This window comes from Strix aluco, chromosome 4 (assembly GCF_031877795.1).
Source record: "Strix aluco isolate bStrAlu1 chromosome 4, bStrAlu1.hap1, whole genome shotgun sequence".
Taxonomy (NCBI): Eukaryota; Metazoa; Chordata; class Aves; order Strigiformes; family Strigidae; genus Strix; species Strix aluco.
This window is the reverse complement of record NC_133934.1, coordinates 114,371,620-114,504,135: the sequence shown is the minus strand read 5'-3', so window position 1 is coordinate 114,504,135 and position 132,516 is coordinate 114,371,620. Positions and strand designations below refer to the sequence as shown.

General features: G+C 41.8%; 5 protein-coding genes across 14 annotated transcripts in view; 3 read left to right on the top strand and 2 right to left on the bottom strand.

Annotated features, from left to right (window-relative positions):
* Positions 1–10,930: 10,930 nt before the first annotated feature.
* BTBD7 (BTB domain containing 7) lies at positions 10,931–61,934 on the top strand. Of its 5 annotated transcripts, none has more exons than XM_074824992.1 (13): positions 10,931–10,973; positions 27,310–27,542; positions 29,697–29,882; positions 34,976–36,055; positions 47,521–47,729; positions 49,048–49,123; positions 51,352–51,512; positions 51,810–51,953; positions 52,189–52,302; positions 53,820–54,009; positions 58,009–58,187; positions 58,875–59,303; positions 60,758–61,934. In XM_074824992.1, the coding sequence occupies exons 3-13, from the start codon at positions 29,801–29,803 to the stop codon at positions 61,571–61,573; spliced, it is 3,480 nt and encodes a 1,159-aa protein (XP_074681093.1). In that variant the 5' UTR covers positions 10,931–10,973; positions 27,310–27,542; positions 29,697–29,800; the 3' UTR covers positions 61,574–61,934. The 5 variants fall into 5 exon arrangements, 4 of the variants coding, with proteins under 4 accessions (XP_074681093.1, XP_074681095.1, XP_074681096.1 ...); XM_074824993.1 differs by lacking the exon at positions 10,931–10,973 and adding an exon at positions 22,706–22,866; XM_074824994.1 differs by lacking the exon at positions 27,310–27,542.
* A 5,134-nt stretch (positions 61,935–67,068) lies between these two features.
* UBR7 (ubiquitin protein ligase E3 component n-recognin 7) lies at positions 67,069–78,572 on the bottom strand. Its single transcript, XM_074824989.1, has 11 exons — positions 78,329–78,572; positions 78,078–78,211; positions 77,197–77,257; positions 75,536–75,631; positions 74,369–74,422; positions 73,096–73,201; positions 71,466–71,650; positions 70,778–70,909; positions 70,213–70,375; positions 69,274–69,335; positions 67,069–68,473 (listed from the first exon to the last, which is right to left on the bottom strand). Exons 1-11 carry the CDS (start codon positions 78,494–78,496, stop codon positions 68,381–68,383), a joined length of 1,254 nt encoding a protein of 417 aa, XP_074681090.1. The 5' UTR covers positions 78,497–78,572; the 3' UTR covers positions 67,069–68,380.
* Positions 78,573–78,609: 37 nt separating this feature from the next.
* GON7 (GON7 subunit of KEOPS complex) lies at positions 78,610–79,507 on the top strand. The gene is made up of 2 exons (XM_074824990.1): positions 78,610–78,882; positions 79,005–79,507. Exons 1-2 carry the CDS (start codon positions 78,684–78,686, stop codon positions 79,118–79,120), a joined length of 315 nt encoding a protein of 104 aa, XP_074681091.1. The 5' UTR covers positions 78,610–78,683; the 3' UTR covers positions 79,121–79,507.
* A 6,012-nt stretch (positions 79,508–85,519) lies between these two features.
* On the bottom strand, positions 85,520–94,037 carry LYSET (lysosomal enzyme trafficking factor). 4 transcript variants are annotated; one of them, XM_074824988.1, is made up of 2 exons: positions 93,936–94,037; positions 85,520–87,662 (listed from the first exon to the last, which is right to left on the bottom strand). In XM_074824988.1, exon 2 carries the CDS (start codon positions 87,644–87,646, stop codon positions 87,251–87,253), a length of 396 nt encoding a protein of 131 aa, XP_074681089.1. In that variant the 5' UTR covers positions 87,647–87,662; positions 93,936–94,037; the 3' UTR covers positions 85,520–87,250. The 4 variants fall into 4 exon arrangements, with proteins under 4 accessions (XP_074681089.1, XP_074681087.1, XP_074681088.1 ...); XM_074824986.1 differs by lacking the exon at positions 93,936–94,037 and adding an exon at positions 89,732–93,929; XM_074824987.1 differs by lacking the exon at positions 93,936–94,037 and adding an exon at positions 88,868–89,723.
* A 16,571-nt stretch (positions 94,038–110,608) lies between these two features.
* ITPK1 (inositol-tetrakisphosphate 1-kinase) overlaps positions 110,609–132,516 on the top strand; it is a 158,229-nt gene continuing 136,321 nt past the window's right edge. Inside the window, exons 1-2 of one of the 3 annotated variants that reach the window (XM_074824980.1) lie at positions 110,609–110,753; positions 111,095–111,295. In XM_074824980.1, coding sequence (XP_074681081.1) covers positions 111,201–111,295 — 95 coding nt within the window. In that variant the 5' untranslated portion in view covers positions 110,609–110,753; positions 111,095–111,200. Of the gene's footprint in view, positions 110,807–111,094; positions 111,296–132,516 lie in introns of those variants that run through there. The other 2 variants (XM_074824981.1, XM_074824984.1) reach the window with 2 other exon arrangements.

Here is a 132,516-nt window from a genome sequence, read left to right as displayed (position 1 = left end):
AGTAAAACATCAGTCAGTCTCAGCTGTGATACAGCCAACGCTGGTCTCTCACGCATTTCTCAGTCAGAGGCCTTCTAAGGCAAAAAACCCTCAGTCAATGCTTCATAGCTTTCTCCTTTCCAGGACTTGGGTCTTCATGCGTAGTCTGAGAGTACCTCAGGACAGGAGCTTCTAATTAACTTATTTTGCTTCTCAAACCCTTTATTAAGGTCAGCATGCACAGAAGGAAAGCTGGCCAGCCAGAGTACTCTACAGAGGCATGAGCCACTAGGGGTGAATAAGCTGCTCTTCCAAGAAGTCAGCTGCTTTTGAAGTCAAAGAACCAGGGTCCAGGCAGCAAGCAAGGATCTAGCACTGAGGGTAAAGGGAGGAAAGCAACATGCCCCAAAAGACCTAAGACACATAACCTCCATGGAGGAAACAAAAAGTGACATCAACTTCTCCTGAACTGGGAAGGCCTCTACAATAATCTGTCCTGCTGTTCCAAGAAAAGTGCAAACTCCTGGAAAGAGATGAGGAAGCCCCGCCAGTTCACTGATTATTTCCTCATGCTCTTCATACATGTAAGTGCCAAGAATACTCCTAGGAGAGAGCCTGAAGGGATCAGAAGCAACTGCAAGGTGCAAAGAGCAAGGGTGAGGCAGCAGGGGATTCAGTTTGTACTCTTTTTTCTTCTTCCAGTTATGAATTAAGGGCAAGAAAGTGAGAGACACATCTTGGAAATGAGCATTTGTTTGCATAAATGGTAGCAGCAGAAGGACCTGGGTTCTCTGACACACTGTTCAACAAATTATTGGGTAGGTGTTCAGTCCACCTTGTCAAGAAGAGGGGATGGTATTGAAACAAAGAAATTCACTCAACAGTCAGAATCCAATATAACTGTTAAGCAGGTATTCTTTATTAGCAGCGCTGCGGTCACCCTGGGGATTCTCCACCATAAGGGCTCCCAAGAACTAGCAAGGGACAGCAGTTTACATACACACAAATCATACATATTCATTAGATTTCCTGGAAAGGGGTGTCTTATGATAATGAGTTCCCAGAATTCACTTACATAGTCCGAGCACGCATAGTAGAAATAGGGTGAGGGTCTTCGGTGGTCGAGGGAAGAAGTACATGGTCTTCTTCACAGTGTCCGCTCTTTCCAGGGCATGCGCTGTGAAGTAAAGTCCAGGTGTCTTCTTCCTAAACCGGCAAGATCATCCTCCCTAGATTGTATGTCTGTGACCTTTTGTTCGAGTCCACTGAGGGCTTTGAGTCTTCTATCAGTGAGTTATATAGGGAGCATTTTACTTTTGTCTAGACAGACAAAGAGGCCTAGGGAAAACAGCTGAGGAGTCATTGGGAAACAAACACAAGCAAAACTTTCATGCATAACAGTTTAGCCTTAATCAGAAACTCATTGGTTTGAGCCCTTTCAGTATCTTTGCTTTGTGTTCATAAGGGTCGTCGTGAAGGACAGTGAGTCCATTCCCTGAACATCTATATATTAATGCAAGAAGCACAGGAAATAAACAAGAAATGGTGGGAAACTTAAATACAGTAACCAGTTACAACTGTATTTGCACAACCGAGAATGGGATAATCCCTGTTACCATAATATTAACATATGGATAATGATAAAGAAGGAAATGCACAAGGGTGATGTCACAGGGACACTAAACAGTGCAGATCATGCAGCCCAGGCTTTTGGAGAGCTGCTAGCAGAACCAGCCAAAGCTCCGGATTTGGAAATAATGGAGACTTCGCTATCTGCACATATATTAGGCAAAAAAAGATCCAGAACAGATTGTCCAGCAAACTCTTGGAAGGCGTTGGTGATGTGTTTATTCAGAATAGAGGTAGAAAGGAGTTCACTTTTCATTTGATTGCAAGCAGTAGAGAGGAACTGGTTGAGACTGTAAAGAGGAAAGGTAGCTTAAACTATGAAATAATAGTGTTGTTCATTTTCGTGAAGGGAGTGAGGAAGAACAGTAAACTAAAGATCATGAACTCTGTTTTCTATGAAATTCAGTAAACTCACAGATCCTAAGGAAAATAGGCCCAAGGGGAAAAGGAGTCTCAGAAAATTGGTACTTCTATAGAAAAACATGAATGGCACAGCTGCAGGGCAACCCAAAGTGAAGAAAGAACAGGAGATGTGTGCAACAAGAAGCCAGTTTGTCTCAGTCACAGGCAATTCTGCATAAATGAGGAGAAATTTAGACAAATAACAAAGGACGGAATATTCTGCACCCAGGATAACCAATAGCACAGAAGACAAGAAGATAAAAAATTGGCTTACTCAATCACTTTGCAGAATGTATGCCAGAGGTGCACTAAATGATAAACTAAACCTGGGTCAGCATTAGACTGCTGAAGAAGAAGGTGCTTGTATCGGGGGATACACATAAAAGTATTTGAAGCAGTCCCCTACAGCACATGCTATTGGTAAAACCTGTGCTGCAGTTTGGCTTCCAGTTTGGGACCTGTACTTCAAGAAAGATGTGAACTAATCACAAAGACAACAAAGAATTGTGAGGAGAATGATCAAGAACTACAAAACACATCCACAAGGAAACACTGAAGAAATCGGAATTGTTTCATCTAAAAAGAGAAGTGGAGGAGGTGACTGTCTTCCAGACTTGTTCTATAAAAGTAGTTGCAAACACCAAGAGAATAATCTCTTCCCTGTGTCTGCTGTTGACAGGACAAAAAATAGTGAAATTTGCAGTAAGGGAGATTTAGATTTGAGAGTAGGAAAATTTTGCTGATTGAGAGCAGTGCTCAACTCTCTTTAGGGAGGTTAGGAGATCTCCATCACATTGACTGCTTCTTTCCAGGTTGCCTCTCCCTCTGACCGCTGGCTACTCTGCCTGTTGGACTCACTTGGCAGTCCAAAATCTTCCAGCATCTGAAGGTGTTGTTAGCATTGTTCTTTCACTGACAAGGATTGATTGCCTCAATTTGTTTCTAATCCTACCTCTTTCAGAAACCAGACTCTCAGTCTTGTCCAGATACTACTCACCTTGACAACAGCTTCATCATCCAGGTTTCTTTACTAAGGCAGTAGAGCAAGTACCAGTAATAACTTTGCAAGATTCATCCACCATTGATCAAGTAACATCTCAGGAGGATTACCAGTTCAGCAACTTGAATACAAAGAACAGGCTTTATATGCCTATATGTTCTTGTATCATGTATTCTCCCACTGATCATCTACTATCATCTTTCCAGCATGAACTTCCTAATCAGTTAGTTTATCAATACATTAAGCAAATAGACAAATTCCAGTCAGTGCTAAAAATTCAGCTGATGCTATGTAACTCCAAAAGCTGTATCTAGGTTCCAATGGATAACTATTTTTAACATCAGTAACTGGACTTTACGACATCCAGATCCAATTGGGTCATAGCAGGGTCAAACCAGGCAGATGACTTATAGGATAGACCTTTTCTGGGTATAAATCTGGGATGTACGTTAAAAAAAAAAAGATGTTGTCCATATGTTGACCTTTGCTCAGCATGCTGCAGAACTTGGAAGGTGCAGATGGCATGAGGCAAGAAATTCCAGGAAGAGAAAGGACTGTCTCATAGCTAAGTGCTGTCCTGGGAATTAAACCCTGCCTCTGCCAAAGAATTACAATGTAATAATCAGCTGATCACTTAAACTTTTCCTAAGTTGTGGTTAGCTGTTTGCTCTTCATGTTCTGACTGCCTGACTTGAAATCTTGGTGCCAGATTTGCAAAAGGGCAGACTCGCAGCTGCAACTGAACTGAATGGTAAACATGCACTGAACGCAGCAAGTGCTGGTAAGTACAGTACTGGCAAGTACCCATAAGAGCCCGTGTACCTTAACTGAGCCTCCACAACAAGCCGATTCTCCACCTGAATAATTCTGTGCCTCACATTGGAATCTACAAGGTGGATATAACAACAGGATTTTGAAAATTCATTAGTGTTTGTGAAGCATTCAGATGCCACAGAAAGGGCATTAGGAAGTTAATAACTCTTCATTTAAAGCAGAGGTTGAAGTCTGCAGCAAAGTGGTCATAATGTAATCCTGAACTGTGAGGAGAGATCAATATATTGAGTAACTGCTCATTCGGCAACCATCTTACATTGTGCACATTTCTCACAGAAATGGGACAAAAAGGACCATTTCATAAAGTTCTAAGTGGTAGGAAAAGACCAGCAGTGCACGTATCCACAGCCAAAGCAAGCAATCCATCATCAGCAGTGGTTTGGTTTTGGCATCTTTCTCTACACTGACAAATTACAAAGAGCAGTTACCAAGGAATGCAGCCACAGGGTGGGTGATTATACCCTCACCAAAAGCATCACTGACACAGTTTCATCAGTAACAACAAACAAACTGTACACATAACAAAATCCTTTTAAGAACCCAACTAAAGATTAATCCAAGTGACATGTGATTTACACAGAGGTAATACTTCTTTTAGGATATGCCTTGGTGATCAGAGTGAGAGATTTCCCTGTGCACAGGCATAAGTTAGCTACCTAGAGGTCCCACAGGCGAAACAATTAATTTTCTGTGCTTAAATTTGAGATCTCAATTGTGTCTCCCAATGTAAGTTTGTCTAAATGTAGTGGCCATGGGCTGCCCAGAGATGTCAGCCTTCACAGACAGTTCATTTCATAAGGTTTAACCTCCTGGCAAGATCACAACCAATTTTGTCTTGATTTCTTGAGGTGCCAGGCTGTCCCACAAACAGATGTTTGTCCCCAGGCATCCCCACCTTAAACACAGGAGTCTACTGTCACTTCTTTTCCTTGGGCTTCTTCAAAGGCCCCTGATGTATGTGTATTTTCTGCTACCTGCCCTGGGCAGGCCATGTTTAACACCTCCAAGGTAATACTTTGCACTTTGTTTCTGCTGGATGCAACTATTTCACAGAATCACAGAATCAATCATCTAGGTTGGTAAAGACCTTGAAGATCATCTAGTCCAACCATTAACCTCACACTGACTGTTCTCATTCATCAAACTCACCAGGCCTCCCAGAAGTGCAGAGTGTGACCCTTAGCTTTCTCCCACACATGCTGATGGGAAATTTGTTTCATCACAGAACGGGCAGAGATCCCATAGCAGCTAGTTACATGGCAGTCCCCATCACAGCTGCCCCAGGGCAGCCTCCTTCTGTCCTGCTAGCAGCAAACAAAATCCTCTACCCTCACCTTCTTTTCTCTGCTCTCTTGCCAGAACACAGGGCTTCCCTCGTCTCTGTGTGAAGATCTGGTGACTCAAGGAGTGAGCAAAACCAGGGTGGAAAGAGCATGTTGCTGTCATTGCTGTGCTTCCATGCCACATATTTCACACAAGGAAGCACATCTCTTGCTCAGCCATCACTGATTATAGAAATCCAATTATTGTGGCTTGCATATCAACTTCAGTCTATTCTTTGAGGGACTGTCAGATGGTATATAACAAGCAATGTGTATATGAGTATGGCAAATACCTTTCTTCTATGAAATTTTAAAGTAGATTTAGGTAACAAGAAAGCTCAGATAGTAAGAAAGGCAACAGACAAGGAATAAAATTAAAGAGTTAGTAGTGGTCCAGATCTATATGTTTGCAGAATCTCATAATTATCACTGATAAAAATGAAGTCTGTTTAGCATAATAAGTGTCTCAATTCAGCCCTTGAGGATTCAGTTATTGTGGATTATTTACCAATAAACAGTTAATACTTTAAAGTACTGTAGGCTTTTTTTAAGTCATGATTTACTGCCCTGAGTGCCATCAAATTGAACTGACATACACACATTAAAAAAAGTCAGGATAAATTGGATTTTAAGGATTTCATCTGTAATGCTGGAAAGTCACACTTCAGATGGTCATGAATAAAAAGGTGTTGCTTACAGCAAAACAGAATCACATTGTCTAAGACAGACAGCTGACATTATTTCTGTAGTAGGCACTCAGATGTACCTTCTGCAACATGTGGTGTGACCCCCGCTCTCACTGAAAATTATGCACATCCAGTTTTCTCACTGGTTTGCAGGAGGCTTTCTGTACGCTGCATGATCACACCTTCCAGTTAATCTGTAAATTCTCTAGAGCATGTATTGTAGCCTGAGTTTGGTATACCATCCAGCACAGCGGGACCCTAGTTTTGATTAGGGCCTCCACACAACACAGCAATACAAATACATGATTAATAATAATAATAACCAGTACACGTTTGGAATGAAACATCCAAAAGTCTAAGAAATGAATCATGGACAAAAAATGAATCGATGGAAGTGAACTGTGGGTTTTTTTTCCCAAGTGTATTTTCTCTTCAATAAACTCTGATAAATATCTAGAGGGCAATTCAAAGTTTGAGCTTCCTAGTGCAGATGAAGGGTAAACAACCTACAATAGACATTTATATCGGTTTTATTTTTAATAAGTGGTGGTACATAATCAGTTTTTCCTACTAACACTCTTGAATTTGGAGATAAAATGCAATGTGTATGTATGGTGATTATCATCAGTAAGTATTTCACAGAAGTCCCTGCAAAAACAATAAAGCATTATATCATTCTGTATGAGCAGAGGTACTGAGAACCATTGGGTGGCTCAGACAGTATCTCATTCTGCGCATTGTTTGTTCTAAAGAGGAGATGACACTTTACAATATTTAAGGCATATGTAAGATTTTGCTCACTAGGACTTCAACAGATTTTTTTAAAATCAATCAAACCAAACATATCTCAATCCTGCTAAAAATGGAAGATCAATTTATTTCTGAGAGAGTGGTGTGAGGATTATAATTAGGTGATCGGAGAAGTAGTGTGTGTGCACATGCTCTGGGGGTGTTTGGCAGATGGTGTGAACCTCCTATCCTCTCATCTCAGAAAACATATTCACCTGCATGTAAATGCAATTAGCTTCTATTTCCCTCTCCTCCACAGCAAGGTTTGTAACTCAGTGTTTCATAACCTGTCTCCTGCACCAGGGTCCCATGTGGCAGAAGGTGCTGGTCAGCTTACTTTTGGTGCACTTCCCCGCTATCTAGCCCATGAGACTGCATAGTCCTCGGGGATAATGACACTGCACTGCAGTCAGGGGGTGATATCTATGCTTTAAAAAGTCTGAAGCAAAAGCACATGGTAGCCTTCCTCACTTCCAATGTGCCAGATGTCTCCCCAAGTTGTTACCCAACACACCGTTTGTCTCTGAGTCATAAGAAAGGTTTATTTTAGCTACTAAAAGGATGATTATTGTAGAGCAAGATCTTAGCACTTCGATCTAACCATCCATTTTGACTACATTCCAGTTTATGATATTAGAATATAAAAATACCACTAATGAAGCAAACATTCAGCCTGCAAGACTTCTTTTCCTTCCCTTCTTGTTTCCAGTACCTGTAAGATTAGGAGCCAGGCTTCCTGGAGGGAAGAATGGATTTTTTTCACCTACTTACAGAATTTTGGCAACAAATTTGTAACTAGTTCCTGTCACCTGAAAACCAAGCTGGCATACTATTTCCCCTCATTCTAAACACTCTGTGACCTGAATCTTAGTTATTTAACTTCAACTGGTTCTTATTTCTAAGCTGGTCTCAGCAAGCCACTGCTAAAACTGTAACAATAATATTATAAATCATGAACGACATATGAAGGCAGGGGTTGTCTCACATTGTTGATATTTAAGCACATCGGCTGCAACAGTTTCTCCTAACAGATATATCAAAATTAACAATTCCATGTGCATTAAAACTACTGCAGTTTAGTTTCCTATAGGTTTGTGTCTGTTGTTTGCTTGACTTTGATGGCTAAGACAAATGAAGCCTTTCCTGTAGTTGCAGTGTCTATAAGGACCCAAATGAGAAATGGATCAATGAGTTAAAAAATTTTTAGCACAGAAGTCATAGACCTAAAACCATGTATGCACAGGCAGGCAACATGATCATATATACCACATTTCTACAGAAAACCAGGGTAAAATAGAACTAAGCTGAACACTGTGTATGTAGTGTTCCATGATCATGTTTCCTAATAGCAGGGAATGGAAAGCGGGTTAGGGCAGGCGGAAGAGACAGAAATAGAAGATGGGAAGGCTCTAGCAGGCAATAACTCAAAGAGGCTGAGCTCTGCCTGCCAGTCAGTTTTATTAGCTCTCCTGACAACAGCAACAACAGCTTGCAAAGACATAATATTTACAGAGCGTAGTCTCTCTTGAACAGATACAAGCAGAACTCTGACAGTGTGAACTTTATCTATTAAACTACAATTATAAAAATTCCCTCATCTCACTCTGGTACTGTGCAGATATGGAAGTCAAAGACTGTGGGTTTCTTGGATACTACAATATTGGAGACCATATAAATAACTAAGATGGTTAAACCCCCAAGGAGTACAAGATACCATCCATCAGCCTAACTAAGTCTGTTTCTCCTCCATTTTTAGGCTGAAACCAGTAAAAAAACGGTCTACAGCATGGACAAATATGTAAGAGGTGTTTTTTTCCTAGCTTCTTGGTAAACTGCTCAGCATTATGGGAGGTTACACCAAGTGGTAGTTAGGGAGGTCTGCTGCATTCAGGCAAGTTAATTACAGAGATGGTTGGAGGACAGGGCAATTCCAGGTGGGAGGAAGGTTTCCCTCCAGAAATGGACTGTCAGCAAAGTCAGGAGGGGATATAATCAGTCATAGTTTGCCTTTATCAACTAAGAATGATCACAGATGTGGGTTTCAGCTTGCTGAATATTTTCTGCCATGTGAATTCATCAGATTTTTGGCCTGTGAATGAAACTCTTTTCTCATATATAGACACATCATGCTTAGTTCTTTTAGAGAGCACAAGTAGTTTGGTTGACTTAAGTGGTTTTACTGTTCTAATAAAACTTTGACATGTATTTTTGGTCACTTTCTCTGATTTAGAAAACAATGATCTTACAGACATGGTGGCCGATACGTTCTGATTCTGACTCTGTCTACATGCATCTTTCTTTGAAGAAAATGTAGCAGGAGTGGTACCGGCAATGGCAGGAAAAGCTACGAGCATTTTTACTGCTGGCACTTACTTTCACCTAAATGTGTGAAATACTAATTTCTGATGCTGAGAGCGGTTATCAGAAATGGGGAAGGTGGTGGGAGTTTATTTCCAGGTGAACAGTATATATTCCTAGCCTGAACAATAAAACTGTAATCTGATTGTGGCAACTGTAACAAGCTCACAGCAGTTTGGCAAAGCAAGGAGCTAAACGTATACTTAATATAAGCAGCTTAAGGAACTCTCAAGGACAAAGAACATGTGCTGACACACCACTTATATTGCAGACACGGCTGTACCTGGGTATAACAAGCTTGTGAGCTCTGTCACACAAAGCAGGCAAAACACGCAGGTGTGGGAAGGGGGCTGGTGGCAGGGGCACACCTGGCCTGCTGTCTCTCCAAGGCCCGGCCTCAGCTCTCCCTCACCACACCAGGCCTGCGGGCCAGCGCCTCTCCAGGCTGGGGCAGCCCCATAGCGCCCTGCCCGTCCATTCATGCCCACCCTCCAATGTGCTGGTTGGCGGGCGAGGCTCCCGATGCCCAGGCTGACCGAACCCAGGGCTCGGTTTTGGGACCACTCCTGTTTAACATCTTTATTGATGACCTAGACGAGGGGATCGAGTGCACCCTCAGTAAATTTGCAGATGACACCAAGTTGAGTGGGAGTGTTGATCTGCTCGAGGGTAGGGAGGCTCTGCAGAGAGACCTGGACAGGCTGGAGCGATGGGCCAAGGCCAACTGTAGGAGTTTCAATAAGGCCAAATGCCGGGTGCTGCACTTGGGCCACAACAACCCCCAGCAGCGCTACAGGCTTGGGGAGGAGTGGCTGGAGAGCTGCCAGTCAGAGAGGGACCTGGGGGTGTTGATTGACAGCCGGCTGAACATGAGCCAGCAGTGTGCCCAGGTGGCCAAGAAGGCCAATGGTATCCTGGCCTGTATCAGAAATAGCGTGGCCAGCAGGGACAGGGAAGGGATCTTACCCCTGTACTCGGCACTGGTGAGGCCGCACCTCGATGACTGTGTTCAGTTTTGGGCCCCTCACTACAAAAAGGACATTGAATTACTCGAGCGTGTCCAGAGAAGGGCAACGAAGCTGGTGCAGGGTCTGGAGCACATGTCGTATGAGGAGCGGCTGAGGGAACTGGGGTTGTTTAGTCTGGAGAAGAGGAGGCTGAGGGGAGACCTCATCGCCCTCTACAACTACCTGAAAGGAGGGTGCAGAGAGATGAGGATGAGTCTCTTTAATCAAGTAATAAGTGATAGGACAAGAGGGAATGGCCTCAAGTTGCGCCAGGGAAGGTTTAGACTGGATATTAGGAAGCATTTCTTTACAGAACGGGTTGTTAGGTGTTGGAATGGGCTGCCCAGGGAGGTGGTGGAGTCCCCATCCCTGGAGGTGTTTAAGAGTAGGGTCGACATAGCGCTGAGGGATGTGGTGTAGTTGAGGACTGTCAGTCCTAGGTTAATGGTTGGACTAGATGATCTTCAAGGTCCTTTCCAACCTTGATGATTCTGTGATTCTGTGATTCTGTGAAACCGGGAAGGCTAAGTAACGCCTTCTGGTCGCTCTGCCGAGGGCCCCCCACCCCGAGTCGTGAGCTCCTCTTTGGCACGGGTGCCATCACACGCCGCCGCCCCTCTTCCCTCCTCCCACGCCACGGCTGTGACAGAGGAAGGTACCGAAGGGCGGCGGGGCCACCCAGACCCACCACCCGCCACAGGGGACCCCACGCCCACCCCCCATGTCGGCCGCCCCCTCGGGCGCAGCCCGCCCCGCCCCCTGGGGGCGGGACCCCCGCGCCCCGCCCCGCCCCTCCCCGCGGACCACGTGGCCCGGGCGCCGCAGCGCCTCTGCGCAGGCGCGTGCCCGCTCCCCCTGCCCGGCCGAGGCTGGGGCTCTGGATCAAAATGGCGGCGGCGGGAGCGGGGCCGGGAGGGAGGGGGTTGTGCTGAGCGGGGAGGATGGCGGCGGTGAGCGGCTGCCGGAGGTGAGGCCTCGCGGGGAGACGCGCGGGGAGCGCGGGCTGGGGGAGGGGGGCCGGGTTCGGTGTTACGGCGGCGAGTGGGAGGGGGCGAGACCGCCGACGCCCCCGCGGCGGGTTTCCCTGAGCTGGGGCCGGGTGTGCGCCCCGCCGGGCCGGCAGTGCCCCGCGCCGGCTGCGGGCAGGCTCCTCCCGCGCCCGCCTCGTCGCTCCCAGCCCGCGGCTCCGCTGCTGGCTCCGCTGCTCCGGCGGGGCTGGGGTGCAGGCCCCCGCCGCCCCACAAGGCCTCCCGCCGCGGGGAGCGGCCCTTCTCCTCGGGCCGCTCCCGGGGGCGGCCGGGCCCAGCCCGCAGGAGTCCCCGGTCCGGAGCACCGGCAGCGGCCTCGCCTCTGCCTCTTCTCGCCGTTGGGTCCTGCCTTGACGCCCCCTCCCCGGGGCGGTGTGGCCCTCCGGCGTCGCTCCCCGCGGAGCCCTCCGGGGCTTGTTGGAGTCGCCTCACGCAGGAGCCGGTGCGGGGCTTGTGTTCCCGCTGCTGCGGTGCATCCCTTGGGTCTGGCCGGTGCGAGAGCGACTGGGCTGGGCTGCGGGGCTCCCGCTTGAGCGCTCGGCCGTTCAGCCCGTCCCTGGGGCCGTGAGTTTGCTGCCGCCCTGGGATGCGGGGTTTCGGCTTGCAGCTCTCCATGTAGGTGTTACTGTGGTGTTCCTGGAGAAACTTGGAGAGCTTTGTAGATGATGTGTGTGCTTGTGCCTCTGGAATATTCCTGCTGCTGGTGGGATAGTGCTTTGCTGTTGGTTTGTGCTTCTACTTGCTCTCCCCTGCCATCCCATTTGAGGCCGTTGGTTGAAAGATGTCACACATGTCAAGTGCTAGCATAAAATATGATAGTAAGATAATAAAATACGTGTTGATACAATGATACTTTTTTCCGCTGAGAATTTAGCTTAGGGAATGTAGCATCGTTTGAGGCTTTGCTCCAAACCAGTGTAACATAATACACAAATTTACAGTGTTTGGCAGATACACCACTGGGATGTGGTCACCTCAGGTTTTGCCACATATTGCATGCTCTGTTTTCATTTAGAAATGGAGGAGATGAAAATAGAAACTCAGATGCAAAATTTTTAGTGCTCATAGCTTTTTTTTTTAGGCACTGAGAAGCCCTCTTTGTCTACAAGATGTTAAAGAGGTTTAGTCTTCTAATTCTCCTTTATTGTATCAAATGTAAACCGTGGACCACTTTCATCCTAGTTGTATTAGTATGCTTCTTTACACAGGGAGGTGCAGGAAAGGGAATACCTTTTTAGATCCAATGAATTTAGATCCCTCTCTATTTGAACCTTTTGCTTAAGAAATCAAGGAAAATATTTCTTCCTTCTTTCTCCCCTCCTCCCATTGTCAACTAAGAGTCTGCTGCCAGCATAACAAAATTAATTCTGTAGAGATTATTTTTGAGGATGTGGAACAAGTGTGCTTTAGTAATGTACAGACTCTGTGGACTGTGGTGTTTAAAAGGCAAGGTCTGAGTGCTTATTTTGTAGAATATCTCGATGAAGATAGTGTATTGGAAAGGTATGGCTTGTGATGTTTTCTCCCTTGTTGGAGTAATTTAATTCTAACTACTCTTAGTTGATGAACCAAAGCATAATTGAGCCATTGGAGTACTTGCTACTTTGCTGTGTCAAATAATGTTGTGTAAACATTACTATCTGTTCATGCTTGTATGTAAACCTCTGATGACTCTCTTAGTGAATAAAGCTTGTATCTTAAGTTACAACATAAAGCTGCAGATTGCTCTCTGTTTTTTGTTCAGATTTGAAGTTAGACTTGCGTAGTTGGACTACATACAGGTAATCTTGTAAATTGAATTCAGTGTTTTGTGTAGAATATACAGCCAGTGTTTGTTTCTTCTTTGGAGATAAAAAAGGTATTGAATCCTTTGTATTTTGGCTCAGCTGCACTAAGCATTGTTTTACTTGCTTTCAAACTTTAGCCAATATATAAGTTGGTTTGACATTCTAATTTAATTTTGTATGTTTAAACATACAAGGAGCACAGGTGTGAGTCGTCTTGGATCATTTTCTGTGGCATTGTTGTAATTGCTGGCTTTTTTTTAAAACCTTGCCTCTTACGAATGTAAGTGAGTATTCTTCATATGTCCAGATTCCCTTGCTGAGTCATAGATACAGTAGTGGTGTAATGCTTATAGCTGGCATTGACTGATTTGCAAAGAGTCATACATGAAAGAACAGAATTATTTTTATAAGCTTTCTCGGAAGACTTGCATGGACTTGTCATAGTGATTTTTTTTTTTTTAAAGATTTTCTTCTCCCCTCTTGGTTTTCAAGCTTGTCTAAGTTGTGAAGGTATGTTGCTCATTCTTAAATTATAGTAGAATATGCTGTCTTTGCAGCCAGCTATTTGAATTTAGTTCAGAGAGGCTAACAGAGCTTGATGAATAGACTAACAAAATATTGAGTCTTCATTTTGAAAGTAGCCTTTCAAATTACTGCATACATGATGTCAAGTTTACAGCTGTCACTGGTGACAATTAATTTAGAGGCTTGTAGAGGATGAATTCTAGGCTTTGACGATGCCTTCTTCTGTCCCGCTTTGCAGGCTGCAGTGGCGTTGTGGTATCTTGTGGTCCTGCACCTGACCATAGGAGGAGGTGTGACACTAGCCCTGCCCCTCCTCTGACCCTGATGCTAGTTTGGTTTTGATATACCAGAGCATGTACAAGGAAAGGGAAGTGTATTCCAATGTCTTGGCTGCACAGTGATGACCAAGATAGTTGTGGCTGGCTGCCTTTCAGAGACAAAAAACAGGATGAATCAAAACATCCTGTGGACATCTGGCATGGACTTCATGTAGCTAAATTGTGAGATTGCTCTTAAGAAGAAATAACTATGTTCTTAATAACACTAATGAGAATCTGACTGCTCCTACAATAAATTTTTATATAAAACTGCGAGTTTCAGTCTTAATGCTAAATGTTTTGGGTTTTTCTGAACTTATTTACGTGAGTTTTGATTTCTGTCAACAGATCAATGGCTTGTACTGTTTTTTCATGCAAATCTGGGAAACTGATGCACAAACTTTATGGTGCATATAGTGGAGACTGGGAATCCTAGTTCATGTGTGTGTTAGATGAGCTTCCAGTGAGTCATGTAGTTACTGATCTGTCTCATTACCCAGGTTCTTTGAAGAATAAGGCTTGTCAGTGTATCTTTAAATCTTTGGACAGAAGCTATTGTGGATTTTTAGAATGCTCTTTTGTATGTTGGCTTACTGGTATGCCTGAGCTATAACAAGAAGGGACTGTAGATGTAAAGTTTGATGCTAGTCTTGCGTTTTGTGCCTATCCAGTCTTTCCTGCATGTCTCCCGAGAAGGATGCCAATTGTAATGATACCTTCTGTATAATGAATGGATGCTAGGAGATCTGAAATCCTTGTGTGTTTTAGGTAGAAACAGTGAAAATTGTGTGTTGGGAAGAGAAGAAATGGCCAAGAGGAAAAACGGTTAGGAAGGAGTTGAATATCAGTGATGGTGTATGCACCACTTATTTCATACCTTGCTGCCTGAAGTTCTGTAAAGTTTTAGCATTTTGTTCTCATCTTACTCTGTCTGTGGTGCTTTAGTTTCCAGTGTTCAAGCAAAGACATCAGATGATGTCAGATGTTCACCTGAAACTAAAGGAGATCTGAAGTCTCATTTCTCTGTCCTTGGGACTATAGCAGATAGCTTTCTTGCTCTGTAACGATGCCCATGAGGTTCTTGATAGATGCTTAGTGACAAAATTGCCTTGAACACTTGGGAGTCCACAGCTGCTTTCTCCTGCTTCCTGCACAGTCTCTTCAGCTGCATTGGTAGAGCTGTTTACATGGTTTCACTCTGAAACATTGCAGGAAACTGATCTGTCTGAAAAATAAACTACTAAAACACAAAATAACTTCAGATCAGGTCCCTGATCTGGGTCATCACATTGCCGTGGAAAGTTTGTTTGCTGGCACAGTATAGGAGCAAGGTCAGGTAGGTAATGAGGATTTGGAGGTGGGACTGTGTTGCTCAAAGGGTGGGGTTGAAGTACATACATAACTATATACTTCGTTAAATTTAAATCTGATTTGATTGCTCTACTGGGTGTAAGTGTTGTGCAAGGTTACACCAAACACTACTGAATGTGTACTTTAACAACTGATGGGCTTGCAGACATGTGTTCAGCCTGTTGGGGATTTTCTGTCATCAGTGGGTTAAATTATTTCTCTAAATGTAAAATAGGAATTACCGTGTTATACCAGAGTGATAAGACACGCAAAAAAAAATTAACAGCAGTCAAAACTGATTAAGAAACAACTTGCAGTAAGGTGTGAGGTGTAACATTTGAGGGTAACACCTTCCTGAATCAGGTTCTAAGTTTCAGAAGTATCTTCTAGAGAAGTTGCTTTGTTTTTCAAACTTGACATTCTAACACTAGCTGTTCTCTGTATAAATGTCTGATAATTTTGTAAATCCTATTTGTTCTTTGTCCTCAAATCTTGTCTGAATTCAGTGGTCATACTGTGTGTTCTGTATGACACTCAAACTTTGTTATATGATCAGTTCTTCCTGTATTGGAAAGACTGAATTTATTTTCTGTCCATCTTTGCTTCTCTTAGCTATCATATCCTGTTTTTAGTGCACTATAGTAAATTGTAAAGGGTAGAATTTATTTTTTTAGAAACTCTTTTTAGTGCTGCTGTTACTACCATTCCCTATCTTCTTAAAGAACCTTTTTATTTCTACTCTGCCCTCTTTGATACAGGATTATTTCAGTATGCTAACTTGCAGCTTTTAAGATGAATCTCTTCTTCCTGGTATTCTTCATCACTTCAAATCTTCAGTGTTACCTAGTGGGAAGTGCTTTAGAGATAGATCAAGCTAGCTAATGGTGTGCAAGGTCCCTCTCTAATTTGGAAGCCTTGTCCAAGATCTATTAAAACTCTTGTTTCAGGATAACTGTCAAGCCATTCTACACTTCTACTGATGGTAACAATGGCTAAACTCAAAGGAGCTTACTGAAACAGCGATTTAATAAATGACTGCTGCTTAGTGTTCTAGTTTGGCATGTTATTTTGTGACCCAGTACTTGCAGAAGCTCTGTGTGATCAGTAGAACTATAAAATGTATCTCTGTGTGTTTTACACTTTAGCTTGGGTCAGAGAATACTGTTCGTTCTTATGAGATTTGAATCAAGGTTTAGAATACAAAGAGCAAGAATACCAAAGTCCTGTGAAGTCATCAAACCTTAGTAAAATTATACCTGCTTATAGGCAGATTAAAGTATTTTTTGAGTGACCAGGTAGATCACATTGCGTTAGTGAGAAACTGGAATGCTGCTTTGCTTATCGTCTGCTACCCCAGATCTCTGTACTGCAGTGAAGTATGTAAAACACCTCTGTGATGGGTAGGTTATTCTAATTACTTTAAAAATAATCAGTATGAGTGACAAAAGCTCCTTTTCATAATCTCTCTCCTGATCGCGGTGCTGGAAGTACTGCTTAAGAGCTGACTAAAAAGCCTTCTAAAATAACAAATCCAATCAGAATGCAATGAGACAATATTTTTCTGGACTGATGCTGCCATACACTTTCAGCATATTTGATTTTCTCTCGCTTTAGCTTTGTTCTCATTATAACTCTTAAAGGTTGGGGGGAGGTGGTTCCTTGAGTACTGGAACTGGGTTTGCTATGCATTTGGTGATCTTTGACTTCATCTAGGAAGATGCAAGTCCTGTTTAAAGCCTTTCTGCTTCTGTGATAATTATAGTGCTCATCCATGTAAATTCTGTAGTGTTTAATATGAGGTTGTGCTGAAGTACTTTGTACAAGGGGAATGATTTAGAGGTTTTCTGTCATGTACCCAGATGTCTGCTTCTTAAAATACATACGCAAAATGCATATCTAAAGTAATTTTGTTACTGAGTAGTTCCTCAGTTGATTATTGGCTCAAAATTGGGCAGTTTGGATTAACAGATTTGTGCTGATCTAGATATTTCCCCACCACCGTCTTAGGGATCTACTTTCCTTTCTCCTTCTTCCCTTCTCCCCTCATTCTGTTTTTAGCTACCAACTTGTTTTTCTGGAGAATTAAATTAGAAAATGTAATTTTTTGTGACTGGGTTTTACCTGCATCAAGGCTAAATAGCATTAAATGCTATCGATCTTCAACAGTAACGAGAGTGCTTATTTAAACATCTTGTGAATCTGAGTTTCGTCATTGTTTTAAATTTGGAAGGAAATGGAACTTGCCTTTTTTTTTTTTTCCACATACACAAGATTAACTTGTTTCCTTTAAAATAAACTTTTAATTTTTGATAATTTGAAAACTGATCCAGTTAAAAACTCTTCTTGTTTGTTGAATATGAATGTGAAAGTAGAGAAAGGACAGTTGAGTGGGAATGATCAACTGGGTAGAGAGAAGTGGTGCCAGTGTTGACTTTCTACCAAATATTGATGAACCTCAAATAATGGAGGAATGAAAGAAGGTTTGGTAAATATAGCACGCACTGGCAAAGGCTTCCCTTTCTGCATTTTGCCCTTGCTTTGAATGTGAAAGAGTAGTAGTATCAAGGACAGTTGTGGCTAAGAGAGAAAGCAGAACAAAACTTGGTCTAAAATGAGATTAGGAGCAATGGGTTGCTTTAATGGATTATCTTCTCTAATTAGTACAATCCCACAGACATTTGCTTTCCTTCTAACAATTGTATTTGAATTCTTCAAAAAATATTTTTTCGGATGTTCTGGGACAGCTAAAAAGCTTCAACTCTTGTAGGGAAGGAAGAGTTAAGGCGTATCATCAGTCTGCTCAAAGGGCGGATTTGCTTTAGCAAATAGTTAAACAAAAAAACACCCCACAAGCTCTCATAACTCTGCAATTTTAAACAGTCTGCGTACATGAGGTATGTGTAGATATTGCTGAATTAAATTGAATGTGTAAATGACTGCCTCCATTTTTAGGAAGAACATGTTATGTCAATATGTGTGATGCTGCTTTGACTGTTCTGTAAAACTTGTGTGTTCATGTTACAGGACAAAAAATAAATGCTTTAGAAATGCGAAGAGAGCTTGTTGCAGGAAATCTGGAAGACATAACTTCCTTCTCTTGCCAAGGGGAAAAATGTAAACAAAGCTCTAACTTAATTGTAGACTAACTACTAGACTGGTTTTCTGACTAAGCCTTTCCTTCCTTAATTGATTGCTTTTATCATTGAGAAAGTGTATTTTTTTTGTATAATTTTAAATTGATTTCTGTATTTTTGGGGAGGACACACCTCAAAGTTTGTGAGCATTTAGTTCTCACTACACTTGCATGGAATCTAAATGTAGGTATTACTGAAGGTAACTGCTGAAGCCAAAGTTCCTGGTGTAACTTTTGAGGGTTCTGATAGTTTGTGGAAGTATGTGAAATTTGCTTGTGAGGGGAAGCATTGCAATACTAGTGTATTTTGCTACTCTACATGCTCTCATGTGCATGTACTAAAATATCTATCTTCAAAATGGCTGAAATCTTTGAAGTGTATGGTATAGAAAGATTTCTTGGCATCAGGTGTTATGATATAAATGTGACTTGTTGAAGTCAGTATGGCTCTTAAAATTTTCTGCTGAAGTTAATAATTCAAACTGACTGTACAGAAGAGCCCAACCAAAGAAGAAATCTTTTAAATGTGCAAGCTTTTAAATAACTGTTAAAAATCTTGGTATATATGGTGATAACTGATTTATACAAACAGGTGTAAGATCACCATGTTAGTTGTGTTTTTGTACATTAAAAGCATCTGAATAAAAGGAAGACAGCCTGTGGCATTGACCAGGAATTTCAGACTTGCTCAGGGTGGCAGCAGTCCATAACCAGTTTACAAGGTCTGGAATGAGTCAGTTGTTGTATAAATACCACGCACGATGAATTTCCCAGTTTGTTTTTTATTTTGCTGCCTGCTTCAGTGAGCAGAGTAGACCTGGGAGTGACTGTGGATATTAGGAGGCAAGGGGAATAGGTAGTGTCAACGCCGAAACCTGAGCCTCAGAAACAGCAGCTGCAGAGGAGGACTCTGCCTGTGTGTGTGTCTGGGCCCAGGCTAGAGTAATTTGTTGAGGCTGAGCCTGAGCTCAGAGAACAAAAAGGATGACTATGAGGGTATAGTTTTGTGGAGTCGTGAGGCAGTTTAATAGCAATAGTCTGCTCCCTTCATATCAACAGCTGTGGGTTCCTGTTCCAGTTGTAGCTGACTGTCAGACCAACCTCCAAGAATTCCCTTTTTCCTGTCTGTCACCTGTCACCACCTCCAGCAGTGGGGTGATGGATCAGCCATCTGAAATTACCTGTTGTGTGATTATATCATCTCTGTATGTAGTGTGAGGGGAAACAGGAAAACCCCGTGGCTGGAGCAGCAGAGTGAGGGGAGGGTACAGCTCCCTGTTTGGTTGACTTCAGTGATAGTGTCAGATCACCCTGATGGACCTGTGAAGAGCTGACAGGCAGGGAGTCCTGCATACACAGATAGCTTCCCCCCATTGGTGGAGGAATTTGCTGGATTGAGGGGAACATATTAAAATAAACATAGGCTTGGCTTTGTATTTTTTTCCCCATATAACTAATACCTAGATGCATATATTCTGTCACTTTGAATTTAAAATCTTCCAAGCCTTCAAAAAAGCAACAACCACCATGAACCTCTTTAGTAGTAATGGCTGTATCCGAAGGCCTGGTTGAAGGGAGGAACAAACTGTGCAAATACAGAGCAAAAGAAGTACAGGCCAAAGAAGAAACAGCAGTTCAGCTAGCTGGTACAGTGAGCACTGCTGTGGTGAATCCTAGCGGTAGTTACTGCTGTATAAATTGCCTGTTTCTGCTATGACTGCCCTTGCTTTGCAGACAATTTGAACGTTTCATACTGGTAACTTTTAAGAGCTCTGCAGGAAAAATAGCATATTGCAAGAGGGATCTTCTAGCTACCCACTTACATTAAGATGTTTATGTTGAAAGTGGTAGTTGACTGAATGAAGATAGAGGCGATGCTGTACTTAAGGGCAGTGGCTCTTGCAGCCACACCAGGTGATCAGCTGAAAACAAACATGGTCCAGTCGGGTCCCTGATAGGACTTGGGTGGCTTCCCATATGTCTGCTAGAATGAAAGAGGACAGCTCTGCTGTAGGAATGAGTGCATGGGACTGGGAATATTTATGCTGTGTCAACTGAATATTAGACTGCATGTCGTGTTTGACTGTGGGGAGCAAGCAGCCTTTTCTTGCTGTTCTTCCCTTCTCTGTTGACATTCCTTGGGTCATTTGGTAAACTGGTGCAGGGAGTTAATTACAGTGGCAAGGAAAATCGTGCAGAAAAGAATACCCTCATTTGGTTGCTGACACGATGGAGGGGCTTTGGAAAGATGGTAGCAGTAGCTGCGGTGAGCACTGCTGATGAAATGTGTGTGGAACCACAGTGTTGGTGAACAGCTTGTTTTTGCATATACCGAATAATGCACTTTGAATCCGTATTGAAACTGTGTTTTGATTGGATCTAAGACTTGTCATGGCTTGTGACTATTATTTTTATTAGCTATTTAAACTGCAGCTGAAATGTGTCAGTTTTATGGCTGTGACTTAATGCTTTCTTGAATGAGGAAAATCAGTGTTTCTTTTATAAAATTCCTGATATGTCTCATGAAACGGACTGGAGTCCATTTACCATCGACTACTTTTTGAGTTCTTTACCACGCCTTTCTGTGTTCTACCTTTCAGTTTTTCTGTTGTAAATAGATTAATCCATTATTCTTAAACATGTAAGAGATGATGCTAGCAATTGATACTTCAAACTTTTGTTATATCGAAGAGAAAAGGCTGCATGGGTGAAATGTGCTGTTGTGTGATGACAGACGTATCCATGGAGAGGATGGTATGTGGAACAAAAAGAATGGTGGTATATTAAGGAGGGGGATGTAGAGAAAATTGTTTTGAATATATGGCAATATTGGTAATAACTTTTTTTCGCTACAGGCAGAGGTTTTCATTGGAAGTAGATGAGATGTGTATTGTTCTGTCACCAAACACTTCAGAAGCTCGTGCAGAAAGGAAGAGGATTTTGCAGAAACATTGTAGCCATGAGGAATGATGTCGGTAATGATTCCAAGCAACAGAAATACCACAAGATGATACTGTTATTGATACAATGTCTGTCTGGCGGGATGAGGAATTGACTGCAGCCAAAATAAGATGATAGATGTAAATAATGAACTGAACAGAGTTCACCCGGATGGGAAGGCTGATCAGTACAGGGGTCCAAGATTTTTAGTCTGCTTCAACATTGGGATACTGGAGCTATTGTTGGGAAAACCCTAAGCAGTGTCATCACCAGAGACTACTTATGGCTGTGGAAGTTAATAAGGGAACTAAAACTGTGTGAGCAAAAGGATGCTTTTTTGAAGGTGAATTGAAAATAGCAAGTCATGAGAGAGGATGGGTGCTGCTTGCTTAGTGTAGGTACAGAGCATAGTGTCTGGGTTTGCCTTTTCAGTTTAATATACTCTCAGAGGAAACATGTTCTGAGAGGAAGTGTGGTGAATGTAGTTGTGCAGTAAATTTAGAAGCACTATTGTGTACAGAAAGCTCCCAGATCCTCATTCAGAGTAAATGGCTTTCTGTGAAATAATTGAGCCTGGAGAAAAGGGAAAATGTCTCCAGTACAAGGAGACTGTAGGGTATACCCCTCTGACATGGTACTTGATGTGAGAAGGCAGCAGCACTAAAATCCAGAGACAGATCTTCCATATGGTTGGGGTTTGAGCCAAGATTTCCCTGTCTTAGTAGACTTGCTAATTGAAAACAGCATCTTGTGTTGTGGTTGGGTCACAGCTCGAGCAAGAGGAGGAGTTCCCTTTCTTAATGAAACGGGGATCTTTGGGGGGCACTCTCAAAGAAAATAGAATAAAATCATATGAATTATGAAAACTACAGAGAGGAAAGACTACCTGCCCTGCTCCACAAAAAGCAACAATCCTGTTGACAGATAAGGGGTACCTGAATAGGAAGCCTATTAAGTACACTGTATAAAGGTAGGACACCTTCATGTGGAGAATTCTTACTTTTGCTCTACTCCTGCCTTTTCCATGGAGGAAGAAAGGAGCAGATCACTGAGGATACTGCTGCAATAAAGGACAGGCAGCATCTGGAGACAGAGGAGCACAGTGGTCTTACCAGACTGGTGTTTGCTCCCAGTATCTGAAGCTGAATTTAGCTGAAATTTGACTGAGTTAAGTCACTGCCTGACAAGACAACTGTGTGTTGGCCAGAACTTTGGTAGGAAAAAAAGCAGATTGCCTTAAAAAAAACTTCTGGTCCTTTTTTGGAGGTACTTCACATGTAATTTGGAGGTTCATTTTTCTGTCTTACTCAACTGATGTGTTCACATACTTATTATACCAAAGAGGATTTGTCTTTTTTAAAAAACAAAAGCATGCTTTTGTTTGCTTGGAAGAGGCCTTCTGAAAAACATTTAGACTCCTCAAAATGTATCACAATATCTCAGAATATCTTGCAGTTATTCTAGATTGGCTAAAATGAATTATCCTTATTTTCCCTGTAAATGGATATGTTCATACCTAATCACTCTGTTCAGTGGTATTGTTAAAGATTTGGTGGTAGGATTTCTCTGATTTTCTTACAGAATAGATTTAATGATGTTTTGTGTCTGAATCAGATAATGTTCCTTTCAAGTGAACTTCTAAAAAATGGAAAGTCATTGAAGAATACAGGCTGTCATTTCACTTCAGGAGAGTCCTAGAGGGCAACAAATTAGTTCTTGCTGATTTTGCTAGAAGAAATGTTTTGAATTCAACTTCAGGAACATTAGTTAAGTCTTTCATGTGAGTATCATCAATCAGAATAGACTTTTAGTAAGTTAGTGGGTGCTTGTAACCAGTTGGAGGGATCAGTGATGTACAGAGATCAAGATTCAATTGCTAGTATATGAAAACACTTCAGTTGCTTGGGAGGAACTTTGTATTCTGTGTAGGATTGTACTGATGTAATTCATTAGTCTGCATGTGCTTTGTGTGTTTGGTTTTTTTAGGTGCTGGAACTTTTTTGTATTTAGGGGAATATAAATATGTTGATGTCCATGCCTCCACAGTGTTGTCAGTGACTTGACCTGTTGCTCCCTGCTGATGACATCACTTAATTGCTTCTGGGATGTGACACATTCATATCATACCCTGAATTGCTTTGCTGATCATCAAAAAGCCTACTTCGAACACTATTTGCAAAGACAGCATTGAAAAGAGGGGGTTTTCCTATACGTTCTGTGTCTTTGCAACTGCCAGAATGCTTCTCAGTGTTTTCACTTTCTGAAGTGTACATATCTTCAAGACTATACACCTTTGTATTCTATTTAAATACAGAGGACATGTTGAAAACTGGTACAAGATTTTTTAAATTATTTTAAATTTTAAATTATCCTAAAACTCAATCCTATGATTCTCAACAGATGTAGAAATAAAAAGCCAGGACTACTGTGGTGTTTTTGCCACCTCAGTTTTAAAAACTTCTTAATGGAGAAGTGTACTACTTCATGAAAAAGAAAATGCTGTAAAATTCGTGCTTAACTTTCAGAAAGGGTTCTTTGTGATAGCTGGAACACATGATTCTCAGCAAAGCACTAAGCAATGCAGTCACTTTCGTAATCTAGTTATATCTGATTTTTCTTGCCCTCTTGTGCCTGTAACTGCTCATGTGGCTTAAGTTCTGGTATTTTGCTTATTGGATTTTCTTTTTCCAATGCAGTAAATTGTGAAATAACACAGATTCATAAACCCAAATCATGAAGAACGTTATCTGTTCCTCATTTTTGTAGCTGATACAGCTGAAAGATTCTGGTTTGGATTAGTACTGTACATCTTACTATTCTATCATCCAGGTAATTTTGAATAATGATAAAGTCTGATTGCTTGACTGGATTTTAAAAAAGAGTGAAAATAGGCTTTGTGTGCATTTGCATGTATGTCAGGCTATATAATCAGCTGGTCCTTCAAAATTTCATTTGTTTCCTTTGAACAGATAATTACTTACCAATTACACAATTTCTTCAAGATATGCTGTCCCATAGGTATTGAGTCTTTTAGAAGTCTCCATCAGAGATTGGAGACTTATAGCCTCAGCAAAATCTGTGTGTGTGCCAGTACCTCTCTTGAGTGCCTCATCCATGGAGTAAGAGGAGGGTCAGGACAGGTAATACCCAGTTCCTGTCAGCTCCTCTTCCTTGGAGAATCCCCCTCAGTATGATAGTAAGAAGATGAGATAGATGGTGAATGCACATCTGAACAAACAGTTGGAACTCCAACTGCAAGCAACTTTCTCTTAATTTTTAAGTGTTTGTTCCTTTGGATGTCACTAGCTGGTAATTCCAGTAGTGATGCTGCGTAACAACTGGTATGGCCAGGGCTGACTTTGGAGAGACTCCCCAGTGGATGGGAGCTGTAGAATCATTCTGCTGAATACGGGATTGTTCCTGAATACCTTTGTGATGGCTCAGAGCTCTGTTTTGGTCACCAGACCACTGCTCTGCTGGAGGCAGGTTCAGATTGTTAGGGCAAGCTGGGGACAATGGCAGGGGCCCGTTCTCACAAGTTCTTTTCTTTTTTATGTATTTAGCTACCTAATCTCTATGAAAACAGGTTTGTCCTTGCTAAAATTTAGTTAGAGTATTTCCTTACTGGTGTTATTAAAGCTGATTTTATTCCCTGCCCCCCTGCTTCCCCTCCACAAGTGTACCAGTTTACTGCTGGATGTTGTCATCTCATCTTGCATTACAGTTCCACTTCCTTGTTACTTGAAAGGAACTGTTGGGGCAAAATAGCATAGCACTTTGGGTCTAGATAAAAATCTAAGCAAATATGAATAAGGTATGCTTGTGATACTTGTGTTGTCATTTACTCATGGTAAATTTAAAATGTGTTGAGTAAAATGTAAAACATGAAAGATCATGTCGGTACGAGTATGTGCATGTACTTGATATGATTTCCTACTTTGATCTTAGTATTATGTTATTTAATAATCCTATGGCAGCAACTCCAGAAGAAACACAAAAAGCTCTTCAAATTTCAGAGGGGAAAAAGTCAAATGTTTTTGCTTGTAAAACATGATGTAACACTCCCCACCTTGCCCTTTCTATTAATTGGATCCTAGTGGACTACAAAAAATTTTATGAAACCTTTGTATTGAGTAATGACTACAAACAAAGTGTCACTGTTACCCGAAGTCCATTCTGTACACAGACTTTTTGTTAAACCGAAATTCCCAATCCAGGGATTTCTGGCTGTCAGCCCAGACACCTCAGATGCAAGTTGTCTTAGGTTCTTAAGATTTTTAGGTTCAGTGTGACAAGTATTGAGAAGACTGAGAAACTTATTTCAGGTACTGAAACTTTTAACTAGATTTGTGTTTATTTTAAATTTTATTCTGCTCTGAGTATCGGTATCATCTGAAAGTCACTTCTGTGCTTTTTTGTAGCGTTTGGGATGGTAATTTTGGCTTCTAAAGCTTCCTGGTTTCATATAACACACTTCACATACTATTTCTGCAGTGCAGGCTTTTTTTAAACAAGCTTTGACATAGTTTAACTTTTTTTCTGTGTACATGTATACATGCATAATGCACATCTCTGTGTGTGTCACTGTTCTCAACAAGAGATCCTGTTTCAGTAGGTCAGCAGATGGTTGAATTTAGTTTCCTTTTGATAATGCTTACGTGAATGCATATAAAGTCTTAACAGGAAGGCAAGAAAAAGTTCACCTGATGGTAGTTTTTTAAAACAAAAAAATTCCATGACTGCATTCTGAGGCTAAAATTAGATTAAAAAAAACCTCTTCAGCTAAGCCAAAATAGGGAAGCTTTTGGTATGCAGGATAACTTCTGCAAGGAAAGATGAAATCTTTCCTTTTGCAGATAAAGATCTGATTGCTTGTGGTTTGGAGTTGGTTCTTCATTTTATGTTCATCTCCTTCTACAGCTGTCTTTCACCATGGGAAACAGCATTCTTGATTTGTCATTTTATGTGGTAACTGAGACATAAATACATTTGTACTAGACTCAGCAGGTTACGAGCAAGACTGATTTCTATGCAGGTAGGCTAGGTTTAGTGTAGATGCTGAAGTGGACACTAGCAAAACAAAGCAAAGCACTTAAATCCATGAGTGGTTCAAGTACACCTTGCTGTCAAAAGATGCAATCCTGGCTCTAGCAGTTTGTTTCCACATTCCTCTTTCTTCTTCCGCCTGTGCTGGCGTGAGTATTCATGTGATGCCATAACAAACCATTTGGATAACTGATACTGTTTAAACTTTTTGTCTAGGTTGGTTTTAATGTGGGTCAGTTTATCCGGTTCATGGAATATCTGGGCCAGAACAAACGAGGTAGGGAAAGTGGATATAAGAATGACAAGAGAAAGGCAGGGCTTCCTCCAGGGCAGAGTTCATCACTGCTGCCAGCTTAAATTGTTTGGGAAATACAAGATGGGTTATACAAAATTATTTTGTAAAACTTAGTGATGTAATAAAAAAATACAAAGACTGTACTTTCAGTCCATAAGGTTAAGGACAGTAGTGGGACTAAAGCTATGATCAGTTTTGAGCTGTGGGGCACAATACACTTTGTTATGAACTACGTGTTTGAATTCAAGCTGCAAAATTCTCTCAAGAAGTCAGCCAGCATACGGATGACCAAGCAGTGCATGGTTAAATTTGAAAGGAGGCACAGGAAGTTTTGGCATTTGTAAAATGGCTGACCACAGTGCCTACTCTGCCCTGAATTCTTCCTTCGCTGAAACCTGGCATGTTTGAGTTTGCTTATGTACATTTTTATAATGTATAGTTTATATACATTAATGTATGTATGTATACAGCTTTATTATGACACTGTTCTTACACTGTCCTATATTACTTAAGTTACATATTTTAAATTCAGTGAGTGAATTCATTCTGCATGATACTCACTTGGGCTTAATGTATAACAGTGTTCTTGTGGTAAGCCTCTGAATAAAATTACTTTAGATATTGGATATTTTAGGAACTTTTTATTGTGTTTACATTTTTTGGTTAATTTAAATCCTGTTTTGCAAATTCAAGCATTGAATGCTAATGGTATTGAACAGTTGTATATATTCCTTGATCACATTCCTTCCATCTTCTGGGGCATGCTTGAGGCCAAGTGGAAGGAGGTGGAAGGTATTAACTTCAAACCTGAGACTCGGTTATGTATATTTAGTGCTTCCTAGCAAAAAAACCTACCCACTTTTTTTTCCCTCTTTTACTTAGCTCCTGGACTCTTTCCCGTGTCAGGATGAACTGAAAAGTGTTAGTAGACATCTAATAGACAAGTTATCGCACCACCGCTGAATGCAGAAGAGGAAAGTGGATTACCAGTGGCATTCTTCCAGCACTGTCCAAATGAACAAAGTCCAGTTTTAGCTGAGAAAAGGGAAGTTGTTGGGATATGTACTCAGGATGCTGGCCTTTGTTTGTGAGAGAGTTGGCATTCAAACTGAAAGGTGATTCTTACCTCTGCAAAGCTTGTACTGAATGTAACTAATTCCATCTGGAAATGGATGGCACATTTAAGCAACACATTCTGTGTGGGTACACAAATCACTTGGCGTGTCACTGTTTTAATGAAATTATTTTCTAAGTGTTTTCTCTTAAATCAGTGGAGCTTTTCGTGTATGGAGAAGAGATCTGCATCCATATGAATTTGGTTATCTTACAATAGCTAGCTTATTTGTGCACAAGGAGGAAAATGAGCACATGCATTGGCTAAGACTGAACTGATCCAACAGCTTGTGTTTGCTGAGGTGGTTTACTGGTGTGGTGTTGCCTGTTTTCCGTGTGCTCTGTTTCTAACTTCATCCAGAGCAGGCTCACTATTCATGTGGGAAGGCATTTTGTTTTTCTGCTTCCTGATGTGTAGCAAGCTGAATCTGTGTAGAGACAAGTTCAAGAAAAGCATCAGGTTATATGCTAGGTTATACCTAGCTAGGGAAGGCAGGCATGGGAGCTTCCTCTTTCTGCATTTGTAAGCCTGTAGATTGGCTCAAGTTGGCTTGTATAATACCAGGAAAGCTGCTGTGTTGTTCTGGCTGTGTCTCCTGTGTTAAGCAGAATTCAACTAGTGATCAGCAGTCTGCAGCTGTGTGAGGCAGACCTGGGCTACGTGCTCTCTAGGGCAGCAATTCCACCTGTACGTCATACCTAGTGTGGGTGTTGTGGTTCCTTTTTGAAAAAAAACCTGATGTCATAGACCACAAATGTCAAAAGGCCTGATTTTTAGAAACCTTGTTCTAAGGCATCAGATGGTTGGAAATCATGCGCTCTGTCATGCTTCCACAATGTTTCAGTCCCATGCCTGTGTCTCACCTTTTCGCATACCCACATCTATAAGCCAGGTTTCCAAACCCTCCCAACTTTTCCTTCTCATGCAGCCAGCGCTTGAATCTTGAGGCACTTGTTACCCCTCACCCCTGTGCCTACAGCAGTTTGCAGCCTTCTCCTTCTGGGCCTGTCCCTCGCTTTCTGCTCCCCAGGATTTGCTTTGCATACTGCATTTATGACTAAAAGGCCAGGTGTGCCTCTCCACTTAGAATCATATCCTCCCCAGTGTCACAGTAACTCCCTCTTCTGCACTCCTCATGCCGGAAATAAACAGGTTGTCAAAGGAGGAGAGAAGAGACTGGAACAGTGCTGCAGCTTCCTTGAAGCACACGCTCTTGCATGGCGCTTACTTGTCCAATTTAACATGCCAGAAGTGTGCTGAGAAAGAAGATAAAAGTTGGGAGCATATAGCAAATATAGGTACACCTGTGACAACACAGAAGAATTTAGCTACGTTTTCACAATATTGAATGGAGTCTAAAAAACTCTAGTATAGACTTTACCTTTGACTCTTTTACCTGTGCATTTGTTTTGGATGGGGGAACACATGTTCAGTTGACAATAGGCAGTTCTTTGTTGTGGTAACTTTCATTTTGTAGTATTAATATTTTAACACTGCTAATATAGGAATAAATTACAATGTTCTTGTTGTACACTTAGCAATGGATCCTTGTTCAAATTTGCTCAGATCTGACTTCCTGAAACATTTTCAAATGCTTAATAAAACAGTAGATGAATGCTAAAACACCTTTTACTACTTCTAGGTACTAGTTTAAACTTGAAAAGTAGGATTGAATGAGAACTACGTAAATTGTATGAAATCAAAATGCAGTTGAAAGCAGTGATGATGGTATAACCTCCAATGGGACTGGCTTATTCTGCCTTCTCAGCCAGTATAATTCAATTTGGGATTTTTACAACAATGCGTAAACAAATCAGCAGGTATGAGAAGTCTTTCTTGGTGTAGTTAAAGGAGCAGATCTAGTCTAGACCAACTCCTACTTGGAAGTTTTCTTAGCTAAAAGTTTGATAGCCATCCTGTTCCTTGTTGCAATTTATCATACTGATTTGTGAATGATTTGGAAAATTACAAATTATTTTGGAAAAAGAAACGTATTTTTGATCTTGATTTAATCCTTCAAATAAAAAGCTATCTTGGAAATGTTTGAGGTTTCAATTTATGAAAATACTATGTGCTGGAGTTTGAGTTTATTTTATCTAAATCACATAATACCTACTGAAAAATCAAGTAACATATTGCTGTTTTTGTTCTTCAGAAATGGAGGAACAGAATGCTGGACCTGGGATTGAAGATTTATAAGAGATTATGGGATTATACATTGAAGAGCCAGCAGGCGGAATGCCTGAGTGACTGAAGAAAATGGGTGCTAATGCATCTAACTACCCTCACTCGTGTTCCCCAAGGGTAGGGGGAAATTCACAGGCACAACAGACATTCATAGGTAACTCTTCGATTACGTTGTCACTTCCATAAACGACTTGCTGGGTTGTGTATGCGCTGGATTTGGTTTGCTTGCAGTAATGTTATGCAGAGCTTTTATTTTCTAGGTCACCAGTTTGAATCCATTCAAGCTCAGTCGTGCATGAAATTTGGTACTGTCCAGTATCTGTTTGGCCTACGTATGCAATGAGTTGATCTGCCATTTGCTAGTAAACAGATGCCAGGTTATTTAAATAAAGTGGAGGTTTTTTTATAATTAAACTGTGCATGCTAGTTTTACCAGTTCAAAAGCAGTTGCTATCTGTTAAAACTATCTATCATTTTCTACTCTTCTTCCTCAGATTTTCTCTGAAACTATTAGGGCATATAAAATTCTTGATCATCAGTATTCATTGTGGTGTTTGCATTGTGTCTAATATAAGTGAATTACTTCCTTATTGCTGGAAGGGATATCTCTGATAATAAGCCTGTTAAAGTAACATACAGTCTTGAAGACAACTTTTTCTCCTCTCCTTTTCCTGTTCTTGTAAATGGGGAATGGGGGTACTTGCCCGAACAGTATTATTTACAAGCAAGGACCTTGATTAACTGGAAACGTGAGTTGAAGTGCCCTTATGAAATTATTTTCTTATCCCAGTCATAACTGGGGTATTACCTGTATGTGCTTTTCAGTCTAGTGCAAAAAGACCTCAGTGTAGATCTAAGCGGTGTCACACTATAAATAATAAATAGTTATGTGATGAATCTAAAAGAAGGCAGTTTTTGAAAAGATAAGTCTTGCTTAAAAAAAAAACCCTAATCCTGACAGTCTGAAGAACAATCTTAGCAGTAAACAACATAAATACTTTATAAACACTTTTCTCCTTCATGCATTGGCTTGCAACACTGAATAAGTAGTTACTGATATTCAGTGTTGCTTCTTTTCTTAATCACTACTGAAAGCACAGTGATATCCTTAGCAGAGGATTTGTGGTTTTTCTTTTGTCTCAGCTTTTGTGATACTCCTGACTTTTGGGGATCTGAGTAGAGGACAGCCTGCAAACTCTTACATGTAAAGACCTGTGCTCTGGGCTAAAAATTCTGCATGTGCTGCCATAGCATGTCAAGGAAGAACTTTTACAGCATGGATATCCAAGATGTTAGTACTAAAAGTCCCCATTGAGGTTTTATATATTTTTCAGTGCTTTATAACTAACAGTAGTAAAAGGTTTCTAAAAATCGCAGCCAAAATGTTATTACGTGTCTTGGTTTTTATCTGCCTCTATATTGAATGAAGGGAAACCCTTACAGACCTGAAAACAGGCAGATTTGAAGAGGGGAGAGTTCCAGAGTCTTCATTAAATTTCCCAGAAACTTTCTACTTGGTATGTGGAAGGTTTTGTTGATGCTCTTCATTACTAAGTTCAAAATAGAAACCCATTATATAGTATGTCATGATAAATTTACTGATCCTTGTTATCTATTGAAAATTGTGGTTGAGACTTTTTGAGGAATGTCTAAAAGTGTGTGGCTGTCTCATCTTAGGCAAGGCAAATAAGTCTTCTGGTTAAAATTCTTGCTGAAATCTTCTGATACTATGGTGGCATTACATGAGCATGTGCTATCTACATTGCAGGCGTACATCTCTTCTTCCTGCTTTGTGGAGTTTGGCGTGCTCTCATCTTGATTCTTGTTTGGATGATTGGTTTGTGTAGCTGTCTCAGTAGAAAACAGATGTATCCTAAAATCATCATTTGTCAGAATAATGATGTTTTAATGTTAAATCAACTTTTACAGGTGTGTTTTGGTTTTTGGTTTTGATTTTACTGTAGAAGGCATTAGATCTATTCACTGCCCTAAAGTAGAACTGGAAATATGGCGACTAGAGTTATAATAGCTGCATAATATATATTAGTTGCCTTATTCCTGGAAACTGGATTCAGGCCTATGGGTTTGTTTTAGACATGCTGCTTTACCACTAAAGTGCTGCACCATATTACGCTGTAAATGTCTGATGAATATTAAAAGCTGAGAACTCGTCTGGCAAAGCACAGTAGTTTTCAAAGAATGAGCTCCCATTGTTGGTTGACTTAATGCTGAGTTTGGGTACAGTTTATGAAGAGGAGATAAATCAGTAAAGATAATGCAGTGCTCTTACTGTAAAAAATACTTTTGTTTTAGCAAAGGCATAACTAGTCATCTCCTTGCTGTTTTGTCTACAGCATTCAAGAGGAGGATTTCACACCATTTTCTAGGGTGGTACATCTGTTCAAGATGTTTATTTTTAAATAGAGCTCTATAATTAGATTTCAAAATGTGTGGGCATGCAGAGGACTAGACAAGATCCCATCACTGTCAAGTGCCCAAGTAGTTTCTCTTGGCAGTCATCTGTTTCCTGTAAATATTTTATCTGTTCATAGATATGGTCTAGGGGCATGAAGTAACTATTGCTTTTTGACAGCATTTAGTAGATCGGTGCCTTTTAGTATAGAAGTGGGGAATAAATTTCTGTTTCCTACTTCTAATGCTGCTGTCTTATGAAGGCATACAGGCAGGTCAAAAAGGAGCTCTTCAAAATTCTTTCTTTGAGGGATATGGAGCCACCAGCTGTTGTGAACCTAATGGAGCTATGCTGGTGCATCTCTGCTTCTGCCTCTGTCAAAAAGCAGTTGTGTGGTGGCACTTCTATAGCAATGTTTTATCTATTTGTAAGGGTTAATAGCACTGTTTGCAGTACTTCTGAAGTTAAATCTTGTAAGTAGCTCGGGGTACCCAAAGGTTTGAATGCTGTTTCAGTATCTCGTGGTGATTCAGTGCACGTAATACCTCATGGCAGCCTTCAGGGAAGAAAGAAATTGAGACTTGTGGTGTCCTAGTTTTTCTTGAGCAGAATGTAAGAGGGTATTCTGCATACTCAAATCTGCCATTAGAATCCAAAATCCTTCAAATAGAAATTAGCTGGCATATTCTCTTGGAGCAGAATCTATCATTATAGAGTGACCAAAGTGTAGTTATACTTTTATTGTGAAATGTGATCGATACTCTTTAAATGGAGCAGGAATTCTAGGCTTGCCTCTATCAGCAGGAGACTGAATCTCTACTTTTCCATTGTAATGCCTAGTATTGTATGTGGAAGGAATTTTTATGGTGAATTTTACAGCACAACCTCTTTGTTGAAGTTGTCTTGAGTTGCTGCTGTTCTCTTCGTTTAAATTGATATTTTTTTACTGCCTTAAAATTTCAATATGATTAATAACATGTTGCCTGATTAATGTAGCATGGATGAAATGGCTAGAGGGCTTTCGTCAAAGCAAAGTTCCTTCCCAAAGTTTTTACTAATAGAGGGATCATAAAACCATTGTATTGCACGATTTGGGGGAGTTTTAATTAGCTTGGCATAAAAGCCAGCATATAAGTTTACTTAGAATTATTGAGATTTAAATAATAAAGCAATTTACAGAAATCTGATTGCTACAGTTGCTGTGCTCTCAAATACAACTTTGAATTGCTCTTACGTCTTTCAAAGTTCAAGAAACACTTACCTGAAATAACGTGGTAACTAAAAGCACTGTGTGTTGACAGACTGGCCCATAACTTCACTGTCAAAATAGTATCACATCAAATCTACCTGAAACAAATGGAACTGTGAGAGACCAATGATAGAACAAGTTATAAAAGGCCCCAAAAACTCTGGTGGTTGGATGTGCTTTGATCTTAAAGATCAAAAAACCACAACAAGCAGTGAAGCTACACAAGTGTACTAATGGAAACATGTTAACTATTCCTAACAGAAAATGGACAAATACTATTTCAGATGAAGCTGTGATTGTTATTAATTTGTATACCATTTGCAAGTGTGTTTTTCTGGTTTATTCTTTTGTCTGGAAGCACTAGTTGGGTTTGTGTACCTCTTTTTTCCCTTTTCCTGTCATGTCTGAGGTTTTTCATCTGGCTTAGAGTGGAAATTCTGTAAGTAAACTTAAATTAGAAAATAACCCTTTAACATGATAATCATGCTTCTGTTTAAACTATAGTTTTTAGCTACTTCTTTATTAAAAACATTACTTCAGTTTTCCATTCCTTCTAGAAATGTAGACTCTAATTCTTCTTTTTCTTACTAAATTGCTATCAGTGTTACTGTATATGCACCTAGATTCAAACTGACAGCAAAGGTTCACTTAGAACAGGTCAGGTAATGTTGACAGACACTGTCACAACAGTGACAGATAATGTTGAGGGGAATCCATTTTTCATTTCGTGACATGTTTGGTTCATAACATAACTTCCTTATAAATGACTTTTGAGGGGAAAAATGATTATATGTGTATTGTATAATGCCCTGTTCAAAGGACATCTTTAATAATACAGTAAAACTTACATTCCCCATAATCTTTTAAATTGTACATACAAATTAGCATCTATAGTTCTGTGGAAAAGAGATCATTTTATGTGTTTTGCTTTTGGCATTACTTGGTTATCACACAGAGGATTTTTACTTTATTGTTAAATTTGCATTGAAAATTAATTCATCGTCCTCAATTTCCTTGAATGTTTTGGTACTGTGTTCTCTTTTTTCCTTTTTTTTTTTCCTTGTGACTATGATAACTGTCTGATGACAGGTGTCCTTTTCTTGTTGAAATGACACTTAATGCTAGAAGAATAGAATTTGAAAAACACTTAAAGGGGGAGGGGGAAGGTGCTACTATTTCACTGAGGTCATAGAAATTTTTTAAAAAGCTGTATTTTTCGCTTCCTATAGTTAATACAATGACACTTGTAATGTTATGACCACAGTGTTTTCTTCCTGCTTAGATAAGTTTGCAATGTGCTACATTAACGGGCACGGCTTGGTTCTTAAAATTGAATACATTTTATAGTTTTTTTTCTCCCCCCCCCCCCCCCCCCCCCCCCCAACTTTGTAGATGCAAAAAAAAAAAAAAATTTTGTTAATGGCCAGAAAGGACTTCAGTCAGGTGTCTAACTTGCTGAATTATCTCATCTAAGGAGAAGGAAAAACTGTGTAACTTAAAGACACTGATGGAATGTTTAGGTGTTATGGACCTTCCTTTTAAATTTAAAGAATAAATGTGTTCTTTTTTTTTTTTTTGCCTTCAGGGACATCATCCTACTCTCATCAAGGTTATGGCTGTGAATCAAAGCTGTATAGCCTTGACCATGGCCATGAGAAACCTCAAGACAAGAAAAAGAAAACCTCTGGCCTTGCCACCCTCAAAAAGAAATTCATTAAGCGTCGGAAATCTAGCCGATCTGCTGATCATGCCAAGCAGATGCGCGAACTTCTCTCAGGCTGGGATGTCAGAGATGTTAATGCATTAGTAGAAGAATATGAAGGGACATCAGCCTTAAAGGAACTTTATCTACAAGCTAACTTGGCAAGACCGGAAGCAAGGACACTACAAAAAGACATGGCTGAACTTTATCAGTACAAATATTGTACTGATGTAGACTTAATATTTCAGGAAACTTGTTTTCCTGTGCATCGTGCGATATTGGCAGCAAGATGTCCATTTTTTAAGACACTGCTTTCTTCCTCACCAGAGTACGGTGCAGAAATAATAATGGATATTAACACAGCTGGCATAGATATGCCTATGTTTTCTGCTTTGTTACACTACCTTTATACGGGCGAGTTTGGGATGGAGGATTCAAGATTCCAAAATGTTGATATCCTTGTGCAGCTTAGTGAAGAATTTGGAACACCAAATTCCTTAGATGTTGACATGCGCGCCCTGTTTGATTACATGTGCTACTACGATGTGGTTCTTAGCTTTTCATCCAACTCTGAATTAGTTGAAACTTTTGGTGGAAGTCAGAACTGTCTAGATGAAGAGCTCAGAGCTCACAAAGCTGTTATTTCGTCACGATCTCCGTTTTTTCGTCACTTGCTGCAGAGGAGGATACGAACTGGTGAAGAAATCACAGACCGAACTCTACGAACTCCAACTCGAATTATATTGGATGAATCTATCATACCAAAAAAATATGCTAAGGTCATTTTGAACTGTATGTATACAGATGTGGTGGACCTCTCAGTTTTGCACTCTAGCCCTTCAGTGGGCAGTTTAAGTGAAGTTCAGGCTCTCGTAGCAGGAAAACTAAACATGACTAGGGCTGAAGAAGCTATGGAGCTTTATCACATAGCACTGTTTTTGGAGTTTAACATGCTTGCACAAGGTATGTAATACTGTCCTTGCTGTAGAATATATGACCTTATTAGAACTTTTTTTAGCTGTTTTGCAGTGTAAGTATGCCTATTGAGTCTTGCTATCAGTGGCTGACAACCCCTTTAAGAAAGGGAATTTATTTTCCATCTATAAGTTGTATATAATGCATCTGTGTTTCCTAGGGGCAGAAGAAAAGCCATATGAGAGCTTTTAACTGTATTGACCATCATTATTGAAGCATGCTGTTTATGTCAAATATGTATAACTGGTCTTGATATTTCTAATCTTTATCTACTTTTATCTATAATCCATTTTTTGGGTGTGACAGGGAGGATACAAGAGATCCTTGTTGAGAGGTGGAAATATTTAGACTTATTCTGAAGTATCCCTGTATGTTGACAAGGCTGTAAACTTGAATGATTATTTCTGTAGTTTGTCAAAGGGAGTACACCAAGCCTGCAATCTTGCTGTTTGAAGGTAAATTTAATGGCTTAATTGCACCAGTCCTAGGTCTTTAATATCTACTTCTTGATGTACAGAACTGAAGGCAGAGGCAGGCAGTATTTTCAGACTTAGTATAGAAAGTTTCACTTCTGTCCATTATTCCTGAAGATCACTCAAATCTTGTTAACATACTTCCTTCACATGGAGGCTGACCAGAGTTATTGCAGTCTCTGGCGAGGTGATCAGTGAACTAATAATACCTCTTGTGGTGGCAGGAGCTTGTTTGCTGTTTCATCTGTTGGTGTTTGAACTATTTAGTGGCCATATTACACATAATAGGATATGATAATTGCCATAATTACCTTGCTGGTGAGTGATGAGAATTTTACTTTTGAGCTAAGGAATGGAGAATGGAATTCATTGAGAACACCAATATAATTTGTTTAAGCTAGTTTAATTTTTTTAAGAAAATAACTTTTTACAGTAGATCTGTATATCCATAACTTCTGGCTATCAAATGAAATTGACAAGATTGAAATCTTTTATATTATAAACTATCAAGTAGACTTCAGTAAAATAGGAAACTTAAGGAGTGGGCAGGAAAAAGCAGGTATAAGCACTGCAGGAAGAGATCATACTTATAATGGGTTCTCCTAATAGTTATATCAAACTGAGTGATGAAGATATGGGAAACTAATCAGAACTATTGTATCTTCTGTAGAGGTTGGTATTAGGAAACTAATTTTCAGATGATGCTGAAAGTTGAAATAATCCTACTGCAATAAAACTGGCAGAAAACAAAGATGATGAGTTTTTTGAGATATGCCACTACAGGAATGTGAATGAGATGTTCATAGCCTCAGGATTACTGAATTGTAGAGCAGCCCAGGTTGGAAGGGGCCTTGAGAGATCATCTGGCCCAAGCTTTTGTTGGAAAGGGAGCCTAGATGAGATTATCTAGTGCCCTGTCCAATCACATCTTGAAAACCTCGAGTGATGGGGACTATACCATGTTCCTGGGGAGGTTGTTCCAGTGATTGTTGTCACTGTAAAAGATGTCTTACATCAAGATGTCTTCTGGTGCAATTTGTACCTGTTGCCCCTTGTTCTCTCCATGTGGCTCCCTGTGAAGAGGGAGCCTCCATCCTCTTTGTAGCTGCCCTTTAGCTACTGAAATACTGTGATGAGGTCCCCCCAAGCCTTCGCTTCTGAAGGAGTTAGATCTTTTCTCCCTGGCTAGCTTCTTCAGCCCTTTGATCATCTTCGTGGCACTCCTTTGGACCCTCTTCAGTTTGTCTGCATCTTTCTTGATTTTGTTGCTGTTCCCCTCTAAGTACACCTAAGAACTTAATGTTGAATGGAATGCAGAAGTGGCAAAATTTTTACTGTAGTTAACTACATTGTTACATTCATTCCTATACAATATTTGCAAGTTTCAGTACTTGAGAACGGGACAGCTTGGTAAATCAGCTGAAAGCAAGAAAGGAAAATAAATTGAAATTAAAACCAGTGATATAAGTATATAGTTTCTCACTTTTGGTGCATGTACATATACAAGTGCTAAAAGGATTTAGTGTGCTCAGGGAATACTAGTGAGGGAATTAAACTGTGGATGAAGCCCTCAGTAAGACACTGAATAATTATGTCTTTTTTTCATAAATGAACAGGGTGTAATTCTTTCCCTCAGATTGGAAACCTAGACTGGAACAACTATGATCTGGAGGTGCTCTGATGAAGCAGTGTAAGTTGTATCAAAGCAGATAAGGAAGGATAGAAGACTTCAAAGGGAAACTTAAGCAGATTTATAGATAGGAAAATGGCTTTTTTTTTTAGGTGCTAGTAAATGCTGAAAACCAGAACTGTTTTATTTGATGCTGAATTTCATTATTTCTGCTCACTCTAAGTTGAGCATGCTTGGATCAGTGTGTCCTAAACCAGCAGTCTTTTCAGTAATGCACTACAGACCAGTTCTGCAGATATTCTTTGAGTCTCAGTGGTAACAAGATCTTAACTTTTCCCAACAGTACCTCTAGGGGAGGGAAAAGAAAGGCAGCAGCAGGAGCTGCACTGGGCTTGCAGCACCTTGGCAGCATGGGGTGGCTGGAACCAGTGAGTGCAGCAGTGTGGGCTCGGTCTTGATGGCCCTCTGGATGAACCAGAGCTGTAGCGTTTTGAGGGGTGGTCTTTGGGAGGAGGTAGAGGGATGCAGTGGCCTTCAGAGGTCTTTTCTTTCCCTGGTAAATCTGTGTCTGACCACGAAAGTGGTGAGCTGTGGGGTGGGGAGGTTGTTCTACACAGGGGAGAAATACAGTAAAATCAGGCAAGGGTTGAAATTTATTATATTAACCAATACTAGCAAATGTAGATTTGGCATCCCTTCAGATACTGAAATTCTAGATGTTAACTTGAACTAATTAGGATTTTATAAATCGGTTCTGTGTTCCCTAGCTACAGGAGAGAGCAGTAAGCAGTCTGTAGAAAATCTGTATATGCCAGTGAAGTCAATATCTAATAGCTTCATGCTCAATTTGCTGAGTTCATGTTTAGGTCATTGGTACTGTGCTGACACTGAAGAATTGTTCTGGTATAATCTTATAATCAAAATTGAAAGGAAGCTTATTTGATCAGGGAAAACTATATGCCTGCACTTGACTAACAGATCACTTAACGATGTATGTGTTTTAGTAGTGACGACTGTTCTTGTTTCGGCACTTAACAGTAACACCATGTCCTCCCTTGTTGTAATACTTAACATGAGGTAGATGAGAGATCTTTGTTTCAGCAGTGTCCCTCCCATTCCCTGATTCGTAGCTAGCATGCTTCTGTGCTGGACACTGTCACTCAAATATCTGACTTCTAGATGTTATGCAGAGCAATGCTAGAAGAGACAGGATTGCATAGGTTGGTGACCACTGAGCAAGCAGTTCTCATGAAATCTTTTAGCTTGGTCCTCTGATAGCACTTTTCTACCCTGTTGTGCTGCAGGTGTCCAGTTTTGCCCAAGTTCTGACCAATCCTGTCAGTTGGCTTTCACAGTAGCTAATGTTTCAAGTTTCTTCTCTAGATTTCCACACCCCCTGGCTCAAGTTTTTTGATTCAGTTCACTCATGCTAGCCAATTGCAAACTTACTAAAGCTTGTCTCCGTGGTTTCCTGGAAAATATTTTGGGCTCATTATATGTAAGTCTGGATACTCTTTCCAACTCATTTTGCTCATTTTTACTCAGTTCTGGCTGGGTATTTGTAACGAAGTGTCAAGTGAAATTGATGTATTTTAAAGCCTTCTGATCAACTGTTTTTATTTTCAACAGATTTTAGTTTGATTTGTCTTCAGGGACCTTTCTAAGTATCCAGATGTTGTAATTTTTCTTCAGTTTCAGCAGATGATTCAGCTTTGACTCTTTCCATGGAAATCTTTCCATTCCTAACACAGCGATACTCCTTTTTCTGACTGTTGTATTTTAATAGATGGTTTCCCTATGATGAAGTCAGTGATAGTATGGGTATATGCTATGAATCTTTACTGTCCAAGTTAACCAAGACTACTTTATTTAGAATTTACTCTGCCTTTAACTTGATTTGTTTCAGCTGGTGGATGTCACTTACCTTCTGAGAGAAACTGAATTGGATCTTTGAATGAACTAATTTGAATAATGAACTAATCAGCAAGCATCTCATCTATAGAGCTGATCTTACTGAAACCTGTTTGTACCTAACAGGACGAAGGCTACTATTAGGGCTGCTGCAGTATTTGTTAACTATCAAAAAGTGAAGTGCTTTCACAGAGGCTGTGAGGATTAGAGCTCTCTCCAGGAGGTTCAAGCACATCCCTTAGTGGCACGTTTCTATGCTCTGCCTGCTTATTTCTACACTCTGCTCCTGCTTTTGTGTCTTCATGCTACCTTGCAGCTCTCTGTCAGCGTTACTGATGCGATTGTTTTAACACATTAACTCACAAGGATGAGATTTAAAATCACTTATCCCTTCCTCTTCTGTAACACAGTTATTAAAACCAGATCAGTTCCCTAGTCCTGTTCATCACGTGTTGTTAAAATAATCCTCCCTTCCGGTCTTACTGTGCTGCCACATCCACTGCTGTTGCAGTGTGACTTCAGGTATCTTAATTTTATTAGATAGCTATATTAAATATATGAATCCTCCTGTGCATCTTGGCCCGTTGCTCACTGTCATGAATAGTTTCACTGAGGTGGTGGTACAATATGTTTTTCTGTTACAGGTTTTTGGATACTGGGACCCTATTAAATAGTTTTGCCTGGGAATCTTTTCTGCCTGCTGATTCCAAAAAGTTTTCTGAAGTAAAATTGACAAAAAAAACCCCTTAATTTCAGACTTTTTGCTTTCCTTTTATTTTTAGGTGTTGACTTTACCCTTGACAAGAATAAGAACTGAGAAACTGTATTTCAAAGCCATATTCAGTAGTGCAGCCTTTGATCTAAAGGCAGATATTGCCTGACATCAAAAGTACCCTTGATCTCAGCAGGACTGAAATGCCAGGAAGCCCACAGTAGCAGTATTAAATACACACAAACGTATTGTGGGAAGATTAGAGCAAGTGTGTCAGTTATAAATTGGTGCAGTAGGAATGCTCAAAGGAGCTAGTCTGGCACTTATAACTCTAAAATAAATGATTAAGTAAATATTAACATAAATCTGACCTATTATCTCCTTATAATCCTTCTCACTTGTACTCAAACCTGAAATTACTGCTTAGGTTTTATATTAGGAAGATGAAGACTGGAGAAAAAAGGAAGTGGAAAAAGATCCTCCTTAGAGCAGTTGCATTCCATGGTTATATGCAAGGATAAAGAATTTGACTGAGTTGTGCAACTGGGCACATAAAATTTGTTTGCACTGTCATAGTTTGCGGAGAAACAGATCTGATTAGTGTTTTCAGGTTTTTCTTTCAGCCACCTGTGTTCTAGGAAGTATACGGCTTAAATACTGAACAGTGATGGCTGGTGACGGTCCCTCTAAACATCAGCTCTTCCTCCCTCAGCCCTTCATTGTTCTCATGTTAAGTTCTTCCCTCTGGTTTGTTATGGTTGAGTTGGCAGCTTTTTGTTTCTGACCACGATTGTGTTCTGTTTAAGCTGGATTAGCTATGCTGCCTGCTGCTGCTGAACGTACTTGGTAAGGCATGCTGAAGCCCAGGCAAGGGCCATTATCAACTGATAGCTGCAAGAAGCCAAAGACGTAGGTGCAGATTTCAGACTTCCTAAATGAATGCGTTTTGCATGTGGCAGGAACAGAAGAGTAAATTAATTTGCATTGTTTGGGAGAGAAAAAATTAAAGAGCTTTTGCCACAAATACCGAATGCTTTAAACATGTAACAATTAGCTTATGTTTCTGGCTAAACTTACAACTTCAGAAATCCAGCTGTTAATATCTTAGAATGTTTAACAGCTTTATAACTGCCATACTGTAAATTAAAATATTTTTAAATAACTCAAGTTGCATTGTTTTTGTCTGCTCCCTAAGTTAATATTTCAAATGGCTGGCTAATATGCTGTATTGGATTCGATGTAACTTACGAGTTTTCACTGTGGAAGGATGGTTAGCATAACACAAAATGCTGCCTGGCCTAACCTTCAGATCATATTTTATTTTTGCTTTAACAGTTAATCTGAAGTGCTATAAAGTCATCAGCTTTGTATTTGAATAAAACAAAAAACACTACATACTTTAACAGTGCCATAATATGCGTACTCTGAATTCAGCCTTTCAAGGATGGGAGTACATGAATGTTTTAAATTTTTGTGCTTAGAACAATCAGGAAGGGATTAAAAATAGCTCAAAAGAGGTACTGAGCTTAGCAATAGACTTCAGCAGTGTTGACCGCTAATGCCTGTTGAGCCCTTTATCTCCAGTGCTATGTAGATCTTTTCTGCAAAACGTTCTCATAGTTTTGTACCTTCACATAACCAAAACTTGTGTGCTTCAGTGTTTTAAAATGTGGAAAATAATGCACCTGCAAGTTACAGGCTTGGCATCAGTTAATAGTTAACTTAATCTCCCTTTAAAGACTTTTTTTTTTTAAACAATTTAGGGAGGAGATGGAGAAGAAAAGCACTTCAAGACAGTAGAAATCTGTAGCAATCCTTTAAGACAGAGAATACGGTGCTTCCAGGAGGCAATAAATGTTAATAAACTTGGAAAGACAGCCTACATCCAGAAGATGGATGTTGAATGAGATCACTTGTTCACAATACAGTTATAGGAAAGTAGGGGATGTTGCAGTTACTGCTTATGTGATAACCAGTTAGAAAGATGTAGTCTGGTTTGTGTGATGTAAGTCTTCAGACTTGCTCTTACTGTATTTGTAACTGATATTTTGCCTACAGCTGTGGAGAACCTAAATTTCTATTGCCATGTCTCAAGTTGTATGAGAAACTTGAATCTGACACAGATATTTGACTGTCAGAAGTGTAGTGCTGCCCTGCCTCTTGCATTAGTCTCCTTTGTTTCTGTTCTCTGTGCTAGCAGTAGGGTTTGTGCTATTGGGGATCTAATGTTGCTGGAAGCAGGATTGACAGAAATTAGTTGACTAAGTCATTGGAGGGCTACCCAAGCACCAGTGTGACAGAAGATCAGGAGATGTTTAGTGTAGGAAGGTAACAATCTGGTTTAACACCACTATACAAGGGGGTTAGCTTCCTTGACTGCTCCCACAGCCTGTGAGTGTGGGCTGCCTCCTAAAGAATCCTTAGCAAGTACAGGACATGTTTGCAGCTTTGGGTCTGTAAGACGTGGGAAAGAGGCTGAACAAATGTTGTCTTCCTTTCTTCCTTTCTCTTCCTGTCAGAAGCTTGGTTAGAGCAGCAAGGGTGCTCATGGATGGGTGAGACAAGTATCTTTGGAACTTCCAAACATGTTGCAGTCCAGACTAGCTACAGGTCATGCCTCTGAACTGTCCTCTACATGCCACTACATTCAAAAAGTATGGTTCCTGATTGCCAGCATGGTCTCCCCTAACGTGACAAATTTAAGAAAACACAGCTTCTAGACTCCAGTTCAGTGTCAAGATGAATTCTTGCTCTTTTTTTTTCTTGGTTCCACTGGTTTGCATAAGTTTAAGGGAAAGGTTTCTACCATAGAATGAGTTAAATCAAGCTAACAATTTTGTAGTAAAAACTCTGATTAATTCCACTTTTGCTAACTGTTGAAGGCGCTTAATTTGTCTTTAGTAGGTCTGTCAACTGTCTTGATAAGATCCCAAGCTACTAGCTAGCATGCCAAACATGGCCTTAAGCTATTTCTGTTTGGAAGGACTGTGAAACTGCGTTTGAGAGAGAACTGGGGAAGCAGAAAGGACATGTTTGTAGGCAGGACCTGTTGGTATCCAGCAAAAGGAGTGCATGGAATAGCCTCATTTGTCCAAAATGTGATAGTCATCTCACTTCTTTAGACTCTTAAGTTGAATCTCTGAAAGATACCAGTGGTCACAGAAGCTTGTGGTAGAGCACTTTGGGGCACTGCAAACGGATCTAGGAAAGGCACTTGCTGCCTGAATATTGTAAAATAGTATTTGTAGGAGAAAAATGCTCTATTTCACTGTGAAGAACAATATTGTGGCTATTAGGTGACTGCATTTTTTTTTTGTCAAGTGGCTGATTGTTAAAGCAAAAAAAAAAGACTTGTGCCAAAGAAGAAAAGAAATAGGATTCCTTCCACAGCTAGAATTGGGTTGCCCCAATTTATTTAGATGCTCAGAAAACACTTTAATTATTACCTTATGCTTACTTTGGAAGAAATACTTTTAATAATCCTGCAGTTCTGACACATTGCTAAAACTAGTTGGGAAAAGTACTGTTTCATTTGCTAGGCATCCTAAATGAGTAGTTGTGCAATATTTGGACTTGACAAAAGAACTGGGTCTGAGCTGATGCTCTCTTTCTATAAATCAGTGTTGCTTGGATCTTTGGAACTGCATTTCCTACAGAAATGTAGTTTTCTGTCTTTGTAGGGCAGGTATCCTTATTGTTTAAAAAATAAATGTTAGATGAAATACTGTGAACGTCATTCACTTTGCAATAAGTCTCTGCTCCTACAGTTTGAGTTTCCTTGTGACTGATTTCAGTGAGTGGGTTTACATACTGCCTTTGAAATGGAGCAGTCCTTATGTGTAATCTTGAGACTTCAGGGGGATGTAATCATCTGCTGAAGTCAGCTTGCATGCAAACAGAATAATTGCATGCACAAAGTTGTGTTGGGATTTAGCAGGGCAAGACTTAGTGCAACACAACAGATGACCCTAAAGAACTGTTTGGAACAGGGAACCCAGGGAAGCAAACTCCTCTTTTAAGCATACTGCAGCTAGTCATGGTTAGCTTTCATTTGCCGTACCAGGTTTGCTGCTAACTTAACATTCTCCTTTTTTGAGCCCCAAAAGGGAAGATAAGAGGGATTCATACAGCAAAGTTAAATACAGTATCAGCTGTTAACTATGTCGGTAAAAATGGATCCTGAAGTGGAAAGCTTCAGACTTCATTTACTCATATTTCTAAGATCCGGTGAAGTATTTTGAGCTTTTTTTAAGGTAGGGTTTGAGTTTTTTAAACACTTTTTCAGATTCTTAACTAGAATTCTTTTAAGACTTTAGAGTGAGGTTTATCCTTCAGGCTTCTGGGAATTCCTCCATCTAGAGGGGGCAGTTTCTCTAACCTGTACCAAAAGCCAAGGAGTGTGTTTCAGAGCAGTTCTCATCCTCTGCTCTGATCTGTACCAGCAGTGATCAGGCTGATGTTCCAAGAGCCTCCAACCAATCTTTGCTGCATGTTCGCTGCTCACTTTAGTCCTCACCATGCAGTTTAGAGGTCAGTATCTATAGTAAGGCATCTGTTCTTACTTGTAGTAGTAGTAACAATATGTAACCTAATGGTAATAGGTAGCTCTAAGAAGTGTCCTATTACTTCAGTAGTGGTAAAGGACAAAGCAGGTGCGTTGAAACATGAATCAAGACTTACCTGCTTGTCATAAGCAAATGGAGAGTCTAACTTGAGATAAACAGCGTAATGCTGCCTTTAACGCATCGTTTAAAAACCTGTATGCTTTTGCTAGCCCTTCTGTCAGTGGCTGCACTGATATAGTCTTTCTTCTCTCAGGTGAATCAAGCATGTGAAAAACAAATCATCCAAGTGCTTGCTGAAAGTTTAAGTATGAACTGGTATAAAATTTAAAGCTGTTGGGGGGACAACCATTCCCATAAATTCCTATAGAAAATAAATAAAAATTGTTTCTAAACCTACGTATACATTCAGACATACTCCTGGAGATTGCTGCAAATGTTCTCACTGAGCACTGACTGTATTTTTTTTTTATACTTAAATTTAGAAAATTTTTATGGTGGAATATTGTTCTCATAATTAACATGCTGGCTTTTTTATAGTATTAAGTAGAAATGTGTGTGTTTAATAAGACATGTAAATTTATAACCTGTGTTGTGTTTAAACTGTTGCTTTCTAGTACCTTCTTCTTTACCTTACTGTTTTAAGTTTCCCTTTTCAGTGACTTTGCTCCTAAGTAGTAGTTCCTTTGACAGATACCCTTCTACCTGAAGTAGCATGTTCACTTGTTACTGTGTACTCCTTAATAACTTATCCTTCACATTATTAGTTGCAACAGAAATGGAATCAATGCTTATATTCTGTATGCTGGCCTATGTAGAAAAGTAAGATTTTCCTTTAATTCTATTAATTGCTGCTAGTGTCTTACATGTATGCAACCAGTTCAAAAACATGTAGCATCAGGACAGCGTCTTTGATCTTTGTCTTGACAAATGTTAAGATTACTGTGCTAAACGCTTTCTTACTCAGCGTAGTCCAAGAGTTCAGTAACAAGATAAAGTTCTCTAAACAACTGGCAAAATTAGTTTTTAAATATCCTTGAAACTGAGAGAAAAATGATGATGTATAAAAAGTAAAATAATTGCAGTGTAAGCATTCTGCTCTGAACTGTCCGGGGACCCCTCATTGGCATAAGCACAGCTGTAATTTTGTGGCTGTAGTGGGTTGAGACTGGAATGTATAATTCTAGAATAGGATTTTTTTTCTTTAAATTACTATCTTGTAGTACAAATAGAAATAGTATTCTATATATGTAAACCAGATGTACAAATGAAATCAGCAAAGTGCTGTTGGAGACTTCAAGTTATCAACATCGTGGTACCATCAGTCTTAACTTGATAACCCCAAGTGCCCATGTCTTCAGCCCTCTCACAGTTTGTCTCCCCTCATTTATTTGAAATCTGCTCCATCTCCCTTCAGGAGACTTAAATATTCCATCTCTTCCTCAGAAGACATGTACTCTGTGAAAGAGTAAATCCTAATGCAGCAGTGGGTACGAAGAAACTGTAGCAGACTCACCACGAGTCAGAAAACCTGCCTCTTGGATGCTTCACTTTCTGCTTCCCTATCAGAGGTGTTCCCTGTCCTGGCACCCTCTGTGAGGCCAGGATGGTGGCCTAGAGCAAGTAACCGCTGCTTCCTGCCTTCTCTGTGAGTCAGAAAATGAGGCTTTGCTGCCCTCATTCTGTGCTGAGCAGCTGAGTACCAACAATATGTCACAGCTTTTGCGCTCCTCTGCATGCTCTGTCTCAGGAAGGTCCATGTACGAAGTGATACAGACAAAAATCACACCTCTGTTGCGGTTTATAGGCTTCTATTAATCTGCTGCAAACAATAGTGACTCAGATTCAAATCTGCAACTTTAAAATGTGTTAAACAGTCAGATAATGTATATTAACCGAAGGAGGATCTAGTAGGGCTGAACTAGCTTTCCAGTTGTTCATCCAGGCACGCCAGCAGACATGATGTTTCAGTGCCTTTAAAACGTAAGTGTCTGTATAGTTGGAATCCTAAATCACAATTAAAATTATTACAGTTTCAGTCAGCATTTAACCCCATTTGCAACCTTGGTCTATAGGGCACTTCTGGTTTTACTGTCACTGGGCGTCATATAACTCTGTATATGACATCTGTAACGACATCACTGATTTTTGCTTTTATTTCCTAGGCTGTGAAGATATCATTGCTGAGAGCATCTCACTAGACACCTTAATTGCCATTCTGAAGTGGAGCTCTCAGCCGTACGGTTCCAAGTGGGTACATCGTCAAGCGCTACATTTCCTCTGTGAGGAGTTTACCCAGGTCATGACTTCAGATGTCTTCTATGAACTCAGCAAGGACCACCTGCTCACAGCTATTCAGTCTGACTATTTGCAGGTAACCTGCAATGCAGAATACAGCTGGTCCTGCTTGAAGCAGGATACATTATACCATTGCTAGGAGTAGCTCATTTTGAATTGTAGGCAAGATTGGGTTTGTAAGCACACTAAGCATTCCTTTCATGAAATGTAAAAAGTGAAACTGAAGTAGTGATTAAAAAACCTATTTTGTTCTTGGCTTGTAACACAACCCAAACTGGTATGCTAGAAGCCTAATAATAGTTTAGAAATGGCTGCAAATTATTTTAAACAAAGCATTTCTGAACCTAACGTTTGCCTTGCATATTTAAGTGTTTTATAAAATGATGTGGTGGTGGTAGTAGTTTTGCTGTAACAATGTACATCCTAGTTGGGGGCAGTGGGAGCTAATAAACTCGTAATTGTTCAGAATGTTTCATTTATTTTTCGGGGGGAGACATAAAAATACCTTTGCTGACAAGTATTGCAGAATTTCTTTTTTTTTGTGACTTCAGTGACTGTGATTTTTAGGGAGAGGAAACCATACTGACTAAGAGGAAGCCTGTGGATTTTTGCTGCCATTTCTCTTCAGGGGAGATACCTGTATAATGATCACCAGCCTTTTTGTAGCTTAAAGATGACTGGATTATTATTTTTAATTGTATTCGTCCCAGTCTTATGTTCTTTAAAGCATAAAGTGTTAGAGATTAAAGTGATTTTTTTAAAAAAAGTTTTGTTTACTTCAAACACTTCAGTAATTATAGTAACAATGCTGTTGATCTTCCACGAGAGTGTGTATGACTAAGTTTGCTACTTCAATTTTTCAGTCCATGATTTCTTCCTCTGAAAATACTGAGTGGTTAGCACGTGTATATAAGTATGAACAAAGAAAAGTTGTTTTGTTTATGGTATTACCGAAAATCTTTCTCTTCACCGAGATTATAATTTAGTTGATCACTTTCATAGCTTTCCAGGCTGTGCAGATGCTGAACTTGTAATGTTGAACAAGAGATCAAAACACCCAGTGTTAGAACTGCCCCTTTTAATTAACTTTCATCATTCAAATTTAATACCTGTAAGTTTTTATGCTAGACAAATTTTTTTCTTCTGTAGAAAACTTCTTCCTTTTCTGAGGCATTCAGTAAGTGACATGAATCTAGAAATCATGGTGGTGATGTACCAGTAGTACTACCTTAAAATATTTGGAGGAAGTGGTATAGCAGATCATAAAGTATAAATACCTTGTTCTTGGTATAGTTGTGTTTCTTTATAGCTGTAAAAGCCCTCTGTATGTAATTTTTTGTGTGTGTGACATTAAACTAAGCATATACAGATTGCTGACCTTCTCTTTCTACCAGGCAAGTGAACAAGATATTCTTAAATATCTGATTAAATGGGGAGAACACCAGTTGATGAAGAGAATAGCAGATCGAGGTAAAGATCCTTTAAACCACACAGTATTAAACCGAATAAACCAAAATGCATGGAAGTTCTTTTTTGTGGGTAATCTGTAACTTAAGGAAAACTAATCTACTTTGTTCATAGTATGGTCAAAACTAAACAAATGCAGCTTTTGTTCTCTAAAAAATGAGAATGTGGGCATTCTGAGGGAGCTTGGGTTTTCTAGCCTCAAGAAGAAAAGGCTTAGGGGGGATCTTAGCAGATACTATAAATATCTAATGGCAGGAAGCAGAGAAAATAGAGCCACACTCTTCTCTTTGCATCCAGGATAGGATGAAAGGCCATGAGGCATTAACTGAAATACAGGAAATTCTGTTTAAACACAAGAAACTGAATATGATCAGACGCTGGAACAGGTTGCCCAGAATAGCCATGAGGCCTCCATCCTTGGAGGTATTCAAAGCCCAACTGGATGTAGTCATGGGCAACCTGCTCTGCACTGCCTGGGGAGGTGTGGGGAGAGGGCGGTGGTTGTGGCTGGATGAAACTTCTAGAGGTCTTTTCAATCTATCGAAAATTCAAATTTTTAAGTCTAGTTGATTTCCTGTTGTCTCAGAATTATTTTTCTCGCTACTAATTCATCAAATAAAAAACCCCTGCAGTATCTGTTACTTTTCTGTGCTCGTGAAGGCTTCTCACAGTAGTCTTATTCTTAGTTTACTGTGTCAACCTTTCACTTCAGTTTGAGTATGTTTCTCCCACACAAATCTGTGGTAGTGAGGAACAAGCCATCAAGTGGCATCAGTGTTTTTCCTAAAGTATATGTAAATGTGTTTTTATTAGCTCAGATGCATATTATTGCTACAGTGGTAACTTCAAGGGCAATCTCACATGTATTGGCTGTGGGAAGTAGTTTAAATATATATTTCCCAAGTAAATGTAAGTAGCTTCTAGTTCATCCCCACCACAAAGTGTCAATCATAGTACAACAAGAGGAACAGAAAGGGAAGAGAACCTGCCTGTGTGAAAACAGCAGTGCTAGTGTGGCTACTGTCCTTGGAGGGCTGGCCATGTTTTTGAAATCCACTGTTATGGCTTGCGGTACAACTGCTTTGTCATGAACATGTTGTATGAAATGCAACAAAAAGTCAGTTAAAGTATGTTCTTTTAGTGACCCAAGTATTAACCTTCTGTCTTCAAAACAAGGTTTTCTAAGTGTTTGTCTTAAGGCACATTGGAATGTAACGGAGCCAGAAAAACAGTAACAGCCCTGAATTGGGGGAGAAACTGCTCATTAGAAGTAATTTTGTGGCTTCCTGGTCTGTGGTGTTCATTAAGTAAACAGCTCAGTTCTCTTTTTTGGGGTCATCAGATAACATAAGCAAAAGCAGAAATAAGAGCTACGGCAAATTCTGTCAGATTAGGGCCAAATTTAGTCTAGTAATTTGGTCTAAATTCCTCAGTGATGTTCCTGATTTTTGCAGCTCTGAATATGTGACAGTGTCAATCAAATACCAGAAAGCATTAGAAATTTTAATGGGCTGTGGCCTAAACTTGAGCTGCCTGATCTGAAGGGAGGATGGCTCTGTTTGACAGGTTTCCTCAGAGTGAAGCTAGTCAAATTCAGGTTGGGCACAATACCTAAAATGCAGGTGCAGGTGGTTAACTGCGGAGGGAGAATGACCTGAGTGTGTCATACGTTGTCATCTTGCAATCTCTAGGAAGATACGCACTCCTGGCATGAATAGGTATTTTGTGACCATGAGAGGAATTTGAATGGGTCTGACACAGTTGTCAGTAAGGTGGGTTACACAAGGAGGCTAGAATAATTTATCCCAGTGGACTCTTAAGCCTTAATTTGAAGAAGAAAAATCTGATAACTGCTGGGGAAAGGGAGAGGACCTGCAGGAGAGAGTCCTTGGGGAAACTGCTAGCAGGGAGACACAGATGTTTTCATAGCATAGCTCTTGGTAGAGCCTTATAAACATCTACCCCAAACACTATTTTTGTATTTTCTCCCTGGCTTACAGTTTGAAACTGACAGCTGTGCAAATGACCCATGCTTGTATAAAGGGAACATGTCTGTATGGGTGCTTCATAGCAGATTATGAAATAGTTTTGTGGAACAATGCTGATAAGCACTGTTGATTTAAAATTAGAATTTTCTTTCCTTTTCTATAACTTCCTATAAGCCTTGTAACTCCCGCTTTCCTATTTAAACTTTTTGATGTAAACTTAGTATTTCTTATTCCTTCCCACAGAGCCTAATTTACTCAGTGGTACTGCTCACAGTGTGAACAAAAGAGGTGTGAAGAGGAGAGATCTTGACATTGAGGAGCTGAGAGAGATCCTGTCTCCACTTTTACCTTTTGTCCGCATTGAGCACATCTTACCCATGAATAGTGAAGTACTGAGTGATGCGGTAAGTCAGTAGTCTCATACAAATACTATCTCTGGGTTCTTTGTACTTCAGATTCTACAGTGTTCAGGTTTGGTTTGGTTTGATTTGTTGGGGGTTTTTTTAAGGATTAGCTCCTAAAATGTTATCGCTCAGAGTAATGCATGTATAACTCTTCTTCTGGTGAATTTTTCTGTTCTTTAAATCTATCAGAAGGCTAAAGAAAAATCAGTGGTGTAAGGATTCAGTGTAAGAAATGCATTTCTTGCAAGGTTTTCCCATATTTAAAAAAACCATAAAACTCTTTCTTGATTCTTAAAGATGAAGAGGGGCCTGATTAGTACTCCTCCTTCAGACATGCTACCAACATCAGAAGGTGGAAAGTCAAATGCCTGGCTGCGACAAAAAAATGCTGGAATATATGTGCGGCCAAGACTGTTCTCACCATATGTGGAGGAGGCTAAGGTAATAATCATTAACAACACTTGACTATTGTTAAATTGGAGTCATCAGGGGGTTCTGTAAACAGGGAAAGATTTTTGGTATGTTTTGTCTCTCTTTGCATGTACTGGCCTAAAATACTAACATTTTCAATTTAACAAGACTTACAAGATTGATCATCAGGCTCAAGTCTCTAGAACTGGTCAGAAAAATTTCAACAAAATTTTTTTTTGTCGAAATTGAAATGTTTGCGAGACAGATCTTGATGAAATTCCACCGGAAACAAAGCAGCGTTCTGAGGGAAACCTCCCTGGTTTCCAGCCAGTTTGCCGGCCCAGCTCCTCGGCAGCCCTCCTGGCAGGCGGATGGCAAGGTGAGAGCCTGAGAGTCCCAGTTTGCAGCTAGTCAGCAACCTTTGTGCCAGGTCTTTCAGGCTCCCCAGCTCCCACTAGAGCTGGGTGGAGAACTACTATTCCACTCGGCAGAGGACTCTGATATTTCATCTTCCTGTTTGAATCAGAACATATACAAAACTCTTTTGATCCTCCGCAAAATGGAATATCTTGTGTCCAATTTGACTGAAGTCCTTTGTGTCCCACTCAGGCAGCAGCTTCCCTATTTAATATCTTGCATGAGGACTGTCAAACTGAAGATCTTGTAGCATCTCTGATGGTGATGTTTGGTGGCAGGTTGGAGATGGCTCTGTGGGGCAGGAACGTGCCATCTTCTGTTTAACAGAATGGGAGCCTTGTAGGTCGCTTACTAATGCTACCACTTAAGACAGCTCTGACTTAAGTCTAGAGCTTGTGAGTCCCAGCAGTGCAGCTGACTGCAGAACAAGAGGATTAAGTGAAGCTGTGCACATCCGCATCGCCTACAAACTCTGACTGCTACTCTGGTGAATTCAGAGCTTTGCCCTGTGCCTAAGAAAGAAAATATTTTCTAAGGGTATAAGTTGTTGACATCCTCTTTGAGGGGAGGGGAGAAATAAAACTACTTTGCATTTTGGGCACAAAGGTTAGAGAGCACCAGGTGGCACTGAAGCAGCAAAGCGAGACTAGCCAGTTAAAATTTTGTCTTTGTATCTTGGATTGTTAAAACTAACAAAAATGTGTTAAAGAACGTGATAAAAGCTTTGACTCTCTTAGTTTTCAGGTACTTGATGTGGGAGTGCTTTAGTAGTAATCTTACAGTAAAAAGTGCATTCTAAATTTTTTTCCTCCCTGTCAGGATTCCTATTTGTTTCTATTAGTTTCATATTATGCTGTTAATATTTTTAAAAGCATCGTTAGCTGTTTAACCTTAGAGGGAGGACTCTCATTATCTGGTAACTATACTCCTATTCATTGTTTAATTATTGTGAAATGCAAAACTTGAGGATGAGTGATTTCTGATTATTTTTTTTACTCCCCTGTTAGCCTCCCATTTTTTTGAAATAAATCCATTTAACGTTAAATGAGAATCTTAAAAGGGTATGCATAAATCCCTTTCTATTCTTTAAGACATCTGAAAGGAAACATGTTTCATCTTCAGACTAGTGCCTTCTACTCAGCAGCACAGAGTTGAGACCTGTAGGCAGTAATTGTCTGAGGCAGAGCCCAGAAGGTCTGGCCTCGAGAAGGTTAATTCTAATCTGACAGGTATAAAATAAACAAAGCAACCTTCCCAAACTTTATTCACCTGCCTGCTCTTAGATCTGAAACTCAGCTCTGATCATGACTGAAAAATGGAATAGAGAATGCTGTGGAAAAGCCAAATACTATTTGGGACCTGGAAAAGTTATGGTTTAGACATTGCTAGACTTGTGTCCTCGAGACTGCGTTTGCAGCAGGTCCTGGTGGGTATGTGTATGCAGTGCCTTCACGAGGGCTCTAATGGCTGTCGTTGCAGTCAGTACTGGATGAGATGATGGTGGAACAAACCGATCTCGTTCGTTTGCGGATGGTCCGAATGTCCAATGTGCCCGACACCCTTTACATGGTGAACAACGCGGTCCCGCAGTGCTGTCATATGATTACCCACCAGCAAGTTAGCACTAACCAGTCCAGTCCTCCTTCAGTTATAGCCAATGAGATCCCAGGTAAGGCTGCGAGATCACTTGCAATGCCGATTACTCTCGTGTGAGTGGATGGGGGGGCTTGGGGCTGGGGAGAGTGAATGTGAATTACTGAATATTATCATTTCCTTGGATACTCTCCAAGGTACTGCACCATTTGGGCTTCTTCCCACCCAGCAGTAGTCCCTTTTGCTTTAGTCTACTCTGAAGACATTAACTATTTTTGGATGCCATAGTAAATAGTTAGAAAATAAGCTACTGGTATTTTAACCTGCTTCAGCTGAGCATTTTGAAAAACCTTGGACTGGTTAAAATTAACTGTAGAACACTTGTTGAAGCCTGGCTCTCTGTTCTCAGAGTGGTTCTCTGTTTTCTATGAACAGTTGTCCAAGATGGGTGAGATCCAGAAGGCTGTAAAATGGCAAAATACTGATTTCTTTTAAAAACAAAATCAGGGGAGCATAACTTGTAGGGCAGTCAGCCTAACTCAGTTTGCCAGAAAAATATTGGAAGTAGGCAGTCAACTCACACTTTTCTTCAGTTTATGAAATCCACTTCAGCTTTTGAACACAAACCAGCTTTCATTCCTTGTGTGGCAGAGTAAGTTTTCATAGGTGGGAGTAGATACGGTCTGTCTTGACTTCAGGATACTTGGTGTGACATTCCCCATAGGCAAGCCAGGGAAATACAGTCATAAAACTCCTGTAACATATTTTGTCATTTATGCATTTGATCTTTTGGTGTCAAACTGGGAGAACGTATCAGGTGGGATTCCCAAAGCATCTAGTTCTTCCCACCTTTCCCTTGTCCCATTTAACACTCAGTGTGCATAGAGAATACACTGTCAAAACTTATAGCTGATGACAAGTTGGGAGGGTCAGTAGATGTTTTGGAGGGCAGGATTAGATAGCGAAATGGCCAAGATTAAATTTAAATTCAGTGAAGAAAGTGGGAAACGTGCTTATGTAGGTGTAGCCAGCTGTGAGCATACAGGATGGCTGAAGAAAGCTCTGTGGAGAAAAACTTGAAAGTCAACATTATAGAATTCCATAATGAGCAACTGTCATGCTAAAATACAAAACCAAATGTGCCACAAGCCATGTGAAGTAATTTGGTCTCAGGTGGAGCATTGTGTAAACAGCCATACTGGGTCAGGTCAAGGATTTGTCTGTCTAGTCTGGTATCCTTATTCCAGCAGTTGCCAGAAGTGAGTGCATAAGGAAAGTGTAGCAGTAAAAGCACATAAAATAATTGCCTGTAAAATTATGTGTGCTCTTCTACCATTTGCAGGTCAGAGACGTCCTGTGGTGCATAGTGTTTCTGTGCAGTTAGTAATTTTAAATGCACTTTTAATCCATGAGCTTATGCAGTCCTTCATTAAACTTGCATAAACTTTTGGCATCCATTTTTAGATCAAAGTACCATATTTCAGTAGATATGTATCAGTTTAGGAGTCTGTAGAAAAGCAATAAAGAAGACATGCCACCAAAGAAAGTCATCTTCCCTCCACCGCTCCCTGCTTACCATTTTATAAGCTCTTCGTATATCAGTTACGTTTCCCTTCAGTCAACTATGTTGAAAGGAAGTAGATAAACTATGCTTACAGATGCTAGAGCCAGGACAAAACCAGTAAGTTTAAATTGCTGCAAGAGAATTTAAGTTGAGGTGTTAGGAAGATTTGAAACACTGTTTAGTTAAACACTGCAGTAAGTTTTCTAGAAAGGTTTGTGGAATAGTTTCGATGTATTTGTTTCTTGTGATTTGGGAAGAGACTTGATAAAGCCTAAAAGGAGCTTCTGAAAACTTCTGTAATTTGATGGAAGTATTAATTGTTTGGTTAGAAATTCACAGCTGTGGCATCTCAGCAGTACATTACAGTACTCGAACTTTTTCCCCCCTCCACAGAAAAGCATTAATATACTCACCATGAATTGAATGTAAAGTATTTCATCATAAGGTGTGACTTTGATAACACCTTGCTCGATCTTCATTTCCAAAGAAATTGAGAAATTAAATGGGTTCTCAAAGGTCTCCAATGTTTTGCAAAAGTTCTCGTGTTCTGAAAAAAAATCTGGCTCTGTTGGCAAGCATGAGACATCTTACCCAGTCTGAAACTCCACTACAGCTTGGTTCTCTACAGTGTAGGAATTATTGCCAGCCCTTTGATTTGAGCTTGGATATGAACTCGGAGCCTGGCCGCTAGTTGGAGGACAGGTATTGTGTCCTGGTAACTGCCTGCTTTGCTTAGTTCTGTAATTAGGCAAAAGAATTGATTGTTTTGCCCAGTGCCTTGTGCTCAGAAGGGTAGATGGAGCCCAGTTAATTTGAGCAGGTTCAGGCATGTACCAAACCCATAACTTGTACAGGAATCCATCCCAAAGCACAGATGGAGCAGAGTAACTGCCAGAGGGAGAGCTAGGCAACATCGCCTCCATGCCCCTTAGGCAGGGCTCTTAGAACAGGGTTTACTTTATGGCTTAGGTGTTCTCCATCTGTCACTTGCATTTTGCTTGTACCCACTGCCCGTGGACTGTATTTGCATAAATGCTATTGGCAGCATGTCTTAGTGCTGTTCTTGCAGGGCTGTTGTAAAATGAGTTCAACCTCTGCTGAGGTCTGTTCTACTTTGAGGCTAGAGTCTGCAGGTAACTGGGTTTCCTTGGGTATTTTCCAGTTTCAGTTTGAATTAAAAATCCTGCAACTGACTTGACAGAACTGTATTTTTTTATATACATAATCTCTCTTCCATGTGTTTTACATGAATAATAGTAAAAAACCAAAAAACCTGAGTTTGAGAAGATAGCTTCTTAATGAAAAACTTAGATTATTTTTATGCCTCCTACTTCGGAGAACTTCTCTAAAATCCTTTTTTTCAGTGTTAGCAAAATGTGGGTTGTAGCTAAACATCTGGCTGCTAAACCAGGATTTTTCAGAACAGTTGAACTGTGTGGAGGGTAGCATGGAGGACTTACTTCCAGGCCTTGTGGATAAAATTGATTTTTTTTTTTTTTTTTTTTAAATTTTCCTAGTACAGGAACTTAGTGGGCAGGGGGGAATATTTTGCACTACTTACACTTACCCTTCATGTACCAATGTAAACTTTGTGAAATTGGGACCAGTTGTAATTGCATGGTGTTGGGTTTTCTTCTCTGTAATGCAAATGCCTTTTCACACTGTTCTTGCTGTCTGATCCATTTAATTTTTATGAGCTTTCATTATGGACATCTGGTCATGGTAATATATAACACTTGTGAAGCTGATAAAGGATCAGATGCCAGGACTTAACGTATTCAGAGATCTGGATTTGTCTTCTCTTATGCACATTTTCCTGAGGACAGAAAGACCACAGAGAAATACCGTTCACTGTCAAACAGCATCAAGAAGTGGCATGAGAAAGTTCTGCAACAGGATAAATACCCCAAATTATACATGATTTCCTTTTGGAAAGGTTTTTTTAAAATTATTTCAATATGACTGCATAAAACAACATAATTTTAACAGGTTTATGTTGGCTTACAGTTTGTGTAATTTTTTTAGAATGCTCTTTCTGTAGTTACATACTCATATTATGGTCTTGTGATTATAGAATTCCACTAGAATTATGAAGTGCATGCCAGAAAAAATCAATGAGTTCTTGGCCTGTAGAATTCATGAGGGAACATTTAGTTGTTATTTAAGATATCCTGCCCCCACCTCAAATCATGAAATTCCTGCATCATAAGGGATTTACAAAGAAGGCTGTATTTGTGGCTCATTCTAGCAGAAGCTGGAAAAATGGCATATGTCTTTACCATTTGTATGATATGTGTGTTATTCCATGTGGCTTAATGATGCTCCAAGGAACATGTGTAAGTCGAACTGTTCTTGGCAGAATGCTGCTTAAAAAAAAAAAAGCCAAGTCAGCCTGGTGTTAGATTTTTTTTTTTCCTTCAGAATTAAATCTAACTATTGCAATCCAACTTACTGTCTCACAGTTCAAAGAGTAATGTCTATTATCCCCATTCCGTTCTGTTACCCCTCCAGTTCCCAATCTCCTCGTTGTAAAAGAGATGATCAAACGGCTGCAGGAGCTGCGTCATACTGAGCAGGTGCAAAGAGCATATGCTCTTAATTGTGGAGAAGGTGCCACAGTCAGTTATGAGATTCAGATTCGTGTGCTGCGGGAATTCGGACTTTCTGATGCTGCTGCTGAGCTTTTGCAGGTATGAAAAATTGTTGTATAAGACCACAGATGCTTTGATTCTGTTCTGCTTGTGAATCGACTTGAATGTGTAATCTGCAATAAGAGACCTACTTTGTGTGTGCACATGCAGGTGCAAAAATGCTTTGAAATGTCTGCATAACTTCAGAACTGTCTAGGTGCAAATGACAGTGAGACTGTTGCATTTGATGTATGTGATTTTTATAAATGTGTAAGTGCAATGTGTAAATATTTTTCTCAAGAGCTGTTGCCATTCAGGGTGCTCTTACTGCCACAGATTTTGGGGACAAAAAAAATCTGCCAAAGAGGCAGGTGATGAGAATAGTCAAACCATAACTAGAAATCTAGATTATGATTTATTCTTGAATCAGGGAGAAAAGTCGGGAGTAATACAGTAGAGCTGCACAGTACGTATCAGGTCTGGGAAACTGGAAATCCCACTTACGCTTGTATACTGCTGTTAAAGCAAAAATGCATTTATTGGTCAACTTAATCACACAGTGAATATGATGCTTCTTGTCTTGTTTTTAAAAGAAAGCTTTATTCTCTGGTAGCTGTAATCACCTCAGGTGTTAGTGTGGATTTAGGTGGCACAGCAGATTTCTAGTTCCAATGTGTGTTAGCCTATGAGATTTTTCTAGATGACTTCCTACTGTGTCTTGCTACATGCTGGCTTTTTCCTTTGCAGAATCCTCACAAATTCTTTCCTGATGAGCGATTTGGGGACGAAAGCCCACTCCTGACAATGAGACAGTCTGGACGATGTCGTGTTAACAGCACTCCCACTGCAGAAACCATGTTTACAGAACTGGACTCTTTTGTGGCCTTCCATCCACCATTGCCCCCTCCTCCACCCCCATACCACCCACCAGCAACTCCTATTCATAACCAGTTCAAAGTGGGCTGGAAACAAAGGGTGCCAAGTCAACATCCCTCGCGTTCCTTTTCTTACCCATGTAATCACTCGCTGTTCCACTCCCGAACCGCTCCCAAAGCTGCACCGCCTGTCTACTTGCCCAGTGTTAAAGCAGCACCCCCTGATTGCACTAACACTACAGGTCTGGGGAGACAGACCGTGGCTGCAGCAGCAGCAGTCATGGCAGCTGAGAAACAAGTAGTAAGTATTATGATTTCTCCTCTTCTCCCTGTCTCTGGCCACTCAAAGTAGCTTATAGAGGGGGGCTGGAGAGAATTCTTATGATGAAGTAACTTGGCTTTGTTAAATAAAAGAGCATCTTCATTGGTTAGGGGAAGAATTTTCTATCAAACTGGCTGTCAGTATTGTGCATCCCAAAGGTGTTTCCTAATCCCTTGGAGAATGAATGTTCCAGGGGCAGGAGCATTTTGGAGGGGCAAGTGGGACTCATAAATCTTCTGAAATAATAGTTTGCTCTATATCAAAACAAAGCAGAAGTCAACTTCAGTAATGGACTGCATGCTATAATTCATGGATAGAAATAGTGATGCTATTTTGGCTATTCACAAGTAAGTAGTCCTGAAGTAAACAGACAGATGTGTATAAAGGAACCTGTGGAGAAAGTGAAGGCCTTACAGCTGTGAACAAGATTGTAAAATGAATAGGCAAGCAGAAATTGGTAATTCAAATATCAAGGGATTTGTTACAGCATTTAAAGACAATTATTATAGTTGCTGAACTACAATATGATGCAATGAAAGCAATGAACTATAACATACTGGACAAAGACATAGCTTTCTGAAGTTGGTGAAATGATGAACAAAGAATTTGTTGATTTATTTCTGCAGTGAAAAAAACTGTTTCAGTGCACAGTTGTCATACTGGAAACCTGCTCTTTAGGTGCAGATTTGCTCTGGAGTTCTGAATAGAAGCATGGATTTTTATTTTTAAATTTTTTTTTTCCTTTAGCAATTGGCCTACATATATTGCACTCCTTTTTATATTTTAGGTTAAAATAGCTTCAAATCAGAGTTGTTTGCCATTGTTTGTTCAAGGGTGGGTTTTGTAGCATGTCTCTCTCTTGATCAGTACTAACTTCATTAAGAAAACCAAATAGTGATCTTTTTCACAGTTGAAATATTTCTGCTAGAATTTGCAGGATTGCTTATAGGTGTACCTGCAATAAACTTTAAAATATGAATTGCAAGCAGAAGGGTTGCATCTGTAGTGACGAAATACATGTTTTGTGGCTTCCCTGCACTGGAAGCCTGCACTGTAACAAACCATTTGTTAAGTTCTGCACTGAGTACCTCGACTTGTCTGACAATTGCAAGTGGCTTAAAGCAGACTTACCTTTTGAGACTTAACAGTACATTTTCATTTACTGCATATTCAAGACAAGATGTGTTTAAGAAGGAACTATTATTGCGGCACAACAGCTTCCTGAGGGAAAGAAGTTGTCTTAAGCTAACAGGAACATGAAGGTAGGAGGATATATGTGGTTTTTAAACAGTGTAGGAAACTTGCAGGCTGAGGTTGGTCTAGGCAAAGGTAGATTAGGAAAGTGCCATTTTGAATCACAGAAACTGTCCTAAATACAGTTTGTGTTTAGCTTTTGCTTTGTTTCCCTGGACCAATTTCTTTTTCTTTTCCAGTGTACTCAGCCTTTGCTAAATGAACTGATGCCAGATATCGCAATGGGTGTGTCAGCTATGTCTTTAAAAGACAGAAGATTACCAGAGCTCACGGTCGACACGGAGTTAAGCCAGACGGTTGCAGAGGTAGGGCCCGGTCCACCCCAGCACATTTCATGTATTCAGAACAGACACATGCCCACTTCTCGAAAGAAACATGCAATAGAGCAAAAAATAGATGCTCGAGAAAATCAGCAGGAATATCCTGACTTCTATGACTTCTCTAATGCTGCATGCAGACCCTCTACTCCAGCACCCAACAGGCACAGTCCTTCGCCTTCACAAGGCATGTATTTTGGCCCAGATTTGTATAGCCACAATAAGGCATCACCAAGTGGCTTAAAGTCAGCCTATCTACCTTCCCAGATATCTCCTAAAAAACAAGAGGATTCTAGGAGGGAATACCTGCTCTCCCAAGATGGGCATCAACATAGACAAAAGAATGAGCCAATACACCTCGATGTCTTAGAACAACCTCCCCAGCGACTGGACTTGGCGTTGGCTACCCAGGAAAATGCTGGTAATGGCCCTGTTCACATCAGGGGAAGAACAAAAATGGAAACCGATTTAACCTATGGGCTAACCTCCAACAGACCTTCGCTCTCTGCATACACCTCTGAAATGCAAGAAGAGAGACCCAGCAGGAGACTGGCAGATGATGAACCATTGGAACATGGAGCACAGAGAAATGCAGAGTTGGAAAGGGAAGATGCAGTAAGCAGAGGAAGGAGGTCTCCAAACAAACCAGACTTCCTGTATAAAAAATCTGCCCTATGAAAGCAACCTCCACTATTTCTCTGTGCCTAAGAGTTGTAAACGTCCCCTTCTTTGCAATTTTTGGCCTGACTTCTGTCAGACAAATTCATTCATGCCAGCAGATGAATTCAGCTTCACTCACTTCTTTTGTACATACATTGCTTTATTAGAGACAGCATGTTACCGGTTTGTTTTTAATGCTGCTTCTGGTTTTATTTTGTGGGATATTTTTTGAGCAAATTTAATTAAGCCTTTAAAAAAAAAAAAAAAAGCTGGTACCTTTTTTCTGCAACCTGGTAGCCTTTTGCACCTGTATTTTAGTGTATTAGTTTTGTACTAATATGTTAAACTTTATTGTCACATTTAAAGGACTGTATTTTCATACTTTTGCATTTTCCCTTTCACCTGCCAATTCCCAATGTGCATTGGGTTGCACATTATGAAATGTATTTTCTTATGAGATAGTAACAATGCATTTATTTTTTAATTATAGGAATTCCAAAGAACAGCACATGAAAATACTACATTTTCAGTTATATTTTTTTGTTCATTTAGATCTGAAATCTTCCTGATTTTTACAGTTACAGCAAGAATCCAGTCTTAATGTTTTGTTTGAAAAGTTCTGGCAGCTGGTCTTATCCTTATATAGCAAGCCCACTTCAAGAATAATATTGGGTTTTTAAAAGTCCAAGGGGATATTTAGGAGTCCAGATTCCAGTGAAATTCACTGGGATCTGACAGTCTGATTCTGTTTGCTTTTTGGTTCAGCTGTGACCATGGAGAACTCCATGATCACCCGGAAGCATTTATTAGACAGACTAGAATTGTTTGCTTGCCCATGCAGAAATAAATCTAGAAATACTGTAAAAATGATAGTAATAACTTGTTCTTCCAGCTACCCGTATGTGGGGGTAAGTGAAGACCGGAGTTGAGGATTCATGCTAAATCCTGGAGTGTCAGGAAGACAAGGCATAGTATCTCCGCTGTTGCCTGAATGGTGACCCTCCACCTGAGAGGGTTCCCGCTCCAACAGAGGTGCCGAGGTGACTGCTCATTGCCTTGCTTTCTCCTGCCTATGATTAAAAAAGGGCTTCAGTCTTAGTGACGTCATTCAGTGTTCCTTACCTGATCTGAAGTGTTGCTGACTTCGTAATTGCAGCTGTTCTGTGAACAAAATCAAAGTGAAGAGTAACTGCTCTAGCATCATGAAATGTGCGAAGCTTTAGCACTCTTAAATTACTCTTCCATTTCCTGACTTTGTTTTTTCAAAGCACAGAAATGAGATTCACCTATTAACATGATACAGAGAGGGAATGATGGTGATCTGGGCTGGCTCCCTGCCACTGCGCTGGGGTTAAGCAATGCACCGGGTGTAACAGTTACCATTATTAAGTGCATCCTTAGTGCAGTTTTTACCGAAGATTCATTGCATTTAGGGTAGGGATGTGATGCCACTGCAGTGTACTGACTACTGGTAGAGGCCTGTTTGGGTTTTTTTTAAATGCAGTTTCTATAACGAAGAATTTCCCTGTAGTAGAAAACTTTAATCCCAAGTGTGACCTAAGGACTACTTTAAGGTTCGGTTGAGTTGTTTCCTGCGGTTCAAAATGCTTAATACTATTTAAACAGAAATCTTGCTGCAACTTTACTTTTAGTTTTAGTTGATGGCAGATTCTTACCTAACCTGTTTCATCAAAGTATGCAAGGCCTGGTTACAACAACATGTTGTTGACATATACCGAATACTGCATTTCCAAACTGTCAAATAGCTTCTAGATAAATGAAGATATGGGTGTTTGAACCAGTAATCCTGATGTCTCCTGCATAGGCATCTGTAGGCCTCCTGCTTCTGTGAAAGCTCTGCAGGTACTCCTTTTGTGGCCATGGACGGCGCGGTGTAGGATTGGAGGAGAAATCTAGCTAAACTGCACAGGTGATGTCTTGTGGGTGAGAAGAGATGGTTTTGTGTTGGGTTGTTTTTTTTTCTTTCCTCTGTCAGCCTTTTAAATCTGTTTTTTTGACCACAGTCAAGATACTTGGTGGTCCTGGCCTCATCACCAATATGTTAGTATTTCCATGGGACTGCAGCATAGAACATTGTTAAATGTAAGAAGGGGTCAGTGGGGGGACGGTGCTGCTGCAGGTTAGGGTCTGAGGTTCATTGGGTTTCCTCTGGAGATTTGAGCACGGTGCTGTCCGACTGCGTAGTTCTAGCTGGACACTTGGGTCTCATGCTCACCAGCACTAGAAGCATTAGCTTTCATCACACACAAAACCCCTGAAACTCCCTGCACTTGGATCATATGTGTGTTGGTAGCTTAATTACTAAAAAGTCATAGCTGTCCTCAGAAGACTTACTATTCTGAATAATTTATTTTTACCTAAAATCAATAGATGTAATTTGAGAAAACTATTTTAGATACCATAGTTTGATGTGGCACTGTGTGCCTGGACAGAAATGGGGCTGAAATCTACAGATGTAATGTTTAAGCTTGAAATTTGTCGGGATGTGGCTGATGAAAACTGAGAAGTTTTGAGGTTATGGCTTGAGGGAATGCTTTGGTTTTGGAATAAGCTGGTGAGAAATGCCTCTGGGGGGGAACATGTCTGCATTTTAGAATACAAAACTGCTTCTGAAGTCTCAGAAGCTGGACAGTATTAAAAAAGAGGATAAAGTGTTTAAAAGTAGGTGCAAAATAAAAGGCAAGTCCTTCTGAGGCCACAAAGACAATCAGGCCATGTAGACAATCTGCATTTTCACTTGAATATTTTGAGTTGGGAAGAAGACGGCAGCTAACAGCAACTTATTTGAAGTGGAAAAGAAGGATTTGTCAAATTACTGGAACTGGATTTTTGTACTCCAGCGTAGGACTTCCTACTTAGTGGGATGTGCAGAGGGAGGGGAGAGAGACCATCTTTAGTCTTCATGGAGCTTTGTTCAGAAGCTAGTGTTCATACTGCATCCTGCTCACAGAACAGACGTACCTGTGCTACCTGCTACTTCTTGTTGTTCTCTGTCTACTGAACTTTGGTGCAGAAGCTCGTTTACATGAAGCACTTTCTGATTAGGCTGGAAATTGACATCTTTTTCTCCTGTATCTTTGATGGAGATAACAGATTAGTGACTGTATTTTGCTTGAGGATAGAGGTATGAACATTAAGTTTTCTTGAATGAGGAAGACTTGTGCTCCTTGTTCTTTTAAAGAGAGAGCTCAGACTTTCATTTAGTGAGCAACATGCAAAAACAACTTACTCTCCTTTCCCTGACCCCCTCCTCTTTTCCTTAACATATGGATGAATAACTTAATTCCTGAAACAGATTCTTCCTTTGAAGTCTTTTGTTGTTCTACGGAGTTACTGTAGTTGTGTATTAATAACTGCTGTGTTGAGTGGCAGTTTCTTGTTGCATTTTTCCTGTTCTTGAGGAGTTTGATTTCTGAAAGTTAAGGCTGTTGCCACCCGTACTTGTAAGCCTTGGGTTTTGGTCCTGGAACATCCCGGATGTTTGTCTTATGGATTTCTTTGGTTTGGGTTTGGTGGGGGTTTTGGGGGGTTTGGGTTTGTGGTTTGGGGGGGGGGGTGGGGTGGTGTTCTGTTTTTTGTTTTTTTTTTTTAAATTACTCGTGCTGTTTGAGGCACTGTTCTTTCTTCTAATTATACGCTTCTATGGTAGAGGTGGTGCTGAGCTCTGCTGAGTGCAGGGAACAGCTGAGAGATAAAACTGTAAAACCGTATTTGGGGTTTCTGTAATTACCTGTACTGCCGGAAGGTAGCCCTGCCTTCAGCAATGTTATGGTTTTGTTTCTTGTCCTCGTGTTGTTACTGGTATAAAGTCAAGTGCCTTCAATGCTAAAGGCTCAGAAAACTTTCTTAAACTGACTTCATGTCCTATGCAAGTGTTTTTTCTACAACCTGCATAACCAGTACTTTGTAAAACTTGTTTACGCTTCAATTGTACATAGTGTTTTTTAAAAAAAAAAATAGTATTTTTATTTAGGTACCTACAAACTTGAATTCTAGTCTTGTGTGATGCATTGTAAAACAATACATTTCTCTTTTGAGTACCATTACAGTTGTAAAAAGGTTTTCACTGGTTCTATTTTTCTACTGTTGCTGAGAAGCATGTAACACTGACTTTATCCTACGTATAGTTGGCATTTCAAATAAATGGCTTGTATAGAACGTGCTTGTGCGACTTCTTCCAGTTGACTGTTAGCAGTGGGCTGCCGCAGCGCTGCCGGCCGCCCTCCTGGCTCAACCAGCCCTGACCGATGGCCGGGGGAAAGGAGTGCTTGATGCAAACCTAACGGTAAAAGCTCTTAACCTGGCAGGGTTTGTTGTTCCTTCTGGAAAAAAAGGTGCACAATAATGCTTTGAACATCAAGGATATGGTACAAACCAGTGTAAAAGGAGGAATTCAAAATTAGTGGTACTGTTCAAGCAGCTTGTTAAATAGGAAAAGCACTTTGGTGAAATAGTTCAGTGAGTTCTTCTGGCTAGAGCTTAGTTGACTTGAGACTGTTCAGTATTAAAGGCGATAGGATTACTCTTAGGTGAGGCAGGGGGACTTAGCCCCTGGTATGGGAAGTGTTTGTTTTCTCGGCAGAGCAGCTAGACAAAGGCACTTGGGAAGTACCCAGCATTCGCTTCTCCTTGCTGTTACCCTGCATCAGCTGAGTCTTTGTTCCGTCTCCTGCACAGAAACAAGCGCTTCCTTCCCTACTTCAAAGAGATGACTCAAGTTTAGAAGTGTGTCATGCAGCAAGCAGAAAATCTTGACTATTCTCATTTTGATGTACAACAGTAAAATACTGTGGGGTGGGGTGCACAGTGAGTGCTGTATGGTCTTAAACGTTAATTATTGACACCTTCATTCCTGCATCCAGGAAGATGAGGTTTAGGAGCAACTTCCTCAACTAGACAAATTTATTGTTACAGACTTTCTGTTCCCTTTGTAACAGTGTTCTTCTACATCTGCTAACTTATAGAAGGCAGGGCGCCTCCTTGCCGGGGCAGCCGTTGGGCAGGAAGCACCAGGGCTGTCAGGTGGAAGGGGGGTTGTACCTGTGCTCCCCTCGGGTAAGGCCGCTCGGTGTTGTGGTGCGGGCTCAGGCCCAGCGCTTGCCTGTCCTGGGCTGCACAGCGGGGGCTGGGAGCGCCCCCCTCCAGCTGGGACCTGGGCAGTGCAGGGCAGTGCCCAGCCCAAGGCCTGAGCTCAGAGCTGGGCCCAGCACAGTGGTTGCCTCTGGGCACCTTCTCCCCCATTTCAGGGAATTACAGGCCAGAACTGCAACGCAGAGGAAACGCCATCCCCTGCTGCCCGAAGCAGTACAGGCAGGGGCTGCCAACCCTCAGCCTGGGAATACCAGGCTGGGCTTAGCCCAGCGCCCAACTGGGCCCCCAAGATGGGTGTTGGCCACAGGGTGAAGAGGTCACGGCTGCCCTGCCCCGTGTCTGGCCAGAGCATGGATGAAAACAAACTGCTACAGCAGCACTTCAAAAACCCAGACAGCGCAGATCGAACAGTTCTTTAATTTTTAGATATTTGAGTTAGGTAGGCAGTTACAACTCCCATAACAGTTGCTGCAAAAAAAGCACATACACTACCCAGGGTTAAATTTAAATGCAACTAGTCATTTTGCATGTAACAAACCCCTGAAGTCAGCCTCTACACTAAAACTAGCTTTTGTAAATAAAGTGGTCAGAAACCAATAATAGGGAGAATGATACATAAAGGTCTCATTTCCTTCTCAAAAGTCATGAACATGAGTACCCCATGGTAAAGAAATCATCCTACTACATAAAGGAGTTAAAAATTAGAACTTTCTTAAAGTAGGTTCTGGGGTTTGTGGGTAAAGGCAAACTAAAAACTACACTAGGCTCCAAATTTAGGAAAAGTCAATATTTAATTGTAGCTAAGTGCAGATTCTTAAAAGTCAGTGACCCACTGTGGTAATCTTGTTCCATGATTATCACAGTGATTATAAAAAGATCACACGTTTTATACTGTAGCAAAATGCCAGGATGCTGCAGTGTTTTCAGGACTATTTACGAAGTAGAGTAGTTTGCAGGAGGCTAGTCCTTAAAATCAAAGCATGTTAGTAAGTCCTATAACAAACCTCCCTGCTGCCTAACCTGTACTTTCATACCTCTTCCTAGATACTGTTTATATACTAGCAAGTGGATAAAGTTCATGTGCCAAATTTTTGCATGTAAAACATCACTGTACAATATTAGAAAGAAAGCTTTTGAATTTATAAAAACAGATAGCACGCTCCGTTGCATGAAGCCTACCCTCTGATTTCTCATTTTTCACCTGCCTTGGGAGCGCTTCCTCCGTGGAGAGCGAGCGCACAGCGCTGGGCCCTTCGCCGGGACGCAATTCCACCCAGGAGCCGTGGCCCAGGCGCCTGCCCGCGGGACCCCCGGGAGCCGGCGCCGCAAAGGCGCAGGGAGCCCTTGCTAGAATGGCTCCACCCGAGGGGAGGGCGCGGAGCCCCTCTGAGCAGGAACTGGGCGCCGCACACAGCCCTGCGCTGAGGCCGGGGGTCCGGGCTGAAGGGAAGGCGTGGCAGCACGCCAGCCGCCCCCCGCAGCCAAGGCCCGCTGCCGCGGGAGCGCGGAGCCCATCACCACTGAAATCCCTCTAACTGCAGTGTACCTGTTAAGAACACGTTTTAGTCGCTACAAATAAAGGAACAAGTATGAGACAAAATGAAGACGTTTCTTGGACAGCTGGATGAGAAGCCAAACTACTGAAGATGCCTCTTTTATTTGCCAATGAATATTGTTCTCCCAGTTGTCCTTTCAGACCCAAGCCCTCTCAGTCTAACTACAGTAGTACTGCATCCGGTTAGTCCGTCGTCTTTTCCGTGACTGAAACTCTTCAAAGAAGTGCTGAATGTCTTCTCTTTTAACCACCTGGGGGAAGCAATATGAAACCCAGGTTGTGCTACAGGAATTCAATTAAACCATCCTTTCCTTTTCCTCGCACGCATCCCCCCACGTAAGCGTACAAAGGCACATGCACCGGAACCTCTGCCACACAGCCGGCACTACAGCTTTCCTCTCGGACCCAAGGGAGATGATTAACACCCAAGTTGTATTACAAGAGTACAGAGAAACGAGCTCCCCCAAGGCAGGACAAGCACCCAGAGCAAAGCTCCTGAGGGTATTTTTAATGGGTTTCACCACTTGCTTTTATCAGCAGAAAAACCAACACAGAGCAAGATCTTCACTAGCTCACTTCCGCTTCTTTGCAATGTCACTAAGAATGGCAATTCAGCAAATAAACCAACACAATGCATGTGTTGATTGATAACAGCATGCAAATGCCTCCAGGAAAACACCTGACAAGACTGCCAATATTTACTCAGTCCTTACTCTTCTAAGGGTTTAAAGTCAGTCTAAGAAAAAGCATAAAGGTTAAGAGCTTTGTTTCCTGAATACTTTTCCTAGAGCAAAAGTAGCTTCATTTAAGAACTGCTCTCAGTACTACATAGACAGATTTCTGTAAGGTCCCTGTTATCTCTCAACAATGTCATTAAGGAAATAAAACTTTTAAATTCCAGTGAAATCAGGGGTTTCTAATTTCTACTGCAGTACCTTCAAGAGACAGGGAAAAAACACTGTAACATAGCATCATAGTAGTCAACACCCAGCCCTCAACAATACTTTAAAACACATTTTCTGGCAAACAAATTCTGTGAGTTGCACCTTACCGTTCCCTCATCTGCAAATCTCCTGAGATAGTCAGTCAGTTCTGTCTTTAAATCATTGTATTCTGGATGGAGAAATGAAGGCAAGAGAAAGAAAATAAAAAAAACAGAAGACACCCAGCTTTAGTTTAACACTGGCTCAAGAAGACAACTTGTTCTACTTCCTCTTGTCGTTTGTTAGATTTACTTGAAACAAATCTAGGCTTGAACAACATTACAAATAATAGTAATAAAAAGAAAGGCAAGTCCAGGTAAACATGAGAAGCCTAATACCTTACCAGAGTAGCCTACGCAGTGTGAGTGTCTGTTCAGGTGATCTTCAGAGATACATACAGAAGTTCAGTGAGTGAATTAGTACAATTAGTTAAAAGACCACCCCTGCTCCCAGCTCCCCACTGCAACAGCACACGTGGGTCACCTGTAACTCAGGATTGGGCGAGTGTCCTCGCCAGAGTGCAAACCCCCCACGTGGAAGAGGGAAACACGGCTCCAGTTATAAAATACCTCAACACTGCCTTGTCAACAGAGCCTGCAGCAGAGCTGCCGGGGGGGCACCCTGCCCCCAGCTTCACAGCGCTGGCACTCCCCCAGACAACAGAACAGGGTAAGAGAAATACGCCAGACAGCAGAAGTGTAAATTAATGTTTAAATATTCATGTTACAAGAAACTACTATCAATACAGTACCGAAGGTATTAAATAGAGGAAAAGCTCCACACCATGTAGTTCCTCCATGTAAATTAAAGCTGTAACAACAGGCCAGAGAGGACAAACTTCTCTAGAGTAATCCTGACTGAGGTGTGCAGTGCACCATACAGTCTTCTGCATGTTACTTCAAAAACAGTTTGACACCACACTGCAAGACCTGATACCAATCTCTTATGGGAAACTGTTCAGTTAAATAAAGTGTTAAGGCAGATTCTGAAAATGAAGTTGTAATTACCACAGATGAGTTCTACTTGCTGGACTCTGTTCATGCTGTTAAGGGTGTCCATTAAAGGATCTCTCCTCTCTGTTTCTTGGTCACTGGTACCTTTATTTTCATAAGCCAAGACAGTGTCACATTCATCTGTCAGGAACTGGACTTCAAGCTCTGAATACATTTTCTGGAGAATAAAGTAAAATTTACTTTTACGTTGCAAAACTTCTCAGATGGAGATGCTGTCTCCCAGTCCTTGTTGTGTTCAGTATCACAAATAATAACAATAAAAATAATAACGTAAATTTTGGATCCAGCATTTCAGACATCTTCCCATAAGGACTTCCAAAGCAATACTGCATTTAAGCAGCAAAGAAAATACAAACATTTAGAAGCTCCTTTGTGCTCTATTAATTCCAAAGGATTCGGTGTGTTTCTCTGGGGGGTGGAGGGGTTTTTTAGGTGTTTATAGGCAGAGTAAGAACATTTACACAGATTTTATCTACAAGCTTCTCTTCAAAGATTCTCTAGGAGCTCCTCCCTGCCTCCCCCACATCAGTGAAGGTGATAATGAAGAGAGAATACCTACCAAACAGTCTTCACAGGTGCATAATTTGCTTCTCCAGTTCGATGGCCAAAAGGTAGCAGTATCTTTTTTTAAAAATTGCTTGCTTTGGAGTTCTTTCAGCTTGCAGACTGTCTCCTCACTCTTGGTAACTACCTGAATTAAAATGAGTGTTCAGTGCTCTATAATGACACTTCAAATACACTCTGTCCTTTCCAGCATGTCATTTTCCTTCTGCAAGATTTTTCTTTTGTCTCAGACACGTTTATTTTTATATTACCATTTCATCCACATGAGGTTTTAGCAGTTTCCACTGGAAATTTCTGTAGAAATTTACTGCAATGGCCATAAATGCTTAAGAAATGAGAGCTGGGCTCTCATGCAAATGCAGCTACAATGCAGAATACACCTATATTAGAACAAACTCAGAAGTTACCTCAGTGTAAAGTCCTGGTGGCTGACAAGAAGGGATGGATATAACCTGTCTGCAAACAGACGTTACACCCTTGTCACCCACTTCTACAATCATGTTCTACAGCCTATGCCACGCTGCACAGAGACCACCCGTTTGAAGTGGCAGTGACTGAAGGGGAACACGGAAACAGACTGAAAGCATTTACCTCTTCACCGAACCTGTTCAGAAAGAGGCGGGCTTTACTTCACCTACCATCACTACGAAGATGTACAGGATAGCAAAGAAGGTACGTTTTACCTCTGGACAGGCAGACCCAGAGCTAGTGGATGGTTCATTAAACTGTTCCGTTTGCTTTTCCTCCTTCGTTTCTTGGTGTTCCACTCCACTTTCTTTTTTAATTTCTTTTTTTGGCTCTTCACTTTCCTCAGCCTTCAGGACAATCCCCTCATCTTCAAGGGAGTTCACTTTGGTCAAAGCAGGAACTGGAAGATACATACCCATGTAAGTGAAAATACTGTGCCAGACAACGTACAGGCTACCACAGATGTTCTCTCTGCTTTCCAGTGCAGTGTCAAAGAGCACCCAGGTACACCTCATACACTGCAGGGTCCTGGACACACTCTACAGCTGTCCAAAGACACAGTGACCTAGGTGCACAAAGAAACCGGTCTCTCTTTCACCACAGTCTTCTTCACCTTTCATACGCCTATTCTAAAATACCCTGCTTCCCAAAATCTAAGCTCTAGGAGAGGGAAAAGGGCATCACAGTTTAACATAGTTCTGTACTAAGATGCCTGTCCTTCCTGACACCCCTTGATAGCTATTGCAGGTTCAGTAGATGTTGTGTACCTTTTTGTTGACTTTGTGTCAGAGTCCTTTTTCTCCAGATGCACACACCAAAAACTCCATGACAGATTAACTACACTAACCACTTCCTTATTTAAAACAAGCTTTTCTTTTGATGTCAATTCAAACATGTGCCCTGTGACATAGTGGGTTAGAAGGAGGAAAACCAAAACAAAAAACCCCCCACCCCTTCTGTACTGTAGATACATTAGAAGGAAGAGGACTCCAGGTGGGCCAGCTTGGAATCCTTAAAATTACCAATAAAATTTCTGGCAAATAAGAGATCAATCACCAGTTGATATAAGCGACATTTAGGAGACTATGTGAAACCAGCTCTTTCCACAGAACACAAGTCATCTACACTTCTGATCCTGCAGAGAAGGAAGCAGAGGCTTGGTGTGACCACAGGGATCACATGTCCTGAGCACAGTCCCAGCTCTACACAGATGTGCTGCGTTTGAGTGGTGGGGTTTTGGTAGCGGGGGAGGGGGCTACAGCGGTGGCTCCTCTGAGAAGCTTCTTGAAGCTTCCCCAGCTCCAAGTCAGACCCGCCTCTGGCAAAGGCCGGCCAGTTAGCGACAGTGGGTGCACCTCTGCCACAATGTATTTAAGAAGGGGAACCTGGGAGGGGGTTGGGACTTTGAGGAGGAGTTACGAGAAGGACACTTATGTGAACACTGAGGTGAGTGGAAGGAAGGAGGAGGAAGCAGGGGAGGTGCTCAGAGCCTCTTATACTCAGCTGTTTGCCTCACTGCTTCCCCTAGGATGGCTCTTCAGTTCTCTGATCCAGTTTAGAAATTAAGTTTGAGACAAGTATTAAGTCTTCATCTATCTATGTGCTAGCACATCTTTGAGAAAATAAAAGAGTGAGCACCACAGAATTAAGATTTAGGAATGAGAACTTCTTTTTTTTTTTACAGAACCGTTACTGCAGCCCTGCATGTTCCACTGCTGAAGGTGATTGTCCAACATAACGAGCGTCATTTCTCCAACCACTTAAACAGTATTATGTCATTAATCGACCATGTCTGAGAAATACATGATAATGAAATATTGGCTCAGATATCTTAATTTTCTTTACCTGCTAATTGCGATGCATAAGCCCACAGGAAATGGCAGTGCTTCATGCAGGCTTGGCACACCATTTCATGAAAGTCTCCACTTTCAGGGGGAACTGCACCAAGATGCTATCAAAAAGAAACAAGCAAACAGCAGTGAAGCACTCGCTGCTAGCTGACAGACTCAAGTCTAGGTTTAGAGGAAGTAAAATATCAAACATTTTCAGAATAAGCATACACTCCTGCTAACTTTCTACAATAGTCATCTGTGTAACTTAAAGACTGGAAAGAGCTGATAAAAATTCCAGGGAAAAGATGAAATAATTCTCTCTTTGTCTACAGCCTTTTATGCCTTCTACATACCCAGAAATCTCAGTCCTATCTTCATCTCATTTCTAAGTGATATTCTTCTAAACTCTCCTAAGCATACCTCTTGCACATTGCACATTTAAACTCTCAAATAACTTTTTATGATTGCTTTCTTACATGGAAAAGATTTTAAATCTTCATATTGATCACATACTGAACTTGAGAAGAATTAGGCCCCAAAGCTCTCCAGAAAATGGTGAGAACTATTTAGGCAATTAAAAGCACTTAGCAGCTTTCTTTTGAAAAGCATTCTTGCAAAGCTCACAGTATGCAGCATAACATTCTTCATACACACATTTATACAAAAGAATCCTATAGTTTATCTACGGAACCTATAATTGAAGCCAATGATATTTCTTTTTATTCTTTGATCCTGCAACTTCAAACATGGAATTTCACTCACGCCCTTCAAGGCACAAGAGGCTGAATCTTTAATGCTTACCCGTTAAGTAGGCCACACACTGAAGTGCTGAGCTGCTTTTAAAAGATTTCCCCAACGTTTGTAATCAGGAACCAAGAGCACAGTTTGTTCCTTGCCACTTAAAGGAATTACAGTTTTAAAAGCATTCTTCTGAATGAAGAACTATTCAGGTAGTTGATAATGATGTGCCTCATTAAGAATCTTTTTCTCACCAACTACTTGATTAGAATTTTCCAATTAAAGAGACAGTTATAAAGTTATCTTTTTATTCTGCAGTGGTAGCCTTCAGAAATGTAGAACTCTTCCTAGGTTTTCTGTGGACAGCAGCGCAAGATTAAACTTTCAACATTCCTTTGCCCAGAATGAAAAGAAATACCTCAGAACTCATGTAATAATCTTTTGAGAACTACAGCAAACCTTCCCAAGTAAGAATAACCATACAAACTTAACCGACACTGACTTCTTCCTGTGCAAATGGAAATGCTGCTACTGAAGAGCTTCCTTACCCTTCCATGGAACCAGTCTTCACAAACTATGCACTGGATCATCTCATCTGGAACCTAGATGAACGGTCGGATTATTAGCATTAAGAGTAACCTCCTGAATCTTTCCCAAGTCTCAAACGGCAGTATTACGCAAAGCCCGCTCAAGTGAATCGCACTTCCCTCTTCACCCACCCACAGGGAGCTGCCATTAATAAGTAGTTACTGCTTCATTAGTCAGTTTGTGTCCCTGAAGTTCAACAGCATATGTAATTTGTCATATTAACAAGACTGTGGAAATTCCCATTTATTATTACAAAACTAGTTTTCCCAGTAGAGCAAGACATTCTCACACAAAAGGCCAAAAAAAGTTAATACACTGTTGGTATCTTTCTTCCTGTAAATGGAAATGCATGATCAGGCAGCTTAGCAAAAGAAAGATACTGATATTATGTCATCAGGTTTATGAAGGAATGCCAGAATCCTAACTGTCCACAATGCAGTATGGTACAAACTGCTTTGTTATGAAAAATTATTAATGATTTCTTTAGAAATACTTAGCTTTCTCTGAACTTCAGAGAGGTAAGTTTATAAAACACTTTTTTGTATTTGAAAAACTTGTGCCTTCCTTGTTCTTTAAACCACCTAACTTCTATGACTGCAAACAAAAGTGTGTGTGTGCAAACTAAGTGGTATATTTTAATACTTCAGACAGACAAAAAGTGTCCTGACCTCCGTAAAGGAAAGCTAAAGCCAGTGCTACAGGAAGACTCTCCCCATCCCAGAAGGCTTGTCAGAGCACTGCTGCAGGCACCAAGATGCAGATTCTGGTCTCTCCTAACATGTACAATGTGTTTATTCTGCGCTTGCCACATTTCTCAAGATGATGAGAAACCCACCCCCTAAGGGATCTCTGAAACTTTAGAGAAGAAAGCAGGGAGGACTGCATCTGCATTTTGTCCAAATGATGGTTTGTCCTCCTTATGTCTTCAAGGCATAAACATATTCTACCATTTTAAAAAAAAATGATAAAGTAATTACTTTATACAGCACATGACAACCAAAAGCAATATGGAACTTAAGATTTCTTGAAGTGGGATCTTCCCTGCAAAGTAGCTCAGCAACTACCCTTTGGACAATATTTTGCATAAACACTATCTATGTATGATTACTACTGGGTTTTGTATTTACCTCATCTTCAGGATCAGGATAAGGTCTTTTACAAGTACAGTATAATCCATAGAAATTGTCATTATACTTATTTCCTGAATTCACCTTGCCCTTTTCCTAGGAGAAAAGGAAAAAAGTCTCAATAGACAATGCAGTGAAAAACAAAAGACAGAAAAGATGTATAATCTAGAAAAACCCAATTCCTGTTCCACTTTAATTCCTAAAAGCAATCACTATACTCACCAGCTTGAAGATCCCAAAAGATATTATCCAGACACCTATGCTATACCATGAGCAGCAGACAGGGCATGCGAGGAACACTGAAGTTCAAATGGAAAGAGGAAAAACAGTCTTTCCACCTTTGTAACAAATGACAACTGTGGTGTTTGTCCAGCAACTACTAATCTAAAACCATTTAAGAGTTTTGATCACCAACCACGCCTGCTTGCTGACATTATAGCAACGTCTGTAGATTTACTGGGCACCTTCCCCTCCATTCTTTTTTTAAACATCCAGACTGTGTTCCAAACCCAACTTGGTTTAATCTTCCCGCTGAGCTTCCACTAAATTCATGTCATATAAGCCTCACACTACAGGAGAGGATCATCTAAATTACAAAACATGCCGAGTGAAATTCAATTACAGGTAATCCCACTAAAAAACAAACAGCTAATACAGCTGCAGCCAGGGGGCTTCAGAACTGCACATAGTGGCAGCCCAAGGCCACCCATCATCGGCTCCTGTAGAAGCAGCTGTGACCTTTTATGATATTACTACAAAGAGCTCTCTACCACTGTTCTGACAAAGGAAGAACAGACGAGGCGAGTACCCGGCATCCCTGAAGTCGGCCAGATTAATGGACAGATGCTGAAGGTCACTTAAACAATACAATTGATTTTGCACTGAACTGAAGGAGGAGGAACAACCACGTGATCCATTCCACTGACTCAAATAAGAAACAGTAACATCTTAAAATTGTCATAGGTGTCTCCGTAGGGATCACCGGACTGTAGCCTGAGGCTGACTAGCTCTGAATCCGTCCCAGTTCTGCCAGAACAAAACGGGCATACACAAAACCACATGCTGTTTCTACATTTGGACTGTTATTACCCTGGGAGCTGCACTGCAGGCAAGCCAGCTTCCTGTCACTGCTTCCCAGACAATTACCAACTACTTGACAAGCCCAAAATGCCCACCAAGTATAAAAGCACAGGGGGCTTAATATAAAAAAACAATCCATCAGTAGGCTCTGGTGACAACCTATCAAAAAAGATTAGGGCACTAATGCCACCACAAAGGAGGGAACTGTCTCTTTGACAGCAGCACAACCTTAAATTTCCTTAATGCAATTACAAAATTGCAGTCCAAAAGGTCTTCCTGAAGCCAGCTTAAAGCTAATGAGATGTATTAGTGCAGGCACCAGGACACATTTCTGGCACTGTGCTGACCATGGACGCCAAACTACTGCATTCATGGATGACAAGGATCAAATGTTCTCTCTGCTTACAACATTTCCCTTTGGTTCCTTAACAGTTTTATCTCCTGCTGTAATACTCCCACCTTCTTTAACGTGCTGGGAAAAGCAGAGGCATCACATGAGTCAGCACTGGCTGAGGCAAGGCATCAACCTCCCAAGGCTGTTGTTTTGATTCTGTATGCATGAAATCTATGTCTGAACTTACTGGGAGTAACTTGCACTGCAGATTTTTGAACTTGCTATTTCCACAGTCACAGCGGAAGTTCCTGGAAAGAAAAACACAGCATTTCATGTTTTTTTATTAACTGAAAACACATTCATTTTTGCATTCATAACAATTCCCAGCAGTTTATTAGGAGCCACAAAAATACCCTTGCAGCTATTTAAACAATAGCATCAGTCAGAAAAGGCCAAAGGGGCCCTGCAGCCTTACCCTCCCACACGCTATTCTCGGCAGATCTCAGCTAACACCACCATTTGCAACAGCACTCGGCTGGGAGACCACAGCGGCACAGCTGACCCCGGGTGCTGTAACTACCACACTCAGGGAACACGAGTGCATGTGTTGGCATGAGAGGAGCATGAATTGGTTCATTTCTGAAGGCTGGATCCACAGAGGTGATTAAGCTCTTGTCTCCCCCTCAGACACCTAAACTCTCACATAAATAGGGTCACTATGCCAAGCAAATGGGGGCACACGGGTACCTCAGTGACCTGACCTCACCTGCCCGTACAGTTTTGCTGGAAGCGGTGTATTTTGCGAGTTTCACACTGTCCTACCTCACACAGAGGAGGATGCTCCGGGGAATCTCCCCTGCCCGGCTCACCTCACACTCACACCTCCGCCGGGCGTCCCAGCGCTCGGGTCCGGGAGGTGACGGTCAGCGTACACCGCCTGGCCTTCCCAGCCCGCCGGAGGGGCCCGCGTTTCGCCCCGGGGAGGCTGTGAGGGACCGGCAGGGCCGCGGGCCCCGAGCGCCGCAGGCTGAGGGGAGCCTCGAGCCGCCCCCGCCCGCTACCAGCGCACGCGCGTTTCCCGCCGCCGGCACGCGCCCGCGCCCCGCCCCGCCCGCCGCGCCGCGGTACCTCTTGGTGTAGAGCTCGAAGAGGCGGTGGGTGCCGTGGCACTCGTAGCTGCAGGCCAGGCAGATTCCCGCCGGCTCCCCCCCGGGCGGCGTGCAGGTGCTGCAGGCGTACAGCGCCTGCCTCTTCACCGCGCCCTGCGGAGCGACATCGGCGCAGGCTACAGAGGGCGTCGGGGGGCGGGGGGGGTCCCGGCCCCGGGCGGCCCCGCCCCCAGCCCCCCACCCCCCCACGGCGCCCGGCCCCGCCCCCACCTGGGAGTAGCTGCAGCGCTCGTGGTCGCTGGCCCCCAGCACGGCCCGCGCCTCCTTCTCGAGCTCCTCGTTCTCCGCCAGCACCTCGGCCAAGGAGACCACGGGCTCCTCCGCGCCGCCGCCGCAGCCGCTCTCCGGCTCGGCGGCCTCCGCCGCCGCCGCCTCCATCGCCGGGACGCGCGGCCGAGAGCGAGCCGAGGCAGGAAACGCGCGGCCGAGCCGCCAGGGGGCGCCGCAGCGGAAACGGAACCGCGCGTCCACGTGACCGGGGCCGCGCGTCAGCGGGGAGCGGCCGGGCAGCCCCGCGGCAGGCGGCGGGGAGGCGCGCGACCGCCGGGCGGGGCGGGGCACGGCGATGGAGCTGGTGGCGGAGCTGCGGGGCCGCGACGGGCAGACGCGCTCGGTGCGGGTGCCGTGCCCGGCGGAGGAGGGCGAGGGCGGGCAGCTGCGCGGGCTGCGGCGGGCTCTGGCCGAGATGCAGGAGCGGGTGGTGGAGCTGCTGGCGCCCCTGGTGCAGGAGGAGAGAGAGGCGGCGGGCGGCGGCGGGCCGCGCGGTGAGTGGCGGGGGGGGGACGCGAGGAGCGGCCGGGTGGGAGCGTGAGGAGGGGGCTCGGCCGCCCCTGGGCGCCGCCTGCGCCCCCCGCCGCTCATCGGCGCCGCGCTTGAACCGTGACAGGTAATGTCGAGGATGACGACGACGACGACGAGGATGAAGACGAAGACGAAAACAACATCGACACGAAAGCGAGCGCCGATGACCCACCCCCGAAGCGGACGAAAGTTCAGCCCTGATGATGGCGTTAGAGACCGAGCTTAGGCCTAGAAAGGGACACTCCGGGTGTCAGGGCCCCCGGGCGCGGTGCCCCGGGCGGGGGTAGGCCGCTCGGCCCGGCAGGCGCCTGCGTCTCTTCTACTCGTGTTTTTACAAGTGAAATGTCGATCCCGGCGCTATTTTAATACGGAGCCTTAACGAAAGGATGCGCCTTGGTGTTAGCAGCGTATCGCTTACAGCGTACCAATGTTACACTGAGAAGAATTCTTAGTAAACTAGTTGACAAATATAAAGCAGCGCTCACAAGTCTTCTGACTGGTACATTTTTAATGACTTTTTACAAGTCATAGTATTTCTTCATGTGACTTAAACTTTCAAAATAAAGTAATAAAATCTGGAAAGAGTTATTTTGGCAGATATGATCTTAAAATGGTACCAGACAACTTTATTTGTATGGAGAGATGCCAATATAAGACCACTATAGTATTCAAAATTAAAAAAACATCTGTAGGACCGTGTCTACTGCTGAACGGTCCTGTTAGAGTCATGTACAGTGCTGCAACGGAAGGTCATTTTTGCCTATCATCTAAAAGGTTTATTTTAGTCACTCATCAATTATTTTCCTGGAAAAGGTCATAGACAAAGTAGATTGAAAGAGCTGGGAATCTTGGTTTCAAAAAATCCTGGTTTTGTGACAGCCAGGAAAGTGACATGTCAGTGTGACTTCAATAATTATCTTCAATATTCCACAATTCAAAAACTTGTCTGTCCTAAGCCTGTTTTCTCCAAATGGGGGAGGGGTTTCCCTTTTTTAGTTTCATGCAGCAGTCAATCTTTATATACTTTCTTCCATCACTGAGTTTCACCCAGGTTGATTTTTAGGCTCATTTGGTAGCTAAGTCTAATAAAGTGAACATCACTGCTTAATATTCTGCCTACGCAGAACTCTCAACATTACCTAAAAATAAGAAAAAAGAGCAGAGTGATTTTTTGAGATGCTTTCTATAAACAAAAGATTGTGCAGAAACTAGGGGAAATGTAGTAGGGTCCTACACCGGTGTTGCAGAGGCTCTAACAGGATAAATACTTAAAATTTTAGTACAAGCAATTGGCACTCCAGCAGTCGTTAGTAAATGACAGATTCAGATGTCTGTGAGAGGAAAACTATTACCGCACAGTCAATTCAAAGAATTCCTAGGATTTAATGACAATCCAAAATGCACAATCACTCACCTAAAAGTGAGGGCTCTCAGCCTCAAGGAGTTTTCTTGGGCAGTGCCCTGACCCAAGGGGAGAGTCCTCGACTCTGCTGCCCCAAAGAGGACTGGCTCGAAATGGCTCCCCCAGGGGACTCCATTTATACCCCAGCCGAATCTGACCTGTGGTCAGTCTCACTCTTACCGGCCGAGGGCTCCAGTTACCATAAAGTCCTGAGAACAAGGGCATGAAGAAGGAATCAGCAGCCGCTATATCTCAACGGCCAGGAAGCCCCATCTTCATCAGGGTGGGTGCACCTGCCACAGCTGGTTGCTGTAGTTTATTTTAGAAGGGGAGAAAGTATAAATATTTGAGTAACATCTATGAGTACATTATGTATAACAGTTCTTGGCTGTAAATCAGCATAACCCAATCTCTCTGCTAAGGTAGCTTGTTCATTCTTTTGATGATAATGCAACATGTGCAATGGCATTAAGTAACAGATGCTTCTCATATGTTACTTGAATTCCCAGTTTTTTGGTGCATGCTTCTGTGAACAGGCATAAAACATTGACAGCCAGTCCATAGAGCTTATTGTACAGCCTGAGAGTCTTCTCTAGCAGAAATTAACAGATTTAATAGTGTGTAAAGCTTTTTTTTTTTTTTTTTTTCATGTGTTCCACTGGCATAGTTTATGTATTATGGAAACTAAGCAAATCTTGAGACTTGTGTATGGAGGACAAAGTATTGGAATAAATGATGAACTTTTATGACCACAAAATTATCTGCATTTGTTTGAAATGGGAGGGGGAGTTGGAAAAGACATCCAGCAAACATAGTTCTGACATCTTTATCTACTCTTATTCTAAGAAATTCACACACTCACTATTCTGTTAGCAGATATTACAGAGGCATAACTGAGGAGAAAAGACCAACTCTGAACATTAGGGAGCTTTAGTTGCTGAGGCCCTAGGGTTGAGAAAATTACACAAATTAACTCTGATCTCTTGTCAGCCTGCAAAATCTTAAAGTGATAAAATGGTGTTTTAGGGTAGATAATTTATTGAAGGAAGTGGCACTGAAGGAAGTGGCTTATCAAAATGGCAAAGGCAAGACTTAGTACAAAAATCCGAGCCTGATAAATGTATCAGAAGGGCTCCTTCATATGACCCGTGCTAAAGTGATGACATCTTTTATGAGCTCTGTTCTGCAGCTCTGAAAGCTTGCTGTAGAGCTACATCTGAGGAGCAGCATTTTTTTTTCTTTGCTCCCACCCTCTCCTCCAGACTACAGTCCTCCAACATTCCACAATGGTATGAACTGTGGAATGGCTAAAAAGCAACATTTAACATTAGGCATGGATTTGTGGCCTTTATATACAAATTTTGTATATATAGTCCACTGGCACATCATGGGCTGTAAACCTCTGGTCTAAAGCAACAAACCCTAACTTTATTAGTGTGGGAGTAAATGCAGGTAATACTCCAGTAATGGGATACTTACCTTTAGTCAACCTGGACACAGTAACCACTGTACCTGAGCTCCAGAAGGTATCAATGAGCACTGGGTCAAGAATCACCACTCAAATTTTTGCCTTTAAAGAACCATTTCTAGTCCTTATTGTGTCCACAAAAGCTTTTGAACAACGAAAAGTGTACTGGAGTTTCATGGGGCCTTATATAATTCTAAAACAGTTTGCTTGTGACAGAAGTGCCCTAACTCAACAGAGAACTTTATTTTTCTGAGAATTGCTACAAGGTAACTAGGCCCTGAAAACTTAACTATGCGTAGATAAGTATTCCCCCCCCCCCCCCCCAATCTGTTTTAGGACCTACCCTACAGCTGTGTTCTGGAATCCTTCTAGGGACCCCCTTCCTCCCCCAGAAGGACTGCAGTCTCCTGCTTCCTGTACTGTCCTCCTAGCCAAACAACCAGGAAAAGGTACAGGGGGCAACAGAGAGAACCAGCTGGTGTTGCTCACTGGTCATGGCACCCTTTTTCCAAGCAAACAAGTCAGAAAAGCATACAAGTTCTTCCATGCCTATGAGAGAGCCTCCAAAATTTTGTGAAGACAGAAAAACCTAAGGTTTATGTGTGTGGAGAATATAGCAAAAGTCTGCAATGACTTTTACAAAGCTGTCCTAAGGGATGAAGCTTTATGCATGCCATAAATCAGCTGTGGCCCCTGCATTTGAGATAGAGTAGATAAGCCTTGACGGAAGACGGCATACTCTTCATCTTGGAGACATGCTAGTGCTTTTGTACCTTAACTAGACTTCAGCCTGGCACAGAACAACGCCAGTTCACCACATCTGCACTTAGTTTAGCATAGTTTTTCTTACTAATAGAACTTAGCTTTAGTAGCCAGAGGGGGCTAGATGGATTTCCTTACCAATCAAGGGGGAAGAATGCTTGTATGTTTCTACTGAATTAAGAGAGCTGAAGTGATACTGAATTATGTTCTTGGTTGTATTTAGATGAGAATCAACTACTTTTACTAGTTGCAAAACAAAACAGCAAAAATGTCAAAGCAAGTCTCCTTCACATAGACTGAGATTATATGACATACTCTATTGTTACTGCTTTAAAATACTGAATTTGCTGGTTCAAACAATTTTGAGGCTAAAGTCACAAAGGAATTTAACAGGTTGCAGTGCTCTGTTTTAAAAAAAAAGGTTTGAAATCACAAGTATGATATTAAACACTCAGATGGTTCTGTGAGGGAAAGGGGATGATCCCATTATGCCTGATAATCATGGCATTGTCTAAAAGTGCAAGACCTTTCCTAGCTCCTAGGAGAGAGATTCACTCTCATCATTTTCATTAAAAGGGTTTGAATGTGACTCACCAATTGCAGCCCCTGTGTAATTCCCACCCATTCTATCTTAAAAGTTAATTTATGAACAAGCTACTACACATACTAGATTCTCTCTAAAATACACAGTAATCTGGCAGTTCGGACATAATAACGTATCACGGGGCTTAATATATGGTAACAAGGTTAACACTCAGCAGTGTAAACAACCGAGCAGTGGTTCTGGGCACATCCACTAGCCAAAACTTACTGGGCTACTCATGGGCTTTGAGGACTGAGAGTTGAGCAGGAGTACCTTGTTGTGGCTGTAGCATGTTCTTTCTTTCCAGAAGAAACCTGTACCATAGGGCTAGCTTTAAGGAGAGCTAAGATGAGTCAGTTCTTACAAATTAACTACCTGATAAAGTTATTAAACTGCTTTCATGCATTAGGTCATATGTAGAAAAGAGGGCCTCATCCAAGACTGGCACACAAAAAGCAGCATTTTTTAGAAACAAATAGATTTATAAACTAGAGAGCATCCTTTTAAGACAATGGACCAGGCAAAAGAAAATAGGGGGAGTTAATAGGTATCCTGCATAAACTGGAAAGTTTTGTTCTAAGGATAAGTCAATCCTCATGTTTTTAATTAAAAAAGAAACAAAGCTTGCAGTTCTACTTCATTGCTGGAAGAAACATGCATCAGAAGGAACACATTTTATTGCACCTTACTTCTGTCCAAATTTGAAGGGCTGCAGCCTGAAGTTATGCTCTTCATTGGACCTGCTCTCCCACAGGAGGAAGTGAAGAACAGGCTCAGCAGCACTTCAAAAAATGTGGCAGACATTTTCCTAAAACAGGAAGGGACTGTCAGGTGAAGGTCAAGCAGCTAATGAAACTAACACTCAAACTGCCCAAGAGTGATGCTCAAGCAGCCTGACAAAGCTTTATCTTGTGACACAAACACAATAAAAAGAAATCCAGGGTAGGTGACACAGCCGTGAAAATAATCATCCTCATGTTACAACTACTCTCTTTCTTGGCAGAAAATTAAAGCTCTGAATGATCACTAAGCTGGCAGAGGTTAGCAATCTTCCAAGGACTTCATTACTGCCTCTATTATTATAGCTTTGGCTTTAGAAAGCTCTTCAAGATCAGGTCTGAGCTAACTCATTTTAAGTTAAAAGAGCATGAGTAAAAGCAGCTTTCCCAGCCCTAAGTGGAAGTTGTAGCAATTCATCTTTTCTGTCCACTCAGTGAAAAGAACTAACCAGATCTGTATGAGCAAGTTCTAATATAAGCTAGTCTCACATCATTTATCAGTGCCCTTTCTGTAGAAACTGATTTGGGCTATTATCTGCCATTTACTATCAAGAACTAATTGAGAAGTACTGTAGTCTTTAAAGAGGTTGTAAAACTTCTTTAAGCTTGATTATCCCATAAGCTTGCAGATGATGTCAATTTGTGTTATAGGCAGTTATCTTCTGTGACTGAAAACTCATTAGCCCTGACACTATCTACAGATCTCCAGGATAACCAAGCTTAAAGTTATTTCACTACTTCTTTTAAAAGACTACAGTGAAAAACAATGTAATCATTAATTTTTATAGTCTTTCCTTTACTTACTCTGTGGGTAAGACTTCACCTGTTGATGTTACAGTGGTGTCAAAAATGCTGGAAGCACCAGTGGAGCTAGCTTTCCTCTTCGCCTACTCCTGTTGCTCAGTATTCCTATGTGCTACATTAGTAGTTTATATTAATTCTCTCCATTGCTGCTTTCCACCTCAAGTGCAAATCCTCACAGAAATAGAATTTGCTTGAATTAGATAGTGTGTCTTTCGGTAGTTAGGTGTAAAGCTCACACTTGTCAACAGCTTTAATCCAAGAACAGGCTTCTGATGGAAAAGTCTACAAACACAAACCTCTGTTCTGTAAGTCACCACTGCGCCCAGCACGTGCTCCACATCCAGACAGCTTGGCTCATCACATCAGGCACGCTGATGAATTTGCTAATGGCCACATGCTTGCACAACAGAAACTTAGGCAGTTCTCCCTATAATTTTCTATTTTTGATGCTTCCTCTTATGTTGTTGTTCTTTAAATAACTCCATCTAGACACAACATAACTACTCATTTTAAAAAGTACAGTATCGAGTTAACAACATAGTCCAGCCAGAGGTATCTCCCTGTTACACAAAGGTAGAGAAATGACAAAGGGATTAAGTTTCATCCATCCAGCCCCAAAACTTCAGGCTACAGACATGTAATTGGGGTACAGAACATAAAAGGACAACAAAAAAGATCAACCAAACATACACACTGAAGAAAGGACAGGATAGTAAACTGCAGCAGCTGACTGCAAGGACTGCTACCTAGCAACAAACATATGTAAAAAAAAAGGCATTGATATGCATCTGCATTAACAGACTTCTGTTTACAAACATTGAAAAGTTTTTATTTTATAGATAAATAGGATGGTGATTTTTAAAGTTAGGAAACAACACAACTTAAAAGATCTGACTCCCCAAGATACTACAACTCAAGAGTTTATACTTTATTCTTACTCCAGCATACTAAGATGGCAGCTCCCTCCTTTTCATATTGCACTTAGAACTTAAAACTTTCTTGTAAAGGCTACATTGTTTTCAGGTCCTAGCACCAATGCTGGCATTTGAAACCAGTGTCTCAAAACATCTCCAAATGCAAACAGAAAGTTTAAGGTGTTGTAACTGCCATGCTTAAACACAGCAACACTGAAAATAGTGTTCTCTTTCTAAAGCAAGAGAAAGCTGATATTCTCCAGGATTCCCTTAAAGTAGTCAGAAATGGATTAACATTTGTGATGATTAGGTACTGACAATCACATACAACTGAAATTATCATCGAGGAGTTTAGTTCATGATTGTTTTGGGCCTACTGATTTTGAAGAGTGTATTTTGCACTGTTTTCACATTTGGAAGGTTACTTCCATCATGGCTGGCTCAAAAATTTAGTTATTCTAAAAAGAAAAGAGGACAAGAAGAAAGAACAGGTTCGATATTATTCAAAACACACAATCCAGTAGTTAGAATTAAATGCTATGCCAAAATAGAAGTTGAAACTATGGTAAGAAATCTCAGTGGAATTTCAGTATGACTGAAGAAATTTGCATTCATTGCAAGAATAAAAAGGTCTATTACTTCTAATTTCTGGAAGAAACATGGTTATCTGTCTTACAACTTGTCTGTAGCACCCCCCCAGCCTAATACCAGTTAACTTTCCCAAATTCAAAGTTTACCTAATACCCAATTCCGTGCTTCCAGAACATGGTTTTGCATCATGTTCAGAGTGAAATTAGAATGGTAGTAAATTCCAATCACTTGTAATTTTATCAAAGGACATTTCTACAGATAGAAGGAAATGCAAATAAAGTTTTGTGCAGACTACAATGACAGCATAAGCTGCTTTCGACATCATAGGAAAAGAGTTTAAAGCACAACCTCCAGGCCCATGCCACTCCTCACTACTACAACATGGTACTTTTGTGGTCAATGAAAAACAGTATGCTACCACAGAAAAAAAAAAAAAGTACCTTTGCCCCTTTAAAGGTTTGCACAAACTTTATTCTTTGCTTCCTATATTTATATCTAAATTTATTTTTAAAAAAACTTCATTAGAAACAAACACTGATGTAGATATTAATTACTTAAAAAAGAAAAAGCAAAGAATTGTGTTAAGTGCAGCTTTTATAATCATGTTCTGATTTTTCTTCCTTTTACATTTACCACAAAAGAGGTACCTTTTAATTGATTTTTACTTCAAGGGAAAACATAGGAAATCACTTTTTTGCACAGAGGAGTAAAGTCATGGACCAGAAACTTATTTCCCCACAGGATGTTTCAGATGGAGTGTTGCAATTTTGCATCATTAAGGCAAAATGAGGAATACTTCCATCAAGTGTCACATAGGGCTCTCCCACTCTGGCCATTCTGATAGACCCATATTTAAAAACCTTTGTAGTTACTTTTTTTTTTTTTTTAAATAGAAAACAGTCACTCTCTTCATTGCTTAACAGTTTGAAAGAAAAGGCTCTTTCCAGCCTTCACTCAGAACTTCAGTCTTGTGATTAGATCAGGCATATGCAATTGCTCCAAAACAGCTACAGAAACTAGAAATTGAGTTAAGTGTCAATCAGTTGTAATCTACTGATCTGATTAGAGGCCTTCACAAATGTTTGATGACGATTGCAAATAACAGCCAAGCAGATAGGAATGATGCAATACCCAACAGTTTTGGGGTCAGCTCTTGTACAGGAATAGAGGAACAAGAACATCTGTAAATATGGTATTAAAAATATTATAGTCCACAGCCAAAAAGGCAAGGATAGCAGTCGTACTTTTAAGGAGTGCGTCCATGTGGTTCCTTCCTGTGGTTCCTTGGGGTGTTGCTGAATGTGCTCCAGTGCTAGTTTGTTGTAAGTCTCATTGATTTCAAAGACGTAATAAAAAGCTGCAGCACTTGCTAACAAGTACAACCCCACACCAATCCATCCCATCCTCTGGCGGAAGTTCATCATTCTCCATGCTCTGCACCTGGAACAAAAGGCAACGTACACCTTCAGTACAGCTTGGAGAAAGTGGGGACACAGATGAATCTTGGTTTTCCTAAGTTAACTTTTTATAACTTTTCATTACGCATTAGTAAAAACAGCACACGTAGCCATTTCTGAAGACCTGAGTTGTCTCTACATCAGAGAAAATCATACTACTATGCCAGCAACAGGCTAATGGCTAATGTAAGGGCTCTGGCTAGTTTAGGGTCTGCTAGCTATCAAAGTTATACTAGGCTAAAGTCAAGTACTGAGTGAATAAAACAGAAGTCATGAATTGGGTAAGTTACTTACCCCATTTGTCAGAAGTGCCTCTAGCCGCAGGGTGGGGATAATATAAGACTTTCTATAAATACAGAAAGTTTGTAAAGGTCTTTGATGTCTGCAAGACAAACACGCTGCTAGCCAGCCAGTAACAGGAGCATCACTGCTTGTTTGCAGTGTAGCAACATTCAGTTTTATTAAGCTACAGATGAGTGCCCATCTACGAACCATATAAAAGGATGTTTTCAATTTGAACATGAGAAGACACGTACTAATGGTATGTATTTGTACCCATTTGCACACATGAGGATACTATAAGCATATTACTTGCACCTAACAGTATTTCTGCTCTACCTGTGTGAACAGTTGCAGTATGCCTTCTGGAGGAAAGAAATTGAACACCCGTACTAGTAACTGACTCTGTGCAGAACAAACCAGACACCAGTCAACTGGCATTTTCAGAAGCAGCACAAATTATTGAAGCACCACAGACACTACTGGGCTTGACTTTAGCTGCTTTAAGACCTCTGGCTGGCTGTATGGGCCTACGTGACTTGAAACACTCTACAAACCAGTCACAAACCCTCTAGCTGAAGTACCTCCACTCAAACCAAGAAGTCGTCACCACCTTCCCTGAAAAGGGCCCTTGCGCAGGGCAGGGAGAATCACTGCTTCACTGCAGCTGGTTAGAGTTCTCCCAACAAATATGCTTTTTCAGACTGCTGGGGTTTTACATTTTCTATCTTTTTTTAAGAGTGGAGTGAAATCAATTTATGCAGTACTGTTTTAAGAAAATACATCAGGCTTTAAAAATACTAGGCAGAAATGCTTATTTAAGGATGATATCTGCATACAGAACAACAATTATTAATGGAAGCATGAGAGAGTTTACCATAATGATAAAAAAAAAAAAAATCACTACACCTTTCTAAATGCCCCTTCCTAAAGGCAGACTAATCTGTCTGGTGAGCGATCTTGAAAGACTTCCTGGTTTTCCATAGCTGAAGGATATCCTCAATCCTGACGTGACAGAATCTGATCAGGGTAGCCCTGGAGCTGTTCTGGCCCTCACACTACTGCATTTATGGTGGCTAAAAGAGTCAAACACATAGTGACAGTAAATACCCGAGAATGCCATTACTTACATCTGTGACAGCAATTTGTTGTTTACCTTATTCTTCTACATAACAGTATGTGTCCCTTTAATACACCAAGTTAATACTTGTAGGAGGGCAACTGAAAAATTTATGTAAGAAGTTGTTAGTCTACTGGATAAAAACTTAAGTTCCAGAGTCCAAGTTTACCCAATAGCTAAGTCACTGCCCGTTTTTTTCTGGTAGTTAGGCATTTTAGAGATGGCTAACAAGTCGCCTTCCGAGAAAATAAATCTTCAGAAGTAATGCACATATTGAAAACACAAACACTATTAAAATTGCAGAAAATTTAAGAAAGTAAACATTAGCTGGTTTTAATCCTGCCCTTGTTAGGCAACAGTAGCCAGAAGAGAAGCCTTAGCTCTGGGTTACACCGAAAGAGGCAGAAATAACGCTTAGAGTTTTCTCATTGCTATTTTCCGTTTCGAGACACTATTTTTACTTGCAGCTTTCGGAGACACCCGCGATGGTTATCGCAGACGCCCACCACCATTCCGCGGGTGCTCCGGGGCTCTCCTCCCGCAACAGGCCGCGCAAACCGGCCGCTGGCAACGCCCGCAGCGCTCAGACCCCCGCTCCGGGCGAGAAGCGCTCCGCCGCAACAGCTCCTTCACCGACGCCGGCAGCCCCTTACCTTCCTCCAGCGGAGAAGGAGGGAGCGGGAGGGCGGCGGCAGGCGGCCCGCTCCCCTCAGCCCGCGTCGCCGCGCCGGGAGGCGGAGGGTGCCGCCGGCCCGCCACGCCGCTGCCGGCCCGCTGCCATCGCCGCCCGGCCACCGCTCCGGAACCGCGGCACTTCCGGCATGGGGAGAACCACTTCCGGTGCGCGCCCGTCTGCATCCGAGCCGAGGCGGGGGCGGGGCCGGCCCGGGCGGGGCGGGGCGGGTTGGCCGGCGGCCATCTTGGCTCGGGCGGGCGCCCCTCTGTGGCGTGCTTGGCCTCGCCCAAAATGGCCGCGTTCCCGTGGCGCTGCTCGTCTCCCTTGAATAAGGGAAAACCGTTAATAAAACCCTTCTCCGGCTACAGCGGCTGTGGTTGCTGGCCCCGAGCCGCCGTCGTTTCAGTGCCAGTGCTGCTTCCTGGGGTGGTAGAGGAGAGGCCGAGTTCAGGCAGTCCAGCCGCAGCGCGGAGCGTCGGCCTCCAGCGCGCCCTGGTGGGTGGGCCCGTGCCCCAGTGGCCTGAGGCAGCGCTCACCTTTTCCCGCGCTACCCGTTCGAGTGGGTTTGTTATAATTGCGCAGGCACTTGAAAGAGCTCAAACAAATGAATTCATGACAGTCCTTGATTAGGACTAAACTGTGATATATGAAAGCTTTGCTTGTGTTTTGCTTCATTTGTATCTTTGTTTCCCCAAGACTCCCTAACTTTCCCTAGGCTTCGTCTGTTTAGGTAGGAGTAAGACACTCGTTAGGCTTCCTATGTAAATCATTGATAACTGAGACTCAAGATCTTCAGTGGACACTTGGGACAGTTCCTGGAATGTGTGAACTAAGATAGGAGGGACTCAAAAGGATACAGAGACCCTGTAATGAGAAGGATGATTTTTGCTGATTTAGGACAAAGACACCTGGACTTTACTTGACAGCACATGCTCTGGAAAGAAGGTCAACTAGCAGACACCATGAGGATGACTATTTCTTCCCTCAACCACCAAAGGCCCCCAACAGAACTTAGGATGCATGCTCAAAGGGGTGTCAACTTATGTAAATGGCTCCTGAGAACTCATTATCATAAAACAACCCTTCCTAGGAAATCTCATTAATATGTACGATTTTTATGTATGTAAACTGATGTCCCTTACTAACTCGGGGGAGCCCTTATGGTGGAGAATCCCCAGGGTGACCCCAGCGCTGCTAATAAAGAATACCTGCTTAACCGTAAAAAACTTTACTGTTGAGTCAATTTCTTTGTTTCACACTCCAGAGGGGAAACTCAAAACAGTTGTGTTTTGGCAGTTGGCTGTGTTCTGGGTGAAATGCATTAAGGGAAATACCAATGGAGACTATTATGTGTGCAACAGTCTTCAACAACTGATGTATATGTACTTAAAAAGTAGTACATCTTTATACATAAATATGTCTTACTGACATGGTTCCATTGAATTAAATTATTAGGGAATGTGTTGCAGGGAAAAATCCTCAATGAAGCCAAAAGATCATCTAAATTGACAAAATCTGATTTGGTCAGATGTGTACAGTTCACTGATGTGCACCACAATGACGTTTGGAAAGTTTGCTTGTGCAGAAGGTATTTCAATATTTGTCCAAATTCAGTAACTGTTTAACACATACTTCCTGTGTTAGTTAAAAGAATTCAGTAACTGCATAGCATTACATCTAAAATGAATTGCTATATATTGTTATATTCTGGAATTATGAGAAAACAGTAGTTTTCTCATACTGCTGCTGGGAGCTCTTGTAAAATTCTTTCTGAACTGCTTCACAACTTGAATCAACTATGAGCAAAGTGGATTTCAAATCTGTGTGATTTGTCAAAACCTTGACTATTAACTGTTAGTGTGGGGAATGACTTACTCATTGTCAGTCAACACTGAATTATGTCCTCAAAAATTATATAGAGAAGCAGTGGTGACCACAGTTGACACACATCCATCTGTAGTTAAAAAGAAGGCTAAAAGAGAATTTGAAAGGGGATGTCAAATAAAAATGAAAGATGCTAAAGCAATGACATTTTTTGTTTGGGTGTAAATAAATATATACATGTAGGATTTTCTGCCATTTTTCTTGGGGGATGTAGTAGATGCTTGTGAGGCAGTATATAAAAGCTGCCGCAAAATTAAATTTACGATGGCTTATCCTGCTACGTTTGGTGTTTCAATGAAAAATGTTAGAAGCTAGTGGTTTGGATTATATTCAGGACAGCAAATGACTAAATGCACGGTGCAGCAGATGTCATTGGAGAAAAATGACACTGTTGAGAGCCCACGAAAGTCAGAAATAAGTTCCCTGGCACAGAGCAACTTCACCTTAAGCCATGCTCTTTTTTTTCTTTGCTTTGATGCTCGTTCAACTAAAGGCTCCAAGAAGTGTATCTCCTTGACTACTGTGAGGACACTAGATGGTGCTCAACACCACAGGCAAAGCCTATCTTTCGCAGGCTGATGAAACCGCGACTCCCAGTTCAGAAGTTTTGCACTTGATTTCAGTTGGATGAGGATTTCACCATCTTTCATGAAGTTTAAATACATTGTTAGTGTACTTCTGATGAAAGATGTAGGTATGAATAACTACATACAGCTAATTATCACTGGTGCACTGCTCTCAACTAAATGCCATTCTTTTTCTTCTTACAGGTGGTGACGTCCCAGTTGATCTAGAAGTGAACATAGCTCCTGTATACCCTTCTACTCAAGTATTGCTTTATTGCATTTTCTTATATTTGGGCTAGAGTTAATGATGGGAAATGGAATAGCTACCACATAGAGCCTATTTTCTTTAAAGTACCAACCTGGATGTCAAAGAGAAGGGTTTCAGTCAGAATTAATATGTGACTGTGTGAATATATGACTTGGCAGTGGATACACATGCTAAGTGTAAAGCCCACAGTTGCACTTAAGATTCTGAATAAAAAGGAGTGAAACGTGGGGCTTATTCCTACTTAGCAAATCTGTCCTCTGGAAGGATTTGTGTTGGAAAGGAAGGATAGTTCAGGATTTAAACTGCTTGGTTTATGGCTATTCTGTGCTAACCATAGGCCTGAAATTATGGTTATGAAGAGAAAGATCTAAAAAATTTGTGGAGTGTTTATAACAAACACAAGCTGCCTTTGAAAGCTAAGGCATAACACCAGACAGAGTGACTTGTAGTATCTTTGGACTAGATCTCATTTTGCATAAATTCAACATTATACTTAACCTTTGGCACAGTATAGGAAGGGACACAGCAAATAGCTCAGCTAAGGGTTTGTTTGGGGTTTTTTAGCAGCAGCCTTCGAGGGGGGGAAAAGTAATATCAAAATTAGTGGAACAAGAAGCATCTGTTCTTAGCTTTAGAGGGGTTTCAAGCTAAATTCCAATCACCAGGCCTCATAACAATAACGGGGAACAACTCATATTCTCCCTATTGAAATGGGGACATACGCCTGGTGAGACTCAAAAGGATAATATTCAGGTTGCAAAGAGGAGAAGATAGAAGTCTGTTGAATCAGAAGGAATTAAGATTTAATGTTCAGGCCTAGAATTAGAGTAAATCATGGGATTGTGTAGTGTTAAAAAAAAGTTTCACTTAGTTTTGACATGTGAGTTACTGTTGGAATTGTGAAACTAAGTATAGAGATACTGGATTTATCGTGAAGGTTAAACAGAAAAGCATCAGGAGCAGTGAGGGCTGGCTGCTCCATAAAGGGCAGGAGCCAAGCACAGTAACAGTAATAGGGCAGAGCCTCACTGCCAGAACCCAGTTCCACAGCACCTGAGCAAAGTGAGCAAAGCACCCCAGATTCAGCCAAGAGTCCGGATCATCAGGCAAACAATGAGGTAGGTCCAAGGTCAAGCTGGGAAGGCAACTTACAGGTTAGGGTCAGGTCCAGCAAGGATAGCTAGGGTCAAACATAACCTAGTGATTGCCTGGTTGTTTTGCTGATTGAGGATGCCAATTAAACTCAGACACCAGAGTGAAAAGAGTAGGCTTATTTTACCGTTAATAATTAAAGGATATAACCAAGTAATACAGAAAATAAGCAATAAGAAAAATACGGAATAGTACACTTAATTATTACTACATACAGTTAATTACAGAAAATAAGAACAAACAAGATAATGCACCTACACGACAGGGAGAATAGCAATTAAGAAAGATATGTCATCACTTGCATATGTTACCATCATCCACATCCGCATACGCTGGGGAGCCCCGGTTACAGTGCGGATTTGGAGAGCCTTTCCCTGCACGTGGGAAGTCCTACCCAGTGCATCCACCTGTAGGTGAGGCATCCAAAGTTGCTGCAAGTGGGTCCAGCCTTATATACCAAAAACCAGCAAGTCAGAATGACTTGCACTTTTCTTTGAGCAGAAACATCTGGTTTCATCCTCCTGTTGGATTCCACCCAAAGCCTGGCCAGGGCTCGGGGAGGGGGGAGAACCAAGGGATTTTCTAACAAGGCTAAACACTTGGGTTCTCAGCCTCGAACACTGCTAAACAAGGAAAGTTGGATACACATTCGCACAACATTTCATCCTCACTGCTGCTTACATTTTGCCTAAGCTACATCTTTCCCTAGTGAGCACACATATTTCATTATTGATCAGATACTAATTAATAAATGCTAATTTTAATACAGATTTTACTAATTAGCAGATACGAATAACAGATAATGTTTGGCTGTGAGGTTCATCTAGAGGTCAAGTTTGTTTTGGGGCCTATTATTCAGGCCCTAGCACTACACTTGTAGGCACATTCTGATAAGGAAAGATTGAGGTCAAGCTGGGAAATCAGTCTGTAAGTCCAGATCCAGATGAACATAGCTAGACACAGTCATCACTGAGCTGGAGACCCATACTTGCACAGCACAGGTTGGGGCTGAATGTCCAGGGTTCAACTTAAATGGGGCTCCTGAGCCCATGGGTGGGGGGCAGGTGGATCTTGTTGGGACTGTTAAGGTCTATTAGTGCACTCATGATCCTGACAAAGTACATAGGACAAACAAGGGCTGACAATAGGGAACAGAAGGGTTAGTTGTAATCTTTGCCGTAAACAAAGTTTTCATAACTTTGTATTAAGGGAAGGTCTTCAGCTAGGCTTAGATTTTGGCTAAAATAAAAGAGCAAAGGTAGAAAGAGCTGAGATAATTATCAAACCAAAATTAGGTGGGCTTCCAAATGGAAGGCAGAAGCTGAAGGACAGAATGCACCATGCGTTCTTTGAGTGGATAAAGATTTAACATAGTTGTATGTAGGTTCTCATTATTGACAAGTAACCAAGAAGTGAGAATCTATGTACAGAAGCATTTCTCTCAAGGCAGCATTGCCTTCTACTTTATAGGACACTGATTTTTGATTCATCAAGAACACCATGTTCCTTGATTTTTTCCTTCTTAATCCTAACTCTAAGCCAAAGTCTTGGCTAGAGATCTGGGATCCCTACAGTGTCCATATGTGTTCATATACCAAGGAGAAAACTGGTACAAAGGAAGAGAACAGGGCATGACCCCATGTGCTGGTCCTATGAAGATCACACCTAACCTTAAACCGAGACGGTTAGACTAGATATAGGCTAAGCTGCTGAAGAGTGAGGGATGAAGCATAGAGCTCCTTGAAAATGCTCACTTGCTGGCTTATGGAGGAGGAGGACAACTGACAGAAAGAAAGAGTTTCTTTAGACTCTGATAGGCTCCCATCTCTTCCTTGTACTTAAAAGGTAGGGCACAGAAAAACAAACTGAAGAACCACTGCTTTGATTGGAGAAAGAAAACCCACATGGAAACCCAAGCCTCACGGGGCATCTGCCCTCAGCTCCAGATGGGCAGACTCCCAGAAGGGAAAGGTTTTTCAGTGAATCTTAAGAGGGGCTATATTGGGAAAAGAGAATGCCTTTAGCTTTTTTTTTTCAGAACAATGTTTATAGTGCTCATGTGAATTTTTGTCAGTGAGTGAATGAATGCCCAGTGTTTTTGCAGCTTGTAGTGGGTTCGTTTATTACATGTAGTTGCAGTGAATTTCATAGTATCCTGTTGTGGTGTAGTAACTTGTTTTGATTAGTTTCTTATTATTTGTTGTGAGTCAGAAAGATTAGTTTCCCTCAGCTTCAATTTCATATGCTTTATTTTATGTTTTATGAATCCTTAGTTCATATTTTATAACTTTTGTTTCTTCTGAAAGTAAGGCTACAGTCTGCCAATTCCCTCTATCTTGGGTAGTTATTTTGCCTTCACTGTTATTTTTCTTTGAAATTTGCTGTTGAAAACATGTTTTCTTATGGGGGGTAGTGCATTCAGTATTTTGGGAGCACATAAGACACTTTTTAATATTTTATTTCTTCTCATTTTCAGTTGAAATATTATGTTTGCTTGTTTTGGCTACCTTGACCACATGAAGCAGAGGTATTCAGTGAGCTGTGTGTAATCCATGGTGATCTTTTCCTCGTTTGATTTGCTTCTTATACTTTGAAATGTTGCGACCTTAAATTACCTTGATCTTTAATTCTCTGTTACTGAAATACTGCTCTAGCCTTTGTTTCTTAAGAGCAGCCACATCTGAGTTAAGCTTCAGGCAATCATGTTATCCAGGTTGTCTGAATACCAACCATACTTTGTTCTTGGTTCTAGAAATATTTACCATCTTTCCAACAGATTATTTGATATTTACAAATGGAATAGCTATCTCATTCTCCCAAACATCCACAGTAAACATCTGCCAAAGGTAGAATTACACACTATTACCCTTTGTCAGAGTGCTTCTAAAAAAACTGAGTCTTTTATGAAGAAGGGCCTTGGCATTTTAGACTGAACTTCAAAACTTCATTACAGTGATGCTCCTTGTTCATTAGTTACTGCTGAATATAAGCTTCATGTGCAAAGCTTTTGACACTGTCCCACATGACATCCTGGTCTCTAAATTGGAGAGACGTGGGTTTGATGGATGGACCATTGGGTGGATAAGGAGTTGGCTGGATGGTTGCACTCAAAGACTTGTTGTCAACGACTTGATGTTCAAGTGATGTTCCTTAGGGGGTCAGTGTTGGGACTGGTGCTGTTTAACATCTTTGTCAGCAACATGGACAGTGGGATCGAGTGCACCCTCAGCAAAGTTGCTGATGACACCCAGCTGTGTGGTGCAGTCAACACGCTGGAGGGAAGGGATGTGCCATCCAGAGGGACCTGGACAGGCTGAAGAGGTGGGCCTGTGCAAACCGCATGAAGTTCAACAAGGCCAAAGTGCAAGGTCCTGCACATGGGTCGGGGCAATCCCAAGCACAAATACAGGCTGGGCAATGAGTGGATTGAGAGCAGCCCTGTGGAGAAGGACTTACGGGTATTAGTGGATGGAAAACTGACTGTGAGCCAGCAATGTGTGCTCACAGCCCAGAAAGCCAACCGCATCCTGGGCTGCATCAAGAGAAGTGTGGCCCCTCAAGGGAGGGGATTCTCCTCCTCTACGCCGCTCTCTTGAGACCCCACCTGCAGTGCTGTGTCCAGCTCTGGGGCCCCCAACATAAGGAGGACATGGACCTGTTGGAGCAGGTCCAGAGGAGGCCACAAAGATGATCAGGGGGCTGGAGCACCTCCTTTATGAGGACAGGCTGAGAGAGTTGGGGTTGTTCAGCCTAGAGAAGAGAAGGCTCCAGGGAGACCTTATAGCGGCCTTCCAGTACTTAAAGGGGGCCTACAGGAAAGCTGGGGTGGGACTCTTCATCAAGGAGTGTAGTGGTAGGGTGAGGGGTAACAGTTTTAAACTGAAAGAGGGTAGATTTAGGCTAGATATAAGGAAGAAATTCTTTCCTGTGAGGGTGGTGAGACAGTGGAACAGGTTGCCCAGAAAAGCTGTGGCTGCCCCCTCCCTGGCAGTGTTCCAGGCCAGGTTGGACGGGGCTTTGAGCACCCCGGTCTAGTGGGAGGTGTCCCTGCCCATGGCAGGAGGGTGGTACTAGGTGATTTTTAAGGTCCCTTCCAACCCAAACCACTCTATGATTGTACGTCTACATTGTCTGTGGTCAAAATAGTTCTGGCAGGAAAGAGATAAAATCTTTGCTTTTACTTTCAGTTTTTAGCCAATTACAAAGTAGTTTCAAAGTTTGACAAGAACTGACAAAGCATACTAAAAGAATACGAGCAGAGATGGTTGGTGACTAAATATTTCTCTCTGTGGCATGCATTTAAACAGAAGACAAGTACAATTTATGCAGAAGCAATGCAGGTATTGATCTCACAGCTCTGGCAACATGACCCAGCATTGTACTGATCTAGAAGGAAACAGAGCTATCCTGCAGAATTTTGTTCAAAGCAGTTTTCAGTTATAAACTGCATTTCAGCAAAAGCATTGTTCATTACAGTTTATTGATTTTAACTAAATCTCCATAAATAGTATACAACAAAAAAATCACTTCCAAAGCTGCCATTAAAGTTCTGAGAAATCTGCTTTTCCATGATTTCAGCTAAAGTCTGCTCATAGTGCCAGAAAGGAACAGTTATTGAATTTCCATGCTGAGTTTGCTGCTGCCAACACGTTTGATCATGTAAACAAGTTAACTAAAAATTCAGCCATGTTAAAAAGAAAAACAGATTCACAATCAGGGGTCTGAAGGCTGAAAATGCTGGCTCCAGTCAGCTGGCCTAAAAGAGTTACTTTTCAACCATCAGCAGAAAAAAATAGTAAAAAAAAAAAATCCTCTCTGAAGGTCACTTGTTAGAGATACACACTGTCCTTCCTTCTTCCCTCCATGTACATATTTCAAGAGAAACATCTGACCACCTGAGGGAGTGACAGCTCCATCCTCATGAGACGTTGCAATGACACACTTGCTTTTTTTAAAAAAAATTTCCACTAATTATCTGTCCTTCTGTGGTGCCTTTGTGAAGCAAGTCAGTAATACCATAGAATGACTTTAAAGAGACTTAGATCTCTTCTGAGATTCCCAGTTCCCAGGCTGTGCTTATCTTGCTTAGACTGTGAACCGTGCACAGCAGGGAATATCTATATTTAGACTTTCCTGAAGCATAACTTTCTTTTACTGAACAAACACTGAAAGAACACAGTTCAAATCGGGCCTTTCCCCCCTTTCCCAAAGGATCCCAGATTTTTTGCATAAATCAAGATGGAAGTTTGGGGGTGGTAGAGGATATTGTTTGAGATTTGCTGAATCTAAGCTTTCATTTTTTTAAAAAAAGAAGTGTGAGTGTGTACCTGTGTCTGTCTTCTTTTAGGAACCTCTTCCCTGTGTCCTGTTAGAAGTTAGGAATTAGCACAGTTACCAACTTCTAAAATGTACTGCAGGACGTATACGTGTAAGACATCCATCCATATAATGTGAGGGTTGATAGGTTCTTAGTCACAGAAATGTTTGCATACATTATAAAAAAATCAGAACTCCAACTTTCCTACAGAAGTATCAATATCTTCCTTTTTCTATCACTTAAATTCATTCTGTTCTTCAAAGCTTTATTATTTCTCATTCTCTAGAATACTTCAATAACCTAGTATTTAGCCACTTCATAACATTTTATTACTTGAAGATTTTGCACACTGGTTTGTCTCTCAACCATAATCTTATGTGGTTTTATTTTCATAACTGTTCTACATATTCTTTGCTTATTCTTGAACCCTACAATTTAGGGTTTGGATGTAAATAATGGAAATGATTTTGCTGGGCACTTGAAAGTGACTGGTGCCTCAAAATGTTACACAGTCAGTCCTATTTATTGACAGTATTTATTTAGTCTAACCAAAATTGACAGTTTATGCTCTTCTACTAATAAGCTTCATGTTTCAGTTGCCTGTTGAGCTGCCTGCCTGATACAGCAGGTATCCCTTACAGTTCTCCTTTTTTTTTTTTTCTCTTCAGTATTCCTTCATGGTCCCTCCAGAAAGAGAATCTAAGCCTGGATGAGTAACTTGATTTGTCCAAGGCAACGGAAAGTCATTGCCAGAGGTAGGCTGAATGACTAAAGTACCTTATTGTTAATCCTGGAGTCAGACCTGGAGAGCACCTCCTTACTCATTCAAGTGCGCACTGAGAGCTGTTAGCTCAACTGAAAGGCCAGCATCTGGGGGGGGCTTTCATACAAATTTTATCAACTGGAAGTAAATCTTCATCCTCTTCTGTATGGAGGGCTCCTGTTGATCCAACTTTAATGGAAGATATGGCTTTTATCACTGTAGTAGGTACTCACCTAGCCCTTTACCTGAATTTGACTTTTCCTGAAGCCCATGCTAGAGGCCTGTATCAGAGATCAGCAGAGACCCAGAATGACTCAGGCATTTGAATGGAGATGTTAACAGCAGTTGATGGCTACTCTCAAAGGGAAAATTTCATTAATTTATTAGTAAGTGAGTATTTGCATTTCATTTAACGAAAGCACATTAAGCAGTATTTGCAAATCTTTAAAACAAAAGGTATTCCATGTTTGTTCCTCACTGTGTGGAGTTTGTAAGCTGCTGCTCTTATCATGCCTATATGAAGTGAAATTTCAAGCAGTAATGCCTACATTATGCTCTGTCATAATGCCTACGTTATGCTCTGTCATAAAGTTCCAGGTGAATATTTAAATATATCCATCTTAGCACACTTATTACCACATTTGTTGGCATTCTTACAGAGGTGATATGTCCGTTTTTCCACACAAATGAATGTTCTATTTGCCTTTCACTAACAGAATGTACACAGTCATGACAATATGAAGGTACTTAGAAGGTAAAGAAATGTGCTGGTATCAGACTATAACAAGTTTCAGTGCATCCAAGCCAACACCTTCTCCACAGGAAAAAGTCTCTAGCCTCAATTAATGTCTCACTGAATGTGTGTTACTGCACTGCTTTGTGTAATAGGGCTTGGAGTACCTCCCTTGCAAAATGATGCCTCTACATAGTGCAGAGCTTGTTTGTATGTTCATAGTGTTCTGGGTAACTGTCACCAGCTGAAGTGTTTCACCAGCAAATTCAGTGCATTAATGATGATGTTGCAATGGTTTGTGATACAGACTAAAACCTGTCGTAATTTGGGTATTGAAGCAGAGGTTACAATTCCAAGTTTTTTCATCTTCTGTCACTTACTTGTTCTTCACTAGCCAGACAGTATAATTCTCAGCCTGTTGCACATTTTTGGAGTGCTATTGCTAAGTGCTCTGGCAAAACAGCCGCCCAAGCAGCGGAAAATCTTTAGCTTGATAACCCCCATAGTGGTGGAGGATGAAAGTAAAATCAGGCAGCCTGGTATTTTTCTGGAGTGGCTTCACATAGTGAAAATGCTTAGAGACTTGGCCAGCCAGCACTGGGCTGGTGGGTGAGAACAGACTTGCAAACCTGGGAGGATCAGAAAGGACAGCAGAACTTAAGGTGTAGATGCCACTTCTCTGAAAATCTGCACAAATGTGACCCCCAGAGTACCAATGTTAGCCAGCAACACAAGAGTTTTGTCACTGCTGAATAGTCTGTGACACCTGGAAGCTCTCCTTTTCCCAGCTGCGTGGAGAACAATGGAGTGATGATAAACCAGTCCTTTGGGGCTACTGGCATTGATAGCAAGTGGAGATTATTAACAAAGAAGAAAGCTTTGAATTCCCTCAAAATTGAGTAGGTGAGATCCTTTGACAAGTCCCACATGCCTATTATATCTCATTCTCCCCACACTGATCGAGGCCTCATCATCTTCAGAAGAGGTCGTACAAATTGTGGTCAATCCCTCTGGCAGCTTCTTGCTTTATTTCAGAGTAGCCAGAAATTCACCTGAAACCTCTATCAATTTTACCCTCAAGACATCTGGGCTAACTTCTACTTCTCTGGCTTATGGAACCACTTTCTAGAGAGAATCTTTAGTCCAACTATCTATAAAATGACTCCAGCATATGTGTGTGTGAAATTTAAAAAATGGTGGAGGTATGATAACAATGATGGAGGTTTCTGAGGAAGATTACTGTGCATTAGAAGTGTTGCTGTGCTTTGCACTTTGTATGTGAAAATAAAGGAGAAAGTTTTAGTGAAGGCCGAGGAACAGAGCCGGGAAAGACTTTTCAAGTTATTTTGACTTTTTTGACATACAAGATGCCTGCTTGTACTAAAATTTCCTGTTCATCAGGGATCTAGGATTGCAGATTGGGATTGTGGGGCAGGAAGCTATGCTACCCAGTGAACAATGATAATTTAAATGAGTTCCATGTCATAAAAGGCATATGCATTTGTGAATTTATATTATTAGGATTATTATGCTACTAGGGAGAATTGTGCCCAACTGAATTTCTTTTCAAGAGTGCAACTTGCAAGCAATACAAACACATTCAACAAGGCCAAAGTGCAAGGTCCTGCACATGGGTCAAGGCAATCCCAAGCACAAATACAGGCTGGGCAAGGAGTGGATTGAGAGCAGCCCTGTGGAGAAGGACTTACGGGTATTAGTGGATGGAAAACTGAATACAAGGCAGCAATGTGTATTTGCAGCCCAGAAAGCCAACCATGTCCTGGGCTGCATCAAGAGAAGTGTGACCAGCAGGTCAAGGGAGGGGATTCTCCCCTTCTACTCCACTCTTGTGAAACCCCACCTGCAGTGCTGTGTCCAGCTCTGGGGCCCCCAACATAAGGAGGACATGGACCTGTTGGAGCAGGTCCAGAGGAGGCCACAAAGATGATCAGGGGGCTGGAGCACCTCCTTTATGAGGACAGGCTGAGAGAGTTGGGGTTGTTCAGCCTAGAGAAGAAAAGGCTCCAGGGAGACCTTATAGCGGCCTTCCAGTACTTAAAGGGGGCCTACAGGAAAGCTGGGGTGGGACTCTTCATCAAGGAGTGTAGTGGTAGGGTGAGGGGTAACAGTTTTAAACTGAAAGAGGGTAGATTTAGGCTAGATATAAGGAAGAAATTCTTTCCTGTGAGGGTGGTGAGACAGTGGAACAGGCTGCCCAGAGAAGCTGTGACTGCCCCCTCCCTGGCAGTGTTCCAGGCCAGGTTGGACGGGGCTTTGAGCACCCTGGTCTAGTGGGAGGTGTCCCTGCCCATGGCAGGGGGGTTGGAACTAGGTGATTTTTAAGGTCCCTTCTAACCCAAACCACTCTATTGTGATTCTATCATTATTGATCTGACAGGACCAAAAGACAGTTCAAAGTAGCTTTAGCTAAAACTTTGAACAGAAAGCAGCTGTGTTCTTTGGAGAGCTTGTCTGCCTTGGCACCATGTCTGGTACACTTTGCCACAAGGCCTCTTCTTTGCCTAGTGGTTGAAACTCTTTTATGACAGCTCCTTGGCACATCCTGAGGCCTCCTCTGTCTAAATGGTGACATGAGTTCATTCCTCTGTTTTAGGGTGTTTCCTCTCACTCTCCATTTTTTCCTGTCATGCCTCCATATTGAACAAGAATCCCACTTCATAGGCTTAGCGCAAATGGTGCAGAAATAACCACTGCACAAAGTGCTGAGGATTAAAGAAGGGCATTCTTCTAACCTGCCCCCTGATTTGTTTAGATTGTTTTCCCAAATAAATAAATAAAGAGGGAGTGTGTATGTACCTGGATTTGTTGCACAATTTAAAAAAAAATACATAGAAGGACAGCCCTCTTTAAGACATTGAACTATATGTGTTGAAACAGTTGGCAGTCAGGTAATGGAAACAGTGTCCCGATGGAGGGAAAAGGTGCAATGTGAACTCACCCCTTATCAAACAGCGAGAATCTTCATAGGCACAGTTTATTACAAACTTTCCATCCATGCGAAAAGCTTTATTCGGAGGTCACAGCAGAAAACTGAGGCACAAGGCAAGCAGGCTTAATCAGTTCAGCCACTAACAGTCCTTTTTTATTCCCCAGGAAGCTCTGAGAGAAGGGAAAATCCCAAAGGGCAGCATAGGAATTGTATGTCTAAAGGCTGCTCTTGTATATGAGGTATATTAACATGAGGCACAGAGTGGCCTGTTCAGAGATGCACAGAACCGCTAGGAATACTTGCAGTGAGCCTGCCTAGGGAAGTGTCCCTTGAGCTGTCAGAAAAATGATTGGGAAGCACCACCTGTCCAGGCAGCTCCATAATGCCGCTATGGCATTACAGCATGTCCCACATTCTGATGTTCTTGTTGCCCTGGTTTTATTTACAGACTGACAGGCACTGAGTATGTGAGATAATAAGTTTGATAGCATGGTGGTACAACAAACAAGTATTAATGGAATTTATCATCCATGCAACTGCAAGTGTCTTACAGGATCTGGGCAATTTAAAATGTCTGAAAGTTTGTGGTCTTAAATGAGCTACATAGCTCACTTAACAAGCCTGAGCATCTAGTAGAAGCTCAGAGCTATAACCAAATTGTGGGCTCTGTTGATTATCCCAGCCTTTTTGTTTGTTGGGTTTTTTTTCCTTTTTACGCTACAATTCCTTTTTTTTTTTTTCCTTTTTATGATTATCTCCTGTTTTCTGTAACTTGCTTGTCTCCTGAATTTCCAATTCTTCTCTATATGACCTTCCTTTTCTTTCAGAAGGGCTGCATGTAGTAGGAGGTAGAAATGGGATGTTACAAGACAGAGAATGTTGGTAACTTGGAGGATATATACGTACATAGTTTAATCTTTTGATATGAGATTGGTATTTTAGCAAGAAGAAAAAAAGCTTCTTTTGATCACTGAGTATTGAGATTGGATAACGTTTTGAAACTCTGAGCGGGAAAGTCTCTGAGTGGGAAAAAGCCAAGGACGGGGATGACTGGTGGAGCAAGACAGCTACTATTCCTGCCTCCAGTACAGTAGTGAGTCAAGTCAGTGCACCGCTGATTCCTAAGTATGAAGGGTTTGCAAGCACAAAAGGAACGGCACCTAACGCATAGCAGAGACTTGCCAGCTGTATCTCTAGATTATCTCCCAGTAGCAAGTTTATTTAACTTCAGGATAGCTATGGCTTGTCCTAAAGACTCTCGGCTGTCCAAGGGAAGCTCCTTTTCATTAGGATTGGGGTTGTTTCAAAAAACATTTCTAAACCTTGCTGATGAAGCATGAGTTCGCTTTGTGAGTGTATTGCAGGCAAATATGAGGTCTGTCCTCCTACAACATGCTCATATGCTGGAGCTACTATCAGATGGATTGGTTTTGTTTTTTTTTTAATATGCTACAGTTAGTTGGCTTTGGAATAGTGCTGGCATGGGCTTTGGAAATGCTTTTCTGCATCTATGCTTTTTGCACTTGTGAGTCTACACATTGTGGTAGCTTCTGAAAAGATGAAAATTGCTGCCCTGCCCAGATAGCAAAAAAGCCTGATGTGACCATGCAGAATCAGAAAGCACAATGGTTTTCTGAGACTTGTGGCCTATGAACTTTAAGTGAACTCTAAGGAAGCATTTAAACAAAACAGGAAAAGGGTCCTCAATCATTGGAGGCATAAGCATGAGAAGAAAGTGCAAGTGATGGTGTGGTACTGTGGGCCACATTGGACTTTTATCTTTCCTGATTGCGCAGTTTCAGCAGTTTAAAAGGTTCAGCTGTAGCCACAAACAACTTGTGGAAGTGGAGGACCACTGGAATGAGGACGTGTGCTTCAGGTCATCTGGAACAATGTGTTCTTAACACAAGAGGCAAAGACAGATATAAGCCAGCAAAATATGGGATAATATGGGACTCATTTATGGCCAGGTCACTTTATACGTAAGAGTTATACGTCCATATCAGTCGTATTTACATTCATCATTTTAAAACTAGTTATATTGTTTTAAAAATAATAAATTCTAGCAATACAAAATACATATGATTGATTTTTTTGGTGGAAAGATTGCTCATTTTGCTGGAAGCATGCTCCCAGAATTGTCATAGGTACTTAAAACTACCTGATTAAAAAAAACCCAAACCTATAATCTGAGTAACTGTGTTAGCAGGAAACACTTAAGTAGAGAAAACCTCAGACCAGCCTAATCCTTATCCAAGTATCAATCCAAACCTAATGCACCGTCAAGTCACCCGAATTTTTCAGAGAACTGTCTTTCAGAACTTGCACACATAGTTTGAATGATTTTAACTGTGCTGAAGCAGTCAGGTAAGTGAATCTCTCCATGTGTCTGTAATGAAAGAGTTTGCATAAGCATTATTTCCGTGTAGTTTATTCCCATAATAGAAGGCAAGAGAGCTACAGCAATGTATAGCAGCGCAGTCTGTATCCACACTTGGGATTTGACTAACAAACGTAATTCAGTCTAAAAAATCTACTCCTACTGAGATAATTATACTGGCACAGGATTTCTCCATCTTTGGATCTTCGCCACATGCTTTTTGTGGTTTTAAATTCTTTGTTCACTGATGATATGCTTTCCTTGGCTTATGAGCTCATACACAGTCTGCACCCAAAGTGCTACAAGCCAAGCGAGCAAACTTGGCAGCCAGAGCCTTTCTTACTTTCCTGCAGCATGTACATTCATCAGAGCTCAGGATAGCCAAACTTTTGAGCTGTACATAAAGACATACCTTCTCATAATGGTGGTTTCCTTGCAGCTTCAAAAAAACCCCATAGTTATCCTGGTTTTATGACTGGAACATAAGAGCTTGCTATGCTACCAGTGTAACAGGTAGCAATCTAAGCAGTGCTCCACTGGGGCTGATGAGAGTTAGCTCAGGAATCCCTGAACGGCGCTGCACTGGCCCACACAGATCTGGTCATCTGCCAGACATCGTCAGCCTCTTTTGGAAGGTTTTTGAGCCCTTCTGGCTGAATTCCTTCCTCTGCTCTCTACAAGATCTCAGAAATACTGATGAGTCTCAGCCAGTCCTCACTGATCTTTCTTTTCTTTATAAAATCAAAATACTGCAGTATAAACTCCATATAAGGGAGTAGTCACATGGATGAACACTATGCTTTCACCATCCACTGCTGCTACTTCTGCTGCTGTAAAACAGGGTTGCCACCAAAAGAGGCAGCTTGGTGTTTTTTCTCCCTGGCCTCCTTCTTCCTAGGTCTTCACTGCCTTCTGCCTTGTGCCACTATAAACAGGTAGGAAGAAGGATGGTGATCCAGACTGGGGAGTTGGTTTGGATTAAGACTAAAATACTGTTGTCAACTTTCTGAGTTTGTTTTAGTCCAGTTCAGTTCCTAGCTCCCCAATCCTGTTCACACACAGTCACATGATCACTTGGGCTGTTGTAAAGGAGAGCATGGCAGAAGGTGAGAACAGGTGGCAGTTTCTGGAGGGACTGCTTCTCTAAACAACAACATCTGATTTAATTGACTGTAAACTGGCAGTTTGATTTCCAGCTAGTGAGGCCAATCGTCCTGTGCAGTCTCTGTGGGCAACGGGTCATTCAGAGAAATTAAGTTGGGCTGAGTCAGCCACTAGCAGGGCTGCCTTCTCATCAGCCACTACAGGAGCCCTCCAGCAGCTGGCTGAAGTTTGTCCCTTGACTAGAGTTAGCCTTTGTGATTTTGAACACAAAACCCAGAAATGAGCGTTCATCCCCCAGTACTAACTTTCACTGGTTTATCATTTAAAAGCTGCTGGTCCAGAGTACATTCAGAAAAGCTTCCAGAAAATAGCTGAGATTATAATGTGTTTTGCCAGATGTTAGGCAAAAATTCATAAACTGGAGAAGCTTGGCTTCACTCACATGCATCCTCTAGTGAGCCACTGTAAAAAGAAGTCATATCTGGCCTTTTTATGAATCTTGCAGTAATGACTCAGTTGTAGATACAGCAGAGACCTGAGGAAATGATAGCCCACCATGCTTCTTGTGTTTCTCTCTAGCTGCCTCTCTGGGATGCCCAGTCCCAGATGCTGTGCAGCACCAGGACTCTTCTTTGAGTCTCTCAAAGCCAAGAAGAAGCTGCAGTGCAGCACGTGCAGGGGTTTTTCATGTTCTCTCCTGCCTACAGCCTCATTCCAGCAGTGCCGTGTTAGCATGTGATCTGACCTGACTGGAGAAAGGGGAGATCTGTCCTGATATGGAAGGCTCAGCCCTTCCCCATGCCCATCTGCAGCAGAGGAACATCTGTCCTGTAATAATAAAAAATAAAAATAAAATGTAAAAAGCTTAAACTACAGGCAGTGAAAATCACCACCTTCTTTCCACTCATTGCAAAAGATCCTATCATGACTTTTGCCAGGTGCTGAGAAAATTGCTCTTAATCATCCATGGAGAAAATATACTTCAATAACTAATTAAGTGAATGGAGATGTCTCCTCTTACTCTAAAATGAACTCCTGTGGAATTTCACTAACTTGTGCCACATTGCAAGTGTCCAACCTTGTTGGAGCCCCTGTATTTGTTGAAAGGGTTAGAAGACAAGGTGTGAGAGGTTCCAGCTAAACAAGGGAAACCTGCTTTGACCTGTAGCTGAAGCTAAGATGAAGAGGAAGATAGTTCTGACTGCCAGAGGGCTCAAGATCTTAATCAACCCTCACCCCTTTAATTAGCATGAAGCAGCTCATTAGTTGCAGGTTACAGCACTGGGCCACAGAAAGTCACAGGAATAGTCAACTTGCTCCTGATCAGGAATTGGGTAAACATTACCCTGGGGCTTCATGTGGTCACAGGTTTGGCATTGCCTGAACTGGCTCTGCAATGTAAACAGGGGATTGTAATTTATTTAGCAACATTGTGCAGCAAGATGCAGTACCATGGCACACCAGATGAAATATATTTCCCACATCTGAAATTGTTCAACGGTTAAGATTCAAAAAAAGGTAGTTTGAAAAGAAGGCTTTTACCAGCTTTCTCCTTCCTAAGGCTGAATCTGATCTCTGATACATGTCATTCAAGTTTGGCTCTATTGGAGCAAAGCAAATACCTCCTTTGTAGCTCCTGTGCTTCATCTCCACAGGAGCCAAGAATGCTCAACCCCTCTGAAAACCTGCTCTCCCGTATCTGCAAAGAAGTTCATAAATCTTTCTGTCTCTGCAGACTCTGTTTTAGATTGGTCTGAAACTGTGACATTTTTTAAAGAAAAAACATTCAGAAAGAAATAATTTAGGAAGATGGCTTCAGTAATGTCATGTTTCAATACATTCATACTCCGTTCTGATGCAAATATAAATTTTGAGCTTCATATACTCATGCAAATTTTAGTAAAGTCTAAAGTAAGTCCAGTGAAATGATAGCTGAAATAAAGCACTGATATTAGCAAAATGAAACACTTCAAAACAGGAAACCCAAATTAGTTTGTTTCAGGATTCTTACTTAATTTTGATGATGTTTGATAAAGTCTTGTATTTGGACCTTTTTGAGTTACAAATTTTCCTGAAGTTACTATGCTTCCCCGAAATGTTTAAATATCAGTGAAACATTCTGCAGCAGGAATCATGCTATCAAAATACATTTACTAATTCTAATTACTGTGCAAAAAAGTGTGAGGATTAAGATAAAAAGTGCTCTGAAAAATAAAGGCTATAACATATCAGTGGCAAATAATTTAAGATTAAGAAGAAAAATAAAGATTTATTCCTCAAAGCCACCACAAATGGAGACAAAGTACTATTAGAGACATTTTCAAACATTGGTATGAGCTGTTTGCAGGCGATTCCACTCCCCACCTATTTTCTAATACATTCTTGGTTTAGGGTGACTTCATTGTTCATGTAAATAATGACAGGAATGTAAAATGGTCTCTACCTACGCCCTAGGTCAGTGATTCCCGTCATATTTCTTAAGGCTTTCCCCCTTCTTTCCTCCGAATGGATGCTTCTAACACTTTTCCGATACTCTTGTTGAAGTTATTAAACCGCATTTGTTGTGGCACGGTGAGTCAGCAGAACTCCCCGAGCAGTGTCAACTGTACGGGGCTCCACGCCTGGTTCACAGACACCCCCATCGTAGGAGCATCATCTGCATCTCAGTTCAGGACTGCAGGTACTGCCAACCACTCTGTGAAAGACAGAATTATTATAAAAGCTATGCTTTCCATTCCCAAAGGGACAGAGAAGAATGCTCAGGCTGGACGATACTCATTTAAAATGAAGGGGAGAAACAAAGATGGGAAAATTATACTTGTGCTGGAAACATTCTTCCTCTGAAATGAAGCACAGAACAGCTGCCTCGGTATTTAGGAATGCACAACCCAAAAATCAGAATGCCAGCTCACGCTGGCACTGCCTGCCTTCTCCTGCCTCCCGCAGAAGAAAGTTAAATAAGAAATAGCTGTTACTGAAACTTCTGTTAAATCCTCACAGATACTTGCCAAACGTTGGAAGAAGGAAGATACATGGTTTTGCGGTGAAAACTCGTATTGACGGGAACCGTTTTTCTGTGATAGATGTCCACCTTTATACTGCATGACCGTTTCTAGTAGCTCTAATAGGAAATATAAGTAGCTGTATAAACTGTTCTGCCTTCGGAAAACGAAATTACACGGCTCATCGGCGGGCCTCACTCCCAGAGCGCACTGGGCACCTCCGGCTTCGGTGCCCGGCGAGCACGGCGGGGGCTGCGCCGGCAGCCGCCCGGCCCGGCAGCACGGCCAACCGGGCCGGGGGGGGCCGGAGGCGCCCGGCTCCGGGCCGGGGGGGGCGCGGCGCACCGAGCCCTCTCGGGAGGGATTTGCCCGTGGGAGGCACGACGGCAGGGGCCGGCGGATGCCCCCCGCCGTGCCGGCAGCAAGCTGCGGCGGGCACAGCCGCAGGGGAGAGTGGTGAGGGCGGCGCGAACACCGGCCCCAGACCGATCCCAGCCCGGGCACGGTGCCCTCCGCGGAGCCGGGCGGCGGTGCAGGGGCGGCGCTGGCGCGCCCTCGGCAGCCAGGCCAGCCCGAAGCAGGCGCGCTGTCTCTTTAAGGTGGCGGCGCGGCCCCCGGCCGCCCCCTGCTGGCGGCGGGGCCCCTCAGTGCGAGCGGGGCCGCGGCGCGGCGGGTGTGTCCTGCCGCCCGCCCGCCCCTGGGCTGTGGGCTGGGAGCGGGGAGAGGCGGGGACGAGCCGGAGGAGGAGGAGGAGGAGGAAGTGGAGGCGGCTGTGAATAGCGGGCAAATGGGGAGCTGAGCGGCTGCAGCAGCACCGCGGCCGCGCAGCAGAGCAGCGGCGGCGGCAGCGGGCGGGTGCGGAGGCGAGCTCGGCGGCGGGGTCCGTGCGGGCGGAGGCGGCCCGGGAGAGGGGCGGCGGGGCGGTGCGCTGCGGTGGGTGCCGCTCGGCGGGCGGCAGCGGCGTGCCCGCTCGGCTGGCCGCTCCGGGGCTGGCAGCGGGCGGGCGGGCTGGTGGCGACAGCGGCTTCCCCGCCGGCAGAGGCACCTTCCCTGCCCGCCTGGGTGAGCTGCCTGCCGGCGCGGGGCGAGGCCTGCCGGGGGCTGCTCGCCGGCGGCGGCGGCTGCGCCTGGCTCGGTCCAGCGGGGCGGGCGGGTTGGGGGGTAGCGCCGGCGTCCTCCGCGGGGAACCGACTGATTCTCCTTTCTCTTTTCCTCTTAAAGCCGTTGCTTCGCAGGCGCCGAGTGCGAGCGATAGCCGGGCTGCCCCCGCCGCTCCGGGCTGATCCCCCTCCTGGCGGGGCGGCCGCCGCCTCTCCGGGCCGGCACCATGCAGACCTTCCTGAAGGGGAAGCGGGTGGGTTACTGGCTGAGCGAGAAGAAGATCAGGAAGCTGAATTTCCAGGCCTTCGCCGAGCTGTGCCGGTAAGGAGGCGGCCCTCGCCGCGCCGCGGGGAGCGCCGGGGCGGCCGCCGAGGCGGTTGGGGCGGGCGGCGGCCGAGGGGCGCGGCGGCCCTGGGATGGGGCTGGGGCCGGGCCGCTCCGGGCTCGGCCGTGGCCCGCGCCGGCCTTCGGGCGTTTTGTGCTCGGTGCGTGATTCCCTTCAGCCGGCTCTGCCCGCCAGGGCCGGGGGAAGGCAGGGCTGGCCGGTGTCCCCCGGGCGCCCCCTCCGTGCCCGCGGCTGAGGGCTCCCGCCGGCCACTCACCTGTGCGGCTGCCGCCCCGGGGTGTGGGGGGGGCCGGCACGGCCCTGGCTTACTGCCTGGGTAAACTTCTGTCTGCCGCTTCCTAAGAGGTCTCTGGTATTCCCGGTGAAAGGGTCTCGTTTGGGATCTCTGCGGACCTTGCTAAGATTCGGAGCAGAAGCTGAGTTATTAGGAAGAGTCAAAGGACAGGGAATAACTTTCCTTCATGTTGTGTGAAAACACATAAAATTAGGGTATATGAACCCCTGAGTGAGCTTGCATTCACCTGAGATAAATGAGATGTCTGAAGGTGGTAAATTGCATCTATTTTCTGCAGTCCCAGAGGTAAAGGTTAGTTTGATAAGCTGGAATTAGACTTTATCTGAATAGCTTAGAGGATAATATATGCAGTATATTACACAATTTTATTATTTAATTGGAAGTGTAAACTCCATGTAGGTCCAAGGTCTTGTGACATATGCATTACAGCTTCTGATATCGAATAACAGCTTTTTCTATTTATTTCATTGTAATAGTAAGTTTATAACAAGTACATGAAATCAATTTTGATAATAGAAAATATTCTAAATAAGCTGTGTTCTGGTTTCTATGAAGTCTGTTCAAACTTTGCAGAATATATTTTATGAGACTTCTGATACACTTTATTAAAGCATGTCATACTAAAAACACCAATCCCTGTGAAATTTCTCTTGGCAGCACTTGCTCCTTTCTGTAAAGACGAAGGAGGCAGAAGAAACAGAAAACTATTTTGAGAAAGTGACAGAAGCTTTTACATCGGCTTGTGTTCTTGGCATTCTGTATTCTCTCTATCAAACTTCAGCAAAACTTACCAGAGTGTTTTAAAGTATAGAAAAGGCCACAGGTTCTGGTTTAATGTCTTTTTAAATTTCATGTGATTATCCAAACAAGATACTTGTGGATGAATAATGCTAAGCTTTGACCTTGCCTAAGAGACTTTGGGTTAGTTTTTGTGATGCTCAAAAATACACGTTAACCTCTAATAAGCATAAGAAAAATGTAATTTTTAGGGCCTTGAGGTTTGGTATAGGGTAGTTTTCATGCCTGGAAACTAAGGGGGATCTCAGTAAGCTTTTTGTAGTAATTTGTCTTTCATTCTTGGTATTATGTGCTGTACATTCTTATGTTTAGGAATCTCCAGAACTGATTTTCTGCCCTCCACTGTCATTGTTTCTCTTTTTGGCTAGGTTCTTTGCTTCGTTTTTCTCTACTTCTGAAATTCCTTACACTTGTGTTACGTAACATGGATCTACAATTTCTTTGTGTATTGTACAAATTTATAAATAGTTTTAGATCCTTGCAGTGCTGTGAAAATTTATCCCAAAATGTCTCCCTTGCTACAGTTAATTTCTTGATGAAAATTAGGCTATCTCATTCTGTACTGGCTAAGCTTACTTCGAATAGCATTTACGGACATTGGATAGATATGGCTGTTCAGTCATGCTTTGATGTTTTTAAAAGCCTTTAATATTAGTCTTTCCGTCAAAGTGGAGTTAAGCGTTTGGTTTAAAGATCCGTACAGTCACTGGAGCAAGTTATGCTGATATCTTGGATGCTCTGTTTTCTTTCCCGGTAACTTGCATTGACGCCAGTGGGAAGCTGCATTCATTTAGGCAAAGATTTCAAGTATTTTATGCATAATATCTTTTTGATTACTTGTGTGTTTGTAAGCTTTTGTTGCTGTAGAAAAAGTGGTGCCAAGCTCAACATGCATCTTACCAGAAATATTGTGTATGGTAGGAAATACGGCAAGCGTACTCATTCCTGTACAGTGATTCATGTGTTAGAGTGGACTATGTGTCTGTCTGTCTACTCTATGTACTTTATGGTGACTGTTACTTGGAATTTATTTGCCTGTTGCCTAGGGATATACTTTCTGGATTACTACAAAGTTCAGTTTTGTTTGTACGGGTTTGCAATGAAGTAGTTATATAATCCAGGAAAGTAAGAGAAGCCTCCTCATGAACTCTGAAGCGCGCTGGGTTTAAAGCAGGGGTATTGTTAGGATGAGAAAAATCTTCATTTCTTTGCAGTCTGCCAGTGCAGCCACTTCTAGTGCAAAGCACTGGTGTCCTAAAAGGATCATGGACAGATATTTCAAAGTCTGTTTGAACCATCCTCAGAGAGATAGTCTAAGTGCTGAACTGCTTTCTTAAGAGTGGTTCCAGGTTTTGTCTCCAGCAGCATTCCTAAGATGAAATGTTGTTACATTGTCCTAGCTGAAATGAGACATGAGCTAGTGTGAGTGGACCAGCAGTTAAGGTGCTGCTTTGGGGCATAGGCAGGCCTGCCTTCAGATTTCTGCTCCACAAAGACTGGACAGGAACCTTAAATATTTTCCTCATGTTTATATCCATCTTTAAAGTGCAGATTAGGTTTCCCTGTTAAGTTTTGACATCTGAATTCTTCTAGTTTTGTTACTGGAGAACTTACAGGCACCTGCCTTCTTTTCTTAACATTTTCACTTGGTTATGTAAAGTTCTGGTAACACATGTGACTGGCACAGCAGCTGTCCTTCCTGAACACAGTGTCTTGGGTCTTTTGCCTAAGATTTATATCTACAAGGTGATCTTCCTTGTATCAAAGGCCTTTGAGCTCACCTGCAATTTTGGTCCTCGTTGCTGGCACACTAGATACATCCTACCTGAGCTGTATTCTTTGTAGGGCATAACAGCCTTGGCTGTGCCTTCCAGGTGTAGCCCAAGGGGGTGAAAGCAGTGCCTGTGATGATATCTGCCTCCATGTTTATAGCCCAGATCAGCTGTTCCCAAATTGTTGGGTTATAGCCCGCTGTAGCCCTTAATGCTTTTACATCTCTTTCGGGTTTCTGAGTGGTGTGGTGAGCAAAAAGGCAGCATGGTTTCACAGGCCTGTTGCAGAGAATTAGTGGTCCCTGGATAGCACCTTGAGAGCTGTCAACTTGGAGGATAGAGCACTTGGCCTGGCAAGTGGGAAGCCAGGTTTCAAGCCTGCAGCTGGTGTCTCCTGAGGGAGACTGAACCTGAAGATGGGCCAGACTTGCTCCAATCCTCTGGCTGAACCTGCCTCTGTGTATAGAGAGGAATGTGAGCTCCCTCCACAGTGCCAGGATAGCCTGTCTGTAGCACGATGGCAGGGGCATTTCTTTGGTATGAGGTATGTCCTCAGCTCTGGTCTCTGCTTCCCACAATGGTTTTTGGTTCCACCCAGCAACTCCTTTTTACATAAGCTGTTGGTGGAGTAAGACTTTTATCTCTGTGCATTGGGACAGTTTCAATGGGGAGCCTTGCTCAGCCTTGCTAATACAAGGGCATTTGTATTTGAGTTGTGATGTGGGATTGAGCTCTTCTGTGTGGAACAGGGCATTTGGTACAGGCTTCTTATCTCCTCATTGAATTTATTAGTCAGAAGGCAATTTAAGAAGCTACTACTGCCAAGTTGTCCTGTGCTTTTGAGTGAAGCTGTTAGGACACTATGCTTTGTGTTGAACTCGGTATTATTGGCATGCTAGCATGTATGCTGCAGCTGCAGTTCCCTGAGTAGGGTCCCTTATGGGACTGCAGTGTGCAAAGGTCTGGTGGTTTCTGCATCTCAAGTAGACTTTCCTCCGAGCCTTTATGATCAGCTCCACCAAGATGATGGCACAGCCTCAGAGCTTTAGGTAGCTGGCTATTGTCAAAGTATAGAGTATCTATAGCTTGCTAAAAAGTAAGACAAGGTTTCTAGGGGCTCCTATCTGAGAATTTAGGAGCCTGTGATGTAAACATGTAGTTCTGATATTGTCATGTGTCCCTGCCAATGCAGAAAGGAACAGTTCCTCCTTCCTCTGGCTGCTTGGTCTTGTCCTCTGTCTTGAGCTGGGTTTAGTGGTTGCGCAGTTGGCAGAGGCTCTCGATCTGATCAGTTCCCTGCTCATCACGTTGATCTTGGAATGCTTGTCACCATGCTGGTACATGACCACTAATACAAGGTTAAGGAAATGGAGGTGCCCCATTCCATTACAGAGATGCCAGAGTGGTGGTGTGAATTGCAGATGGTGGTCAAGACTCCTGGATACCTATATTATCCTTTCGTAAAATATGTGCAGATGTACTGCCAGGTCTCTCTGGACATTGTGAATAAAAAGAGTCCTGTTCATGCCATATGAGGAGTGGTGGTGGTAGTACAGAAAAATGCATATATCTGTTCAGAAAATGAGTTGTGTGTGTTTGGCACCAGTTCAGATTAGTGAGGTGCAGCCATTTACAAATGGCTGTTCATGCTATAAAAGCCTCCATTTCCTTGGTTGTTCTGCACGTTGTCTGTTAGTACGGTCCTTTCTGGGAGCCACGGAGGTGCAAGGCAGTAAGGTTATGGCAACGTGAGTAAGTTAGTGTTATGAGGTGAAGTGAAATACGCTTCATCCAAGAGGAGATAATTTAAAGTCGCCCTATTCTGAATGGTAAACTATTTCTCAGTTATTTTCAGCAAAAGCATTCACATGTGCAACTCATAAGTTTGCATGGTAATGTGGTAGCTTTTCTGTGTAGCTATATACATAATGAGTCAGAATTTCCTCTTTATAGCGTGTAGAAAATGAATAGCAAAGGAGTTGAAGAGTTGCCTGAAGATGTAATCCATGTCATGATAAATCCTGCAATTTGACAGACAGAAGAACTGTGCTTGTACATCCTAACGTACAGATTATTTATGGTCAGATTTTATTGTGCTGTGTTTTTTTCATAAAAGCAGGGTGAGCATCAGGGAGGAAAGAGTTCTCAGGCAGTTATAGAAATTCTGAGAAAATCAAATTCTGCCCACAAAAGAAAATGGAAGTGAGATAATTGAGAATGCCTTCTAGTAAAGCCCAGTTGTCTTGATTTTTAGTGAGCAAGCTAAATTGTCATTTTCCCTCCTTTGGAGATCATCCGTGACAAACTGATAGCATTCATTGACACACAGGAAGCTAAGGCTTCTTGGTCTGATTTGGATTCCCAGGTGCTACCCACTGCTGAAGACTGTTTTCTGAAACTTGAGATCACGTTCTTGAATTGCAGCCTGCATCAGTTCAGCAGGTTTTGGTTTTATGGAAGGATATGTACTTTTCTTTGGGTATGTAGCTCCCTTTACAGCATGTCACTTGTGCTGAAGACCGTTTGGGTATGACAAGTCACTGTGGTGGGTTGGTTTGGGTTTTGGGTTTGGTTTTTTTTGATTGAGTTACAGTGAAGTTCTTTTGATGCTGATACCCAGACTGATCTGCTGAACATAGCAACCAATGACTTTTTTCCTACCAAAATATTAGTATGCCTAATTTAAATTTCTGTGTGACTCAAACTTGTTTTTTTTCTTTAAGCTAAATTGATTCTTCGACTTCTGCCCATTTAATTTCTGTGATAGATAGTTAAGCCTTCTTTTAGCACATATGAGAAGCTACTCTGTTTAGTAAATCTACCATAAAAAGGTAAACACTGTTGTCAGTGCTGTAGATCTGTATGGCTCTCTTTTTCTCTTCTAAACTTTATTTGTGGTCTCTTGTGTGCAGTGGCCTGTGTACAGGAACCTAAACATGAATTTTAAGATAGATTTAAGAATAATGCTGGTTTAAGGGTATTAAATTAATCTGTTTCTTTATATAGCAGGCCATGAAGTATGTTGCATATTTTTTTCCAGGAAGAACTCAGGGGATTTTCTTTAACCCCAATTCCCCACCAAAAAACCTAAATACTACTTTTGTTAAATGTCTGGCTTGTGCCAGTTAGCTTTTACAGCCTTGAAAGCCATAAAAATAAAATGTATGTGTGTTGATCAATAGCTCCCATTGTTACTTGTGTTAGTCTGAAATACTATATCATGAGAAGTAACTGGGGGCTGAATGGGTGGGTAAGTTTCTTTGACATTAGCTCTAACAAAGACTTACAACTAGCCTAATGGTAGAAATTACACTAAGCCATGAAAAAGTGTTGAAGGTAGTAGCAAAAAACCCGTGTATTCCTTGGAGGAAAAGTTCACTGTATTTCTGGGTTCATGCTGCCTCTTCCAGTAGTTTGTAGAGAAGACTTTACATGCCAGAAGAACTGGAAATATGTGCATTTTCTTAATCTCTAAGAGCAGTTATTTGTAGGCATCCATCTCACAAAAAGCTTACTGCATTACGCTTGCAGAACCACAGAGCGCAGCCACTCGGCAACAGTAGTGACTATAACAATCACCCTTTCATAGCGACTCTGTTTCATGATCTAGCAATCATTTACCCCAGGTTCAGGAAGTTTGTCTCCTCTTTATGGTACATCCCTTTACCACAACCTGTTAGAACTGATATGCAGCAAGGAACAATAATAAGCTTGGTCAGGTGGCAGCTCTTCAGAGAAAGTTCTGCGTTCTTTTGCAGATCAGAGGCTGAATACAAATTGACAGTGTTGCCAAAAAATAAAGTGAATGACATTTTGGGGTACATAAGTTGGAGCAGAGCCTGCAAGGTGCATGAAGTAATGCCTCCATTCTGCACAGCGCTGATAAGGCTGCTGCTGCTGCAGTAGCCTCACCTACTGCCTTTGGTTTGGGCATGTCATTTCAAGGAAAACGCAGATCAGCTGGAAAGTGCCCAAAAGAGAGCAGTGAGAAGGATCAGAGGTCTTGAAAATACAGTGCATTTTACTGTGTTATTCAACATAAAGAAGAGGAGGCTGGAGATAGATCTTCAGACACTGTAAAAAGCCGAGGGGGGGGAAAGCCAACACATCCCCCCCCCCACGTGCATTCCCCAGTTCCATTGTAGGTAAACAAAAAGTAGTGGCCTTCAGTTGTGCCAAGAAAGAGGAATGATAGGTAAGTGAAAAAGTGAAAAGAGATACTGTGGTTGCTAGGCAGGCAGTAGAATTTGTTGCTTGAGACTTCTAAGACTGGCTTGGACAAACAGGTTGGGTATGACTTGGGCCTGTGGCCTTGTTTCAAGGAGGAGAAATTGACCTCTCCTGAGGTCACTGCTGTCCCTGCTTTGGTCTAATCTGTAATAGCACCGAAGGTGCCTGAGGAATGGCTCTTTTTGTACATTAAGTAGTTTGAAGTCCCTTTACTAATTCAGGAGTCTAGACCTGGGAAGTCTAGGCACACACTCTGAATGTTGCAACTTTTTCAAATGTATAGGCTCAACCTGAGAGGGGTGTTAGAGATGACAGAAAGTGTTTGCTCTGCCTTAATGTACTGTACCTGGGAAGCACTGATTGACAGTGTATCTCCTGATATTGGCAAGATAATGTGTTATTCATTTCAACAATTGACCCTTTTTGGTGAGGTGACATTCTTGAATGTGTTCCAAGGAAGCAGAGCATGTGAAACACACTAAAATAAGCATGATAATAGATAAAATAAGCACCTGTGCTGGGCACATCTGTGCCATAGTGCTGTGGAACAAACCCTCTTCTGTCTAGTTATCTTTTTCTCATTTTTTAGTTCAGTGTTCAGTCCTCGAAACAATGGTTTGTTTTGTGCTGATGGAATTTCACTCTTTTCAAAAGGAGTTATGCTCTTTATATGATCAAGGAGGAAACTGCTGATGCTTCTGTACTGTCAAAATACTACACAAATACCAGTTAGTATTCTCTCTGTCTGCAGAGAGAAATCCTATTTGGAGGACAACCACATACTTCAAGAATGGCTTTCAAAATGACTGAGTTTCATTTAGTTCTTTAGTTCCAAGTAAAACATCCTTAGTTGTAGTTCTCTTTCCTTCTAACTGCAGTGCTTGGACTATTTTGGCTAGGGTTTGATTGCCACTCATTCAAATTCTGTCAAATAATTCCTGTGAATTTGGAACCAAACCAGAAGTCTGCTCTTTCCCACAGTCAGGCGACTGACTACCTGTGCGGGCAGAAGGGTGTGCACTCATTGAGGTCGCTCTGAGGGCTCCCAGGGGTCTGATCTGTAGAGCGGAGAAAGTTGTGTTTCGAGATCTAATGGAACTTTTAGGAAAGTAACTGGCAGTGCCAGCCCCAGAACTTGGAAACGGGTTCAGTTCATATTGAGCTGTTTAATCTTCTCCCCTTAGATGCCAGCTAGTAAAGATTTATAATGTGTCTTGTCCTGTCACATACTGCCAAGTCATGCTTGCTTGCTTGGAAGAATTTGAAGTTGGTCCTCTTCTGTGAAAAAACAGGCTTATTTTCACTTTTCATCACACTCCTCACAGGCTTTTCTTCCTCATCAACAAGTCGTCTTCAGTCCTTTCCCTCTCTAATGCACTGGTTCTGAATGTTGGGTCTGGGTCCTGAGGCACTGCCTTGTGAAACTGAATTCTCTATGGTGCTGCTGACAAAGGAGGAAAAATACTTTAATGAGACATGTCTGTAGCGAAAGACAAAATACTAAATCTTGAGCTGTGAAGCTAGGATACTTCTGGCCGTTGTTCTGAAGCCCCATGTTTGCCCTGTCAGACCACACTATGAACGTGCGTGCACATTGAGGGGGTTTCTCTGCTTTGAAGAGTGCTAATGGGATAAAATTCAGTGCTTTAAGAGACCTGGTTTGAATTGAGTGTTTTGGCCATAAGCAACGTAGTTTTCCTTTTCTGAAATTGTGTGTTTTAAAGTGCTGGTGACTTTTTCTACTTTCTATGATTTTCCCCCTGATGTTAGGTATAGATATGTACGTGTAGTAGTGTAAAATGTTTTCTTACGACAGGAGGAAATAGTTCAGAGGATTCTTCAGAAACAAGGTCTTTGGCACTGCATGTTGTAGTGCTTAGTAATGACTCTTACTGCCTAACCTTGATAAAGTTATCTGCATGTTGGGGCAACTGGTTAATAGCTGATAGAACAAGTGATGTCTGGGGTGATTAATGGTGCTGGAAGGAAAAGATATCATGAAGGTCCACTTGTGACATGCCAGGTCTGCCCCATCAGCAGCCATAGCGCTGCAGTCCTTTCTCCCTGCCACTCTGAAATGACTTTTGTGGTTAAAAGAATTGGTGTAATGACTAGACTTGTTCCTTATCTTGTCAGCCTGGTTTCACTGAAGGATGGAAAGTGTCATCATTTGTGTAGGTAGGCTATGAAACACTGCCTGATTCAGCAATATGCTGTGTTTTAGCAAGTCCAGCAGTGACCACTTAAACCTGATTGGGTATGTCATTTCTTAAACATGGGTGTTTCAGTGAGAATCTTGGTTATTTCCTTGTAGTTAAAAAACAAACCACAAAGATGAAGGTAAATACTGGTAACTCTTGCTCTTTATCTCTGTCTGCATGTCATACAGCTGTGTGTAGATGCTTCTTTGTTCAGGAACATGCTGTTCCTTTGTGTTACAAAAACTCATCTCAGTTCAGGAGACTGTAGGCTGAGGATCCAGCCCTCTGTGCCTGCTGTCACTGGAGTCTGGTGCTGGTGCAGCCAATATGGGTTCTCCTTGCTACCATTTGAAGGGTGAGAGGGGATCTGAGGATAATGGCGAGGTTATCCTGCACAAGTTCATCAGTATGTTTTGTTTCATAGTAGAGGCCTTAAGTGCTCGGAGGTGTTTTGGTTGACAGGCCAGCTGAAGAGCTGGAGTCCAGCCAAATAGACCTGAACCCAGCCAGCCAGGACCTGAATGATGATTGTAGCAGATGCTTAGAGAAAGTATGAGACACAGAGCACATGTGCTCACCTTCCTCTTGGCAGATCCTCTTGCCTTCTGTCAGTCACTGTTTACAGGCTCTGGTGGCAGCAGATGTGTCCATGGTACCATGTTTAATAGCCACATATGGATCTGTTCCACATAAACCTTTTAATGCATTTTTGAACTCGCTTTCATTCCTGACATCACAGGAACATAAGGAGGCTATCGGCACATGTTGGCTATTCTGTAGTTTTGCTGTGAGTGAAATGTAAGCAAATACAAAGTAGCTTCTGTGTTGTGGGTTTTTTTTGCTCTTTTCCTTAAACCTGAGAAGGAACAGGCATTACTTACTTTTAAGTGTATGTATACATGTTCATTTTACTAAAACACCCTGGCTCTTGACCAATTAAAAAAAAAAAAATTTCAGTCAAGATGTTGTAAGAAGTTCAGAAGTCAAAAGTTCTTCCCCAAAGAGAAAAGGCTTTCCTGCTAAAAATAAAAAAGCTTGCAAAAGAGGGAGAAGGAACTAAAAGCTGGCTACAGTTTAGGAGCCATCTTCTAACTTCATATAGTGCAAGCTAATCTGTGACTTACAACCAACAGTAGAAGGTTTTGTGGAACCTAAAACCCCCTTGTAATTGAAGAGACGAGAATGTCCAGATCCACATTTGCTGCCTGACCAGAGTAAGTGGTAACGTAACAGAGGAGCACTCTCCAAAGGTGAAGTACAATATTAGTACTGTAATAGTAACAGAAGTCCTGTCTCTAGTGTTTATAGCAAATGTACAATTAATTTTAAAATAAAATCCGCACCTGTATTTTGTCTGATATTGAGCACATTGAATATTTTTGGTCTTTCTGTTGGTTTTTAGTTAACATCGCCTTTCTGTAGTTTCAAGTATGGCTTTAAGAGTTGCTTCAACTCAGTGTTCCTTCACACTGTTGTCTAAAATAAGATTTTCTTTGCCAGTCTTTAAGCACAGACTTGCATGCACTCAGAGCAGCCTCACGGTTTTAGAGTTACTGTGCTCTCTAGGACAGGTGCACACTGATAATGTGTACTCATGATGTTTCCATCACGTGTGGCTTTAACATTAGTGTCCTGTGAGATAGTCTGGGTAAACCACATTATCAGAGACTCTTTACAAGGCTCCCTGGTATGATAGAGCTGTGTGTGAAGCTCAGCATTCAGATACGCTTGCTAGTTGAAGGGGTGGGAAGAAGAGGATAGAGGGAGCTTGTTCTGAGGTTGCCTGTGGTGCTGCTCTTGTTTTGCCGACAAAGAGGGAGCTTAATTCACTGGAGCTGTCAATCTGGTAGTTTTCAAGCCCTGAAAGAAAACTCCTGTAAAAGTGTGTGTAAGTGTATGTGAGGGAAGAAGGAGAAAAAGAAACTAAGCAAGTCTATTTTGCTGAAAGGCTCATGGTGGAAAAAAAAAATAGTACTTGTAGTTGCTGACCTGCACCCTGTATCGGCCAGAAAATGGGAAAGCATAACAGTAAAAGGGGAGAAGTATTGTTGTGGGCACACTGGGTTGGAGCACCATGTGCTGTGCAAAGAGTACGTCATGATAAAATTGAGCAGCACCCTTTGTTACTCAGTAGATTCTTTTTCAAAACTGTCACCTTTTAAAGCTGATTTAATCTATGGAGAAAAAATGTTTTGTGCTATGCTTCTAGCTGTTCCTGACTGCATGGACTGCAAGGGTGAGCTGGGGCTATAGTGGGGAAAAGAGATCTGTTTGCAGGTGGACAAGCACTGGATGGGATTATATTTTGACTTCAGGGCTTGACATTTTGGTGTAACCTTTCCTTCTGCCTCAAGGAATAGATCAAATTCCAGGGACTTTATCCAGGCTGAAGTGAATTTTGAAGAGATAAGGGGTTTTTTTACCTTTTTCCTGGCCTTTATAGAACCAAAATTTTAGTACACTTTGAGGAATAGAAAGTACAGGCTTGCTGCTAGATAGGGGGTCAAAGCTCCATTTTCTTTTTCTTTATGATGCTATTTTAGGCCCACAGTTCCAGCATCTCGAAGAATTTGTGCATTGAATTTTGTTTTATTCACAATCCAATAGAGTGAAAAATCTTTGCTCATAAATGTCCCCACATTTAAATTGCTTTTGTTTGGGGCTGACTTTGTTTCAAGAACTCTCTATCTAGTTTCCCTTCTGATTCCTTTGTTAGTACAAAGTGATCATAGCTTTACTCTTTATGTATGCTGTAGGGCATTGATCTTCATCACTTTTGTCACTTACTAGTAATGGATTGCCTATTTTCAAATAGCATCGCACCTCAAGGTAGAGCTTTCTTGTGGATCAGAACTTGCTTTTTTTCAGTAAAAACAGTGGATCTTCCTGTTGTCTGGTTTAAATGTAATTTAAAGCCTCTGTTGGCTATCTCTTTCTTTAAGTATATAACAGCTTATTGCTGGTTCTGGGTATTGTAATCAAACCACATGGATCTTTAGCATATAAGCTCATGTCTCCCTGAGAAGGCTCTGGAGAGTAGAGAAGACTTCACTTGTTTGATGCTGGTCAGCTGCTGTGTTAATTGAATGTTTCTAAGAGACTGGTGGGATGTAAGTGCTTGTTTGAGTCAACTGGGAGTCTGACATTTGGAGCCAACATGATGCCGGAAGGAGCCGGAAGTGACTGAATGAGAAAGGCACAGGGTCATCAGGGAGTTTTGTCTTTTTTCTCTAAGTAAAATAAACTCAGATGCATAGTACAGAATTATGGTTGCAGCAGACTATCATTTCCATGTGTACTGTGCTGACCACCCACTCTTCTAGTAAAACTTTTTTCTCATTTTTGTGCTACTGTGTTAAGCAGTTTCCTGATGAGTGTAGTGCTGCATCTTGGCTCATAATAAATATTGTTTGGGTGGGGGTTGGCACAATATTTTTGTGCTGTTATTTGATCTCTCATTTGTCTTGAATAATCTATTAAAATGTAGTGCTTAATCCCATTCTTTTTTGGCAGGTTTTTCTGTAGTAGTGTTGCAGGTGTAATGAAACAGTGTAGCTCTGATTGCAAGAGATCACTGAAGAAAAAAAATGTTGGGATATTTCTTTTGTGTCTGGCTATAGAACAGAGAGAACAGCCACACTAGAGACAAGAGTAGGTAGAATCTTCAGTCTGATGTGCTGTGGCTGTTAGTATGTTAACAAATAACTTCCTTGATTTTTCCTTGTTCATAGTTTCTCCTGGTTGCCATTGTGAAAAAGGTCTGTAGAACCAGACAGGAGAGCTTTCAAACAGGAAAATATGTTTCTGAAGCCACAGAACACAGGTAGAGCATTTACTATGGCTGACGTGTATTTTTTAAAGTTGCTTTTCTTTCTTTGTCCCTTAGCTTTGGTACCAGTGGACTGTGGAAAAGCATGTTTCCTCCCTGCCCCCTAACCCAAATTACACTAACTGCAATTAGAGGAGACCTTAATTAAAATGCTTGGTTCGTAGCCTGGACAAAGAGTTTGGAAACAGTCATTTATTCTAAGGCAGCTTTACCACGGATTTCTTCTGGCGCAAAGCTGTTTCCTGATGTGTAAGATCAAGATCTCCAAATCTGTGGCTCTGTAGGTGAATTAGATGGGGGTCAAATTCTTGTACTAGTGCTTATTCCTAAAACAGTATTCCTTGCATATGAATTATGCTGAGATTCTCAAAAGCTCCTACTTGTTAAGGTGCTGAGTTTTCTTGACCTTGGCGAGAGCTGAGCACGTTTGCAGACCTTGGCCCAATACAGCTCCCTCTGAAGTGATGGGAAATCTCTGCAGTTGGATTCCTTGGGAACTGGATATACCTGGTGTTCAGATTTATTTATTTTTAATGGAAAGCCTGAGAGACAGTTATGGAAACTGAAGTTGTTCACAGTGGCACAAGTTTGGTGGCAAACCTGGGATCGATACATGGACTTCTTTTGCTGGTTTGTTCTTGCTTTGTTGCAACATAACTACTGAGAGCAGGCACTTGAAAGATCTAATGGCTTGATAATAACGATTGATGGCCAGGAATCAAAAGTGTGGTAGGTAGTAATTAAAACATGCAACTATGATGCCATTGAAAGTACTCTGAATGCCTGCTTGGCCCAGGGAAGTAGCCAGCAGTGTAACTTGAAATGTTTTTTTTTCAGGACCAAGTATAGTATTTGAGTTTCCTGTTACTTGTTAGTGTTGCTGCCACCTTTTCTTATGTTGACTGATATGTGGGTGTGAAAGCTCCCTCTAAGAATACATTTTTTTTGCACGCTTACTGCTGCTCATAGTGAAACCTGAAACATAAAATGTGTGTTTCTGGAAAATGCATGTGGTCCATGTAAAATATCCCCGTTCCCTATTCCATTAAATCCAAGTAGATTGCCAGTTGTTTGGGGCTGATCCAGGCAGAATGGAGCAGCCTAGCAGTGCTGCTAATATTAGAGTAAAGGAAGGCTTGTGCTGGAGAAGGTTTTTTTGTTAAAATATTTTTCAGTCTTTAAAACAGTAATGTCTGTGTGGGGGTGTCTTCAGTAGCAGCTTTGGCTTTGAGGGGATAATTGTGGGAGCGTTCTATAAGAACAGGGATGAAGGTTCTCTTTCAGTGAAGCTTGATCTGCTGTTGATGGAAAAATACCCCACCTATTAAAGGGTTAACTTCTCCCCCCCCCCCCCCCCCCCCATCTTTGAATGTGAGAATTCTTTTCCTGGCTTTTTCCCTCCCCTCCAACAATTCAGGAAATTAAAATGTTTATTCAAAATGTCGGATGTCGGTGTTGGACCCCTACACTAGCTCAGGAACTCGAAGGTATTCCTGCAAAAAGGTCCCAAAAAACCTGAGAGGTGGCTCTTTCCTGCTGTACTGTAAATGTATAGTTTGACTGTGAGGGGTTTTTGAAGCGTGCTGCCCAGACAGCTTTGAAATATGAGTAAAATCTTAGGTGTACGTAATTGAGATGCCAGCAATTGAAATGTGTTTAAATCTTGATGTCTTCAATGTATTCACTGCGGTGAGGGTTATACAGGGAGTTTCCAAATCAAGGAATACTCTCCAATCCAAGAGAGAGAATAGAGGTGTCTTGAATCGGGCATAGGCCTGGCAGCCAAAATAGGGTTGGCTTTTGGCTCTTCATTGTAACTGAAGCAATTCAGTGAATTTCCCAATATAATACTTTTTCTACCTGTCAATGCAGAAATAATACAGACCTGTTGGAATGCTGTTGTGTGGCTGAACTGACTGCAAATTGCTCATAGATCACTGGATCTCAAAGGAGAGCCAAACTGTTTATTACTTTATCTTGCTATTTTTCAGCAGCTCTTAATTCACATCTATCTATTCCAAGGCATGTTTCAAAATTAAAAATTAAAGCTGTTAAAATTTGCTCCTCATTGGTTTCTATAAAAGAAATATCATTGAACCCAGTTGTTGAGGACCCCAACATGTTTTAAAAATTTTAGCTCTCAGCTGCTGTTCTCTCTCAAACCTATTTAACTAGTAGATGTTTTCAGTTTATCATATACAAAGTAAGTGATTACTCAGCTTTTGCCAAGCTAGGATTTCATGTTCTTGCATTGACTTTCCTAATTCGTGGTGAAAATGAAGCTATAGTTTGAAAAACAAAGAGGAGAGAAGGAGCCAGGAGGCTGTGTAACAATCCAGTACAGAAGAGACAGTGATAGTGATGCAGGGTTTTTTCTTGCTTATGTTTTTCTCTGCTTCTTGTGTGGGTGCCTGAGTTCCAAAAAGGCTCTTGTAACCCTGTAAATAGAGCAAGTAGTTGCCATTTTCCAAGTGCACACAAAACCTGATGAAACACAGGAAGATGAAAACTCTGGAAGCTACAAATAAATTTGAGCTTGAGCCTAAACCTGCTGAGGCTAATGGGAGGGGCTTTTTGGAGATAAAGTTTACCTAACATGGGAACTTCAGGGAAAAAAACATCTCAAAAATGAGTCTTTTATTCTTATAACAGCTTATCTAAGAAGGTGCTATGTAACTTACCTAACTGTGAACTAAAAAAAAAATTGCTTCTCAGAAATGATTACTTCTTTCACATCTGCAGGTTGTTTACTGGGACTGGCTCTTCAGGAAGTCTTTACTCCTTTGTTTGTTATACACAATTTTCCTTGTAATAAATGTCTGAAAGACTTGAATGATTGTCTGAGGGTTGTATCGCAAGTGGGAAGCAGCTTGTTTTTGTCATGTTTATTTAAAAATTAAAAGATCAGGTATGCTCTGTAGCCTTTTTTCTAAAGGAAGCTGCTGTTTACCACTGTACCAAGACACTATTTTTTCCCTTCTAAATGAGGCCCTGGATCTCCTAGGAGACTTTGAAATTGCATATTTATTTTCTGAAAAATAGAATAATTTGATGTGTCTCCTGTAATGATGCTTGAGAAAGAGCAGAATACCTCTTTCAAGTGACTAGCAAGCAATACAGGCAGTGTGAACCCACTGGCCAGATCATGTCCTAGCAGTAGAAGTGGAGGAGTGTAGTCTAAACACTCCCAAGTGAAAACAAGGGGGGCAGTTAATTTGCTTTAGGTGAAGCTTAGCATTTTAAGGTGGGCTCTGTTTATGTTGCTTGTCTCACCTACAGGACTGAAAATGGTATGTCTGCAGAACATAGTGTGTTCAGTTAATCTCTCTGTATATGTGGAATTTTCAAGGAGTGGTCTCACAGGAGAGGAATAAATGCCCAAAACAGAATGAAGGTTTTTTAGAGTACAAGGCCCTGTATCTCTTCTCCTAGTTGCTTTTCAAATGGACAGCTGTGAGCCACATCGTGGAAAGAAAATGGATGTGGTGTTCAGAGCAGGCTGCTTGCTGCGTGAGCTGGTGTAAGCACCATTCCTGAGGCAAGAGTCATGCATGTATTTAAGTTGGAGTGCTGTTCCTACTCCTTCTCAAGGAAGTTCATGTTGTTGAATTGTTCTGCTGTGAGAGAGACTCTTTTCTCTTTACCATGATTTCCTGGACTACTTGTGGATAGTAATGGCTTCTTTCCCTGATGTAATGCATGTGGTTTCAGGAGATCCTTATTACGGGCATTCTTACTTTATGCTCAGACTGACAGCACCCCGTAGATTTTCCCATGCTTTTGACCTGTTGTAGGTTGCCTTTCTGCTCTGTCTTTCCCCTCTAAGATGTGGTTTTTCTGGTGTTGTGTGTTTGGGGTTTTTTGTTTGTTTTTGAATGGGAGGAAACTTTAATGTGGTCTTTTGGCTTTGGAAATCCTTTGGAAGGATTTCTGTATGGTCCCACTTGTGTTGAAGAAATTGTTAAGCAAAGCTGTGACTGCTTTGTCCATTAGGCAGGTAAGTGGTGAAGGGCCGTTGGAGTATTTCCTATTCTGAATGGAGTACATGGCTAATACAACTCTTCTTTTGAGCATAAGCACAGAAGCTATGAAATTCAGGATTGTTGTTGCTATGCGGGTGTCAGTTTATGGTAGACAATGTCCGAAATGATCACTGGCATCCGAAAGCTTACTCCTGGTTGTTTTGGGTATGAAAGATATGATGGTCCCTAGCAGGTGCTTTTCTCTTTCCTCCTAGACTCCCCTGCTGTGGAGGATAAAAAGTGCAGGACCACAGATGCCACCTTGTCTTGTATTGCTGGAGGGAGAGAGTAGCTGGGCTGGTTGCAGTACCCTCCCAGGCATGGATGGGGAAGGCTGAGGACTCCTAGCCTGCTGTCTTTGGGTCCAAGAATGAGCAGGTTCAAGGTTTCTATTAACTGCAAATGAAGGCAGTGGGTACTGCCATGGAAGGACTGAAGAGAAGTCCCTTCCACACAAAAGGAGAATAGAATAGATGGTCCTTTTGGAGTGAGATGCAAAAGTGGCCAGGATAATGTTTGAGCCTGGGGGATGCAGCCAGTGGAAGCCTCGCTGCTCCAAGGAGTATTTAAGTGAGAGAGCAGTGAGGTGGTGGGAGGGTAAAGAGCATCAGCTGAAATACTGAGGGGCAGCGTGAGAGGCAGAGGTTATAGTGCTAGTTTCTTGTCCCTGGGACATGTTCTGATTGAGGCGCTGATGGGACTCAGTATGTCCTCCTCAGTTTACCAGTTTTGAAACCTGTTTCATATGGAACTTCTACATTGAAAAATTTAGTTCTAACTTTAGCTCTTTAAAAACACCTTTGTATCTGGTCTTATGAAACAAATACAAACTTCTGCTATAAAGGAGAGCTTCCAGAGGAATAGCTTGACTGCTTTAGAGCAGTGCTCTGTAGCTTCAATTATGTCATGGTGTCAGTTCTTGGAAAATCTGTGAAGCTAGTTATTCAAGAACACCTTGGAAATCTTCTCTGTGGGTTAATCACTGGGAAGTAACTGTCATCTGTTGCATGTTTATGTAAAAGGTATAATATAGCAAGTGGAAGAGTTGATGGATAGGATACAACTGTTCATGTGGTCCTAATGTGTGCATATGGGAGGGAGTAGTTTCCCAAGTAAGGCTCATTTCTAGACAAGTCCAGATGATCTCTGTACAGGTATTAAATGACTTAATAGTGATTTTGCTGTTAGTGTCATGAAATCAACAACATAAGGATCTCTGTTACCCAAAGTAAAGCAGCAGGGCACTGTAATGCCTTTCCTTGACTGTCTATTTTGATAAGGACCTACAATGAGAGATGACAAAAAATCAGAGAATTTAGCATATAGTTCTGCCTCATGAAAGTGATTTGAATAAAAGCTGTTTGATTCTAGTGGGATCTTATCTAGGCTAGAAGCCTGCAGTGTCAATTTTGCAGCTGTCTGATACAACAGCAGACTTGCATCTTACATCTCAAGGGGCAGCACCTTACAAAGTAGAGCTCATGCAGCTCCTCTGCAAAACCCAGAAAGGAGGTAAGAAACAGTAGTGTTGTGCGAAGTGTCTGTAATGGCAAGCTTCGTCTACAGCTTCTGTTGCCCGTGTTCTCCTAGCGCGTTCATCATCAGTGGAGGTGTTTGGTACTCGACAGCATAAGCATGCTATGCCTACTTATGCTAGGTGATGTTTGGCTTGGTGCCATTAAATTACAGCACAAGAACTGTATGGCTGTAGGTGGATAATGCAACATTAGATAATGCATCTTAAGCAATCTTAGCACCAAGGCAGTGGTAAAATTTGAGGGAGAAATCGAAAGAAACTTGATCTTCGATATTATGTTCTCTCTGTAGTTCTCTTTCTTGTGTATAGGCAAAGGGGGGAGTTTAATGGCAAGTTTAGCAGGCAGGTTATCTTTAGAAGCATCTGTAAGCAGTTTATAGTTAGGTAGGATGCAAGACTTTGTGGGTTAGGGCCTTAGTTATGGTGAAATATTTTACAGACAAATACTTGAAAAAGAGAAATCTTCATGCTTTTAACAATACTAAAATTTTGTTTTGTTTTGACATAAGGGCTTGTTTGTTCTTTCTCAGTTTATAGCCTTAAATGGCCATAAATGCAGTTTTAGATTTTTTTCCTTTTGTTTCCTAATTGTCTGTAGGCTTTAGTGATGTGAGTAAAGAAGTTATTCTTCACTAGGGAAAAGGGTCACTAGGCATGACCTTAGTAGGATTTTTTGAAGAACACCACCACAATGTGAAAACAGTGAAATAAAATCATAATGAAATGGTCTGTTATTTTTCCTGCATCACTTCTGACTGAATATCCTGCAGTAAGACAAGGATATAAATAAAGCTGTAGTGTACCTCTTGTAAGCAGGGTCTGTGGTATAAAGTGCCCTGGGGCACATAGCTGCTGTTGTAAACTCCATCTGAAATAAGTAATCGGAACTGTAGGTATTATATCTGACCAATATGCAGGCCAATGCTTTTTGTTGGTGCCAAAAATTTGCATGTTAGTATTTTAAACTGAAACCGGTCTTCTCTTGAAGCCAGGCCTTGAGAGAGGATTCTTCTGCAAAATCAAGGCTGGCCTTGATACTGTTAGACTGACACTGATGGGCTGTTGGTTAGCTGTGCCTTGCAGAGGGTGCTGGGTGGTCTGCAGCCTTGCAGGTCTGAGGTCTGTAAGGTCTGAGGTCCAGCCTGCAGGTCTGTGGCATTGGCGTGATGTTTGTCTGGTGTCCACCTTGGGGTGGTGATAGGGGGAGATGTGCAGGCCAGGCTGGAGGAAGGCTTCTTTTACACACTGTGGATGGTGATGCTAGAATTCAGATGGAGGAAAACAACGTAGGTGTTCAAATTAGTCTTGGAAAAAAAATTATTACCCTGGCAATTTTCTTACTTTTATTTGGAAACTAATTAGAGAAAATAATTAGGGGTGATGTAGTGTTTCATTGAGACGTAAGGGAGTAGTCCAAATAAGATGATGACAGTTTATGGCCTCTTCGAGCGTGAGTTTCGCAAGGTTTTGATTATCATTTTATAACCGTCACAACTTTTATTGCTCTGGAGGACTGGGATGATTTTGAAGAGGAACATTTTTGCTAAATTGGAATAGCTTCTGCTCTTAAGGTGATGCCTGTGTGTTTTGCAGCTTACTGTGACACTTTGGACTGTGTGCTGACCAAGCATGAAACCCTGCAAGTCCAAGTAGGCAGATAATACCCACCCAGCACAAGACTGAAGTCAGCGAGGCTGAGCAACTGTGTGCAAGGGGGTTACGTAAATCTGGGTGTGGAGCAGCCTCCTTTATGAAACTCGGCTGACTGTAGGGATCCGATGTGCAAAGAGCTGTGAAAACATGCTGCCTGGGAAAAAGACTTCTTGGGATAAGAAATTCTGCTGTTGCAGGTAGATGTGGTAGTGGAGTGTAAAAGCAGACCCTTGGTCAAGGATTTTCTTTTGCCTTCACAAACAAGTATTCCTAGAATATCTGGGCAAATGTTATGTTTATTTACTGAGAGATTGAGATGTAAATATGTACATTTCTCTTTATGTAAAATTCTAATAGTATTACATAGTTCAGTCATTTTTATTAACTGATAATTTGATAACTTTTAAGTGACAGTAAATCGGATGAACAAAAATCTCTTTACTCATCAGGTGTAGTTCAAATATCCATCTAAGACATCCAGAATTTTCAGCATAATTTGAAGCTGTTACTTGACATGGATTTTTCCCCATGTATAATGATTCTTCAAGTACTTGTACATATTTCAGAATTACAGCAATTTAAAAGTTGTCACCTTTCTACAAGTCCCTTTCTTTTATGCCCATTGTATCTCTAATTAACCTGCGATGTAATTCCAGCAGTATCTTTGAGCTGATCCTGCATATAACACCCTCCAGTCAAATGTGAAAGCCCTAATGAGAGAACATGGGGAGTTAGCAGTGTACATCTGATGATGGACAATGTGGAAAGCAATCTGACACAGCAGAGGAATCATCAGCTTTTCCTTGCTTTGTGTTGTGCAGTCACCCATAGGCTTGAAATCACACTGTGTGGTATAGCA

What these genes read in the sequence shown, in the direction of transcription:
- GON7 (XM_074824990.1), top strand. Translation starts at nt 78,684, where the DNA reads ATGGAGCTGGTGGCGGAGCTGCGGGGCCGCGACGGGCAGACGCGCTCG. An exon ending in GGGCGGCGGCGGGCCGCGCG is followed by an intron (nt 78,883 to 79,004) that starts GTGAGTGGCGGG and finishes GAACCGTGACAG; the next exon opens with GTAATGTCGAGGATGACGAC.
- BTBD7 (XM_074824994.1), top strand. Translation starts at nt 29,801, where the DNA reads ATGGGTGCTAATGCATCTAACTACCCTCACTCGTGTTCCCCAAGGGTA. An exon ending in CATATGTGGAGGAGGCTAAG is followed by an intron (nt 51,954 to 52,188) that starts GTAATAATCATT and finishes TTTGCGAGACAG; the next exon opens with ATCTTGATGAAATTCCACCG. An exon ending in TGGCAGCTGAGAAACAAGTA is followed by an intron (nt 59,304 to 60,757) that starts GTAAGTATTATG and finishes TTTCTTTTCCAG; the next exon opens with TGTACTCAGCCTTTGCTAAA.
- UBR7 (XM_074824989.1), bottom strand. Translation starts at nt 78,496, where the DNA reads ATGGAGGCGGCGGCGGCGGAGGCCGCCGAGCCGGAGAGCGGCTGCGGC. An exon ending in TTCGAGCTCTACACCAAGAG is followed by an intron (nt 77,258 to 78,077) that starts GTACCGCGGCGC and finishes TTTTCTTTCCAG; the next exon opens with GAACTTCCGCTGTGACTGTG. An exon ending in GCAAGTAGAACTCATCTGTG is followed by an intron (nt 69,336 to 70,212) that starts GTAATTACAACT and finishes TTCTCCATCCAG; the next exon opens with AATACAATGATTTAAAGACA.